At 35.2% G+C, this 115594-nt stretch overlaps 12 protein-coding genes, 6 non-coding genes and 2 pseudogenes across 22 annotated transcripts; 11 read left to right on the top strand and 9 right to left on the bottom strand.

The window, feature by feature from the left end:
* The first annotated feature begins 2312 nt into the window (after positions 1 to 2312).
* LOC106442469 (glycine-rich cell wall structural protein 2) lies at positions 2313 to 2648 on the top strand. Its single transcript, XM_013884152.3, has one exon. The coding sequence runs from the start codon at positions 2313 to 2315 to the stop codon at positions 2646 to 2648; it is 336 nt and encodes a 111-aa protein (XP_013739606.1).
* A 197-nt stretch (positions 2649 to 2845) lies between these two features.
* Positions 2846 to 7824, bottom strand: LOC106440044 (linolenate hydroperoxide lyase, chloroplastic). Its single transcript, XM_013881626.3, has 2 exons — positions 7265 to 7824; positions 2846 to 4060 (listed from the first exon to the last, which is right to left on the bottom strand). Exons 1-2 carry the CDS (start codon positions 7694 to 7696, stop codon positions 3023 to 3025), a joined length of 1470 nt encoding a protein of 489 aa, XP_013737080.1. The 5' UTR covers positions 7697 to 7824; the 3' UTR covers positions 2846 to 3022.
* Positions 7825 to 11649: 3825 nt separating this feature from the next.
* LOC106440046 (ribonuclease 3-like protein 3) lies at positions 11650 to 16121 on the bottom strand. 2 transcript variants are annotated; one of them, XM_048776776.1, is made up of 3 exons: positions 14861 to 15450; positions 14147 to 14290; positions 11650 to 14038 (listed from the first exon to the last, which is right to left on the bottom strand). In XM_048776776.1, the coding sequence occupies exons 1-3, from the start codon at positions 15305 to 15307 to the stop codon at positions 13775 to 13777; spliced, it is 855 nt and encodes a 284-aa protein (XP_048632733.1). In that variant the 5' UTR covers positions 15308 to 15450; the 3' UTR covers positions 11650 to 13774. The 2 variants fall into 2 exon arrangements, with proteins under 2 accessions (XP_048632733.1, XP_048632732.1); XM_048776775.1 differs by having other exon boundaries at positions 11650 to 14290; positions 14861 to 16121.
* Positions 16122 to 16206: 85 nt separating this feature from the next.
* LOC111214244 (serine/threonine protein phosphatase 2A 59 kDa regulatory subunit B' gamma isoform-like) lies at positions 16207 to 18600 on the bottom strand. Of its 2 annotated transcripts, XM_022716736.2 has the most exons (4): positions 18339 to 18600; positions 18229 to 18271; positions 16896 to 18120; positions 16207 to 16822 (listed from the first exon to the last, which is right to left on the bottom strand). In XM_022716736.2, exons 3-4 carry the CDS (start codon positions 17985 to 17987, stop codon positions 16442 to 16444), a joined length of 1473 nt encoding a protein of 490 aa, XP_022572457.1. In that variant the 5' UTR covers positions 17988 to 18120; positions 18229 to 18271; positions 18339 to 18600; the 3' UTR covers positions 16207 to 16441. The 2 variants fall into 2 exon arrangements, with proteins under 2 accessions (XP_022572457.1, XP_048632731.1); XM_048776774.1 differs by having other exon boundaries at positions 18229 to 18572.
* A 294-nt stretch (positions 18601 to 18894) lies between these two features.
* Positions 18895 to 20690, bottom strand: LOC106442470 (plant UBX domain-containing protein 5-like). Its single transcript, XM_022716737.2, has 4 exons — positions 20103 to 20690; positions 19658 to 19958; positions 19490 to 19585; positions 18895 to 19407 (listed from the first exon to the last, which is right to left on the bottom strand). Exons 1-4 carry the CDS (start codon positions 20609 to 20611, stop codon positions 19018 to 19020), a joined length of 1296 nt encoding a protein of 431 aa, XP_022572458.1. The 5' UTR covers positions 20612 to 20690; the 3' UTR covers positions 18895 to 19017.
* A 1089-nt stretch (positions 20691 to 21779) lies between these two features.
* LOC111197897 (cytochrome P450 708A2) lies at positions 21780 to 27059 on the bottom strand. The gene is made up of 7 exons (XM_013885820.3): positions 25730 to 27059; positions 25307 to 25622; positions 25057 to 25206; positions 24632 to 24973; positions 22356 to 22538; positions 22145 to 22272; positions 21780 to 22060 (listed from the first exon to the last, which is right to left on the bottom strand). Exons 1-7 carry the CDS (start codon positions 25936 to 25938, stop codon positions 21946 to 21948), a joined length of 1443 nt encoding a protein of 480 aa, XP_013741274.1. The 5' UTR covers positions 25939 to 27059; the 3' UTR covers positions 21780 to 21945.
* A 2711-nt stretch (positions 27060 to 29770) lies between these two features.
* On the bottom strand, positions 29771 to 47958 carry LOC106442471 (annotated as a pseudogene).
* Positions 47959 to 53555: 5597 nt separating this feature from the next.
* Positions 53556 to 53662, bottom strand: LOC125607709. Its single transcript, XR_007338780.1, has one exon. It is a non-coding gene; the product is annotated as a small nucleolar RNA R71 (small nucleolar RNA).
* Positions 53663 to 60238: 6576 nt separating this feature from the next.
* Positions 60239 to 62924, top strand: LOC106440048 (annotated as a pseudogene).
* Positions 62925 to 63342: 418 nt separating this feature from the next.
* Positions 63343 to 65228, bottom strand: LOC111197898 (UDP-glycosyltransferase 71B5-like). 3 transcript variants are annotated; one of them, XM_022716734.2, is made up of 2 exons: positions 64298 to 65228; positions 63343 to 63758 (listed from the first exon to the last, which is right to left on the bottom strand). In XM_022716734.2, the coding sequence occupies exons 1-2, from the start codon at positions 64908 to 64910 to the stop codon at positions 63694 to 63696; spliced, it is 678 nt and encodes a 225-aa protein (XP_022572455.2). In that variant the 5' UTR covers positions 64911 to 65228; the 3' UTR covers positions 63343 to 63693. The 3 variants fall into 3 exon arrangements, with proteins under 3 accessions (XP_022572455.2, XP_022572456.2, XP_013737083.2); XM_022716735.2 differs by having other exon boundaries at positions 63343 to 63787; positions 64345 to 65228; XM_013881629.3 differs by having other exon boundaries at positions 63343 to 65228.
* Positions 65229 to 65242: 14 nt separating this feature from the next.
* LOC125607810 lies at positions 65243 to 65343 on the top strand. The gene has a single exon (XR_007338875.1). It is a non-coding gene; the product is annotated as a small nucleolar RNA Z157/R69/R10 (small nucleolar RNA).
* Positions 65344 to 65464: 121 nt separating this feature from the next.
* On the top strand, positions 65465 to 65589 carry LOC125607821. Its single transcript, XR_007338887.1, has one exon. It is a non-coding gene; the product is annotated as a small nucleolar RNA Z152/R70/R12 (small nucleolar RNA).
* A 43-nt stretch (positions 65590 to 65632) lies between these two features.
* Positions 65633 to 65759, top strand: LOC125607843. The gene has a single exon (XR_007338897.1). It is a non-coding gene; the product is annotated as a small nucleolar RNA snoR80 (small nucleolar RNA).
* A 232-nt stretch (positions 65760 to 65991) lies between these two features.
* On the top strand, positions 65992 to 66092 carry LOC125607812. Its single transcript, XR_007338878.1, has one exon. It is a non-coding gene; the product is annotated as a small nucleolar RNA Z157/R69/R10 (small nucleolar RNA).
* Positions 66093 to 66178: 86 nt separating this feature from the next.
* Positions 66179 to 66266, top strand: LOC125607819. The gene has a single exon (XR_007338885.1). It is a non-coding gene; the product is annotated as a small nucleolar RNA R11/Z151 (small nucleolar RNA).
* Positions 66267 to 70696: 4430 nt separating this feature from the next.
* On the top strand, positions 70697 to 73447 carry LOC106440050. Its single transcript, XM_013881632.3, has 4 exons — positions 70697 to 71667; positions 72179 to 72712; positions 72789 to 72999; positions 73075 to 73447. The coding sequence occupies exons 1-3, from the start codon at positions 70834 to 70836 to the stop codon at positions 72897 to 72899; spliced, it is 1479 nt and encodes a 492-aa protein (XP_013737086.2). The 5' UTR covers positions 70697 to 70833; the 3' UTR covers positions 72900 to 72999; positions 73075 to 73447.
* Positions 73448 to 73610: 163 nt separating this feature from the next.
* On the bottom strand, positions 73611 to 79358 carry LOC106442472 (ABC transporter G family member 43-like). Its single transcript, XM_048777044.1, has 14 exons — positions 78524 to 79358; positions 78125 to 78438; positions 77891 to 78051; positions 77708 to 77811; positions 77474 to 77627; positions 76103 to 76272; positions 75707 to 76015; positions 75335 to 75625; positions 75171 to 75254; positions 74946 to 75079; positions 74653 to 74880; positions 74403 to 74574; positions 74059 to 74313; positions 73611 to 73965 (listed from the first exon to the last, which is right to left on the bottom strand). Exons 1-14 carry the CDS (start codon positions 79127 to 79129, stop codon positions 73699 to 73701), a joined length of 3249 nt encoding a protein of 1082 aa, XP_048633001.1. The 5' UTR covers positions 79130 to 79358; the 3' UTR covers positions 73611 to 73698.
* Positions 79359 to 93190: 13832 nt separating this feature from the next.
* Positions 93191 to 99880, top strand: LOC106442473 (ABC transporter G family member 42). Its single transcript, XM_048776773.1, has 22 exons — positions 93191 to 94106; positions 94227 to 94350; positions 94512 to 94585; positions 94673 to 94757; positions 94840 to 94999; positions 95076 to 95152; positions 95230 to 95283; positions 95399 to 95489; positions 95576 to 96159; positions 96245 to 96558; positions 96630 to 96790; positions 96870 to 96973; positions 97049 to 97202; positions 97291 to 97457; positions 97548 to 97856; positions 97938 to 98228; positions 98309 to 98392; positions 98458 to 98591; positions 98656 to 98883; positions 98962 to 99133; positions 99204 to 99458; positions 99529 to 99880. The coding sequence occupies exons 1-22, from the start codon at positions 93829 to 93831 to the stop codon at positions 99793 to 99795; spliced, it is 4167 nt and encodes a 1388-aa protein (XP_048632730.1). The 5' UTR covers positions 93191 to 93828; the 3' UTR covers positions 99796 to 99880.
* A 1726-nt stretch (positions 99881 to 101606) lies between these two features.
* Positions 101607 to 103402, top strand: LOC106440051 (probable aspartyl protease At4g16563). The gene has a single exon (XM_013881633.3). It carries the CDS (start codon positions 101848 to 101850, stop codon positions 103258 to 103260), a length of 1413 nt encoding a protein of 470 aa, XP_013737087.2. The 5' UTR covers positions 101607 to 101847; the 3' UTR covers positions 103261 to 103402.
* An 8168-nt stretch (positions 103403 to 111570) lies between these two features.
* LOC106440052 (protein SMAX1-LIKE 3) lies at positions 111571 to 115391 on the top strand. The gene is made up of 3 exons (XM_013881634.3): positions 111571 to 113209; positions 113807 to 114011; positions 114106 to 115391. The coding sequence occupies exons 1-3, from the start codon at positions 112065 to 112067 to the stop codon at positions 115120 to 115122; spliced, it is 2367 nt and encodes a 788-aa protein (XP_013737088.1). The 5' UTR covers positions 111571 to 112064; the 3' UTR covers positions 115123 to 115391.
* Positions 115392 to 115594: the final 203 nt, after the last annotated feature.

Here is a 115594-nt window from a genome sequence, read left to right as displayed (position 1 = left end):
TAAATAAATAAAATTATTATTAAAAATAAAATAGAAATAGAAAAAAATAAAAAAAAAATAGATTAGGCGGCCGCCTAGGCAGTTATTTAGGCGGTTTAGGCGGAGAAAATCAGATATCCGATTTTTTAAACTGATTTGGCATAAATCGGGGCAGAAGAGTGATGCGTAGCGCCCAGGCGGCTGCCTAGGCAGCTAGACGGCCGATTTTTAGAACAGGGTAACGTGTTGTCTGTCAGTTTTAAACCTTGTTCTAAAAATCGGCCGCCTAGCCGCCTAGGCGGTCGCCTGGTCGCTACGCGTCACTCTTTCGTCCCAATTTATGCGAAATTAGTTTAAAAAATCGGATCTCCGATTTTCTCTGCCTAGATCGCCTAAATGACCGCTTAACCACCTAGACGGTCGTCTAATCTATTTTATTATTATTATTATTATTTTTAATAATATTTTATTTATTTATTTGATCTTAAAATTTATAAATATCATTTATATTCATAATTTTGATAAAAATTACGCTAAATTAAATTTATATATTCTATTTGTGTGTTTTATATAATCTTAAACATGAAAATGTATTAATATTATACACAACTAAAGATTAACATATTTTATAACATAATAAACAATCTAAAAATTTCGCCCCGTATAATCTCCAATTTTCTCTTTAGGCGTTATGCCCAACCCGACCGTACGACTAGTGCCTAGCGCGTTCCCGAACAGGAATTTTAAATAGAAGAAAGAGATGAGAGGAACCTTCTGAATATTTTTATAATTTTATGATAATTCACCATTAATATTTTAATAGTGTACCTAATTTTAGTTATGCTAATCCCCTCCAAGAAGTTAAGAATAAGTTGATTAAAGCAAATGTTGGTGATTAGATTATATAAATTGGATGATCACACTACAAGAAAACAAAGCAAATACCAAAAAAAAAAGAGATTCTGATAACAAAACAGTTGTGAAGAACTAGCTAGTGATATCTTTCTGATGGATATATAATTCTATCAGTTTTTCTGACAAAATAACGTTAATAGGTGTTTTAAACCATTTTCGATATAATTTTCTGTTGGATTTGAGCTAAATTTCCCGCACAATCAGATCAATTAATTAAAACCTTTTATAATAAAATTGATTCAATTATTCTTTCATATTCGAGATGCTTCTCATTATATATCAAATCACTATAATTTTTTTTTTCTGCTGTTATAACATTTATTTGATATATCGATTTAAAACTTAGCTAACAAAAAAACTCAGAGACATCCATTGATATACAATTCATTTATAAATATGAAATAAGAGAAATGAGTTAACAAAATAAGTGGATTTAAAAGAATTTCTTTTTCTACAGAAAATTTTACTCGTTAAAAGGATAAAATATTGTGTTTACCTAATATCCTCTCAACGAAACTCCAAACATCATAACTTTTACCTAAATTTTAACACCTAACAATGTATAATAAACATATTTTTTGGTTTGAATCTTTATAATAGTGTGTCTTTTATTTTAATAGTCGCGACATGATGACTTTTTTTGTGTGTAAGCTACATGATGATTCTGTCTTGCATTTCTACCAACAAAATGAAACTGATCCCTATGTAATGTTTGCATGTCTCTTCTCTTCACGTGAGTTTCGCCATTGTTTACGGCCATGCTATGAGTGGTTATAAATTATAGGGATCTCTAAATTATAATCCATACAAGAAGGACGGTAATTATAGCCATCTCTTCAAGTGAGTTTCGCCTTTGAATTCTGCAATCTCGATAATGGTTTCCATCTTTTGGTTGGTATTTAAAATGTTATAAAGTTTGAAGTAGTATATGATTTACATGATCTAGAAATTGATTCTGAAAACCTTTATATAGGATAAGAAAGAGAGGGTGCTTAGTATTTAGAAAAATTACAGAATCAAATATGGTTACTAAAGACTTCCATTATCGATGTGACTAGGATCTTCAAAATATATATAGCTTATTTTCGGGTTTGGCGTTTCACTAGAGAAAAATATAATGTATAATATTTTCGGGTTTGGCGTTTCAAAAGCTGACAAAAATAAATTCTTCAACTGCATATCTTCTTATATGATTAAAGCTTCATGTGCGTTTTGCCTTTGTTGACAATCATACGATTTATATAACTTTTTTCTCGTACAACAATAAACAAAAATAACAATATTCTTATTAATGTTGCCTACTTATGTGGAGGCTTTCTGAAGCATCTCACTCACAAATCACAATAACAATTTCCTTCTTTTTTCTGTTTTAAGGTAACAATCAACGAATCAAAGATAGTGCACACTTTGATATTACCATGAGAATCACGAAGAGTCGAGCACACTTTGCTACAAATTACGTCATCATGCTTATGATTATTCTGCTTCTCATCATGTTTAACACCGTGGTTGCCAGGGGTGGTGGTGGTCACGGTGGCGGTGGTGGTGCTCACGGCGGAGGAGGGCGTCACGGAGGTGGTGGTGAAGGCCGTGGTGGGCATGGAGAAGAAGAAGGAGGGCGAGGGATCGGAGGGGCAGGCGGTATGGTTCATCGACCACGACCATTAACAAGGAGTGGAGAGTCTGCACTAAACCCTTTTGCGGGTGTATCTGCTGCGACTATTCTACTGATCATCGTTTTTCTATTTAACTAGAGCTTAAATGTGTCTTCGCTATCAAGGAATTTTTAGGAATTGATTTTGTTAGGTAAGCTGTGTGATCGTTAGTTTTAAGAAGATTTGTCTTCGACTCTTTGTGTTGTTTAGACACATGAATGACAATTAGTAAGAAAATGATGTTTCCTTTGTTTTAGAAAATATAATTTTGCAAATACGCTTTTGCTAGTTCCTTCTTCCTAAAACCAAACTTAAGATAAATCTTACATATCGCTTACCAGATAAACTTAACAGAAAATACCTCCGGCAATTTCTGTTACAGTTCGCATTATTAAATTTTTGTTTGAATACTTATTCGACACTCCAAACATAAAGATATGATATGAAACCGTGGAAGGAGTAATGAGTCTTCCTCACGTAGCTTTAACAACGGTCTTGATACTCCCGGCGTCTCCGGTAATCTTATCGTACCGGAGAAATAAATTGGCGATGATCAAGGCAGCCGTGATAGTAACCATGTCTTTGGCTGCACACTGTTTGTTCGACACGCTCGGCGTACCGGTTTGTGGACCATTAGACCAGAACAGATAATTAAGCAACTTGGACCCGGTCTGACCAACAAACCGATCCGGTTTAAATTCCTCCGGATCCTCAAATATGTTAGCGTCTCTCATCACCAGCGGCTGGTAACCGCAGAGAAGCTCTCCTTTCTTGACCTCGTAAACGGCGTCGTGCGAGCTTATCTTAAAATTATCCCTCGCACGTGCGTACTGTAACGGAACCGGCGGATTCAAACGCAGCGTTTCGTAAACCACGGACTTAACCAGCTCCATTTCGTTAACCGTCCTGAAATTCAGACCCGAACCGGACCCGCAAACCTTCCTCACCTCGGTTCTCAGCCTCTCCTGGAGACCGGAAGTATCTCCCGCGATTCTCCCGATAAGAGACGGTAAAAAGACGGAAAAGCCCCCGTACGCGTTGAAGCCCAACACGAAGAGGAGATTATGAACCGTCTCGTCCCGGGTCAACCCGTACTCCTCATCACCCAACCGGATAACGTCTCCGGCGTTTTCGCTGATGAAGTTGTAGAGCTTCTGGTAATCTCCGGCGACTAGGAAGAAAGGGTAAGCCCAGGAGTGGAGGAAGATCTCTTCGAGGGGCTGAAGAATGCCGATCTTGGTCGTGGGGATGACCTGAATCGCGAGCCACTTGTCGAGCATCTTCCAACCGTTCTCGGCGATGTCCGGCGATACGGAAGGGTTCGCGCCGGTGAGAGCGGTGGAGAGGAAGTTGAAGATGCAGCGTTGGAGACCGATGAGGTAAGAAGCACCGTCGTCGTTTTTAGAAATGTCGGACTCTACGGTTTCCCAGAACGTGTCGAGGTTTGAGAGAAGCTCTCGTAGCCATACCTCCGAGCTTCGTTTTAGTATCTCCATGGCGAAGCTTTTGGCCTAACATGATTAAACCTTTTTTTTTTTAACAGATGATTGAAAATATTAATATTTTTATACTACAATTCAAAAGGTTTTGACTTCTCTGGTTCGTCTTAATTTGATCTGAATAATTCAGATATCTATAATTTTACAGAGTAATATTTATACGGAAACAAGTCATAAATACTTATATTAAACAAACAAATATAGTTCCTACCAAAAAAAAAAACAAACAAATATAGTTGTCAAAAAAATATATGTGCTTTTGATCCATTATATGCATATTTTACATGTATTATGTTTATATAATTGTTACAATTTTTTTACATTGATTATCTAGTTATTATATTTAAAAATAATAATTTTACTTTTTAAAATGAAATATCATTATTTTATATTTAAAAAAAATTAAACAGATCAAACCAAATAGCTTATTAAATATATGTTTTTCTAAACATCGACTATCCGAATGGCTACATATCAAATTACATATCAAATCAGATGTAAAATTAATTATTTATACAAAATGAATAATTCCAAAAATTTGGATATTCGATTTGTATCTCTGCCCCTCTAAATAATAGTCTTAAATGGCATGTTGAATTAGAGATAAACACAATAACTCGAAATTAAAGGGAATGGTTGAAATATCCCAAATTAAAATTTGTATATATAATTTTGTTTCTATGCATTTTATTTTTGTAACAAGACATCAAACATACTTTTTTTTGCTCTTTTCACTTTTGTTTATATCATCAATTGTAAATGACTTACATCAATACTATTAAAAGGGAAGAAGTCTAAAAAAATCTACGTATAAAAGTTGTTTGAACCCTTTCATTTAACTCATTATTTTTTGGTCTTACCTTAAATTTATACTAACAATATGTTACCATATATTTTTTTAACAATAATAATTTAGTCAATTCTTTTATTTATTTAAATCTCACTCCTAAATCCTAATCATTACTATTACTATAATTATCATTTTAATTTTTAATCGTAAAAGTATTAAAACTAATGTTTTATATTATTAATTTTATCATATAATATATGATTTAAAACAAGATAAATTACAAGACATATATGTGTACATTCTAACTTCATCTTTCGTTTATAATAAAGTAATCATATCATATATAAATTTTCCCACTAAAATCTCATATCATATCCTAAACTTTCAACCGTCTATAGTTTGATAATATTTTCATATTTAAAAATGATTTTTCTGAATATTCATGTTACCTTCACAAAAATGAAGAAATTCATTGGTTCTATTAAAGCTAACCTGACTTCACGATATCAGTATTGATTATTCAAGATTTTGAAAATTATTTGTTTAGATATTATACTTTTATATACTTTTCACTTAAAACGAATCAATACTATTAAGAAAGAAAGAGTTTTAAAAAATCTAATAAAAAGAGTTTTTGGAGTTATGTATAACTATTTATTATTTTTCGGATAGTACATTAATCATTCTAAACATATAATATTTTAAATATTTTTAACAGATCTTAATATTATTTCTTATGATACTTTTACTCAGAAAAATATTTCATCAACCATGTTTTTGTACAATAACGTTAAAAATCTATATCAAAAGGTTGTTGGACCTGATATGGACGTAATGGGTCCACATCTGTTCGAGTATTTAAGATCCTAAAAAAATTTGAAATATATGAAAAATCTGAAAAATATCTGAAACACGAAAAGTATTTGAAACTCCAAACAAATACCAAAAAAATTCAAATACCAAAAAATTTAAAATTTTATTCAAAATCTGACACGATGAACTGAAAAATACCCAAAATTTTATCCAAATATCCAATTTTTTTTTAAATTTGAAAAATTTACCTGAAATCAAAACTCTAATCGTAAACCAAAAACTTAAAAACAATATCCATAATACCGGAAACATATTCGGAATATCCAAATATACCTAATAAACACATTAATGATCGGGTCTAGGGTAGGACCCGGATTCAAACAAAGACCTGCGGGTCAAAAAAAACCCAATAGGTTATCTTCTCTGGACCTGAACTAAACCTATAATTTTGGGTCGGTTTGGTTTATTTTTTGATCCGGATATAATTCTCATGTCGAAAAGAAACTTACGTAAAAATGTACATATAAAATCTCAAATAAATAATTTGTAGATTATATAGCTGTTAAAAATTATGTTTTTCGATATAATAAAACTTTGTATTATAATATATTCCAACAACTCCGCGCTTTCCAAGCGCGGATCAAAATCTAGTAAACTTGTAAAATTGTGTGTTGGAAAAGCGAAAACACTAAACAAGCAAAACACTTGTTTAAAATAGATTATTAATGATGTAAATGATTAGTGTACCAGTTTTAGATTTGTATTTATATCCTAGAAAACTTGATTTTTTTTTGTTATAGAAAGTTTTTCTAAACGTAAAAAGAATACCGTTCCTAACAGATTGACATTTTGCTTGTACAACCAGATTTAAATCACTAATCTACATATGCAAAGACTCACACCAAACTTTTGCTGCTACAACAAGATATAAGTAACCATTATTAATGTCACGCCATAACTTCAAATAGAAAGAAACCAAACTTTTGTTTTCACCAATCTGGCATATCTCAAAAGCTCACATTGATTAAGAAACTTTTCCTCTCTATATTTAGTCATTAATTTCAGAAAAAGTAACAAAAGTGAACCCTCTAAGTGTACCAAAATCCATCAATCCGCTTGAACTTGCCATTACCGTAAAGATCAATCCATAGTATAGAAATCACTAGACATCAAATCTAGTTAATACTCATCATTTGAGGTTTCTATACGGATTAAGAAAATAGTTAAATATTAAGTTTTACTCTTGTTTAATAATGAAAATTTTATAACATTTACTAACTTTCTTAACTTAATTAGAGGTAAAAAGATAAATTAATGTAAGAACAGCATGAAAATCATAAATGACATTTATTTTATATCAAAAAATTTATTTTACAACTACACTTAATTTAAAACGGAAGAAATATATTATAAAAACTACACCAAAAATAGTAGATTGATAGACAAAAATGCTTAAAATCAACTAATTACTTCAAAAATTTTAGTTAGTTTCATAGCTAGTTAGATTAGGTTAAATTTCGTAGCTCGATTTCAACGGTGGTACCGTATTAACTACTTAACATAGCTTGCTATACTAGCAATTAGCAAACAGCAACGTACTGTATGATACAAACCTTAGCGTGCTTTGGCTCGGTGGTGTCAAGATAAACTCCGACACGAATGCCGCCGTAGAAATCGAGGCTAGGTCGAAAATCTCCGATGAGAACATCTCTTTTATCAACAAGATCCATGTCGAATAGATAGCTAAAAGACTTGACGTCGAGGACGGCGACTATATTAGGATTGACATTACCTAAGAAAGGAAACGACGGAGGGATATTTGTACGGAACACTGTGCTCTTGTACTTCTCTGATCTTGACTTGAAAAACTTATCCGGTCCTTGGAACCAGAAGTAATCTAAACGGTCCGATAACGGTCCCACCAACGGCAAACCGTACGATCCCGGCATCTTACGGATGGGAAGCTGAGACGGTGGCGGTGATGATTGTTGCGATGTTAGGGATGTTGAGGATGGTGGTGGAGGTGGCAGTGAAGCAGAAGCCATTGTTCTCAAGAATATCCTTTTCGACCTTCAATTTTTTTTGGAGATGTCTTTTCTTTTTATTTGTGTATGGAGTTGTAGATATCGTGGGAGATAAATAAACAAAGCGAACATAAATAGTTATGGATTTTCGTCTGAATTATTTGTTACGTTTGCGTTTGTAAATATATAAATAACTATGGTAAATTTATATAAAAATTATTTAAGAAATATCGTATGGAAAAAATTTTATATTATTGATCGAATTCATATATTTAGCTCTTACACAATTTTTTAAACTTTTTTTTGTTAATTACATAATCTGTTTACAAATAAACTGATTTCATTTTTAAAAATATTTTAGGTCAAAAAATTAGTTATCGCATAAAAACCTAACGTTTAGACCGAAAAATCTCATGCCTACTATTTGGTTACAATGAAACTATGCCAGGTCGGTTTTATATCATGATTTAACAATTTAAAAGTTAATTATGTTTATGAGAAGTTTACGTTCACGTGCCAATCCTATCTATATTCGATAGTTTTTTCTTTTTTGTGTCATTTTGGTTATTGCTCGATATAAATATTGATTTTTGAGTTTATTCTCATTTTTTTCTTTTATTTTGGCCTAAGATTTAGAAAATGTTTAAGATTCAAAATTGAAGAGATACATACTCAGGTTAAGATATGCGCCTTGTGCAAAATAAATACTATTTTTATATTTTTTCTGCATATTATGAAATAATAATATAATTATTATATATTAAATAACTAAGAAATCAGTTACTATTATATAATAAATTTGCTTGCACATATAAATCAAATGACCGCTCTTGTTTATTCACAATCATTTTAGAATAAATAAATAAATCAAATGACCGCTCTTGATATATAATTAAATTTAAACGATATGAAATATATATATATATATATATATATTAACATAAACACCTATTAAAATAAAATTATTTATTTATATAATTTTATTATCATTGTATCTTATTATAGAAAATAATTTAAACATTGATCACAAAAGTTTATGTGAGACTTTTAAAAGTTTTAGTAATTTATACTCGTTTAAAAAAATTCAAAATATACAAAAAATCTAAATTTTTAATATATGATTAATGTAATTGTGTAATTTATTTTAATAGTAAAAAATTAAACAAAAATGATAGAAAACATACAAATTATTAGCAAATCTTCATTATTTAAAATCATTAATTACTATATATATCATAATCACATTAGATAATTCCGTAGAGTTTATTTAAGGAAATAATATATAATAAATAGTCACCTTTTTTTAGTTAATATCATATCATATAGTTGGTATTAAATGTTTCTAGTGAGATATAAAAATCGAATTGGACCAACATATTTTTCAATTTTAATATGAGACTGACATGTATGACTAATTAACTACCTAATTGATTGACACATAAGCAAAAAGTTTTTTTTTAATTATTACAAAATTGAGGTGACATCTTTTCAAATGTTCCTCAATTAATATATATGAGATTTTAATTAGCTTTTTATTTTGTTCTTATAGCATCTCCAATCATAACAAATAATGTTTTTTTCTCAAAACAATAAAATAACTTTTTAATAAATGTGATTAACTGTGCTATTTTAAAATAAATGAAATTGTATTAATACTCGTTATATTTCAAAAATATTTATGTTTTGGTGCTGTCACACATATTAATATATATAATTTTAGTTACAAAATATTTAGTTTTGGAAATAACTATTTCTCATAATTTTTAGGAATATGAAATAAAAATATAATCAAAGTTTAAAATTTATCATTATTACTTAATAAAAATGTACAGAAAATATAAACTATATTTTAGAAAATATTGTTTTAAAACAATTTTCTTTGAGCTTTTCAAACTTATGTGTTAAAACCTCTTTCTAGCTTTTTCTTAATCGCTTTTATTCTTTCAATCGTTAGAAAACCATGCTAAATATTCAACCGGAGATTGAAGATGTTCTTGATGATGTGAAAGAAAGGATCAACGGTTGTCGAAAAAAAGAAAAGAAAAGATAAATATAAACGTAAAGAATATATTGTAAAATAGTAATTTTAATTATTTCGAAAATGTGAGTTTTTATTTTATTTTTTCATATGAACGCAAACATATAATTATATTTGAAACTAGCGGAGACATCGACACAAGCCCGCCTAGAACTTCGCTTGCTCCAAAAACTATGCATCTGCGATTTCATTATATGAGTAAGGGACTTGAAGTTGATAAGAAAATTGTGGGTCAAATTTTAAAAGAAAGAGAAAAAATCAGTGAAAAATTAGCGATCACATGTATGTGATACATATGTGATAGCTACGTTGCAGAAAGAGACAATTGAAAAAGATCAGTGTGTGTGTGTACCTGTGTCGACTTGGAAGTTGTTACAACGTAAATATCTTTCTTCGAAATAAGAATCAAGAAACACATGTCTATCCTTACTCTAACCACCTATCACTGTTTACTACAGCGCTTCATTATTGGGTCAACATACATACTCGGGACACTACGCAATTTTATGTCTGAAAGAAACAAACAATCTTTTTTCATTTTGCAAAACCTTTTTTCACTGAAAGGATATGATATAAATCAGAAAATTGATGCAAAGGTTGGCGATTAAGGTAATCCCGGAGAAACAGAGCCGGTGGACTACAACTAAGTCTCGAGAGACATATAAGCTCACACATGAGAAGCATGATGAAAACAAAAACTATTACAACTCATCATATCTCTGCTCAGTCTCAGCTGGGCGATATCTCTTAAAAATCGCGAATTGAGACATTTCTTGATATGATGGAAATTTGTGATATACTGATATGCATGCTTTAACTTGAAACTTAGCAAAACAATGCTTTAACTTGAAAGTGAGGGAGGAGGAGATGTTACAGCTATATTCCATATGTTCGTGTATATCTCCTAGTGTCGATTGTGTTCATATGTATCTTAGCATTTACTTTGTCATTAAGATATAAATTACAAACTTTTGTACATATATATTTAGGTCATTGACGTAAACATCACCACAAGAAAACCTTATATGAGAACTAGCTAGTTTTCTCGACACGTACACATTTCAGCAATTACAGTAAGATTAAAATACTTTCTCTCGTTAGAGAATTCGGTTTTCAAGATTCAACTACATAATTCTACGATTTGTATATGAACATATGAAGATCTCAAGAAGCTTTCACTGAGGGAGAAGTCTGAGAACGTTTCTACAGAGAGCATGGAAACAAAACATATGGTCCCAAGTCAGTAATTGACTTGACTCTATATACTGACGCATTTGTACTCACACCAAGATGGCCACGAGGTACTCTATATCTTTTACAATACGTCCGAAAACGACAGTGGACCATCATAGCAACTTTCTAACATTAATCAATCCATGTACCTTACATTATCTTCTCTATTAAAAAACAGTTATTGTAAGAACCATTAAAAACTAAGGGTGTTTAATTTGAATTTCGATTCATTTTCTTTGGTTTTCTTAGTATTTCGATTTATAAGAAATAACTACATACTAAAACTTATTTACTTTGGTTTGATTTGGATATCTTAAGGTTTTGTTTAATTCGGATGTATACTACAAATCGTAACTATATCTATTCTTATAACATTTTTTAAAATTTTATTTTATATGATTAGAAATCTGATTTTTTGAAATATAAATAATATTTTCAGTAATATAGTTTTAAATAGAACGTTTTCCAATTTTATTTAATTATTAAGATGGTTATTAAAAAAATTAAAATTGTGATAATATCTCTAAAATAAATTTAAGAAAAGTAATAATTAGGATTTAGCATAGAAATCTGCCAAATACACCAATGAATTTTAATTTACACATTGTATTGTAAAATTTTATTTTAGAGAAATTTTAATCTGCCAAATTATTTAATAAAAAAAACAACTTAAATATTAAATTAAAACATTTGGGTATTAAGATCATACAAAAAAAATAAATTATGGATATATATTATCAATTGTATTATATAATTTACATATAACTATACTAATATGCCATACTATATGCTTCATCTGTCCCTCAATTTTTCTTCATTCATTCGGGCAGCTAGCTTTGATTCTTCTTCCTGAGTAAAAACATTATATGCTTCATCAAGAGTAGGTAGTTGATCACGAGAGAGAGAGAGAGAGAAAAATTGATTTCACTACTGCTCCAAAAACAGATATATATCTAAGCCCATAAGAAACTGATGGATCAGCTTATTCTCTTCACGTTCCTTTTGTATTTCTGCTGGTGTTTTAGCTCGTTGAGAGTCTGATAAACTCGACCAAAACTTTTCCCCTAGTATGCCTCAATCACCATGCCTTTCTGACAGCAGTTCACAAGCTCTGTTTTGAGACGTTTTACATGCTGTCCGTTCTTCACCAGAAACCTATGTTGCACAGAGACGGATACGGGGACGGGAGCAAAACCAAAAACTTACAGATACGGGTAAGGCACATATATTAGTAATAAACATAAAAATCATATCATATAGCTGCCTAAAATTAGACAATACTGAAACTAAATACCCGTCCCCATGCTTCATAGCCAGAAACATCATTGTACATAGAGCCACAGCTCGTGTGCATCATTACTGTGTGGTATGGTGGAGCGTAGTGTCTCCGCTATTGTGAGTTTAATCCACGGTATCACAAACGCACTGTTTGCTCAACAATCTTCATAGTATTCCGAATACTGCTCCGGATGCGGATGGAGTCATATGCGAAGCCAACTTTCATTTGGGCTTGAAGAGCCAATCGCATATTAACAGACCACTCATCGTAGTTTGATCCTCGTAACAGCTGCTGAGAGATGAGTGTTCCGGGATGATGATCATAGGGAGATATAGTTCTCCTCACGTATTCAACACGTGAATTCGACTTGGTAATCGCTCTTAAGTATATATCACGGATTTACAAGTATGGGCCCACTAGGCCCACTAAAGGAAGTTGTTGAGCTGTGAAAAGCATCCCCGGTGACTATGCTTCCAAGGAAAACATTGATGAACTGGAACATTTAGAATCTGTTTGCATCAATATTCTTGGGAGGAAAAGTAGAAAGGTTTTCAAAGCGATCCCAGGAAGGAAGCCTTGGATGATGTAAGAGGTTCATAAAGACCCACAAAAAACGTAAGCGGTTCTATCAACGAAACATAACAAAGTTATGTATTCATAAAGATAGACATGGACATAGACTTCTATAAGGCTTCAAGAAAGGTAAAGCCTTCTCTATCCCCTGGATGCTGTATGAGTGATTTTACAGATTCTATTGGGATCATGAAGAAGAAGTATGCGATGTGTACAATGTTCCTACTAATCTTAAGGTTGACATATGGCCAATGCCATATAACCATAGACCATAGTAGAGGTCACATGGCACCGCAGCCCACTCGGTTAGAGGGTCTCTTGACTGTTGTGTTTGAGCACAAACCGCTGCTCCTCAGCTATCTGAAACATCCGAAGGGAGTTTTGAGTAAATGTTGCAAATGAGGATTGGAGAATAAAGCAGATAGCATAGATGAGATAAAAGCGTCACTTGATTCCATCAAATTCTTCACCGCAACAGCCAACAGCCGATATATACCATACAGTGCCGGTCCTAGATACAAGCTATATATCAAACATAGATTTTAATCGGCAAAGCTATATATCGTAACAATACTTATGGGCCTTTCTAAGGGAGTTTTATGTTTCTCCTTTGTTGTCACTCTTCGAGACTCATTTCAATGTATGCTAGCATATATATGTAGCAAATGGACTCGGGGGAATATAGGGCTTCAGACATAATTAGGAAACAGTTTATTTCTTGGGTAATCCTATCACTTGCATGTTTATAAATTCACTTCAGGAAATTGAACATGTGTTGTTTAAAAAAACTAACTAATTGGCCATGAACCAACACAAACAAACAATTGCTACCTTTAATAATTTTTAGATAAATTTTGACATGGTGGGCTTGTAGCCCAAAGTCTTGTTATTTTTATTCACGTTGATTCAAATACAAAGAAACAATACAATCTTTTCAAGATAAAAAGAGTTTTTCATACAAACTATATAAATTATATTAAATCTTTGTAAAGAAATAGGAAAAATTGTCGAGAGCATCTTTTGCAGCGCAATTTTTAGCACTGTCTTTCTTGGCAAGATGATGTCCACGTCCAACCAATTTATCCTCAATAAAGACAAGAACCCGTTTATCAACTTCCCAAGTACTGTCGTCGAACCTCAATTTCAAATTCTTCTTCTGACACATCTCATGAAGTTCTGTCATTGGATGGTTCTCCAGTTTATCTAAAGATATTATCGGCTCCAACAATGGCATTACCACCTTATGTATGTTAATAATATCAAACACAAATTCATCGATTAGTAGATCGTATATAATTAATCTAATTAAAGAATACTTATGAAAGGTATCATGCATATACAAAATTACCTTCCACACGGTCTCAAAAGAGTCACAGTCAGTGTATAGAGCTCCAATGGTAGACTCTACTATGTCTGCTAGAGATTTAGGGACTTTCAATAGACCACGCGAGTGTAATGGATATGTTTCCATTGCTTTTGTAAATTCCAAAATCTGCATGTATTAGTCTTTCACATGATCTCCCTTCATATGCAGTTTGGAAATTCAAATGGATTCCTAGAATCTAGAGTAAGGAACGAGATAGTTTTGCCAAAGAACAACTCATATCTAATTATGATGTTCGCTTTCACTTTTATGTTTCTAGATGCAATATACTAATTCTCCATGAACAACATTCTGGTCAATATAAATGATATGCAGATGTTAAAAAGAATCTGCATAAAAAGTGTTATTTACTTAAAATATTATTGGTTATATAGGTGTAATTAATCAAAATTGGTAATTAATAAGTATAAATTGCATTAATAAGTATAAAAAGTGTCAACATGACATTCTTTGTGAAAGTATTTTGAAAACAATTCATTAATGATAAATTGACAAGTACATGGACGCCATGGAAGACCATATTCTCGTGTCTAGAACATAATTGACGTGGACTTACTATTTATCCCTAATCATTCAACCAACCAATAGTAGTTTAGCAAGATCAGAAGGTAATAAATGAAATTTAAAGAGCAAATAGGAAAAACTAACGATGACTAGGGTTTTAAGAAAGAAACTTACTTGGTCCTCAAGCAAGGGTTTCTTATGACGGAGGCAGCGATGGAGGTTATGTTTTACAGCGACTCTGGCAAGTTTCTCTGTATCAACGTTGACCGCTCGAAGATTGGTCAACAAACCTGGGGAACAATCTCCGTAGCGATTATATAAATATTTGGTTATAACCATATTTAGGACTGTGTCTCCTAAGAACTCTAGGCGTTCATACGAAACGCAGTTTTCATCAAACGTAGCGTCTGTGAACGCTTGCAGCAGCAAACTCTTGTCTTTGAACTTGTAGTTCAAGATCTTCTCCACGAACTCGATGTCCAAAGGCTGGTACTGTGGATTGGTGGAGTTTGCGGATCGTGATCCGTTGACGATTTTGGCGGTGTTTTCTTTAGCTCCGAGGCTCAAATTTAGGAGTCGCTGGAGGGAATCAGCGTCTGCGTTTGAGAGTTGCGTTTCCATAGGGAGAAGAGGGAGAAGATCGGTCTTTTTCCGATTTTGGTGTTTGTTTTCGTTCTTGTTCTTCGTGGGTACGTAATAAGTTTCTTTGACCCCTTTTATATATTTGTTATATTTTTTTTCCAATATTGTTTATATAGTTGTTCATTATTCAATCAGCGTGGAAAAACGGAAATCGTTATTCAATTTCATGATATCTATTATAAATAGTAGTAGATTCTCAATAATTATTTTAAGTTATTTACGACTTCTAAGAACTAAAAAAGAATAACGTGACAATGTCATAAATTTCCTTTATTTAAAATAAATATTATCTGATGTCCACGAAACAAAAATAAAAAACTTTATATATTTTAATTTTTTTCATAAAGAGTATAGTGAAAAGAATAAAATAATGAAATTGTATCATCTTAAAGTAAACTTATTTAAGTAGCTACAAAAATATTGCGCCTAAGTTTGATTTGGTAAAAGATAATGAATATACTTGACATATCTAAAAACTTTGTTTAGATTTATTATCTTTTAAATAAAATTTGGGACATGTTGAACCTTCACCAAATTTTAGCAAAAAAAAAATTAAGACATGTTGAACCTTGCAATATATAAGAACAAGAAAAAGAAATATAGTATTTGCAAATTGGGTTAATTTAGAAGTCCTTTTAGCAAACAAGGAATCTTTGAATAAACGTCATGCCAACAGGTTACAACTTTGAGATGGAAACAAATAAACAAGTTGACTTTGACTTTGTAAAACTAAAGTTGGCTTGTTGTGTCTCCTTTGACAATTGTCATTGAACACCACTCATTCATTGGCTAAGAACAAAGAAATAATAATTTCGAATAAGTTTTATAAAATCGCTACTGTTTATACGATTCCATATGTATTTTTTTTTTACCAAAACAGTTAAAGATCACTTTCATTCCACAATACAATACAAATAAAATTCCTCTCAAGAACTATAATCTATAGAACCATATTTTTCTTACAAGACATTGGTCTTTCACCTCTAAGAGCTGACAATATTAAAAGAGATCAGAATCAACAAACAATTTAACAACCCCTGAATCCAGCCTTCGATTCAACTCTACTTGATCTTTTGAAAGCATTGTTGATAAACAAAGAAGTAGAAAGAGTGTTCAACTACCAGAAGCTTTCCCTGAGGTAGTGATAGTAACCGAAGATGTAAACCTTGTGACCAGCACTGCCTCGCTGCTTACGGTTTTAGAAGCCGCCAAGTCTTCCAAAAGCTTCCACGTTGCTTCTCGTTTGGCTGCCACCTCGGCTTTACTCGCTTCATCTTCTTGAAACTTGGCTAAGCATTCATCAAACAGAGCTTGGTCTGTCTCCGCCAATACTTTCCTCACATTCAAAGTCAGATTCTTCACCGTCTGGTTCCAATGGCTACACATGTTTCTTTCCATAGCCGGGAACACGATTGGCATTATCACTTTAAGGTTTTGAGTAATCAGGTTCCTTATGTGATCGTTGTTCCACAGAAACAAAGCTCTTTCAGCCACCTAACAAGAAATAAACAACAATGAATCTAACAAGTCACTGAAGTAACATTGAGTTACAAACTCAAAACCGCACCTGAAAATGTGAGCTGTTGAGGCATTTAGCGATTCGACGGAACAAAGGAACCATACACCTTTGAAACTCAGCTGCTTGAGTACCTTCCAAGACTTCCTCCAACTCCCCAAGAAACATAACTTCCTTAGAACTATTAGTCACAGGCCAATACCTTAGCAGCCCTCTAACGACCGTATCAGCAAGCTTGGAGTCTTTCTCAACAAACTGAACAATACAATAACAAAGCTGCTGATGATACGCAGCAGCACACTTAGGCCTATGAAGCGGCATCAAAGCCCTGACTAAGAAAAGCTTATGCTCCTCTTTCAACGGCAAAGCGAAACCGTTGATTATACTCCCAAGAATCTCAAGCAACTCAGCAATACCGTTATGCCTCTCGGTCTCGAATACAAACCTGTAGAAGATGTTGTTGATGGCCTTCCTGATGAAAGGCCGATGCACCATGAACTTGCCGTAGATCCGGTGGAGGATGGTTTTCAGATACTCTCTTTCTCTCTGGTCCACGGAGTCAAAGAGCTCCAAGAGCTTCAAGACGAAGGAGTGGTCCACGTATCGCTTCGCAAGCTTGGCGTCAGTCATGGAGGAGGCGACGAATCTGAGGAGAAGCTCGTAGACGAGCTGGAGATGAGGCCAGGCTGGCTCTAAAGCAAGCTCCTCGTCGTCATTACCATCAAGCGTTTCCAAGACTTTGCTCTCGTGGTTGGCTGCAGTGGGAAACGTTCTGAAGAGGTTGATAGCGGCGAGTTTTGCGATCTCCTGCATCGCGGCGTCGGTGAACTTTGTGGGGACGGTGGCGATGTAGTCGACGAGGTCGAGTAGAGTCTGTCTTTTGGTCTCTTTCTCTCGGAGGTTCTTGGAAGGGTCGGTGAAGTCGAAGAGGACGCAGCACATGGTGAGTTTCTTGATGAAGAGAGTGGGTTTCTCGGAGGCGGGGACGTCTCTGAAGCTAGGGAGAGGCTCGTAAACGCCATTGGGTCTGTTTGAGGTTGGAGGAGGGGTGTGATGTGGATTAACGCCGCCGCCTTCTCCGTTTGGATGGGATGATGATTTGGAAGTTTTTTTGGGTAGTTTCCCAAATATCTGCTTGATCATATCTCTACCAAAAAAAAAAAGGAACAGAAGCCTCTCCTTGTTTTGCTTAAGAATCACTTGTGTCGTGTAAACCAGTTAAACTCGTCATGTTACTGTTTCTAATTGGGAAAAAAAAACTAATCTTTAAACAGTCCTGCATACACCATACGAATCAAAAAATTGAAAAGTCAGGAAGCGGAAACTAGCGAATTTGAATTGAAGATTGAAAGAAGGAAAAAGAAGTAAACTTGGGAGAGCTTACAATTAGGGAGATGAGTAGAGAGAGATCTGGCCATTTCAAAACCCTAAGAAATGAGAGCAAGATTAGGATCTTGTGATAAACTACAGGCAGCTCTAATTTTCTCTTTCAACCTGAATCGAGCTAGAGAGAGAGAGAACGCAGGGGACACGGCAACGAAGCACAGCAGCTAACAGAATTTAATCTGGGAAGGTACAGAACACTACATGAAGATTAAAAGGTTGTAATGAAACAAAAAATAGATCCCTCTCGACTCTCGCTATCTCTCTCCCTTCTTCCGTTAGTGAAAAATCTCTGTCGTTCTTTTGGATTTCGATTAACAGAGAAAACTAATTTTAATTTACAAAAATATAAAGTTTTTTGAAGATAACAAGAAAAATGAGAATCGACAGATGAGCAGTTGTGTCTATTTACCGTTTTGACCTTGATTTTCAGGAAGCGTTTATGTGTGTGGAGGTTAAGCTGCAACTGGTCTATTCGTCAATTCACGAGTCCCAAACTCATATAATTGCTTTATTCTTTTCTTTTTATACGACTATAAAATAAGCCTAAACCGAAACGGTAGTTGAGTCACCATTTCAAATTGAATTATTGAGTTTTTTTATTATTCAAACTTTGGAATATAAACTGTAGAAGCCTAAGAGATTGATTTTGCAGAGTGAATTTAAAAAAAAAAAAAAAGAGATTCTGATGATTCTCTCAAATTATCCAAATCCTAACGTTGACCAAATAGTTGAGTCATTGATAAAGAAATACATAAACTGAATGGGTCTTTGAATCTGAATAAAAAGCCTAGAACTTCTGGATGACGACCGAGTTAGCTATACCAGCTTGCTCGATGGTTTGGTCCAATTCTGTCAACTGTTTAGGAGGGAACCCCATGGTTAGCAACTGGTACTCTCTGGACCCACCGGGTCTCGAAGCGTCGATGAACCCACGCACGTCTCTCACCGTGTGGTGGTTGTTGAACCTCGATACAAGGCGTGTTCCGTCTGCCAATCTTAGCTGGATCGAAGTTGTTGGTGCTGCTTGGTCCACAACTAGCCCTACTGATGGTACTGGCGCGGTGTTCATTTGCGCGGGTGGAGCTTGTGGTTCTGCCGCAGCTGATCCGGATCCGGATCCGCTCGCTCCTAGCGTTCTTCCCACACCTTGGAATGAGTTTTTCGGCTTTGGTGGCTCCTGCGTGTCGAGAGATACAGAATAAGAATCCTTGACAAGTTGAGTACAGAGTATTATAGTGAGAACAGGGAATGAGAGTTACTATGTAGTTGTCGTCACGCCTGACGAGATCAACATGAACACGGATATTCCTATCTACTGGTTCAAGTTCACGAGGGCACTCTGAGCTCGCAATGCTCTGCAAATACATAAACAATATGATAAGGATTCCTATGTCAACCTTGAAAGAGAGAACATTTTGGGTCAATACCTCCATAAAGGCAGCGTTTTGAGGGTCCTCAAAACTCCTTAAAGGACCATCATCAACGGTGAAACCGTTCCTCCAGAAAGTAATGGTGTGCATAACCAACTGGGGCTGGTCTTGCTGCTGCTGCTGAGGAGCAGCAGCAGAGGGAACAGGCTCACCAGATAACATCCTAGAAGCTCCAGTGAAGCTTGTAGAAGCTGATCTCGATGGCTCAACAGGTCTGTCAACAGCTGAAAGCCTAGCTTGCTCAAAGAGTGCATCAACATCTTTTGCTTTCTTAGTAGGATCTTGTACCATCATCCCACTAAACACAAGGCCCAATCCAAAAAAAAACAAATCCATTAGCTAAAGAGAAGCTGAACACAAACAATCAATAGCACAATTCTCCATCAAGATTCCACATTACTCAGTTTATGATCATTCACTATATAAACATGATTGGATCTACCTCCTCTGTCCACCAGTATAGTACTCTTGCCCTTCGTCGGAATCACTATCCGCGCCGTCGGCGGGGGAACGGTTCAGATCGGCGAACGTACGGATGTTCCCAGCTTGCTGACGGCTCCTAGTATTCCGGCTTCCCGATGGATTACCACCAGCTCCTTGATTCGCGGAGACGGCGGCGGCTTTCGATCGGAGACGGTAGGGAGCGTCGCGGGAAGGAGGAGAGGGAGATCGCGAGCGAGAAGGGGAGGATTCAGACGGAGAGTAATCCGGAGAGTGAGGAGACGCGGCGGGGATCGAATGAGGAGGTAAACTAGGGTTTGGACCAGCTGGGAGATCGTTGGCGGCGGCGGCGGCTGTGGCGTCGGTGTCGAGGAAGGTGGAGACGGCGGCGTCGAGATCCCAACGGTGGCTTTCGAGGAAGAAAGCAGCTTCTTCACGTGATGAAGATGTGATCTCGAGGAAGGAGGTGATCAGATTCTCGTTCATCTCCGTCGTCTTGTTTTCTTCCATCGTTTGATTTGATATTTTGTTTAGGTTTTTCTTTTTGATTTTTTTTTTGTTTTGTTTCGTCTGTTTTGATATATATTTATATTCTTCGGAATCGGAATATATTCCTTTCTCCAACCGTCAAGCTTCCTTTCTTGTCTTTGGGGACGACGTCGTTAGAATTGTTTTAGTAACGATTTCAATCTTACATGGCCCAAAGGCTTTAAAAGCCTTTTCATTGCGGATGAAAAACAACCTATTCAGCCTTTTCTCAATCTTCATTTTCTATAATGGAAATTCTCAGTAAAGCAAACACTTTAGAAGTACAACAATCTGTTGCTTGCAAATTTTTTTAAAAAAAACAAGAATTTATAATTGTGTTAAGAAAAAACAAAAATTTATAAAAGAACTCACTGCCTTGTGACAAACTGAGCATTTAATAATCAGGCTCAGGTTTATGTCAGTCAAAGAGTCCATTAACCAATGCTTCAAGTTCGTCCACTGCAACAACAATGAGTCATCGCCCATGACCTAATTATACAAAACTCAAAACCTATCGTGGTAGATCCTGAAAAAACAGAGTTGTAACAAGTTTCATTTACCCGCAATAAAACTTTTGCTAGCATCTCCATACATTGTTTTGCTTATAGAATCTATTGCATCATCTGCATCAAGATATATTGAGTAGAGTTTCTCCATCATTTCCTTCACCAGTCTTTTCAACCCCCAACTAAATGAGTATATATATTAAGAATTGTAATGCATTTGATGTTTTAGCCATATGCAGCATCCAGATGAAAAATATTCAAAATAACAATATTTAAACATTTTCATCCAAATACAACATTTAAATACAAAAGCGATTAGATCATATAATGTTTTAATTTAAAATTTAAGTTCCTAATCAAAATAAGTAAAACCCTTACTAAATCCTAAATCCACATCCTCTGATGATGAAAGCATATATTCATAATTGTTTGGAAAGGCATTCCTGTTCACACAAGACCATTATTAATCATGGTCTCTTAATTGAGGCTTTTAGCTTCGAATAAGAGACGGTTCTTAGTTTTTTTTATATTTTAATTGAAAAAAGTTAAGAACCGTCTCTTAAATAAGAGATATAAGAGTCGTTTTTTAGCCGAAAAATGTAAAAAAAAAATATATCAAATCATGAGCTAAGAATTCCGGCTAAGAGACCGAGGTTAGCTTACCTTCTTATTCAATTCAAAAGAAACATACAAAAACACACAACATAATAACGGATACCTATTACAATACTGGTATATATATAAATATATATTTGTACCACTACTATATTTTGGGCTTCAAACCAACGACCTCAAATGGGATATAACCACCTAGTAGACAGCAGAATTATCCACTTCAGTGTCTTCAGAGATTTGAACATCAGATCCACGTGGAAACATAAGTATAAACCTCCGAAGTACTTTAGTCTCTGTCTTCATTGACCACCTTCAAACCATAGGTAATATGTCAGTAAAAACTTTAACTACAGAAAAAATTGAAACATGAGTCATTAGGTGATAAAAAACGAACGTGTATCTACACAAATGATGGATAAAAATGGCCATCTGCATCTTAGCAAACTCAGCTCCTAAACACAGTCTAGAACCAGCGCCAAAAGGCATGTAAGTCCTCGAGAGAATCACACCTAAGTCTTTTCCCTGAAAATTTAGTTTATAAATCGGTTAAGTAGAATTTAACTTGGGGGAAAGGAAGTAGTGGATGAAGAATAAATGAAAATCACCTCCCAACGCCATGGATTAAATGCTAAGGGGTCCTCATACTTTTCTGGATTAAAATGGACACTAGGAAAGCCCATGAAAATCCAGCCAGCTGGAATTGTGTAATCACCAACATGTGTTTCGTGTTCAACGATTCTAAGCATTGTAGGCACCGTGCTTGTGATCCTTAGAGACTCATTTATCACCTGACACAAAAATATCATGTTTCTATGGAATGCTATTTATGTCAAGATTCATAGGATTTCAACTAAACTATTGGCGTTGAATGAACTGACACATGCATGATTTTGTAATAATATGCATTTTAATGGATTGAGTCTGAGTAATTATACATAGAATGATATGAGACTCATATATATCTATATATAAACCACTATATATATCTCTATACTATTATTTGAGAAGTCAATTTCTTATGTATCACGCTCACGTTTTAATTTTTTTTTTAACTTTATAAATCTTTCCTTTTTATTACATATGTTATTTACACCATGATCATGATGGTTAATTACACTGATACTTTAATAAATTAAAAATAATATATTTAAATAGTATTATTGAATTTTTTATTTAGTTTCCTTATTCAAATTTTCCAAATAACATATGTAATAAAAAGGAAAGATTTATAAAGTTAAAAAAAAATTAAAACGGAAATATATGTATATATAATATTATTTCATTAAAAAGGAAAGTTCACAAAATAGAAATATTCATACTTTTGAAATAATAAAATATTTCTTTATATCTATATTTTCTTAGATGAAAATATATTTTTGCATATAATGTGATTTCATAAAACAAGATTCATACACATAATCTTGATATTAGAAAAAGAAATATTATTTCTTTTAAAACATAATTTTCAGCAATACAAAAATATATATTTTCAAAGTAATAGAAATATTTTTTTTTATATCTATCTATTCTCTTAGATGATTACATAAAATAAATAAACTGAAATATGTTTAATTGATTAAAAATAGTTTATAATTATTATTATTGAAATGGTTTATTTATTTTTCATATATTTAGTTGAATATATTATCTTTTATTTACAGTAAAAATCTATAAATTATATTTTACTTATATAATATGATTTTTAAAATACAATCACACAATTTTTTTTAAACTGCTTATTTTTAAGAGATATTAAAAATAAAAAAAATTAACAACAAATATCTTTTGGTCAAATAATTACAAAATATTTTAAAATAACATAACACTATATACTTTAACGAGATAGATATATTATATTTTATCATTATTAAAATTATATGTTTTCATAATATTAAATTTTCTTTTAAATTTTATGTTTTTATGTTTGTGGAACTTAATATGACTATCATTAAAATACCAAAGCAAATCTGAATCTCATTTTAAGATTATTTAAAATAAAATTCAGTTGACCATTTAATAAATCTAAGGCATAAAATTATTTAGAATTTATAAAAATATTTTAATTATTGTAAATATTAATGTGTGTTAATGAGCTTCCAAAAATGTATTAGTTACTTATGTATGTAACTTCATATTGATCATTGCTTTATTTTCTGATTTTTGTAGAAACAAATCAACATATAATTTGGTAAATATTATGAAACTTCATGCACATTTAAACGATAAATAAAATTAAATTCATAGAAATAGATGCAATCTAATATATCCAAATGATAACAAAATCGACTATAAAAACAATAAAATTGACTAGATATAACATATTTAAAATCATATATCTAATTAAAGTGATATTATATTATTAATATAAATTATGCATACATATTTTAAATTTACTTAGAATTAAATATAAATAACAATCAATTATTATAATATATTTATTTTATAAATATTTATACTCGTGCACAGGGCCGGCTCAGTGGGGGGGACAAGCGGTGCGACCGCCCCGGGCCCAAGCCCGTGTCCCCCCGTATAATAACAATTAAGGGGCCCAATTTTTTTATAAATCTATATTTTTATATATAAAAAAATTATAAATATAATAAATCAAAATAAAAAGGGCCCAGAATTATTTGATATGTATATAGTTTTATTTTCATTACAAATATATAAAAAATATTACATATTAAATTTTATATATATTTTAAATATTATATGTATATAAATTTTAGAGGGTAAAAATTTTTTTTTGCCCTAGGGCCCTTAAGAATGTTGAGCCGGCCCTGCTCGTGCATGAGCACGGACAAATCACCTAGTATATATATACTTATGTCATTTTTGTATTCTTGTAAAGTTTTGATGTTTGATTTTAGCACATACTCACCATCTGGGTGAAAGTCATTGATTTGTAGTCTTCCCATGTTAGGTCGGCCTCGTCCTTCTCGGTCTTATCCTGGAAAATTCGCTTATGCTCTCTTTGCAACTCCTGCTTGACTCTAGGGTTGTCGTTTATGAGCTTTACAGTAGCTGCAAGGACTCCTGGCGTTGTCTCGTTAGCAATCACAAAGAAAGTAAATATGTATTCAATCGCATTCTCTATGCTCATCTTTTTCGATCCTCCTTCTGTTTCCCCAAATATGATCTTGAAAAACTCCCCAAGCTCCTCTCCTGATGCTCTCTTCTTCAACACAGTCTCTTTTAGTAAATTCATCATCTGGTTTCTTGCCTGTTATATAAAACAACATCGCCCTCGATTCATTTTCCATATATAGAGCTATCAAAGATTATATGAACCAAGAAAACACGTACCTTCAACATTCTATAGACACCATTCCCAGGAATGCTCCATGAGAAACGAAACCACCCTCTAGGAAAACCTCCCCAACATTGTGTTAGTTCTTTTGCTGCATGGGGTTCCATATCACCCATAACTTTCTTCGCAAGACATTCAATTAAGATCTGTAATAATTGAAGATATTTATAACATGTGATGATCCATCTTAACTAATCTAGTTGATGTTATTTTACATACAGCTCCAAATGGACGAGATCTTTTTACCTTGCTTGATGTTTCCTTGATATCAAGACCACCATTCTTAGCTCCTAACTCCATGTGTGTGCGAGCCAAAGAATCAATGTCTTGTATCATCCTCAATCTCAAACCTTGTGAACCTAGGAACTGGGATGTCAAGTTCCGAACATGCTTATGGGACTCCTTACTCTTTACAAACAAGTTGTTTTCCCCAAAAAATCGCGCTAAGCTCTTAGGCGCACCAGGAACATGATTAGTCTTTGCTATCTCCATGTTCAATCCAATATCAGTTGATATAATAACTCTGGCTCCAAATAAGCTTGTCCGAAACACTGGTCCATGTCTAGTATTTTATTTGTAAGAAAAAAAGAAGAAGGAAAAACGCTTTGTAATCTAGGAGTAATGAAGAGAAGGCAGTATGTTTATTGCTACAATAATAAGTTAAATAACCTGAGGATTTTCTTCGTCAAGAATGTTGGCAACTGAAAAGCATCATGAGGCTTCATGAACTCCAACGTCTCTCCGATGATTGGGAAACCCATTGATCCTGGAGGAAGTTTTCCATTACTTGTTGGATTCCTCCACTTATAGATCCAATGACATAGCTTTACCACTACGAGTGTAACTATTATAGTCCAGAATTCATAAACCTCTACCATATTAAAGTATCTCTCCTTTTCAACTACTTTTGATATGTTCGTTTTAGGGTTTAGGGTGGGAACTTCTCTGAGGGAGGAGCTCTTTATAATAGTCCTCTGTATACATACACCTTCACAAATGAAGATGGTAACCGTGTATGCAAAGAAAGACAGCTGTTATTGTATGGAAAAGAGGTAATTAATATTAGTTGTTTGAGAGTTGAAATAAAAGCGGAGACTCACTGCTTGCTCTCTGGTACAGGATTTCTCCACTGTAACATCCAATGAAATAGGTTCACCACTATAAGGGGGGAAAGAATCTCAGTCCATGTTAATTTCTTTCTTTCATTCAACTATTTTGGAGTTGGTTTTACGGTATAGGCTTTGTATGAGCTTACCACTCTCTTTTTAAATAACTGCTCTCTGGTTACGCAAGGGGAGCTGATATTAACAATTAGTTAAAATCATTCTTTGACCCAGTAAATATATTTTCAAACTTCAATATCCCCAACTAATTCATATAAATTTCACCATTAACTCAAGTAGTATTATATTATATTATATGTAAATAAACAAAAAAATATATATACATATATAATAATAATTACATCTACTGTTTTATAAAACACATGAAAAAATCTCATAAATAATAATTTCTTCACAAATGATAATTTAGAGTTTTTTTAAGATAATTTTATTTCATATATTTAAAAATGTACAATAAAAATTATGAAAAATTAATTCAGTTTGTTAGTTATTACCATTTATACACTGTAAACTTTTTTTATTTAAAAATCTAGCTATTAATTATTATTTTCAATATTTGAAAAAGATCAATTTTACACTTTTACCATAGTTTTATAAATATATAAATGATTTTATTTGTTTAAACAAAAAAATAAATATTAATTGTGCACTATTTGATATGTCTAAAATCAATAGTAATTTAAAATCTAGCAATTGATATTTTATAATATTTTATTTACATGAAATACATGGAAGGACTTTGATATAAAAATGCATTTAGTGGGATTTAAGATATATATTTTTTTAAAAAAATTAAGAAAAATAAATAGATGTTATTTAATGTGGTAATTTTTTTATTTATTATTTTCCTAGTAAACATTATTTTATTATTAACAAATACTTTCATTAAGTTTTAATTTAAAATGAAATAATAACTTAAATATACTCAAAAGTTAAATATTAAATTACCATTCAAGTTTTTCTAAAAACTAGAAAGCTACAGAAAACACAAATCTAAAATTTTAAACTAAAAGCTAAAATCTAAAAACCAAAAGTTAAAATTTAAAATCTAAAAATCAGGTAAAGTGGTAAACAATCAAGATCTAGAAGTGTCCACTGTTAGGAGTTAAGTTTAACAACTACAAGAATGCCCTTTTTTTGAAAAAAAAAAGTAGTTTAACAACTACAAAAAGTTTAAAGAAAGTTTAAAAGAAAAACCGGTCACGTGTAAGAGAAATTTTCACAAAGTTATCTATGAAGTCCACGCAACAAGAATTTATGGAAGGAAGGAAGAGGTTACGGGTGTACATATACAAGTATTATTTATTTTTCCGGGCAAAATCTATCCATAAGTAAAGAAGAGTTCATTTACCAAAAACTGGTATAAATACAGTGAACGTGGATACAGATGCGGATGCGTGCGGATGCGTGCGGAAGAACGTGATTGTAGTTTGAAACGTTACTTTCTTAAATTTTTAATAAGTAACGATTTAGAGAAAACTATTTATTTCAAATTGGATGCTGTTTTAGGTTTTGAACGTAAAATTTATTAATTTCTTATGTTATATAATACTTTTATATTATATAATTTATTTATATTAGTTGAATTGTGATTAGATAGATAACTTAATAATTAATGGGTTGTTTAGAAAACTACAAAACTAATTTTTCCACAAATCTAAACATTAGTAAGTAATAAAAAGAAAATAAAGTATTTAAATTTTATATAATCAATGAAACTATTAAAAAAAGTGCATCTACATAATATTTTTATAGCAATAACTACTTGTCTTGAGTTTTCTACGGCCAAGTCTAGAAAATATAAAGTAAAATAAATTGATGTGGAAGAGACAAAAAAGAAGTTATTGCTCTGACACTATATAAAAAAAGCTACCCTAAGCGACGAAGGCAACAGCGACTCGAATCGCGAGGCTCTCCTCTCCTGGCGGCGGGTCTCGACGATTCACCCTGGCGGAAACCTCCTCCTGACGACGACTCTAATTTGGAGAGAGGAACGATTGAAATCGTTGATGGTGAGGCCTCAATCTAGATTCCATCGGCGATCCTTACTGATCCGAATCTTCTCTGGAAGAGTTTCGTGGTGGGATATTTCATTGGCGACGCTCCTCATGTGGGTTCCGTTCACGCTACAATCAATCGTCTATGGAATTCCCCGGGCTCCAAGCAGAATATTGACGTAAACTTCATCGACAAGAATATGGTCCTATTTCGTGTGGAAAATCCATAGACCCGTTCGAGGGTTCTTCGGCGGAAGTACTAGCATATCTCAGATGTCCCACTAGTGGTCAACGAGTGGTCACCTGCTACATCCTCTCAGCGGCTCCGGATCTGTCTGGTATGCCAATGTGGGTGGATCTTAAAGGAGTGCCAAATCATCTTTTTTTCTACAAGGGGCTCAAGTGTTTGGCTGGTGCAACATGTGGTTTTGTCAAGCTTCACCCTACTACCGAGAAGTGTGTACGATTTGATGTTTGATATACCATAGATTTAATCCATTTTCATCCATGGTATATAAGTGTTTTACTATCTATATATTATATATTCTATCATATTAGGTATGTTTTCAGGTTCAGGAGTATCTTGGAGTGAAGTGATGATTATGGAACATTTAGGAGCTTAAAAGAGATTTCATCTGAGCTGACCATTAGAGGTCGATATGCAGAAGAAGCAATTGATCGCTGCACACCCAGTACCGTCGATCAATACAGAAGAGAAGCCTCGACGATTGAAGATTATGATCGATCAATGTACATCATGTATCATCGATCGATGTCGAGACGCGAAACGCGCGACTTGGTTCCAGCCGACTTTAGGCAACGGTACAACGCCGGACTGGAATGATACTATGACTTTCTTGCAGAGTAACACCTTCTCAGGAATGGATTATGTGTTGATCCGTTTGGCTTTCCAAGTGACAGTGTATCTAATCTGGAGGGAGAGAAATGCATGTCGGCATCGAATTAGTTGGATGGGAACAGAGCATATGAGTAGACTGATTGATAGAACCATACGTAACCGTATTCTCGCACTCAAATATGATACTGCACACAAGTCTGAGGGTCACTTACAACGATAGCTAGCGATCTATGACTGAATTGGTCAGTGCTGATTATGTTCTCTTTTTTTATCGTTTATACTCTGCTGCTGTATATTCTTTAAGTTCCACCATTTGTAAATGACCTTATTCTTTCATTTTTATAATCAAATTGATATTTTATCAAAAAAGAAAGAATAATAAAAATATCAAAAATGATATTTTATCAAAAAAGAAAGAATAATAAAAAGATCGAAAACAATGAAAAATAGTTAAAAATATGGAATAGAGAACAAGAGAAATTTTAATTTTTAAATCTTTTAAATAGTAATTACAACAGTTTTCTTTTACTAAAAGATTACAACATTTTAAACAATATATTTGGGTCATACAGGGTAGGAAATAATGTAATATATTTTATACAATATATTTTTAATATATTTTCTGTTTCTTTAAACTATATGATTCATCTTCAGGGCTCCAAAGCGAAGAAGAAACTAGCCTTCACCACCAAACCTTCCAATCGTCGACATCGATCATTCGAGAGCTTTTTTATTTCTCAACGAGTTCATAATATGGACCTTAGGTAAAAAGAGAAACAAAATTGTCCAAATTGTCACTATATTGTGACTGGGTCTAGTTCTACATCATTTGCAATTTTGTTTTTTCAAACCAAATGCCACGAACAAAATTCGTAACAAAAAATGATGGTGTCTATTTCGCCTTTTTAACTCCTTTGTAGTCAATTCCCTACAAACTGTGGCCGAAATTTTTGACAATAAATTGCTAAAGGTTCATAAGTAACGAACACTAAATAATCATACAAACAATGCCAAATTATTATACAGGAAGCGTCAATTGTTTATATGGCATCCTGCTTCTTGTAACAGATATGAGAAGAAAAACAAACATATATGAGAAGAAAATCAACTCTGATCACTTAGTTCCTTTGCAATCTCGACTCTGCAACCAGCCGGAAACATAAGCATATACCTTCGAAGCACTCTAGTTTTCGGGTCCAAGGACCACCTGACCCAAAAAAAAAATCAGTTATAAAAAAAATCTTATGAAAAGTATAGCAACTAATATATCAGATAACCTGAATCTAGACAAATGATGGAGAAACACAGCGATTATACACTTCGCAAACTCAGACCCTACGCAAAGCGTGGCACCAGCTCCAAAGGGAATGTAATCCTTGGACAATGTACCGTGTAAATCTTTCCCCTGCAATTATTACCACCAAAACAAAATTTTATACTTTAAACCATGTTTTTTGTTATGCCATGTGTGTGTGTGGCTATTACCTTCCATCTCCATGGATTAAATTTGAGTGGATCCTCATACTTTTCTTCATCGAAATGAACTAAAGGAATACCAAAAAATAACCACCCAGCTGGTACTGTATAACCTGCGCATGCAATTCGGTGTTCACTAAATCAAGAGACAACTTTGTATGTGTTAGAGTTAACAATGAGGCACCAAAGCAAACGAAAAGCACTTCTTTGTTAATTGATAGAACGAACAAAATAAAATCTCATTAGGGGAGGGATGTTCTGTAAAGGGAAGATATAAAATATGATATATAGACCTCGATCTAGAGAATGTACGGTCTAAAAATGTATAGGCTAGAGGCTCAAACCCTCCTCCTAGTCACAAAAAAAAGAACTAATAGAATTTGAAAAGCAAATTCACCCAAAGATGGAACTTGTTCGTATAAACTGATAACCGTCGACTAAGCTGATAAACCTCCAAAAACCGAAGTAACCTAATAAAAAATATAAAGAAATATAAAGTCCTGAATAATTTCTTAAAGCGAACAAACGGAAACTCCTGACTAAAATGAAACATAAAATGTGTTCATGTTTATGCTTATATGGGTACAAGTACGTTCACACGTTTATCGTTAGATGTGAAGAGTAGCAAATTATTATGCAACATATAATATGATTAACCAACCTCCAACTTGAGCGTCCTCAGTGGGTATTCTATGTACCGTAGGTTGTGCACTAGTAAACCGAAGCGTCTCTTTGATAACCTGAAAACACACAGTAGTCCATTTTCTTTACTTGCTAGTAACGTTTGTATGTTTTTTTTTTTTGAAACACTGTAACGTTTGTATGTATTATGCAATGTCTGTGACCTGTTACACTCACCATGTGAGTGAAAGTCATAGACTTGTATTCCTCCCATGTTAGGCCTGCCTGATTATCACCCTGGTTTTCAATCACGGCATCGTGCTCTCTCTGCAATGGTTTGGATGATAAACATGTATATTATAAACATGTATATTACGTACATGAGATAAAGAAGAAATATTTGTAAGTTATTTCTTTGTTTTTATAGATATTTATAAATTTTAAATAAAAACCTTTAGTTCTTCCATGACATCCGGGTGGTCGGCAACGAGCTTCACAGTTGCTGCTAAAATTCCGGGAGTGGTCTCTTGAGAGAGTATTGACGGCTCTATCAATGTCCAAAGACGCACCATCTTTCTTCATTTCATCGAATAAAATGTCCAGGAAATCTCCCAGTCATTCCTTTGACGCATTCTTCTTCTGAATCACGCCCTTTAGCAGTTTTGTCACCTTACTCCGAGCCTATTCAAAATCATATTTGAATGAATATATATTCACGGAAAGAAGATGAAATGAAGTAGCACGTGGCTTGCTTTTTTCTCATGTATTAATATGAAATACTAAGATGATGAGATGAAGCCATATTCACCTTCACGAATCGATAAACAGTCGTTCCAAGAACACTGTAAGAGAAACTAAACCAATTTGTTCGGAAAGCAGTCCAACAAAGTCCTAGTTCTCTGACCGCCTCAGATTCCATTTCACCAATCACTTTCTTCACGATTAGGTCTACCACCATCTTCAAGTTATATAATGATCAGGACAAACATAGATAATTTAGAATCAGTAAATTATGATATAAGAACATATCAATGGTTATTTTATGCGTAACACTAACTAGTGTGATCAATGATCTTAAACTGGTGTTTAAGATTTGAACATATATATAACCACGAAGTGACCTTGGTTGCTGCTTCTTTGATGTCAAAAGAACTGCTTATTGCTTTGTCATCCATTTCGAAGTAGTTGCGAGACAAAACATATATGTCTTGAATCAAGTTGGTTTTTAAGTTTTCTGGGCCGACAAATCTAGAAGTTAGGTTTCGGACATATTTATGAATCTCCTTCCTCTGGAGGAAGTCGCTGTTTTCCCCAAAGAGCCGCCGTAAGCTCTCAGTGGCGCCTAACTGGGTACTTGACTTTGCCATCTCCATATTCACTTCATGATCAGTTGAGATTATAACTTTGGCCCCAAATAGACTTGTCCGAAACACTTTTGAATTATACCTGATTCGATTTAAAACAGAAAATAAAACATTTAAACATAAGAGGAATATCGAAAATAAAATAAAATTAGAATCCCATTAATTGGGTTTATGCTGAATCTCTGCATTATCCTTGTAGAAACTATTATGTAATTTGAATATTGCTAATGAGGAAAAATACTTTAATCTTATAATAAATACTTAAAAACCACCTAAATATATTAACATAAAAAAAAGTTTTAGGAGATGTAAGTTTTCATGTATGACTTGCATGTACTACCAGTTTAAACACAAATATTTTAGTGTTACAAATGTGATCATCCAGATGACACCAAGCATCCTCTCTCATTATTTCTGCTTTATCATCAATACAGATGTCACTTTATCTCTGTCTTTATCTCTAAATGTTACCGACTAAGACAACTATAAATAGAGAGGTTGTGCTTGGTTATTTGTACAATCTGAAATCAATATAATCTTGACTTACTCTCTCTTACGTAACTTTTCCTTTCAACAAAAGAGTAACAAAGAAATACTATTATATATATCTCTCTCTCTTGTCGTTGTCTCACCATCTCTCATCTTTCTCCACTTACATCAACACCATCCCTCTCTCTTACTTTATAACCAGAAAATATATTTACTTAAATAAATACTATTTCCCCTTTATTTTCAACACGTTATCAGCACGAGGCTCTGACCAACTGAAGTTTATTAATCCGAAAAGTTCTTAAACCAGCCGAGGTAATGTTTAAATTTATATATTTCAATATACTTATTTTATTTAAATTTTATTATTGCTTCGGAGTGAAAGGCTGGACCTTCTCAGTTCGGGATGATAGGCGCTGCCTTCCCCGACTGATCGTTATGGTAGGCTATGCCTTCACGATCAGAGAAACACGTGGTAGGCTTTGCCTCCGTGAATAAAAAGGTCAAAAATGGTAGACCAAGTTTCCTCGGACCTTAAAATAAATAAAGTCAAAATGGTAGACCATGTCTCCTCGGACTTTGAAAAATGATCAATATGGTAGTCTATGACTCTCGGATCATGTGGTAGGCTGCGCCTCCCGATTTTATTTATGCTATTTAAATTCTTGCAATTTAAATTTCTGCAATTTAAATTTCTGCAATTTAAGTTTATGCTTTTATTTTATGCCTTTAATTTCTGCATTTAAATTATGCATTTAAATTCTCGTAATTACTATATTTATATATATTATTCTATGAATACAGTTATCATGTTGAATTTGACAAAGATCGAAATTAATGCCCTGAATATTACGGGAAATAATTATATGACCTGAGCAGTGGGTGCAAAAATGCATCTGAGAGGAAACGGGCTTTTGGAAACCATCGATAGTTCAAAAACGGTGTCGGATGAGAAAAAAGTTAAAGCCATGATATTTTTACGACACCACATCCATGATGGTTTAAAGGATGAATATATTACGAAAGAGGATCCTTGTGACCTCTGGAAATCTTTAAAAGAGAGGTTCGATCACCAGAAATATGTGATCTTACCGAAAGCTAAACACGAGTGGATCCATATCCGGTTCCAAGAATACAAAAGTGTTAGTGAGTTTAATTCCGCGATGTTCGGAATTACTTCGAGGATGATGTTATGTGGAGAGAAAATAAGTGATTATGATATGATCGAGAAAACTCTCTCCACGTTCCATCCTGAAAATGTAATCCTGCAACAACAATACCGAGTGAGTGGATATACCCGTTACTCGGAGTTGATGCAAGTCCTCCTTGTAGCGGAGCAGAATAATCAACTCGTGACTTTAAACCATCAAGCTCGTCCCACTGGATCTGCTCCATTCCCTGAAGCGAATGTTGCATCATCCAGTTATGATAATAGGAGAGGACGAGGTCGTGGACGTGGTGGAAACCGTTATCATGGTCGTGGAAGAGGACGAGGAAGAAGATTTCGTCCCTATGATGAAAGAGATAACAAGAACTTCCACGAAAATGAAAGGAATGAAAAGGGCCAGGATGACAAAAGGTAAACGGAACGGTTTGCTACAGATGCGGTATGAAAGGTCATTGGGTACGTACCTGTCGTACACCAAAACATTTAGCCGATCTGTATAGAGAATCCCAAAAGGGAAAAGAGAAAGGAAGAGGTGAAACTAACTTCATCTCTGATGAACCTGGGCCATCCTTTCATGGTTTAAACGATGATACTCATCTCGACGTATCAGACTTTCTGGTTGAGCCATAGAGTATCGATGAGTGATATAAATCGATGTGAAATAAGTAGACTGTATTATAGTATCTATATCTTTTGTTGTAAGATATATGTTATGTTTCGTGTTTAATGTTTAATAATATATGTTTTATGAATATTTTATATTCAGGAAATGCCAAACTTTGAGACTATGGATGGAGATTTGTGTTTGGCAGATAGTGCGTCAACGCACATGATAATTAAAGATAAGAAATATTTCTCCAGTCTCAAAATAAAAGATTACGCTGGAAGCGTAAGTACAATATCTGGTAATGCAAAGATTATTATCAGCTCTGGAAGAGCGAAATTTTCAATGCCAGGGGGAACAATATTTGAAATAAGTGATGCATTGTATTCTCCCAAGTCTCATAGAAACTTGTTAAGTTTTAAGGATATCCGAAGAAATGGATATCATATTGAGACTATGAATAAAGATGGCATTGAATTTCTTTGCATTAAGTCCGAGAGGAAACATATATTGGAAGAGTTAAGAATGTTATCCTCTGGACTATATTGTACAAAAATAACCATGACTGAGTCCTATGCCGTGGTAAACATGAAGTTTACTGATACATTTAAAATATGGCATGAAAGGCTAGGACATTCTGGTTCAGTCATGATGAGAAAAATAGTGCAAAATTCGAATGGCCATCCGTTGAAAAACGGAAAATTTTTGCAAACGGGCGAGTTTACATGTAATGCATGTTCTCAAGGAAAGCTTATAACTCGGCCATCACCTGCAAAAGTAGGCAATGAATCACCAATGTTTTTAGAAAGAATACATGGTGATATATGTGGGCCGATCCACCCACCGTGCGGGCCATTTAAGTATTTCATGGTATTGATTGACGCATCTACTAGATGGTCAAGTGTGTCTCTTTTGACGACACGAAATACGGCTTTCGCAAAGTTCATTGCCCAGATAATAAAGCTGAGAACGCAGTTCTCAGAATATGCCATTAAGAAAGTAAGGCTTGATAATGCTGGTGAATTTACATCGCAAGCCTTTGATGATTATTGTATGTCAATGGGGATTGATGTGGAGCATCCAGTCCCCCATGTGCATACACAAAATGGCATGGCTGAGTCATTGATAAAACGGTTGCAGTTGATTGCAAGACCGTTAGTCTTGAGAACAAAGCTCTCAATTTCTGTATGGGGTCATGCTATATTGCATGCGGCTGCACTGATTCGGCTAAGACCGAGTGCATATCATAAGTACTCCCCTTTACAATTGGCATCTGGACAAGAGCCAGATGTATCCCATCTCCGTATCTTTGGGTGTGCGGTCTATGTTCTGATAGCTCCGCCACAAAGAACAAAAATGGGCCCACAAAGGAGATTGAGAATATATGTGGGTTATACGTCACCAAGTATAATAAGATATCTGGAACCAGTAACTGGTGATATGTTTACGGCAAGGTTTGCCGATTGCCACTTTAATGAGGATGAATTTCCAGCATTAGGGGGAGGAATTAGAGAAAATTTTAAAGAGATTACTTGGTGTACACCGTCGTTGTTACACCTTGATCCCCCTACGAATCAAAGAGAACTGGAAGTTCAGAAAATTATGCATTTGCATAATTTGGCAAACCAGTTACCAGATGCATTCACAGATACAAGAAGGGTGACGAAGTCATGTATACCCGCTGAAAATGTTCCATCAAGAGTTGATGTTCCTAAAGAACAAACTGATGGTAACAGAATGAATGAACCTAGGGTTCAGTTAAAGAGGGGGAGGCCAGCGGGTTCTAAAGATAAAAATCCCCGAAATAAAAAGAAATTGGATGAACAAAGTAAGGTTCTAGATGAACCTGATACTGAAAAATGTCTGAAAGAAGACATAGATAAAGATGGTCCAGATGACGAGAAGGGAACAGAAAAGTATGAGATTTCCATCAACTACGTCCGAGATGAAAAGATATGGATCAGAAATAAGATAAAAGATGTTGATGGAATGTTCTCCTTTTCTGTGTCCAAAGAGATCGATCATGAAAATGATGATCCCGATCCAAGGTCTATTTTAGAATGTCAAAAAAGACATGATTGGGAGGATTGGAAGAAGGCCATTCAAATTGAATTATTCTCCCTGAATAAAAGAAATGTCTTTGGACCTATAGTCATAACGCCTGAGAATATAAATCTTGTTGGGTATAAGTGGGTATTCGTGAGAAAAGTAAATGAGAAAAATGAAGTAACACGATATAAAGCCCGATTAGTTGCCCAAGGTTTTTCTCAGAGACCGGGAATTGATTTTGAGGAAACGTATTCCCCGGTAATGGATGCAATTACGTTTAGATTTTTGATGAGCCTAACGGCGTCTAAAAATCTTGAAATGCATCTCATGGACGTTGTGACTGCATATTTGTATGGATCGTTGGATAACGATATATATATGAAACTCCCTGAGGGATTGAAAATGCCAGGGGCATTGAAAGAAGAATCCAGGGAGATCTGTTCGGTCAAGTTACAGCGATCACTTTACGGATTAAAGCAATCCGGACGCATGTGGTACAATCGCTTAAGTGAATATCTTTTGAGTAAAGGATATGTTAATAATGCGATATGTCCATGTGTTTTTATAAAGAAATCGTCATCTGGCTTTGTGATCATTGCTGTATATGTAGATGACCTGAACATAATTGGAACTCAAAAGGAGGTTGATGATGCTCGAACTCATATGAAAGAGGAGTTTAAAATGAAAGATCTCGGCAAGACAAAGTTTTGTCTTGGGCTCCAGATAGAGCATCTCCGAGAAGGAATATTTATGCATCAATCAAACTATACGAAAAAGTTATTGAAACGCTTTCGTATGGACAAAGCAACTCCTTTGAGTACTTCAATGATTGGTAGAACTCTCAATGTTGAGAGTGTTCCTTTTAGGCCATGCGAAGATAGCGAGAAGATATTAGGTCCAGAAGTACCTTATATGAGTGCTATCGGTGGACTGTTATATCTTGCAAACTGTACCAGACCAGATATAGCTTTTGCTACTAATCTACTGGCGAGATATAGTTCTGCTCCTACTCGCAGGCATTGGGACGGAATAAAGCATTTATTCCGTTACCTTCAAGGTACAGTTGATTTAGGGTTAATGTATTATAGAAAACCCGAGTTTGGTATTGTTGGTTTTGCAGATGCGGGATACTTATCAGATCCTCATAAGGCTCGATCGCAAACCGGCTATGTTTTTACAACTGGTGGAACCGCGATCTATTGGCGGTCCCAGAAACAAACTATGGTTGCGACATCTTCGAATCATGCTGAAACTATTGCGCTTCACGAAGCATGTCGAGAATGTGTGTGGTTGCGGTCAATGAGTCACCACATATAAGAATCAAGCGGAATAGTGAACGAGAAAGAACCAACGAAAATATTTGAAGACAATTCGGCTTGTGTTACTCAACTTAAAGAAGGCTATATCAAGAGCGATAGAACAAAGCACATCCCTCCAAGATTTTTCTCATATATACCGGAGCTCGAGAAAAATAAAGAAATGGACATCGAATATGTACGGTCATGCGACAATCCAGCTGACTTGTTCACAAAAGCTCTTCCGACTACAATATTTCGAAAACACGTCTATGGTATCGGAATGCGGCATTTGCGTGACCTATGACGAGAAAAGCTATGTCCATTATTCTTATGGGGAAATTACGGCAGTGTACTCTTTTTCCCTTATCATGGTTTTTGTCCCAATGAATTTTTCCGTGACTAGGTTTTTAACGAGGCACTACGTAATACAAGATGGATGATCAGGGAGGAGTGTTACAAATGTGATCATCCACGTATGATGACACCAAGCATCCTCTCTCATTGTTTCTGCTTTATCATCAGTACAGATGTCACTTTATCTCTGTCTTTATCTCTAAATGTTACCGACTAAGACAACTATAAATAGAGAGGTTGTGCTTGGTTATTTGTACAATCTGAAATCAATATAATCTTGACTTACTCTCTCTTACGTAACTTTTCCTTTCAACAAAAGAGTAACAAAGAAATACTATTATATATATCTCTCTCTCTTGTCGTTGTCTCACCATTTCTCATCTTTCTCCACTTACATCAACACCATCCCTCTCTCTTACTTTATAACCAGAAAATATATTTACTTAAATAAATACTATTTCCCCTTTATTTTCAACATTTAGAGAATTTTCATCGAAGATTCTTAGAGCAACAACATTGGTGGGACTTGAAACAAAGTCCTTAGAGTTGTTTAGTAATATTTTTAGCTTAGGACCTTTTTTCGGGACTTTAGTTAAATTTGAGAATATTGGTGGGACTTTTAATTGGTTCCTAGGTTTTTTTTTTTTTTTTTAAAGTAGTTAAAAAATATTTGATAAAACTTATCACCAATTTGAATTGAAACAACAAACAACATTTTATTATTAAAAACATTATATTACATATCATAAAAAAAATACAGATTCAAATAAAAACAAACAGACATTTTATTCAGTTGATAAAAACGTAAAAATTACATATAATTTGGAAGATGTCCAAATTTAGCCCATATATTTTCAATCAAATCTTGTTTTAATTGTAGATGGGTTTGTTGATCCCGAACTTCTTTCCGACGACCCAAACTGTTGGGGGGTTTTGTAGACTTTTTAACGGTAAATGTAAAATCCTCATCTTGAAATTCCTCAACAGTGTCTGAATCTCGTTCATCTTGGACTATCATATTATGGAGTATGATACATGCTTTCATAATATTTCCTATTTTTTCTTTATCCCATAACTTAGATGGATTTTTTACAACGGCAAATCTTGCTTGGAGGACCCCGAAGGCACGCTCAACATCTTTTCGAACTGATTCTTGGGTTTTAGCAAACAATGATTGTTTTTCAGTTTGTGGGAGTCGGATAGATTGAACAAAAGTAGCCCAATTTGGATAAATACCATCTGTCAGATAGTAAGCCAAATGGTACTCCCGCCCGTTGACATAGAAGTTTACTTCAGGAGCTATTCCGTTTATAATATCATCGAAAACAGGTGATCGATCAAGAATATTAAGATCGTTCATAGTACCTGGAGCTCCAAAAAAAGCATGCCATATCCAAAGGTCTTGTGAAGCAACCGCCTCCAACACAATTGTTGGTTTTCCGGTTCCCCGTGAATACATTCCTTTCCAAGCGTTGGGACAATTCTTCCACTCCCAATGCATACAATCGATGCTTCCAACCATCCCGGGAAATCCCCGTTGTTCACCAAGGTGGAGTAGTCTTTGAAGATCGTACGGTGTGGGGTGTCTAAGGTACTCATCGCCAAACAACTGGATAATTCCGGCGGTAAACTGGTGCAAACATTTTCGAGAAGTTGTTTCACCCAGTCGTACATATTCGTCAATTGCATCAGCCGAAGCACCATACGCCAATTGACGAATTGCTGCCGTACATTTCTGGAGCGATGAAAGGCTAGACCGTCCGGCTGCATCTTCACTTTGTTGAAAATAGTCTACTTCAGTAGAGAGACGATTCAAAAGTCATCACAATATACTCCTCTGACTGAGAGGGCTGGCTATAGCTATAGTCTAGTCCCATGTTGTGCTAACCTGAAAAAAAGCAGAGAAGCTCAAACCCATAAACATCTAAGAAAATTCATACACATAGATACAAAGAATGACGAAAGCAAAGATTATATTTTAAACATAGAGAAGTACAAAGCCGCATTAAAAGACAACTGCTTAGATTTTAAACATAGAGACGTTGATACAAAGAGTTCAAAGCAAACATGAAGTACGACAACAACATACAAACAAAGCCAACAGACACACTTAAAACAGATAGCGAGTAGCTTATTCAAACAGAGATAGACTATAATACTCAGAAATAGATAGCGAGTAGCTTATTCTTGACAATTTCTTCAGCCTCACTCAAGTCCTTTCTAGCCAACAGAGTGTCTAATATGGCGAGCTTTGATAGTCTCTCCTTCATCAGGAGATCCTCCTTCTTCATCTCCCAGATGGTCGTGTACTCAGCGACAGACTTCCCTTGAGGATTGTTCCTTTTAGCTTTGGCGGCCTTTACACCTTCGGGCCGGGTGTCTTGTTCACCAGCAGTGGTGTTTGAAGTTTGGGGAACTGGCTCACCAGTTTTTCTTTTAGAACTAGCAGTGGGACTAGGATTGTTGAGGTTCATCCACTTCTGTTCATACCTCAAGAGACACCACGCATGCTCTAGATTGAACTTGCTGTTGTGATTCGCGTAAAAGATAGCATGAGCCTCCTTAAGAACATCGTTGTCATTCTGTCCTGAACTGATATGTCTTTCTGCTGCCCCATAAGCGGCACAGAACTTGTTCACTACATCATTTATTTTGTGCCACCTCTGCTTGCAATGGAGGTGCTGTCTTGCTTCACCATCCCCTCTAACATGAGGACTTGCTGCGACATATTCTCCTACTCGTTTCCAAAACGTCCCAAGCTTTTGATCATTTCCCACCACCGCATCCTTAGATGTGTTAAGCCACCCACTAATAAGAACCTCGTCATCGGCAGGAGTCCACTTCTTTCTCTCCTTACGGTCCGCTGGTGTGTCTGGTGTGTCTTCACGTTGACTTCCTGCGTCGGTTTGTTGTGAACTGAATGGAGGGAAACTTTCATAAGGAAAGTTTTGACTGTTAAGCAGTCCCATATAACTGGATGACTGATTATAGGGATTCATATCGATTAGAAGATGATGGGAGGTTAAGAAGAGACACCGGAAAAAAGAAGAGAATGGAGAGAAATAAGAAGATGGAGTGGAACGGAAGAAGACGATGGAGATATAAGAAGTAATTACCAAACCATAAACTCTGATGAGAAGTAATGACCCAACCATAAACATTTACATCATCTTCTCAGTCTACATTTTTTCATTTCAAAAGTAATGACCGAACCATAGAGTACAAGTTATTACACAACCACAAACCTATAACAAGTCATTAAAAATCAGTCTACATTTCGCAGTTCACAAGCTATATGTACAAAAGTCCATCACAAGAAATCATGACACCCTAAAGCAACCATAAGCATTCAATCAGAAAAAATTACAAATACAATTTAATCATTCACATCATCTTTCCGATCAGAATTAATGACCAAACCATTTAGTACAAGTTTACACAACCACAACCTATCAACTCATTAAATATCAGTCTACATTTCGCAAGTAAGAAGCTCTTTCTACTAATTCTATCACAAGGAATCAAGATAACCCTAAAGCTACCGTATAAGACACAAAAGAATTCATCACTGTAATCCCTAAAGCTACCATCATCAGCGGCTTTAAATCATTCACAAATAACATTTATTTTAGAAAATATTACTCAAAGGAATTCACAAATAAGCCGGATGTTGAATAAATTCAAAGCATACAATCAAAAACAAAATTACCAAGCTAAAGGGAACACGAAGAATCACAAACACACACCATCGTCAAAACTCAACCTAGTTAAAACTCAAACTGAATCCTAGAATTCTCAAGCCAGTTCCGAGTTCGATTGGATTGCTAAACGGAAGACAGAGAAGATACACTAACCTGTCGTTGATTTAGCGGATAGAGAGAGAGTTGGGAGAGCCGCCAGATGATTTCTCCTTCGAACTCGTCTTTCCCCTACAAACACGAAGCATGCAATGAGAGATTGATTTTCAAATCTTAAAAACGGAGGACGGATAACGAGGGCATACCTGTTCTAGCTTCGAATCGGCGGAGATCCTTCGGATTACACAAAGGAGAAGTGTCGATTGAGCGGCAAGAAATCAGCGTTTCGATTCGCCGGAGATATATTGATTTCGTCGAAATCGCCGTCGAGAGGAATAGAGAGACGGAAACCAGAGACTTTAGAAGAAAAAAAAATGATTTTACTCTACCTCTTCGCTTTACCTACCACACCATGACACGTGCTCCTTAAGGACGCTGTCGAAAACTTCTTAATTAGCCTACGTCCCTCTTCTTTTTCGTTATTATTGATTTATTTTAAATCAATTTTACACTAAGGACGAGAGTAAGATCCGCCGATAATGTTGGTCTTAGAATATAATAAAGTACTATATACAGACCCGTCTAGCTCTGACCTAAAGTCCAACAAGCCAGGTCTTTTGGCTCAAAAATTTATGAGCTGTTTGAGGGGTACCAATTTGTAAATATCATCTATAGTACAGTGGCTAGAGATGACTGCAATATTTTTTAGGACCTGAATTCAAAAATCGGCTTATGAATTTACATGGCAAATTTTTTTTCCCCTGCTTTGCTGGGCCGGGACTGGTTCTATAATATTGATAGGTTTGTCCTAATTTTCAAAAAATATATAGCTAAAGATAATATCCTAATTTATTCACACAATTTTGATCCGAGGAACTCTTGGTCAGCAGACCCTAACCCCCAGTGCTCTCAAATTTACTAAAGGTTGTTGTACTATATCAACCACAACTTTAGTTTAATTTTTTTTGTAATTTCGACCTCCATTAACCACCCTTCCATTTTTTTGTATGGGTAATAAACTGCGTATCCTTTTCAAGATTTGACCTGACAAAACGACAGTCGACAGCTAGCAATCATTGCTGCATTTATTTGGTAGGGCTATTTTGATTTAAACTTTGAACTTTATAAATAAACACAAAATCCACCTGATTTGATGAACTATAAACAAAAAAAACACAAAAGAAGGAGAAAACAACGGTATACTGTGTTTTATTGAAATTGTTATGTCTGTGGATGGATATCATAACCACCTTATTCGGTTAACTATACGAAAATTCTACTCGTACTTATTTCCCAACTGTTATATCTAGTAAAGATCATTCTACATGTCAATTGAAAACATAGTAAAACAAGATGGTTATTGAACTTCTAAATTACTAAGGCTCAAGCTGAAATGATATTTGAGTATGTGATTAAATTTCTCCACTGACGATGATATTAAACATTTTAAACTGAATAAAATTTCATGCATGTGCAACTGTCTAATAAAATAGGATAGTTAATGAACTTTAGTATTAATGGCGTAAGCATTATTTGAAAGTTAAATCACATTTCTATCAGATAAGAGCATCTCCATCCCCATTACATAATTTACTCCAAATATGGAGTGGAAAATGAAATATGAACAAATAATAAAAAATCACTTTATTTATAGAATAATCACTTTTTTGTTTCTTCATTACTCTATTTTCCACTCCATTTTGCAGTAAATTATGGAGTGGGGATGGAGATGGTCTAACTACTGGAAGTATATTTATGACTAAATAATTACCATTTAGTAACGTAATAACTTGGTCACAAGTTAGTTAACAATTCGTCACAATATTGTGACAAACTATTTTGACACAAAAATTAGTCACAATATCCATCTTTTTTTGTAGTGATTAGAAAGCTACTTAAATGTTTCGTGAAGTTTCTATCGTTGTTTTCTAAGAAACATTCTTCATTTAACTATATATTTTTGGTAACAACTTTAAACTGAAATTCAAAACAAGAGGGCTTATAGAACATTAATATATAAAACCATAACGCGATATATATATAAGAAAAAGAGTCGCAGTTATTTAATTTAACTGGATAGGCATGCATCATGAAACAGGTGATTGTTTGATAAGATGCGTATCTAATTGCCAAAAAGGTGAAAAGGAAGAAAGATGTTAGTAACCTGGAGATTCTCTTCTTTAGATACGGTGAAACCACAGAACTGAAATCATAAGGCGTCATGAATTCAAAAGTCTCTGCGATTATCGGAAACCCCATGGATCCTGGAGGAAGTCTGCCTTTGCATTTAGGGTTCCTCCAACGATATATCGAGTGGCAAAGTTGCAATACAATTAGTGAAAATACGACAGGGAATATCCCATAAAACTCCAACATTTTTGTTTCTTTTATAGAAAGTAGGTTTCGTGTTGGATTCGTATATGCGCTGCTCTTCATTTATACCTGAGTCTCTTCGGTTCATTCGTGCAAGATAAGATTCAAGTTACGGAAATAACTATTTTTTAATATTTTCCACATTGTTAAAAGAAAAGTTTCATTAGTATGTAATAATGAACACAATTTTTTTTTGAAGGAAATAATGAACACAAACTTACACTAATATATATAGAGTTTAGCACGTTAACTTAACATGACATACAAGTTAATTCGTCCTATATATGGTGATAGGTGTATTATTAATTAAAACTACATTTGTACCCGCACGTACGTGTAGATATATGTTTGTTTTTAAAATAACATTTAAAATATAAAATAAGTTATTAAAATCTATATTTAATATCATTTTTATGTATATAATTTTATGATAATTTTTTTAAAAAATTGGGATATACTATTTAATTTCAAAATTAGTTACTGAAATATATATAAAGTTTGGTCTAGACTAAATATGATAAACAAAATAATTGCATAATGAAAATATATTTGGTTTTTCTTAGGAATGTTATTGTTTAGATGCATATAATGTTTCTGTTAGAAAATATCATAGATGCATACATTTAGGATAATTAGTGTAGTTTCTAATTAATGGTATAACGTAGACTTTTGTATGGTAGATAAAAAGTAGGACCCTAAATTAATAGATTAGATGGCATACTTAATGAGATATTATAAACTAACATAAGATTTTATTGCTAATTATATATATCTTAAACAAAGAATACGAAGAAATGGTATAGGTTATCTAAAACTAAAACCATAAAATAAAAAATAAGTAAGGTAAGCAAGAAAATTAAAATTATAAAACCTCGTTAATTTTCACAATAATTAATAAATGTGTGTGCATTCGATTGTGACCATTATATTGTATGTGATTGAATTTTTAGTGTTTTCATTAAAAAGGATTATGTTTAAAATTATCCATCTGATTTTTTTAAAAAAAATATATCAAACAAGTATATATTCCATAAGAAAATGTTTTTTTATATATATTTACATTTATCATCAAATAAATCATATTTTAAATTATACTAGAGCTTGATCCGCACATCCATGCGGGTACTATTTTTATTTTATAAATATATAATTAATTTATAATTTAAATTATTTATAATTTATTGTTATATATAATGTAATTCTATATAAATATATAAATATTTGTTATATATATTTTAATTTATTATTAATTGTTATTATATAAAAAATATAACTTCTAGTTTGGTACAATAAATTCATAACTTGAAATAATCAAATAGATAATCTCATCAAAATATATATTTTAGTTTTTACAGTTTCCATACAAAAAATATTTTAAAATTAGTTAGCTATACTATAGAACAAATATTTGTTTAGGATCATTTTTATTTTATTCTTGTGTTTCAACAAATATACTTTAGCATCTACATTTTTAGTATATCGTAGGATTTTATAAGTAAATTTTATACATGCTTTACAAATTTTAACCTGTTTTAATGATAAATAAGTTTTTTAATGATTTTTTAAAAATAAAATAAGTTCATTTAATATATTTTTTATATTTAATTTATATAGTAATTCTATTTTAATATAATATAGGCTATCAATAGAAAATTTATGAAAATAGCATACAATTATTTTATAATAACATCTTAATTAACATTGTTTTGAATAATATTATACTTTTAATTACGAAATTAATTAATGCATTATTATATAAAAGTATTTAATTTTTAGTAAGATTTTGTTAGATTTTTTTGTCTATAAAATTTTATAATTAAAAATAATATTAAAACAATTTTATAGGTGAAGTTGTTATATGTGTTCATTATATAAGATGTGATATCTTAATGATACCAAAATGTTAATTTAAAATAAATGAAATATGATTTTCTAGTAAAGGTCTATTTCTTAAAAAGTCACACATGAATAGAAGTTGTGACTTATATTTTAATAGAATAGATAAAACTTGAAATGTGTCTATGAAGGCACTTTATTTTCAGAAGAATTGATTTTCAGGTTTTTAGGTGTTTCGTCTAGAAAACTTTTGAAATCTCAAATTTTTAGTATCTTACTTTTGCTATAAAATAGTCCAACACAAAATAATGCAAGTAGATAGATTCTAATAAATTATAAAACTGTTCACTGCAAATATTTGCTATTTTTCCAAAAATAATATTATTTTGGATGATAAGATATCATTATTTTAGATGATAAAATAATCAAATTCAATCACGTGGGGAAATTCAGTGTCGCTGTTGTAATTTTAGTTGGAAAGCTAATGCTTTGAGTTGTTACTGTGAAATTTGAGAAACAATTGTTAATGAGTTGGGTGCTTTAACCATTCATCCAATATTACTCAAATAATTTGAATAATAATTGTCATAGCACCCCAGGCTAGGAATATTACTAACTTTGTCAGCAAAACTTTTCCCTAAACGTGTATCATGATGATAGCTATGGTTTCGGTGATTATCATGCAGTCTTCACCAATACCATTAATTTATTGTAGCGCATGCCACATCATAACAAAACGTTTAATTAACTTGTATCCTTTCTATTTTATAATACTTGATGTTTAAAAAAAATTGTGTTGTTTCAAAATAAAAGATTTTGGTTATTTTTATGCAATTTTAACTTTATTAAAAACAATTTAGCCAATTATATTTCAGAAAAAAATAGTTAGTTTTTTGTAACATATTAATAAAGGCTTATTTGTGATATAACCAAAAAAAAAGTAAAATTAATTTTGTAGAAAGAGGTTAGAGAGATAGGAAGAGAGAAGAGGAGAGAGAGTGTGATTTTGGTTATATAATGAATTATAGGTTTTTGTTTGGTTATATCACCTAATTTCCCTAATTAATAATTAGTTAAATTATTGTTTATTTATAGTTTTAATAAAAAAATTTACAGAAAAAGTAATTTTTTAATCTTTGGGCTTTCATCAAGTATTATGAAAGGAATATATAATAAGGAAAACTTTACACCAAAAGTTGGATCATGATGATAGCTATAGTTTATGGGATGATTATGCAGTCTTCATAGATATCACTATTTTTTTCATTTTAACGAGTGGTGGTAATCCAGTGGCGCTTGAGGGATTAAATCTAATACGATAAACTCTGGTTCGAACTTCGCTGGCCACACGGATATGGACTATTGCTTTCGGCTCATTTAAATGCCCAGGAAAAGGTCTATCCGTGGAATATACCTCCACCCAGGGGTTAAGTCTGTGTCTTTAATAGATCCAGGTTTAACCTTTTTTTTCATTTTTAGTGCATCCCACACCTTAAGAATACACATACAATTTTTTACAAAAAAAAAAAGAATACACATACAAATATTTCGTGATGTGTATAAAAAGTTTTGTGATGTATGTAATATATTAGGAAAGTATGACTAATTTAAAAGTAAATGATATAAAGATTTAACGTAGTTTTATGATGTATGTAAAATATCAGGAAAGTAGATGACTAGCTTAAAAGTAAATTAATGATATAAAGATTTAACATGGTTGCCAGTTAGCTATGTCTCGTATTTCTTTTATGATGGAAAATAGATGACTAATGTTACACGGGTTATATATATGCCCTTCACACAAGAAGTCGTTTTTAGATGTATGCTCTTTTCAGACCATACCAACAGCTCGAAACAAGTTCAAAACATGTTCTTCCTTATTTGTAAACGATAAGCAATTAAAAAAAAACCGTAAACGATAAGCAATTATCACCTCGTCGAGATGTAGATTACCGGATTAAGAGCTGTTGGTATGGTCTAAAAAAACCGTAAACGATAAGCAATTTTCTTTCTTGGCACGATTATTAATTTTTCTTACAAACGAGTAATCAAGTATATGAAGATTTTATTTTAATCGCAACAGGTTGAGGAAGTCTTTGAAAATAAAGACAACGCTGATATATTACCTTGAAAGTCATTGTTTCTGCTGATGTAAATATTTGAATCTGATAACTCCACATAACAGATAATTTTCTCTTTCATTTTAGTCTGATTGGCCATCTTTTCCGTATTCAATAGAATTAAACTACACGGACCCTCAATTTGAATTAATTGATATACTCATTGAAGTCGAAGAAGATTTGTTATTAATTGGAATGGTGCTGTTACAGACAGTTGGTAGGGACTTAGCTTTGTATTAGAAAGAAGATCCCACATCAAAAATATGAAAAAAGACTTGAGTAATATATAAGGAACTTTGGTCAATCCACTAATTGTCAATTGGTTTTAAGTTGAAAGCCCAAGAAACTTATCATGGTAACATCATACCAAAAAAAAAAAACTTATCATGTTAACAGAGCCATGTTCAATACCCTGACCCATTAATCCGGCCCGGACAGTGGCCCGATCATTCCATTAGCTGATGGCCCATAGAAGGCTTAGTTCTACCGAGATCGCTAGAAAAATAAAGCATGATTTCGGAGGGGGTATGATGGATTCTGCGAGACTAATAGTTATACGCACCATTATCTCGAGGGAGGGTATTGGAGAGAAGATCTCACATCAGAAAAATATGAAAGGAACTTGAGTAATATATAAGAGATTTGGGCTAATCCACTAATCGTCAATTGGTTTTAAGTTGGAAGCCCATAATAAACCCGAATCTAACATGGTATTAGAGCCAGGTTCAATACCCTGACCCATTAATCCGGCCCGGACAGTGGCCCGATCATCCCATTAGCTGATGGCCCATAGAAAACTCAGTTCCACCGAGATCGCTAGAAAAATAAAACATGATTTCAAAGGGGGTATGATGAATTCTGTGAGATTAATGGTTATACACACCATTATCTCGAGGGAGGGTATTGGAGAAAAGATCCCACATCAGAAATATGAAAGGGACTTGAGTAATATATAAGGGACTTGAGTCAATCCACTAATTGCCAATTGGTTTTAAGTTAGAAGCCTAAGAAACTTATCACTTTTAGATTATAATGGGACAAAATTAAATCAACCATCAATAATTGTGAAAATATATTGATAAGATTTTTTGGAGTTTATTATTTTTTATTAAAGATGCCAACTTTATAATGATTAAAATAGTTTCATGTACCCTATTTTTTGTTGTTAAAAAGTATTGAAGAAAACATCATTAATATTGTGAAGTTTACTATTCCATTGTTAAAAATAAATCTTCCAAATAAGTTTATTACTCCTTTATTAAGTAAACCAAAACAAATCTTCTAAAAACATATTTAATCAATAGTTTTGGGATATTGCGAAGGATAAATTAACTTGTATGGTTTGTATCCTTTTATATATATATATATATATATATATATATATATATATTTATGTATGTATGCGCTTGTTAACTTTCTTAATCATGCGAATAATTAAGAGAAGATTACCGGATTATGTCTTTCACGCATTAGCCCTCCGAAACTCACATTCTTTTTGTTTTTGATAACATTTTCTTTTGCAAAGTAGAGTCCCGTGAATACGAAAGTTATGTACCAGATTTGATTCTTTTTGGTAACAAAGTTCATGGGGATGCAAAGCAAACAAACAAGCATACTCTTGAAATCCATAATGAAGGGGTAATGGGTTCTCACTTATGAATACTTGAAGATATTAGTGGTTCAAAATGAGAGTTTTTTTGTCTTCTTAAAGCACAGTGGTTACCAAGATAAAGAAATGAGGTTCTCATCAAATCTACTGTGTTAGGGTTCCCAACCTACATTATGTCTAGTTTCTTGCTTTCTTTAGATATATGTGAAAATTTGTGAATACCATTGAATGAGATGAAGTGGTATTTATAGATAAATATGAATGAATTTCTGATAGATTTCCGATGATCAACAAAATATATGTCAGAAATACATTGGTAATTTTGAATTTTAAAATAATTCTATAGTGGTTATATATTTCGTCTGAAATCCGTCGAAATTTCTTGATGAATTTCTGACGATTTATATTTTCTGTCAATATTTAGTCAAAGACAAATTAAAGTTTATGATAGATGTATTATTTTGTAGGTAATTCAATCCATTCAAATTTTTCAACGAATTTCTGATAAATTGTGACAAAATTTATTTCAATTATCTTTTGTTAATTCTTCGGAAATTCCATATGGTAATACTTTCGATTAAATTCGTTGGAAATTATCATTTTTTGTAATGTGAAAGTTGTTTTTTTTGTGCCGGAATAGGAACAACTTCACTGTAGATGAAAATAATTGAATTTTATCATTCCGCATTTTAAATGATTTTTCCCTGTCATTTATTTTTTTCTCCGTATTTAAAAAAACTGAACATTCGGACCCTCAATTTGAAATTATTGACATAGCAGTCTATAACGGGACAAAATCAGATCAACCACCAATAATTATGAAAACGTGATAAGCTTTTGGAGATTTCTAAAATAATTACCAATATATTATTTTATTATAAGATGTCATTTTTAGAATGATTAAGCGTTTAAAACAGTTCCATGTAGCTACTCTTTTGTTAAAAATGTATTTACAAAATATTAAATTTATTTTTTAACATAGAAAAAATAGAAATTAATGTGAAAAGAAAAAATTTACCATGTTAGTACGCTATGTTCTTTTAAGATATGTGGCTTTATTTAGGATAAGTAAGTTTATCTAAAAATAGTAGATTGATATTTCACTACACAGATTTTTTGAAATGTAAATTTTATGTTTAATATTATAATATTACACATAGTTTGTAAACCTAATTTTGTAAGTAGTGATATCTTGCATATTTACATTGTTTTATCCATTCATTCATAAACATTTTCATCATATAGATTAGGATTTAGACATGTTTAGGTTGCATTTTGCATACATATGTCTCTATCAGGTATTTGAGTACCACATGGAGTTTCTGGAGACATTTGGAGCTCAAAAAGGAGTGTTTAGAGTGGTCATTGGGCGAGCAAGGCATGGAGCGACCAGTCCGGAGCGACACCACCAAGTCGCTCTGACTTCCCTATTGGAGCGACCTTACCAAAGCGACAGGGAGAAGTCGCTCGCGGTTTCATCACTCGGAGACGCGAGAACGAGCCCAGAGCGACCTCCCGGAGCGACACCACAAAGTCGCTCGCATCTCACACCCCGAGGTCGCTCGCGTCTTTATGGAGAGACGACACGAAGCGAAGCCTGGAGCGACCTCTCAGAGCGACCTACCAAGGTCGCTCCCGATCCAGAGCGACCCGTTGGAGCGACACACCAAAGTCGCTCGCGACCTCTCGCCCGGACACACCAAAAATCGGCCCTGGAGCGACTTCCCGGAGCGACACCTGCAAGTCGCTCCGCGTTATTTTGCTGCCGAAAATCATGATTTCTTAAGGACCTTTTTGCAATTTATTTTGGACGTTTTGCACTTGGAAAAACCTATGTTTTAAACATCTTTTGTAGCCACCAGTGGCAGATTATCTTTTATCTTTGATCTATTGAGAAAGACACAAGAACTCTCTTGAGAAGTTCATCTCTTGGTTTTGATTTGTTATGTTCTTGTGTTCTTGTTGATTTCTTATCTATTTCTCTACATGATTAATCTGAAATCCAATATGGGTTTAAGAGGAATCATGGAGATTAGTGAGTAATCACCTTTTGAATTCATGGGTTAGGGAGATTAAGGGTGATTAGGTTAGAGCTAGGATGTTTTAGTGTAGATCATTCATATTTCCTTGCTAGTAGAGTAATCATAATGCATCTTCTGAGTTGGCCACTCAGTTGTTGATCTTTAGGCATTTCTCACCCGAAAGGTGTTCGATGAAATGCCCGAGACAACTCTCCTAGGCTTTTAGTATACTTTGCCAAAGACATTTGTTGTTAAAGATGCTAAGATAGCTAATAGACTTGTTAGTAATGATTGCTTTCATATTATTCAACCAAAGACATTTGATGTTTGAGATATGTTAGCAAATGAGCATTCATCTAGACATAGAGCTTGCTTAGAATTGTGTCTAGGCTTAAGGTTGATAGTTTGATTGATCATTTGCCATCCTTAGTTCGATACTTGATCACCCAAGGTCTAATCCCTATACCCATGAGTTCTCTTTTCCTTTAGTCAAGAAAGTATCATTCTGTTATTGCTTTCTAGTTTTAGTCATAGTTTAAAACCCATCTAAATCATTGGTTGCACTTAGATTAAGTGAGTACTTGCATTCTCAGTGCTTTGATATCCCTCAGAACTGGTTCGACAATCATTTATACTACAACATTTGTCTTAGGAGCCTTGAAAACTCCTAACATCAAATTGGCGCCGTTGCCAAATTCTGAGTAGATTTGAACATTGAGATTTAGTCACTTGCTTGAGACTAAGTCATTTTTATTTTCTTTTGTTACTGATTCTCTTTCTTCACCTCCCTTTAATCTACAGGTGTATGAACTTGAGGAGCAGGGGTCCATCAAACCTAGTTCCAATAGCTGCAGACATCAGAGCTTTAGAGAGAGAGTGTGCTAGAAATAGAAGAGAAGAAGAGCAACAGGCTCACTTGCAGAGATTGAGTACTGATATGGGAGACATACCTCAAAACCAACAGCGAGCAGCTCGACCCATTGGCACTTACGACCGCCCCAACATTCATGGTCATAGATTGGGAATCCGAGCACCCGCTGTGGCAGCCAACAACTTTGAGATCAAATCAGGACTCCTCAACGTGATCGAGAACAACAAGTATCATGGCTTGGCTCTAGAGGATCCATTTGATCACTTGGACAGGTTCGACAGCTACTGTGGGTTGTCAAAAACCAATGGTGTGTCCGAAGATGCCTTAAAGCTCAAGCTATTCCCTTTCTCTTTGGGGGATAAGGCACGTCAGTGGGAGAAGTCTCTACCCAGTGACTCCATCACTACTTGGGATGACTGCAAGAAAGCATTCTTGGAGAAGTTCTTCTCTACTTCAAGAACTGCTAAGCTGAGAAACGAGATTTCCAGCTTTCAACAGAAGAACTTGGAAGGCTTCAGTGAAGCCTGGGAGAGATTCAAGGGCTACCAAGCTCAATGCCCACACCATGGCTTTTCTAAGGAGAGCTTGCTGAGCACATTCTACCGTGGTGCTCTTCCTAAGTACAGAGCCAGACTGGATACAGCTAGCAATGGGTTCTTCTTGGGGAGAACTGAGGAGGATGCAGAAGAACTGGTTGACAACATGGTAAAGAGTGATGCAGTCTACAGTGGAGACCACGACAGAAGCAGTAGAACTGAGGATAAGCAAACGAGGAAGGAGTTGAAAGCTCTACAGGATAAGATAGACATCCTCCTTGCTGATAAAGCTACCCAAGAGCAGCTGCACTTTGTTGGCAACCCAAGCCAAGAGACACCAGCTATTGTCCATGAAGTTGAGGGTTTGGAAGGTCAGGAAGAGCTGTGTTTCATCAACAACAATGGTAGCTGGTACAAAAAGAACCCAACTTTCAGTACAACAACTACCAACAGAAGTCCTATTCCAACAACCAGCAGAGTGGCTATCCGCCAAGAAACAACCAGCAAGGCAGCTATCAGCCTCAGCAAAACCCCTCGTCTGGTTCCTCTGCTCCTCAAGAGAGCAGCACTGATACCTTACTGAAGCAAATCTTGGAGTCTCAGACTAGAAGTGAGAAGCAAGTTGGTTATGAGTTGAAGAACCTTCATTCCAAGATTGATGGGAGCTACAATGAGCTCAACAACAAATTCTCACACCTTGCTTCTACAGTCAGGAATTTAGAGAATCAATTTGCTTCCATGAACACTCACCAGAATCGCCAGCAAGGATCTCTACCTGGAAAGTCTGACCAAAATCCCAAGGAGGCCAAAGCTATCACCCTTAGGAGTGGTAAGCAGTTACCTCCTAGAACCCTCACCAAGGATGCTGAGAAATTAGGTGAGGGGGTTGCCATCAACATAGATGATGAAGTGGTGATTGTTGATGAGAAGATCAATGACGAGATCTTGGAGAAGATAGTGGAAGCCAAAGGTAAAGGAAAGGTTGGAGAGGAGAAGAAGACAGTAAAGGATGGTGAAGTTGTTACTCCAGCAAGTGAAAGTTCTTTTGTTCCTCCTCCCTATGAACCCAAACTTCCATTCCCTGGTAGATTCAAGAAGCAGCTGCTAGAGAAGTACAAGGCTCTGTTTGAGAAACAAATGAGTGAAGCTCAGGCTGCAATGCCCATCATCGATGCTTTCATGTTGACTCCTCAATACAGCAAGTTCTTGAAAGATGCTGTAGCTGCAAAGAAGAAGGAGATGGAAGGCATGATGATTCTTACCCATGAGTGCAGTGCCATCATCCAGAGGCTTGATGTTCCAGAGAAGTTAGAGGATCCAGGAAGCTTCACACTACCTTGTGCTCTTGGACCTATGGTATTTGAGAAATGTCTCTGCGATTTGGGAGCTAGTGTCAGCTTGATGCCTTTGTCTGTTGCAAAGAAGCTTGGATTCACTCAGTACAAGAAGTGTAGACTCTCTCTGGTGTTAGCTGATCGTTCAGTGAAGTACCCTGTGGGCATCTTAGAGGACCTCCCTGTGAAGATTGGAAGGTATGAGATACCTACAGATTTTGTGGTGCTTGAGATGGGTGAGGAGGCTCAAGATCCATTGATTCTAGGAAGGCCATTCTTAGCTACAGCAGGAGCTATTGTTAATGTGAAGGAAGGCACGATTGATCTCCATTTGGGTAAAGAGAACATCCTCCACTTTGACATCAAGAGGAAAATGAGGAAACCAACTGTGTTCGGGCAAGCCTTCTACATTGAAGAGATGGACACCCCTGCTGATGAGCACCTTGAAGAGTTACCACCTGAGGACGACGAGGAGGGAGCATCTCCCTCTACTCATTCCCTATAGAAGGTAACCCACCACACTCCCTTGTATATACCATTTCATTTTTGCATATTAGTTTTCTTTTCGGTATCTCTCTCTACTTGACGACACAGAGACTGTGTAACTCAAGTTTGGGGGAGGTACCAAGTATTTGATCATGTTTGCTTTGATGTTGTTTCATTGAGTCATGCATTGCATACCTATTTGCATATAAAAAAAAAAAAAAAATCAATCATTTAGTTTGCATCATTTGCATTTCTAGGAGAGTCTAGAGCATATAGGTTGCATTCACTTGCATTGGGAGCAATGATTTTAAATGCCTTGTAAAGAACACTACGTTGCACCTGAGTAGCTTTTGCACCTCTCAAAAAGACTTGTATGTTTCGAGCCTTGAAAATCCTTCCTGAAACTTGTTGATTGCTGAAACTCAGTCTTTGAAGCCAACTACAACCTTATTAGAAATGAATGAACTTAATGCTTCTTGCTTAGGGTCCCTTGTGTACTGAGTCATGGCTATACACACTGGAGTTGTCACATCTTTTATGCCAATCTTTTTGACAAACTCTAGTGGTAGACCACTCCCAAAACCTTTTCCTCCTTTTAAGCTTTCATTGTTTGATGAGTGAGGCCTTTTTCGGAAAGTCTTACATGTGCATAATGTTGAGAGTATCGGGAACGACAATGCTTGATCTTCATTCTTGCTAGATTGGACACTCTATTGTCTAGCTATAGGTGGGGGTGAGTGTTGTGATTATGATTTGGGAGAAATGAAAAAGGAAAAGAATAGACTCTTTGTGCTTAAGTGAATTGTTTTATTGGGACCAGTATAGAAGCCTCTAGCTCAAGTTTTGAAAAGTCTTGGCCCCCAGCCTAAAAAAAAAAAAAAAAAAAAAAAAAAAAAAAAGAAAAACGAAAAAAAAAAGAGAAAAGAAAAAAAAAGAAAAAAAAAAGAAAAAGGGGGCTAGCAAAGTTGTTAGGAGCTAAGAAATGTTTTGAGGTTGTGAAAAATCCCTTGTAGATTTCAAAGAGAAGGAGTTAAAGTTCTTAGGATCTTTTGGTGAGAGATGTGAGTAGGGTTTGACATTTGGGAATGATTGTGTAATTGTATGTTTGGGAAAAGGGTAGAACAATGGAGATTGAGCATTGTATGCATGAGTTGGTCCCTTTCTTAGATATATTATGTGCAATGTCAAGGCTACTTGTTTTGAGAGTAAACCACCTTAAAGATCATATGTTTTGAACCTCTTGAATCACTTGAATAAAAGCCTTCCCTTACCCAACCAAATGACTTGGACCAACTGACCATTTGCAAGAATTCACCTGATGTTTTGTGCTTAATGAATGTGAGAGTTGGTTGATTTGAATGTGTGGATGCTTGATGATGAGTGTAAGAACAAAAAGAGTTAAGATAGGCCTAGAGAAGCTAGAGTGTAATAAGAGAGTGTGCTAGTTGTGTTTCTTTTGGCTATGTGCTCCCTCCTTCAACCTCTCTCCCTATGAGTTCTAGAAAGTTCACTTGTGGACAAGTAAAAGAACAAGTTTGGGGGAGTTGATATCTTGCATATTTACATTGTTTTATCCATTCATTCATAAACATTTTCATCATATAGATTAGGATTTAGACATGTTTAGGTTGCATTTTGCATACATATGTCTCTATCAGGTATTTGAGTACCACATGGAGTTTCTGGAGACATTTGGAGCTCAAAAAGGAGTGTTTAGAGTGGTCATTGGGCGAGCAAGGCATGGAGCGACCAGTCCGGAGCGACACCACCAAGTCGCTCTGACTTCCCTATTGGAGCGACCTTACCAAAGCGACAGGGAGAAGTCGCTCGCGGTTTCATCACTCGGAGACGCGAGAACGAGCCCAGAGCGACCTCCCGGAGCGACACCACGAAGTCGCTCGCATCTCACACCCCTCTCGGAGCGACCTCCCAAAGCGACACCCCGAGGTCGCTCGCGTCTTTATGGAGAGACGACACGAAGCGAAGCCTGGAGCGACCTCTCAGAGCGACCTACCAAGGTCGCTCCCGATCCAGAGCGACCCGTTGGAGCGACACACCAAAGTCGCTCGCGACCTCTCGCCCGGACACACCAAAAATCGGCCCTGGAGCGACTTCCCGGAGCGACACCTGCAAGTCGCTCCGCGTTATTTTGCTGCCGAAAATCATGATTTCTTAAGGACCTTTTTGCAATTTATTTTGGACGTTTTGCACTTGGAAAAACCTATGTTTTAAACATCTTTTGTAGCCACCAGTGGCAGATTATCTTTTATCTTTGATCTATTGAGAAAGACACAAGAACTCTCTTGAGAAGTTCATCTCTTGGGTTTTGATTTGTTATGTTCTTGTGTTCTTGTTGATTTCTTATCTATTTCTCTACATGATTAATCTGAAATCCAATATGGGTTTAAGAGGAATCATGGAGATTAGTGAGTAATCACCTTTTGAATTCATGGGTTATGGAGATTAAGAGTGATTAGGTTAGAGCTAGGATGTTTTAGTGTAGATCATTCATATTTCCTTGCTAGTAGAGTAATCATAATGCATCTTCTGAGTTGGCCACTCAGTTGTTGATCTTTAGGCATTTCTCACCCGAAAGGTGTTCGATGAAATGCCCGAGACAACTCTCCTAGGCTTTTAGTATACTTTGCCAAAGACATTTGTTGTTAAAGATGCTAAGATAGCTAATAGACTTGTTAGTAATGATTGCTTTCATATTATTCAACCAAAGACATTTGATGTTTGAGATATGTTAGCAAATGAGCATTCATCTAGACATAGAGCTTGCTTAGAATTGTGTCTAGGCTTAAGGTTGATAGTTTGATTGATCATTTGCCATCCTTAGTTCGATACTTGATCACCCAAGGTCTAATCCCTATACCCATGAGTTCTCTTTTCCTTTAGTCAAGAAAGTATCATTCTGTTATTGCTTTCTAGTTTTAGTCATAGTTTAAAACCCTTCTAAATCATTGGTTGCACTTAGATTAAGTGAGTACTTGCATTCTCAGTGCTTTGATATCCCTCAGAACTGGTTCGACAATCATTTATACTACAACATTTGTCTTAGGAGCCTTGAAAACTCCTAACATCAAGTAGATTAGTGTTCAACAATGGTATTTTTTCTTTGTGATAGATTTGATGACCGAGTGGTAGACTTATCCCTATCGACTGGTTAATTTATCTGTATGTCGTTTGATTAATTTAGTTTTGATAGTTTTTATTAATAGTTTTGTGTTAAAGATCAAATAATTCAAGTTGAGGGAAGCCTAGACGTCAAGAGAGAGATGTAAAAAAAATTACTGTGCTTTAAACTGATGGTTTGAAATTCTATAACTCTGAAATTAGTTTGGTTAATTTGTTTTGCTTTTATTTTTAATTTTTTTTGTTTATTTCATCTATTTCATTGCCAACTTATTTTAAACCTAAAAAAGTTTTAGTGTTTCTTCTAATATATTTAGAAAGACAAATCTTCGGTTCATAAAAGGTAATTGATACTCTATCCGTGCCAGTTTAGTTTTCGTTGTAGAGTAATTTTTTTTGTTTTAAAACAAGTGTCGGTTTTTTAATTTCAATGATTTTTTTTTGATTTTCTATTCCAATCTATTTTTCTATGGGATTAGGAATATTGGTAATAATGTTTTTATTTATAAAATATAGAAAATTATTTTTTTATTAAGCAGTGTGTCCAATTCTAAAACGACAATTAAAATGAAACGGAAAGAGTATATTTTAAAGCAGTAGTAGTGATAGTTCTTATCGATTTCGTTCATGGTTCTTTAGTGATGGTGATAGAGTTTTCGGTGCAAATTATAGTTATTCCGAAAAGCATCACAAAATTCTAATTAATTGACTATTTGAAACGATGATTTCTTTGACTATCATTTATCAATAGAACAATATAAAAAGTTTTTATGTCACAGTTGTTTCTAATGGAACAATAATAAGAGAGTGGCAACCCTTATCAATTCAGGCTAAAGCATGATGTTCTTGGATTATTGGGCAGATTTTTTTTTGAGATATTCATCTATTCCAAAAAAAAAGTAGCTTTTATATAAAAAAACTTTAATATCCATACTTAAAATGGATATATTATGTAATACAATTCGGACAACTAAACTAGTGATACATAATCTTTGTTTACCGCTATATATTTTAGATACACTAGTAAAAATATTCACTATAGCCACAGATTAGCCGCAAATAAATTGTGGTTAGAATTAAAAAGTCACGGTCTAACCACATATTAGTAGAAATATCCACATTTAAAAAAATAACTATGGTTAAATTGTAGTTATTTATAGACACTTCCTATAAATTGTGGCTAACCCATATTTATTTTAGCCATGATTTGAACCGTGTTTATAAATATCTACAATTTTTAAAATATATGTTGTTGCTAACAAATACCACTTTTTTTTTTTGTTTTGGATCTTCAAAATAATTTCCATAGGAGATCCGGATCTAATTTTTTTCTGATCCTTTGATAAAAAAAATTCATTTTCTTCATATAAAATATAATTTACTACACATTAGAAAATATAGTTGAATCGTTACTTTTATACAAAATCATAAAATCTAATTCCTAAACTTTAAACTTAAATTTTACATTTAAAACTATATATCTAATCATTTTAAAACATGAATCTTAACTTTTAACTCCAAGCCAAAAAAAAACTTTAACCTCAAATCTTAAATTTAAACTTGAAACCTATACCCCAAACACCAAACCATATATCTGAAACATTAAATCTTCAAATTTTAACTTCTTAATTATTATAGTGAAATTAAAACATTATATCAAATATAACTATTAACTATACACATAAAATAATTGTTAGAACTATTAGCATATTAACTTTGAATAACATTAATCATTTAAAATACATATAAATTTTGAAACCCTAAACACTAAACAAAAAAATTAATACTATAATATGAATTAAACTAAGATCTTAATCTTATAACAAGTTATAACTTTTCAATATAAATTTTTGAAATCTTAATCACAAACCTTATATCTAAAATCTAAACCCTGTATTCACCAAATTCCAAACTCCAAAATCATAAAAATAACCTTCACTTTTTTTTTTGGACAACAAAAGTAACCTTCGCCTTTAAACTTATTTTTAAACTAAATCAGCAAAATGTAAATCATAAGCATATAAAATCTAAATCATAAAACAAAAATATAACCAAATTATATATACAAATAATTAAATATTTACATACAAACTTTACAGGATTTAAACATTTACATACAAACCCTTATATCTAAATCTAAAACCTATTAAATTTGATTCTAAAAATTAAATTCAAAACAATATTAAATAAAATTATAAATTAAAGTATTATAAACTGAAAAATCTAAGAAACAAAATTAATGAAAACTAAGCAAAGAAATTGTGAATTGTCAGCACTTAACTTTTTTGGTGGTTAGTATGTCGCTATATCAAAAATTTCTACTAGTGATCAAATGAAACTGAAAGTTTCATAATTTTGAAAAAGATGTACTGCTGTCAAAAAAAAAAAAAAAAAAAAAAAAAAAAATGTACTATCCTCTTGAATAGCATAGAGTAAGGACCTAATTTCTGATCCACTCACGCCTTAAAGCTCAACAAGGTATTCGTATTTGTCAGCACTTAATTTTTCTTTATATATCTTTTCAAGTAAAAGTTGAGTTTGAGGTAGACAATAATGGAACTGAAGCTAGAAGTGACCGGAAGAGAAGTGATCAAGCCTTCTTCACCCGCACCTCATCATGATCGCCTCCAACTTTCCTTGTTCGATCTCAGCTGTCCAGCAATCTACGTGGCAACTACCTTCTTCTTCAAATCCATCACCGGATCAGAGTCCCTGGAGTTCATATCCCGGAGGCTTAAAACCTCTCTATCCGAGACTCTCTCACGTTTCCCTCCTCTAGCTGGACGTCTAGAAGGCATCTCCGTATACTGCAACGACGAAGGAGTCATCTTCACCGAGGCACGCACCGTTCTCCTCCTCTCGGACTTCCTGAGAAACCTCAATAGGCCTGTTCGTTTTATAAACGCTACGACTAGCGGCAGCGGCAGAAAATAAAGCTAAGACAGGAAGAAATTCTTTAATGTTCTGATTAAAAACAGCCGCAACGGATAAACGGAGACATGAAAACAGAATCGCCGCTGAAATTTCGAGCGTCGTATTTGCTGGGTTGAAGTTGACGCAGCGACTGGAAAAAATGGAAGATGCGGTTGTTTTTACAAAACCCAGCGACAACGATGATAGTTATTTGCTTTATATTTTTGAAACGCTGACACGGCCGCGGCGTCTCCAAAAAGAACAGGCCTAATACAGACTCTCTCGCAGAGTTTCTCCCTGAAGTCGAGCAGGGAGAATCTGCGGGGACGTGGCCGTTGCTGAGAGTCATGGTCAGTTTCTTCGGGTCAGGATCAGGAGTCGCGGTCACTGTTGGCATCTCTCACCAGATCTGCGACGCAGCCTCACTGTTAAACTTTGTCCGAGCCTGGGCCGATACAGCGAAAGGGACAGCAACAAGTGTTCCTGTTCCTCAGTTCGCAGGAACTACAATCTACCCTCCTCCTTATAGCTCTTACCAGTCTCCTTGCCTTGATGACCTTTAAAAGCTTCGAGGAAAATGTGTAACAAAGAGACTCGTCTTCGAATCTTCCAAGATCGCTGAGCTTAAACTCAAAGCCGCTAGCGAAAGCGTCCCGGTGCCTACACGTGTGGAAGCCATCATGTCGCTTATTTGGAGATGCGCCGCAAAAGCCTCACGGTCTAACTCACTTTCTCCAAAGTCAACGCTGATGACTCAAGCTATGGACTTGAGGCTTAGGATCCCCACTAATGTTTTGCCGGAAAACGCAATGGGGAACCTACAATCTGCTTTCTTTCTCAAGAGAGAGGCAGAGAGCGAGTTGGAGATCGGTGAAATCGTGGCTGAGTTTAGAAAGATTAAAGAAGGTGTCAACGAGATGATTAAGGAGAATCTCCAAGGCTGTAATAATAATGATACTACCATCACCACCACCACACTTGGTCAGAACTTGTTGACTGCGATGGGAAGTTTCATGTCGGAGTACTTAAGACCGGGTATAGACTTGTACACAATGTCTAGCTGGTGTAGGAAGCCTTTCTATGAGGTTGACTTTGGATGGGGTAATCCGGTATGGATTGGACCTGCTTCTCATAACATCTACGATAACATAGTGTTCGTGGTGTTGATGGACTCAAAGGATGGTGAAGATGTAGAAGCTTGGGTAGGGATACCAAAACAAGACATGGCTACTTTCCTATGTGATGAAGAGTTGCTTTCTTATGCCATTATAAATCCCCCAGTGCTGATGTAAATAAGATTCCAAGCCAGTCAGTAACATCTCAATGTATGGGTGGAAAAATTGTAGTGGATATTTAATAATTGCTATATGCTTGATTTAATAAAATGTATGGCTGTTTGCATTTAGCTACGGTTTGAATAGTGTTTTGTCGTGCTTGGGGTTTCTTATGGATACAGAAACCAACCGAACATGTAAGATGTATTACTGGATACTGGTCTGTATCTAATGATATTGTTTGCATTATCGTCGAGAATAAGGCCGTGACATTACGCTCCTTTAAGCTGCTATACTGATTTCATCTATGACACTTCATTGAATATCTAATAATTGCTATATGCTTGATTTGATAAAATGGTTGGTTTTTTGCATTTCGCTACGGTTTGAATAGTGTCTTCTTCTGCTTGGGGTTTCTTATGGATACAGAAACCAACCGAACATGTAATGATATTGTTTGCATTATCGTCGAGAATAAGGCCGTGACATTACGCTCCTTTAAGCTGCTATACTGATTTCATCTATGACACTTCAATCAGTTGGAAGTTTTGAAACACAACAATCATTTCTATAAGACAATTTTGATTATTATTATTCTTAACGGTATACATACACATCAGAACCTTATTCAAACGTTTCATAAACGTATTATCCAAAGTGGGAAACTATTAAGCTATGTTCATTTCAACTTTGCCTCCACATGGTTCCATGCAATTAGACCACAACATTTTCGACCACGTCTCGAACAAACTTACGCAAAGCCACCTGCGAAGATCCACCATCCTCTAACGCCACGTGGCACTTCTCAGCCATCTCCTCAACTCTCTTCCTGACGTCACTACCTTCCTCCATCACGCGCCTCACCGCTCTCTCAATATCCTCCGCCGCAACCGTCTCCATCTCTCCGCCCAGCAAATCTCCTTTAAAGAACCTCCGTATCTACACCGCCAATCCAAGCTCCTCCACCATCTCGAACGCGTTGATCTTCTGCTCCGCGTAGAGCGGCCACGTCACCATCGGAACGCCGAACCACAAGCTCTCAAGCATCGAGTTCCATCCACAGTGGGTCACGAAGCTCCCGATCGCCGGCTTAGCCAGCACCGCCACTTGCGGAGCCCATCCGATCACCTTCCCTCTCTCCGACGTCCGATCCGAGAATCCCTCCGGTAAAACTTCCTCCAGATCCGCGTAGTCTCCGGGAGGCTCGGTCAGTATATCCGGCGATCCACGCCGGAGAGACCAGAGAAACCGGTGGCCGCTTCGTTCCAACGCGACGGCGATTTCTCTCGTTTGCTCCTCGTTGAAACCTCCCATGTTCCCGAAACAGAGGAACACGACGGATCTCGCCGGTTGCTCGTCGAGCCACCGTAAAACCTCCGATTGCTTCCCTTCTACGACGTCGTTTTGGAGATGCAACAGTGGTCCCACTGGATACGCTTGAGGAAGGTCGTCACCACCATAACCGCCGCGGGAGAATATTTTCAAAGAGTGAGGCTCCAGCTCAGCAACGGTATTTACTAAAATACCCTTCATCTTTCGGAAGTTTCTCGCTTGGTCAAAAAAGAAGGGAAGCCACTGCTTCGAGGTGAAGAGATAAGGAAGACATTTCACAGGATAAGGACGAGTCAAACACGGGAAGTCCAACTCGTTGACCGACTCGTCCAGCTCGCTGACGTCATACTTCTTCTCGTCGAACATTAACTGGAGATGAAGCGTGATTCCTAGAAACGCAGCGTTTGACGTGTACATCATATACGTAGGGACTTTGAACTCGTCAGCTACTTCTATCATCGACGTGCAGAACATGTCGACGACGAATCCGGCGAGCCGCGGCGGCGAGTCTAGGAGTTTGGAGACTGCGTCTCTAACTTTCGGCTTTTGGTTGTCCATGTAGGCCTGAGGATCGAGAGGAACGTCGGGTGGTTGATCTGCGGCGGAGATGGTGACGTGAAGGAGGCGGTCTTGAGACGGCGTGAAGAGGGGTGTAACGTGGTCGGAATCATCAGCGGAAGGGCGAGGGATGATGAGTACGGTGATTGAGAGACGATCATCTTCGTTGAGGAGTTTCTTGGCTAACTCGACGGTTGACCGGAGATGACCAATTTCCGCCGCGGGTATGAACACAAGTTCGATTTTCATTTTATTTGTTTTATATTTTCTTTCCTTTTTTGGGTTTTGTCTTTCTCAGTGTTGACTGGTTTAGACAGAAATGGTAAGGAGAGGTGTTGTGCGCGCGCTTATACAGTGATTAAGTTGTTTGTTGGGTCACGAAAGACTGGCGCAATGAAACTAAATGGGCCAAGAAAAGGCTAAAATAAATTACAGCCGTCGCCGAAGGGAGCCCTATTTCTCAGTTTTTGGTTGTGGCTGTGTATTTATATGCTTTTTGTCTTCTGTAAATCATATGAGCTTTCTCTCTTCTTGTATCTGTATGATTTTTTTCATTGATTAGTTTATGTTTTTTTGTGAAAGGGTATATGGTGATGATACAATAATGTTGTGGACTAGAGTTTCAGATCTGGGCACTTCACCCAGAAGTTGAAGAGTAACCCTTGGCTGTCTGAGTATTCCCTTTTACACCGGTACTTATAAAATATAATTTTGTAATTGATCTTAAAAAGACAATCTTTTTGTTTTATGTTCTGTGTGGGCCTCTGTAAAAAGCTTATGATGATAAAAACAAATATCTTTTTGATGCTATGATGTGATAAAAGCACGAAGAGTGTAAGAAGAGCAGTGGACAATTACAAATTCTGAAAAGGGTTTGTTCTTGCCGTGAGCTTTCCTAATTAAACGACTTCTCCTTCCACTGAGCATATTAAACTTTCAGTGTTTTTTTCTTTTTTTTGTTGGCGTCCATTACCAATTCTGAGGGATAAATACAGTTTCTTCAGGTATAATGGCTTGTGACGCAATAGTTTTGTGGTATATCCTGATCATCTTGCTTTTTCTCAGTGCCTTTTGATCCTGGAAATGCCTCGCATATTGTATTTTTAATGTTCCTTTGTATGTGACATCCCAAACATCTTAACCTTTTTTAACTCCTGAACGAGTTTCTGTCGAGGCTGTGGTTGGTGCCATTATTGTAATTCAGATAAAAATGTGAGACCATTATGGTAACTGGTTTCTTTTCTGTTAATCTCATTCTTTCAAGCTCTGGTCTTGCTTGTATCTCTATTTTAATAGAGCTTGAGAATTTTTGTGTTGATTGAATGTTGAATGGTATATGGTGATGATACAATTATGTTGTGGACTAGAGTTTCAGATCTGGGCACTTCACCCAGAAGTTGAAGAGTAACCCTTGGCTGTCTGAGTATACCCTTTTATTTATATATTTAGTCTTTTGATCGATTATATATTTTAATTGTTATTCTTGTTCTTGTCTTGGCTTTAAATAGCTAATTTAAAAGCTTATGATGATAAAACAATAATCTTAGCGGATTTCAGTGAGGTTTATTGATCAATGATCTGAATTTGTTACACACACTGAAGCTATTTTACCAAGTTTATTATATATTTGATGCCATGAGTGTTAAGAAGGCGTAGCACAGTTACATACTATAGTAAGGCTGGACAAAATTACAGACTCTAGCAATGTTTGTTTTTGCTATTGGGCTTTGAAAATGATGAAGTTCTTGAGATAGTGATCAAAGGTGCATTAGATTGAATTAAAGCTGTAGATTACTGTGGCCTTCATCAGTATCATTCCACTCTAGTCTATTTGTATAAATTAAGACCAAACAAAATGCTAAATGATCAAGCGTTCATGACAGTAGGATCAAACAACGTTTAATTCATAAAACATGCATATACTATTTTTCTCACTTAATTCATAAACATGCATGTACTATTTTTCTCATTATTCAAAGTTCGTAATGAAATTCAAAATTTAAATAACTTGTTTAACTCTAATAGTGCAATATTATTCAATACTAAATCCAAATACTTCAAAAGCTGAAGCTATTGTGATTACCATTTAGACTATAATAGTATAACTATATACATAAATATAGGGAAAAGCGCATAAAAATTAGAGAAATTAGGTGGTATATACACAGAAAAAGTTGAAATTAGGTAAATACACATCTAGTGTGGAAAGCACTGTTAGATTTTTTTTAGTACGAAACGACCCCTACGTACCTAAGGCCACGCTATCTTGCTCTAATAGATTGTGTCAGAGTCTAGTATATAAGGAACCACTTATTACACGCCATTATATGTACTACACTAGTACTAGTTAAAGATGTCGAGGGCAAATAGAAAGGCATCAATTACAGTTTTTTAAGTTTATTTGTTCAGTGAAAAGTCACTCCCTTTCAGTTGTCTACTTTCATAAACCAAAGAAATATCTATTTATCTTCCCCGGAGTGATATTGGAAGTTTATCCGTCTGCGATATGGAGTATTTGCAGCTGCCGAAACGCATGTTTGCTGTCGGTGAAGAATCCGCCGCTATAGGGTTAATCCGACGCTCTAGATTCGGACGGAAGATCATATCTCAAGCCAAAAATGCTTCATCTTCTGGGTGTTTTGGCCAGTTCGTCGTGGTCTGTATGCTCATAGTGAAGAGAAAATACGAGATCTGGTTCCTTTTTTGCGGAGTAACCAGTTAGCAATGTTTCAAAATCCCTGCTATCTATCTAATTTTGTTTGTGTTATTAACATTCATTTTTTTCTAATAGTCTAGACTATCTTTAAAGTAAAGTTGGTAGGGGGTAATTGTATTTGTGGAGGCTTATGGCTGAAGTAACATGTACGATGTATGGTAGCTGCTACTAATAATCACCTCTTTCTAATACATGAAAAATGAAGTTTAGTAAATTATACCCTTGATATTAGTAACTAAGTACAAACTTAACTGATAATATAACGCTCAGGTTAAAAGTATATATCAAACAATACGATTGAGAGATAAAGCATTGTTGATGTTATCGGTTGGAGGTAAGCGTATTTATGGCTGCCTCTACCCGAAGTAACATGTACGATGCCAGGTAGCTGCTAATAATAATAACCCCTTTCTAATACATGAAATGAAAATTGATAATTTATACCCTTGATATTACAAACTTAACAGATAATATTATGTGTAACGCTTAAAAGTATATATATCAAACAATACGAGTAAGAGATAAAGTATTGTTGATGTTATTAGTGTACGTTAACCAAAACACCAAGCATATAATACCCTGCAATTTTCCATTGGCAAGTAATAATCAAAGTTGTCACTAACCTATCGATTGGCAATCCCAATTGATGATGTAGAGTTCGTCTTTAAAAATTGAGCACATATGTACGAGTGTTGTTAACCGAAACGATCATATGCTGATAGCTAACTATTTTTCTTTTTTTTTTTGTTAAATGGTAAATATTCATTAGTTAAAATGAAACTACAAAGTTGCATAAGCCCCAAAAAAAAGTGTAAAAAGACTTATGGAACAGATCGGTAGAATTAAAATCTGAAACAAATTTTAAGACTACAATTTCTGATCTAACTTCCGCCAAGGCGGGTAGGAAAACCGACCACGCCATTTAGCACGAACCCTAGTCTCCCGACGACGCTTCAAGGTACAAACCCTAGACTCCCGACGACGCTTTGAATACAAACCGAAAGACCGGAAAGACTCACCACACGAACCCAGCAGAGACTGACGACACCCATCCTTAGCACGAACCCAGCAGAAACCGACGACGCTTCACGACACGAACCCAGCGAATTCCTAAGACAATACAACCAAAGATCCGAAAAGCGACCGGGTAACCGAACCCGTCACTACCAAGAGCAAAAGGGAAAGCGGGTTGAATAGCGGCAGCTACTCCACGAAACGTAGCACTTTGACACACCGGGACCGAGCAGTCCGCAACCACCAGAGACTCACTCTAGTGCTGGGATGTTGGAAACTACTCCTCAGGCCACCGAGACCAGACCAAACCGAATGACACACCAGTATAGAACAGGTCTCCTCAGGAACCGTCACTGAGAACCAGTGACAAGATCGATCCAGACAGGAAATAAGCTTGCACGAGCAAAGCTATAACTCCATAAGACGTGACTAAAGCACAACTCAGAAACGGTGAGCCTCCGCGAAATAATCAACCGTGAGAGTGTGACGGGAGAGCCATGACCGGAGAAGATCAAGGCGGAAGCATCTCTGTCACGGCAGGATAACATAGCCATAGACGACTCATCACCGACACCGTGCATTGAACAACACGCGCCGTCGTCAAAGCGGAGGAGCCGACACACGACGAATCCTACACCTTGGACGCGCCTTTGTGGATTAACCACTCAGAAACCACCTGAACGGTAGCCACACGAGCCTCCTCCGACGAGACGCCAAGCGAAGGAATGCATCACGCGCCACCGCTCCACTCCGTCCGAACTCCGATGAAAGAAACACGACGATGAAGAACAGATCCGGTACGGAGGAGTCTCCACACGAGAGCACGCGCCACCAAACGCCAAGATTTATCGTAGATCTAAGGTGAAAAGGAACCAGACAAATCTTGACCCAAAAGCCGACTAGCTTCACTCAGCCTCCGAAACGCACCTCACCGGAATTCCAGAGATTGATGACCCTCTCAGTCCAAGCTCCCTCATGAGCAGGAGGCAGAGAAGAGATAGTCAACAATGGACCAGAACACACGAAGCATATCGGTACACCGGAAGGGGAGAAGCGGCTAGCAAAAAGGAAAAAATGAGAGAGAGGAGGAGAAGTCACTCCGACGTCGGCAACAAGCCGAACGCCGGAGGAGAACAGCGACTGTCTTTGTTTTGGTGGCTTTAGAGAGAGGAAAGAGGTTCTAGAGGAGAGAGAGAGTTCCTGAAAGCGTGTTCTTTACCTTTTTTTGTTATGTTGAGACAAACTTCTAACTATTTTTCTTACCATCTAACAATATGGCTTCAGTTTTTTTCATTAAATACACAATAGGAAACTCTAAAATTTTCCGTGTAGCCTTTACGTCCCGCCATTCTATTCTCTCTTACAATTAGATATTCCCTCGATTTGTAGAAAAAAAATGTAGATTTGCTTATGCACATTACACGAGTATCAAACAAAACGAGCGGATGAAAAAGAAATAGCTGGAAACCTACTTTCAAATAGAATAATAGGAAGTACTTTAAGAGATCTAAGGGCATCATTATTGGTGTTTCTTAGGTTGAAGCCCTTAAGCGTAGGATCCCTTAACTTTTAACTAAAAACGTTAAGGGACTTCTCTCAAGTCTCTTATTTAAGGGTCATTCCTTAGCTTTTTTAGTTAAAAGCTAAGGGACCCTACGCTTAAAGACCCAACTTAAGAGACACCAATAATGATGCCCTAACAAAATCTACAGTTGCTCACCTTTCTTGGCGGGCGTGTCCTCTCCTAGGGGCAAAACGGGCAAGTGGTACACAACTTGCTACAGTCTCCTTGGGTTTATATTACAATCAGGTAGTTTCCTAATTTCACCTCCAATAGGGTATATTTGACCAATAGTCTCATATAATTTATTACTGATGAACAATATCGATCACAATTTTAACTTGTAATACAAGTAAGCTTATTTCAATATTTAATATGTTATTGAAACAAGTTTTACTGTTAAATTGTTAACACTGTTTAAAGTGTTAACAGTTGAACTCCAAAGTTTAAAATACAAACTTTTGTCCACTTATGCGATTTAAAGTGTTCTTTTATGATGCATGGTTTATCATTGAAAAATTGCATTCAATAGACAAAAAAAAAACAAAATTCACTAACTAACTAAAAACATCTTTTCTCTCTTATTTTCTCTTTCTATCTCTCTATACTCTTTCTCTAAAAATCTAATTTCATTTTTTGTTTTGGTTATTTAGCAAATAAACCCTTTATCGTTAAGAAAAAACACCTAAACCTCTGTCTCAGCTAGCAGGTCCGACGATTGGAGCCAGACCGAATCTTGGTATTACCCGACCCGTAAAACTGAAACCATTCACTGTAACGGAGACGGTTTCGCCTTCCAGCTTCCGACAAACACAAAGCCTCGACGAATTCACTGGAAGAGAGAGAGAGAGAGAAAAAACCGAACAAACAATACTCCAGAAATGAACCAGACAAGACGAAAGAGACGATCCGATCCACCTCTCTCTAGACCCGACTCCCTCTCCCCTGAGATGCCCTTCCCCTCCAAATCACCATCACTTCTCTCTCCCCGCGTCAGAAACATCTTCCTACTCCTCACCTTCTGCTCCATCGTCTTCACCCTCTTCACCTACTGCACCTTCCGCCGCGACCAAATCTCCTCCATCGCTCGCTCCTTGCCCCTCTTCTCCACCCAGCGCCGCCACCTACTCTTCTCAATCGCCGCCTCTCGCGACTCCTGGCTCCGCCGCAGCTCCTACGTCCGTCTCTGGTACTCTCCCAACTCCTCCACGCGCGCCGTCGTCTTCCTCGATCGCCGCAGACTCGATCCCGATCCCGATCACACCCTCCCTCCCGTGATCGTCTCCCAAGACGTCTCTAGGTTCCCTTACACCTTCCCCGGCGGTCTCCGGTCGGCGATCCGCGTCGCGCGCGTCGTCAAAGAGACAATTGATCGTGGAGATGATAATAAAGACGTGCGGTGGTTCGTCTTCGGAGATGACGACACTGTCTTCTTCGTGGACAATCTCGTGACGGTTTTGTCAAAGTACGATCACCGGAAGTGGTGGTACGTCGGGAGTAACTCGGAGTTTTATGATCAGAACGTGAGGTACTCGTTTGATATGGCGTTTGGTGGCGGAGGGTTCGCGATCAGCGCTTCGCTTGGGAAGGTTCTTGCTAGGGTTTTGGATTCTTGTTTGATGAGGTATGCGCATTTGTATGGGAGCGACTCCAGGATCTTCTCTTGCTTGGCTGAGCTTGGTGTTGCGTTGACTCACGAACCTGGGTTTCATCAGGTATAACGTAATGAAACTTTCTAGGTTTTTGACAGTAATTGAGATAGTTTCTATATTTGGAAATTTTAGTTTGATAACTGAAGTGTTGGTTTACTTGCCTTGTTTGGTTGGTTTTGGATAAGTATAGTTAGTGTCTGAACATTACTATATATGTGTAGTTAGTGTCTGAACATTGCTATTTTTAACAATGATTGAATTATAGTTCCGTTGATGCCTGATTAACGAACAGAGAGTTTCTATATTTGGAAAGTTTAGTTCAGTAACTGAAGTGTTAGTTTGCTTGCCTTGTTTGGTTGGTTTTGGATAAGAGTAGCTTGTGTCTGAACATTACTATTTTTAACAATAATTGAGATATAGTTCCATTGATGCTGATTGATGAACAACAGAGAGTTTCTATATTTGGAAAGTTTAGCTCAATAACTGAAGTATTAATTTACTTGCTTTGTTTGTTTGGTTTTGGATAAGTGTAGTTAGTGTCTGAACATTACTATATATGTTTTATTTTTCTTAGATTGATGTAAGAGGGAACTTATTTGGACTGCTATGTGCGCACCCTTTAGCTCCACTGGTATCACTTCATCACTTAGACGCAGTTGATCCCTTCTTTCCGAAAACAAACCGGACTGAATCCGTGGCTCGTCTCATCAGTGCTGCAAGTTTTGATTCCGCTAGGATATTGCAGCAGAGCGTGTGCTATGATTCTTCGAACATAGTGACTGTTTCGGTTGTGTGGGGCTACGCGATTCAAGTCTATGAAGGCAATAAACTCCTCCCGGATCTTCTCACCCTGCAAAAAACATTCTCTACATGGAGGAGAGGGTCAGGTGTCCGGAGCAACTATATGTTCAGCACAAGAGAGTATCCCAGGGATCCATGTGCGAGACCGCTCGTCTTTTTCTTGGATAGTGTAGGATCAGATGGAATTGATGGGACATGGAGTAGCTATAAGCTTCATAATGTGGGAAACTGCCACAGAGCAGAAGCGCTTAAGCGACTACAACGCATCCGTGTTCTGTCTCGTAAGCTGAAACTTAATGTTGAACAGGTATAGTTTTATAGTTCTATTACCTTTAGTTTGGCCAGATTTATAATCTTTCTTTTCTCTGAAACAAAAATGACAGATGAATCCGCCTCGCCGTCAGTGCTGTGACATCTCATCGCCTTTTAACACTTCAATGGTCATTAACATAAGGCAATGCATGCCTGATGAGCTAATTGCCATGAACACTTAGCGTTTTTTTTTTTCTTTCTCTAACCATTCACTTCAAGAATCAGCTAAACAGCGCCTGAGTCTAATATTCTTCTGATGTAAATCAATGGCAGAATCCTGAGGTAAGTTTCTTATTTTAATAGACCTCTGCCTGAATCAATCCTAACAATATAACCTAATGTTTTTTTGTCTTGTAGCTTGTAGGGGTGGGTTAGTTTTATTCTTCCTGACTAAGTTCAGAAGTAAATGTCTTATAGAAGAGACCCGAGATTCGAAGGATTGTGTATTTTCGACCAAGTTTGTTTCTTTGTCTTACTTCCTTTTGCTCAAGGAAAAGAATGAAGCTCAGATCCTTCCTCTCTGTATATAAAGTTGTGCAGGCATTGATTTTTCTCATACTCCATCATCCTAAGTTTTGAGTTTGTTTTTTTGTCATGTGGTGTTGACTGGTGAGAGTCACTTTGCTCTTTGAATGTTACTCACTCAACCGTTGTTTTTTTTGGACACAAATGTAACATATCTACAAAACTTAATTAATTTATTTGCTAAATACCAAAACATTATTCTTCATACTGACACTGTGAAGCAGGACTATAAGAAATCACTTCTTTTGGAAATTGAGTTTACCGATGAAGAATGCGAAAAGAGAAGCCAAGAGAATGGGGAAGGCAGTGAGAACAATAGCTACAAGAGCCAAAACTCTTATGTTACTTATTTTTGGGCACAACTGTAATAGATCTAGAAAGCTTAATTTATTTATTTGCTAAATACCAAAAAAAATATTTTCATACTGACCCTGTGAAGCAGGATTATAAGAATCGTCACTTCTTTTGGAAATTGAGTTTATCTATGAAGAATGCGAAAAGAGAAGCCAAGAGAATGGGAAAGGCAATGAGAATGATAGCTACAAGAGCCAAAGAATCATATCTGAAACCAAAATAATCTTCCACGAAATCTGAAACCTTCTTCGTCTCTCCAAATGCTACTATCTCTTTCTCCATATCTCCATACTGAGATGTGAGCAATCCATTCAAAACCCATGACGTGGGACTCAAGTAATACATCCAAATCCACCATTTCGGAATGCTCTGCATATCCAATAAAATTCTCAACATGTTTTGATCTATTACATAACGTAGAGAGGTTTGTCACTCTTTTTATCTTGGTTAGAAGATACTTACAGGTTTTGGCATGACATAACCAGCGAAGAGATTAACCATTGAGTAGAAGCCCGAACGGAGAGTAAAAGCAACGTGAATGTTTGGAGTGATGACGACTAAAAGCATGCCAAAGTAGTTGAATATGAGCAACGAGCAGAAGACTGCATAGAAGCTCCAAAACACTTTGTACACAGAGAAGTGATAGCCAACCATAGGATATAAGATTGCCATACATAAAATAGACTGGACTAATGAGTATGGAATCTCAACCAACACCTACAAAATTTAGGGCTTCAGCTCAATGCCAAAGCCAGGTTTACTTTGTATTCCGTGTATGTGGATTGATCTGAGGAAAATGTGTTAACCTGTGCAAGGGAGTACGCCCATGAGTTGTACATTTGAGCAAATCTTTCGCGGTAGAAGACATTTCTTTCGGTTGCAATGCAGAATAACACTGTAGAGCAATTGTTTATTCCAGTGAAAAGAACCACCGTGTACATTGAGCCCAATACATTGAAAAGATCTTGTTGAGTGTTTCTGCCAAAGAAGAAAGGTAAACACAAAGTTTGAGAGACAACAAAACTTAAAAGAAAGGAAGAGAGGGAAGAGACTAACATTTTATTAGCCTTTTGCCAGAACAGAACGCCACAGATCAAAGAGGTAAGACACATGAAGAGGATGCGAGTGAGATTGTAGGAAGGGTTTCTCCAATAAGAGAGGTGTTGTTTCCATAGGCATGCCTTGAACTGTCCCCAACCTGTTTGAGCATATCGCGTCAAGGAGGTTAGTTCTTCTGTTCCTGAAGATGTACCTCTCATTTGCTCTATTACTATGTTGTTCTCCCTAAAAAAAAAAACAAAGGTAAGCAAGTTTCAAGGAAACAACATTCTAAATGTTGATATACTTACTTAAACAAAGAAGATTCCTTGTAGATTTGGGCCAAATCAACACCAGTTTTGTCTTCTGATGATCTTGAAGTAATGTCTAGTAACCAAGTGGCTGGATTAGTGTTCTCTTTCATTTTCGGAACTCCAGGAATCCTCTGCAGTTGAAAATTACCATTGTAAATAAAGAAAGATAACCATACTTTATAAATATTTAGTTCAGTTTTAGTATATTTAATGAAAACTTACCATAAAGTATTCAATAACATTGCTTGAATGTTGTCCAAGAGGTCCATGATAGATAATCTTTCCTCCATTTTTCATCAAAACCAGCTGCAGTTGAATGTCACATAATGTATTCTTAGAAAGGAGACTTTTGAAATGGGGATGTGTATTATTCTCAAGATCGTTACCTCATCAAAAGCTTCAAAGATATCTGTTCCCGGTTGGTGAATGGTGCAAACAACAGTTCTACCAGTCTCTGTGATATTCTTCACAGCTCTCATTACAATTGCAGCAGCTCTTGCATCTAATCCAGTGGTTGGTTCATCCATGAATATGATTGAAGGATTGGCAACAAGCTCCACAGCTATTGTCAGTCTCTTGCGTTGTTCTGTTGTTAACCCGCTAACTCCCGGAAGTCCTACTAGGGAATCTTTAATCTCCTCCAGCTCTATCGTCTCAAGAACTTCTCTGACTATTGCCTATAAGAAAAATCAAGAAAATTCTCAGACAAGTGAGAGCTAAAAGGATATAATAATTTTTGTTTTCAAATAATGGCTTACCCTTTTTGTTTCAGAGTTGATGCTAGAAGGAAGTCGAAGCCAAGCAGAGTATTCCAAGGACTCCTCTATGGTTAAATTGGGAGAGTGAATATCAAACTGCTCACAGTAACCTGAAACCCTTGCAAATGTTTCTTGAACCTTACGGTAACCACCTACTTGGATCTCTCCTTCAATGTCACCGCGGCTTTTCCTTCCAGAAAGAACATCCATCAGAGTCGTTTTACCAGCACCACTCACACCCATTAGAGCAGTGAGAACACCGGGCTTGAATGCGCCTGTAACGTTAGAGAGAAGCTGCACCTTCTTGCCCTTTTAATAGAAACAAGAGACACCACACATTTAACTCTTGTCTTTTTTTTCTAAACGGTTCAAGAAGTTTTAAGATACTTGGTTTACCTGAGGAGTCTGGACGAAATAACGGACGTCTTGAAATGTGAAAGTTAGGGGTTTGAAAGGTAATGCATTTTTGGACTGGGTAGCAATTTTAGAACTTGACTTAGTATGGTTTCCTGAACTTTGAGCGTTATCATCATCACTAGACACAATCGCACGAGACCTATTTGAAGCTGAAATTACAGAAAGAACAAAATCAATAACATATAGATGTTGATTATTTTAGTAGTTTTTAGTTTTAGTTTTTGATTTTTAGATTTTAGTTTTTAGATTTATATATCTAGGTTTTTAATTTTTAGATTTTAGTTTTTTTTTTTGTCAGCAAACAAAGCAGATTCATGTAGACTCTGCGAACCATCCCGGTAACTCTGCATCATTTAGATTTTAGTTTTTAATTTTCATATTTTTGCTTTCATTTTCAGTTTTTGGTTTTCGTTTTTGATTTTGCCTTAGCTTTTTTAATTTTCTAAATAATAATTGTAATTTATTTTTAAATAATACAATAAACATATAATTATTTCTTAGAGAAAACGTTAAAATTAATCAAAATATTTTCGTTGTTAGAATCAGAAAATATTTCACATATAACTGGTTTTCAGATTTTATTTTTTTATTATCATGTTTTAGTTTTAAAATGTATGCATGTTGTTTATAAATTATTGTATTTTTTTCAAAAATAATTAGAGCAATGAATATTTTTTGACGAAATTTTAAATTTATTGATTTGAATTACGAGTGATTTTCAGATTTATTTTTATTGTATTTTTGTTTTTCAGTATTTATTTATTTTGATTTATTTTAAAGCTATACAAAATTATTAAATTATGCAGAAGTTTCCATTTTTATCATTATAATTTATTAAAATATTATGCTTGTTATTTAAAAAGAAATGAAAAATGTAGTAGCTTGTTTTAAATTTTTTTTGTCAAAAATATATTTTACTAAAATAATCTTAAAATATGTGTAAATAGTTAAAACAAAACTACCTAAATAAAAAAGTATATAATTTAACTAGTGTTATTATATTATATTTATATTCATAAGTTAATAAAAATATGAAGTAGTCGTACATATTCTCTAAAAACCTCAAAAACATGGATTTTGGTTTTCATTGGAAATTTGTCTAAACACCTAAAAAACTAGTTTCCCTATTTTGTAGGAAAACTATTTTGTTAAAATGTTGATTGGTATGAGAGAACTTTTTAAAAAAAAGTAATTTTTCTAAATTTTAGGAAATCTATTTTTGTAGAATTGTGATTGGACGATAAAATAGTTTTTTGAAAAGCAAAAACCATCTTAGAAACTAGAAACAATCATCACATATACTAACTTCTATCACTCACATATTATATAAAAGATGGTTTGTGAACTTACTCGTTAGAAATGTCAAAGCCAGTACAAAAACAACATTGAAGAAGAATGTGAAGCCAATTAAAGCACCAAATGCACCCCAGTAAGATTGATCACCAAAGTTCAGCCCTCGAGCATCAAGAACTTCTTCCCCTAACGTTCTGTTTCCAGATGTTGTCTAATGGAGATGATATACAAATCAATAATGAAGTAAAAATTTAGCTAGAAAATGTGAAAGTTGTGTAAAGAATTCATTACCTGACTCCACCGTGTAGAGAAAAATTCATTTGAGGTTAGACCAATCTCAGCATATGACAATGGAGACAACCAGAAACCCCACTGAAGCCAAGCAGGCATGGACGCTGGAATATAAAAGAAAATCATTACAATGAATCTTCAAAAACTTATTATGAAACGTGTGTTTCAAGTAACAAAACATACGTTTTCGAAGGACGAATCCTCCAAATAATGAGAGAAGCACTATAGAGACTGATCCCATTGTTGTGGCAAGAACAAAATCTCGAAAAGTGGCAGCTATAGCACGGAACATTGATATGCATGAAAGGTGTAAAGCAAAGAAGATCAAGAACTGGCGAAAGAACCTGAAGAAAAGAAAATCTGAATTAGCAGATAAAGTTTCTTGAATTGTACAAAACATGTTTGTGAATGTGTTACCTGACAATATCAGGACTATAACCAATGACATAATATGTCAACGACGTCCACATAAACGCTTCAAGAACTGAAATGGGTATCTTTAAAATAGCTGAAGGAACTGCATAAGCCCAAGCAGGATACAAGTACAACTCTTTCTGCTTGTAGAACACTGACAACCTTGAGATTGTTAGTGTGAGTTCTGGAATTCCATCAGCAAGCATTTTAAAGATTGAAAAGAACAAAGAACCCATTAGATAATTAGCATGCACTAGATCTCTTTTAGACCCAGTCCTTAGATAAACGGTCATTGTAATAGATCCAATGCAAATCAACTGCATTAAAAGGGTAAAAAAGGTTTAAGCATGTAATGGTTAAAACAAGTATAGATTTTCTGGTAAAAAAAATACAAGAACTTACGAGTCCAGACTTGAATACATAAACAAAAGAGTTTCGTTTCATCAGAAGAAACTCTCTCCTTGAGCAAGCTTTTAACATCTCCCAGTTGCTAAGTGAGTATTTTCTTGAGCATAAAGCATCTTTCTGAGCCTGAGACTTGTCAGGTGTCTTGGAGAGTTCCTCTTGTTGTTGTAACCCAAGCTCAGACTTTTTGAACCTCTCAATAAATGAGTCAATGGATACATAAGAATATGGTTTGTCTATATGACACCAATACTGTTCTTGATCTTTCCTTGAGATAACCTCCTGAAGAAATTCAGCAACAGATTTTCTAGTTGGACATTTAAATCCACAATCCTCAAAGAATCTACAAATATAATCCCTTGGACCAATGTAGATTATCTTTCCTTCTCCCATAAGAATCACATCGTCGAAAAGGTCAAACGTTTCTGGTGCAGGCTGAAGCAGTGAAACCACTATGGTTCCTTCAGACAGAAGTGCATAATGTTGGAGACAAGATACAATCTGGAACGTTGTTGAGCTGTCCAAACCATTTGATATTTCATCCATGAACAGAGTTTTGATTGGACCTACGATCATCTCACCTGCAGTAGATAATATATACATACCAAATATGAAGTTTGTCTTGAAAGATATTAGAACCAATGTGCATGTGAATGCTTAAGTTACCTGTAGTTAATCGTCTCTTTTGGCCACCTGATATTCCTGGTCTTGATGTATCTCCAACGCGTGTATCTGCACAGAAACTGAGTCCTAGGATCTGATAATAATAGAACAACAGATGCATTAATAACTTCAGATAAGAACAGAAAACACCTCTGAAAATTACCATACCTTTAGGATATAATCAGTTTGCAGATTAGTTTTTGAACCTTCAATAGAAGTTGCCTGTCATGATATAGAATTTTTTATATTTCTAATTAGAATTCTTTTTCTTCTGAAACATTCTAATTAGAATTCTTATTTATATTCATATTAAAGCACAACAGGTTTTTTTACCTTCATGTATGCATCTATATCAGGATCAGGAATTATTCCTTTCAGTTTCTCCCTTCTACTAATCTCTTTCATAGTTTCTGTTATGGTAAAAATGTTTAATGCAACAAGAACTCACCAAAAAGAAATATATGGATAATTGTTTTCCTCACCTAAACGGCTTCCTGTGCCTTGAAAACATCCTGAAAAATCGAGTGTCTCTCTCACAGTAATCTCTGGAATGTGTAGATCATTTTGACTTACATAATTTGATGTTTTTTCAGGAACAAACTCTGATAATAAGTGACCGTTGTAACTAACTTTTCCTGTAGTCTGTAATGTGGAAGGAACTCATATGATTTGTGAACAAAACATATGAGTCAGTGTTTGAATTATCAAAAACAAACCTTCAAAGAATGGTCGAGTCTTCCAGCTAGTGCAAGTAGCAGACTGGTTTTACCACAACTAGGAGGACCAAGCAACAAAGTCATTCTGCAAATAAACAAAAAACGTTTCTGTCTTTGTAAAGAAAGCCAAGATTAATGAATAATGAGGAACTTTTGTTTCAAGAATTTACCTTTTAGGCCTTATGATACCACTGACGCCATTCAAGATGCTTATACTTTTTTCTTTCTTTAAACACATGACTCTCTGTCACAAGACCACCGTTATGCATATAATTAATTACTAGATTTCCTAGATTAGGATGTTAACGTGGAAACTTAAAAAGGATACAATCTCACTTACAGATATTCTGCTTGCAATAGCATTCCAAAGAGTTGGGATGGGTTTTCCATAAACTACCTCACACTCTGCTTCCACAAAAAGATCACTGAACCTCACTTCAATCGTCGGTAACTCGAGACCAACCCTTCAAATATACATGAGATTAATATATAGACCAATAATATTTACATTTTCTTAGCATATAAACATGAAACAAGGAAAATAACCATGATAAAAAGCATAGTCTTGAACCTTGAAATGTAGAAGATTCGACTGGGCTTTGCTTGACTTTAACACGATCTCTCTCCTCGTTGGCTCTCTCTATCTCTCTTGATTCCACAGATACACTCTCGAATGTCTAGATCGCGACTCCTATCACTCGTGTGTTTGCGAAAGCTCAGAAGAAAGAGAAAGAAAGAAAGCGTAAGACACAAGCAAGTTTTAGAGTTCCCTGTCAATAGACTAGGTACATCTCCTTCAGGATCGGGACCTGGTAATCTACTATCTCTCTCAGTGTTTATGTGTTTACAGAAGATCAACTTTCTCTGCTAACAATGGAGATTCCTTTTTTGTTGCAGAGTAAAAATCGACTCAAGGAAGAAGGAGAAGGTTGTTACAAAACAACCTTATCCGTTAGCCTATAACGAGTAAGCTTTCTCCTTCTGGGCCCAACTTCATATCACCGAGGCCCATCTGTTGATCACTTCTGCTTTACTGAATTAGGCTGCAGTTCGGGCTTGAGCCCATACAGTATTGTCGAGCTGGATTACTCACCACTTTCTCACAATCTCCACCTTGGTGAGTGACTCCACCGACGACTGCTGATCTAATTCCCTCGGAAACATCAGCTCTGTCTTTCATATCCGACAAGCTGCTTCAATGACTTCCGATCTTCCCGATCCTGGTACTAGCTACGTTTTGTCCTCACTCCGAGCTAGACTTCTCTCTCCTCTAAAGATTCTGATTCCCTTCAGTTCTGTCTCTCTGACTTCCGAGACCTGTTTCGCCCTCCTCCGTCGTCTTCTCAGTTCCGAAGAACGACCGGCGACTTCCTTCTTATCAAGCTTCCAATACCTTCAGCCGAGTGAGACACCCGCTGAACTTCTCTACTGGTAAGGTTTTAGTCAACATATCTGCTGGATTGATTGACGTATGAATCTTTAGAACCTCTGCTACTCCATCTGCTATTATCTCCCGTATAAAGTTATACTTTACCGCCATGTGCTTTGACCTCTCTCTGTAGATAAAGTTCTTTGATAGATAGATCGCACTCTGAGAATCACAGTGTACCTCAATCTTTCCTGTGCTCAGCTTTAACTCTTCGCAGATGCCTTTTAACCATATACCTTCTCTGATTGCTTCAGATAAGGACATGTACTCAGCTTCAGTAGTTGACAACGCAATGATCTTGAGCAAAGATGATCTCCAGCTTACCGTATTTCCTCCTACGGTGAAGACGTAACCTGCAATTGACCTCCTCTTGTCCAAGTCCGCTGCGTAATCCGAGTCGCAGTATCCTCTGACTTCAAACTTCTCCTCCTTTGTGAAAGTTAAGTTCAAGTCTAATGCCCCTTTTATATATCGCATTATCCACTTGACTGCTAACCAGTGATCCTTTCCAGGTTTGCTCATAAACCGACACACCATTCCGACTGCGTAAGCGAGGTCTGGTCTAGAACCAACCATCGCGTACATTAGACTCCCTACTGCGCTGGTGTAAGGTATGTCCTCCATCCCTCTAGTCTGCTCTGCTTCGTTGTCTCTTGTTAGGGATTTTAGTTTGAACTGTGACCCGAGTGGTGTACTCACCGCTCTACATTCTTCCATCTCAAACGTCTTCAATACTTTCCTCAAGTAGTCATTCTGTGATAGAACTAGGGATGAGTTTTTCCTATCTCTTAGAATGTCCATTCCTAGTATTTTCCTCGCATGACCTAGATCCTTCATCTCGAATTCCGTGCTAAGCTGATCCTTTAGTTTCTGAATCTTGTCCATCTGCTTCGATGCTATCAACATGTCGTCAACGTAAATCAGTAGATAGACCATATCTTTCACTGCTGACCCCTTCAAGTAAACGCAAGGATCATACTCGCTCCTTCTATAATCCTGCTTCATCATGAAGTTATCAAATCTATGATTCCACTCTCTCGGGGATTGCTTGAGTCCGTAGAGTGACTTCTTAAGCAGACATACCATATCCTCCTTTCCCTTTAGGACGTAACCCTCTGGCTGCTCCATATAGATCCTCTCCTTAAGTATGCCGTGTAGAAAAGCTGTCTTTACATCAAGTTGTTCTAGCTCTAGGTCGTAATTGACTACCGCTGAGAGGAGTATTCGAATAGATACGTGTTTCACCACTGGTGCAAACACATCGTTGTAGTCTATTCCCTCTATTTGTGCATAACCTTTAGCCACCAGTCTCCCTTTGTATCTTGGTGGTTCAAGCCCTGGAATCTCAGGTTTCAACTTATAGATCCACTTACATCCAATGACCTTCTGATCCTTTGGTCTCTTTACATATTCCCATGTCTCATTCTTCTCAAGAGATGTCATTTCTTCATCTGAAGCTCCTATCCAGAGTCTCCAATCTTTGCTCTGTCTAGCTTCAGCATAGCTTCTCGGCTCCTCTAGCTCCAAGTCTTCGGCACTTGACAGTGCATATGCTAGATAATCTGCATCTTCAAATTTTGAGGGAGGTTTTATTGTTCTCCTCTCTCTGTCTCTTGCCAATAAGTAGTTGTCTAGCTCCTGCGTTTGTGGATCTTCTGTCTCAGAGTCAGTTTCTGATCTTGTTTCTTCTTCAGTAGTTTCATGAGTCTGTGATGGCTGTGTTTCAACAGCTCCACCTGAATTTGAACTTTCTCCTTCAAATTTCTCTAAGTTGCTGCTGAACGTGACTTTCTTCTTTGTTATCTTCGGCTCTACCTCCTTCTGTAGTGATTCTTGATCTTCCTCCTTCTTAAGGTCTTTGAAGAACCTCTCCTCGTTGAACACTACATCTTTAGAGATGACAACTTTCTCTTCTTCTAAGAGCCATACTCGATAACCCTTTGTTCCTTGTGCATATCCCAAGAAAATTCCTCTCGCAGCTCTGGGATTTATCTTTTCTTTCACTTGATGCACATATGCAATGCATCCAAAACTTCTCAGGTGTCCATACTCTGGATCACTCCCCATCCATCTTGCCTCAGGTACTTCGAACTTTATGGATGCGTTTGGTGACCTGTTGATTATGTACACTGCCGTCGAGGCCGCTTCAGCCCAGTAGCTCTCATCTAAACCTGTCTCGCTCAGCATAGCTCTCACTTTATCCATGATTGACCGATTCATTCTTTCTGACACACCGTTCTGTTGTGGGGTATATGGGCATGTCTTGTGGCGTTTGATTCCTGACTTCTTGCACAATGTATCCATCCTTTGGTTGCAGAACTCCAACCCGTTGTCTGTTCTAACACATTTTATGCTCTTTCCTGTCTGGTTTTCCACTAGCACCTTCCATTCTGCAAAACAATTGAACACTTCGTCTTTAGTTTTAAGGAAAAATATCCAAACCTTTTTAGAATAATCATCAGTTAGAGTTAGGAAGTAATGAGCCCCTGATAAGCTCTCTGTTGTTGTTGGAGATCCCCAAAGGTCTGTGTGAATGTAATCCAACACTCCTTTAGAGATATGCTTTGCCTTCGGGAATCTTTGCTTGTGTGATTTTCCCATTGCACAAGCTTCGCAGAATCCCAACTCTCCAATCTCTTCCTTCTTTACATATCCCTTTTTGGCTAACGTTTCCATCGATCTGTGGTTCATGTGAGCCAGTCTTGTGTGCCATCTTCTGGTGAGATCCACTGTTTCTTTTACCGAGTTCACTTCTGCCTTCCTGACGTTCCCTTGAAGGTAATACAACCCACTTGTATACTTCCCTGATAGAACCTTCTTATCTCCTTTGTAAAAGTGGATCATGAAGCCTTGTCCACTGTAGCGGCACCCTGATTGCTCTAGCTGCCCGTAGGAGATTAGGTTTCTACCCATCTCAGGAATGTATCTCACGTTGCTTAGCGTCACCATCGTTCCATCTAGATTGTCAATTGTTATCTTTCCCATGCCACGAACCATACAGTGAGTATTATTTCCCATCATGACTTTGTTGCCTTCAAACTCTTCAAAGTCTGATAATAGTTCCTTCCTGGGTGTGATGTGAAAAGTGCACCCCGAGTCCAACACCCACTCCTCTTGTGAGACTGTTAGACTTGCAGTGAGAGCAACTGGTCCAGGCAGGTTTGTGGCAACGTTTGCTGAGCTTTGTGATCGGTTGTTCTGTGGGAACTTCTTTCTCTCTGGACAATCCCTCTTCCAGTGACCTTCGCTTCCACAAACCCAACATGTCTTGTCTGTCTTGTTTGCAGTTCTTCCTCTGGATTTAGACCTGAAACTATTCTTCGACTTGTTGTGCCATGGTTTGTTTCCTCCTGACTCGTTTCTTGTTGTTGACCTTCCTCTAGATTCTGTGAATAGTCCTTCTGATGGTCTTCCCTTTGGAGTTATCCCTTTCTGTTTTAACTCCACCTCCTTTGAGTAAGCCGCTGTCATCACTTCATTTACAGTTAGCGTATCTTTTCCTGTCCCGTACTGTAATGTGTGCACTAGCGGTTCGAAAGCTGATGGTAGTCCTGATAGCAGTTGAATTGCTTGATCCTCATCTGAGATGTCAATCTTAATGCTCGCTAGATCCGCAACAAGCTTCAAGAACTGGTCAAAATTTTCTTCCATAGGCTTCTCTTCCTCCATCTTGAAGCATGAGAACTTCTTCTTCAAGTATATCCTATTTGGTAGTGACTTGGTCTGGTAGTCTCTTTCTAGTGCTCTCCACATACCAAGAGCTGTTGGTTCATTCATGATCTTCCTCAAGATCACATCGCTCAGGCAGATGCTGAGCAGGCTACGAACTCGCAAATCCTTCTCTGCCCTCTTAGGTTCTTTCTTGATCTCCTCATCGTCTTCCTGTTTCTCTTCTTTAGGTGTAGACGAATCCTCCTCCTTTAACACTGACAGCAGACCCTGAATCTCGAGCTGTGCTTGCATCTTGAACTTCCAAAGTCCAAAATCTCCTTTTCCATCAAACTTTTCGATCTCAAATTTTCCCCGCGTTGGATCCATCTTGACTTCTGTGGACTTCCTGGTCTCCTGTTACCTGCAGATAACAAGAAGAAACACTCCCACAGCAAACCACGAACAGATCACAGTGACTACGCTTTATTATTATATTGAAAAATTCAAGTTTGAATTAGAGACTTCCTTTATCGCAAACGATCTTGTGATTCTCGATCAAGACTTGTTTCGATCTTGATCTCACTGATGTCGATCACGTTTCCCTTCACCTTCCCGATCTCAGATCTCCTCGGATCTTCTTCTTTCTCGCTCTCACCGAGCTCTGATACCAATTGTAGAAGATTCGACTGGGCTTTGCTTGACTTTAACACGATCTCTCTCCTCGTTGGCTCTCTCTATCTCTCTTGATTCCACAGATACACTCTCGAATGTCTAGATCGCGACTCCTATCACTCGTGTGTTTGCGAAAGCTCAGAAGAAAGAGAAAGAAAGAAAGCGTAAGACACAAGCAAGTTTTAGAGTTCCCTGTCAATAGACTAGGTACATCTCCTTCAGGATCGGGACCTGGTAATCTACTATCTCTCTCAGTGTTTATGTGTTTACAGAAGATCAACTTTCTCTGCTAACAATGGAGATTCCTTTTTTGTTGCAGAGTAAAAATCGACTCAAGGAAGAAGGAGAAGGTTGTTACAAAACAACCTTATCCGTTAGCCTATAACGAGTAAGCTTTCTCCTTCTGGGCCCAACTTCATATCACCGAGGCCCATCTGTTGATCACTTCTGCTTTACTGAATTAGGCTGCAGTTCGGGCTTGAGCCCATACAGTATTGTCGAGCTGGATTACTCACCACTTTCTCACATGAAACTTACTCATCGATTCTGTTCTTGATTTTCTGCAATAACCTGAGATTATCATCCTCAACATGTCTAATGAGATCATCGATAAAGAGATGTCTATCAAGATCCTCAAGTTTAGAAACATCCATGACTCGCCTCTCGTTTCTCTTCCCTTGTTCATCTCTATTCCAGAACAGAGCAGTAGTGATCCTCTCAAACGTGGGTAATCTCTCAATAGCAGCCCATTGAGAGCGAACCTCCTCATCACCAACATTACCATTTTCATCTCCAGCTATTTGAGGCGTTGTCATTATTTGAAACAAGATTGCCAAAAATATTCTACATTACAGAAGAAGTTATATAGAGATATGATCACAAACAGAGGCGGATCCACGTTAGGAGGGGTGACACACATAAATAATATATTCTGCATTTGAGGCTTAAAACATATACACAACTACGTACCGGCAAAACAAAAAAATTGAATTCCTTAATATTAATAGTATGTATGAACACTACATTTTTTTGGTTAAAAATGTAAACACCATCTCCTACTATTCTTGGATGCCACGAGATGCTGAAGAGAGTAAATTTATATTTGCTAGACTTTGACCCGCGCGAATGTATTTTTTCAAAAATATGTTCATATTTGTTTTTCATGTCAATAATATTAGGGCTGGAGAAAATACCCGAATTTTAAGAACTGAACCGATCCCAATCCGAAAAAGTAGTATCAAACTCGAACCAAAATTAATTAAATATCCGAATAATTCAAAATTTTGGTTTTTGGAGAACCGAATACGATCTAAACCGAAATATTTCAGATACCCGAATGTATATGAAATAGATTTATATACTTATATATTAATTATTTTTAGATTTAATGTATATAAAAACATCTAGAATATATATGATACTTTTAAGATGGTTTAAATAGTTGAAAATATATACGAATAGTTAATAGTAAATATCTTAAACAGTAAAACTATACTTAAAACACCAAAAATATTTAAAATAATTATTGATTTTCTATCCAAATATTTGAACTAAACTAATGTATATGTTAAGTTTAGGTATTTTGACATATGTTATTCAAATTAATATTTAATATATTATTTTGTTAATAGTTTGAGAAATTTAAAGTATATAATAAATTTTAAATTTTTTAAAGTAATTTCAATGGGTTATCTGAACTCGAACTGAACCCGTAAAAATCTGAAGCGAACCCGAACTGAAATTTTGAAATATTTGAATGGGGCTGAAATCTTTGACCCCAGAAACGGAAACCTAAACAAACCTGAACCGAAGCCGATTAGGTACCAGATAGATAGTTTCTCATAATATAATGGACTTCTAATTTTTCTTAGAAATATAAAACTCATTACTTTTTTTTCTTAATATACTATCATCTATGTTTCCAAACAAACTTCTTTTTAAAAACTGCAATCTATTTTCCCAAACAAACCTATTTCTAAAGCTGTAATCCATATTTTATTATCCATGTTACCAAACAAACCTAATTTGTACTTGAGTTTTAAACTTTTAATAAAATAAATTTGTATTTGAGTTTTAATAAGATAGATAGATAGCCACAATAAGCTAAAATATTTATGTTTACAATATAACTTGAATCTTGTCCATACAGCACCATCGATATGCCATATTCACCTTCCTTATATCAAGATGAGCTAGTCATTGTTTCGTCCTATCCTCCTATACATTAAAAGAGAAGTCACTTTAGTGATTTTTGCTGACATGACATTAATATAGAGCTTCTCAGAAAAATTATTATAATTCTATTGGTCAATTTTTTTGAATTTTATTTTTCATTTATTTTAATCAATCTCTTATGTAGACAAGCCCAAAACTATTGTCGAATTCGTTAAGCCCATATATAGCTAGAGGATAATAATTATCGATTTAGTTTAGCCTTGGGCAAGATTTAGAAGTAAGACAAATATTAAAAACTTTCCTTATTATTCAAACAGTAAACTTGCGCATGTTGATATCATATTAATTACATTTGCTTTGTAAATATTTCAATGTTTCTAATTAGTAGGGCTGGGTGTTCGGGTTCGGATCGGGTATTTTGAATTTTCGAGTATTTCGGTATAGAGGTGTAGAACCCGTTCGGGTATTTTTGTACTTCGGGTCGGGTTCGGGTATTTTTAGTTCAGATTCGGTTATTTCAAATCGGGTTCGGATATTTAGATTTTGAAAAAAAATTAAAATTTTCATTTATCAAGTTTCTTATATTTAAAAATATTACTTTCAGTTAACTAATTTTTTATTTTTAATAGATTGAATGCATAATAGATTTGGACATAAAAATATAAAACTGAAAAAACATTAATTTAGGTATTTTTAAAAAAAAATTGGATGTAACTTTTTGTTAATTTTTTAAATAAAAAACTTGACATGCATTTTCGGATCAGGTTCGGTTGCCACTTCGGATATCGGGTAAAGTGCCCACCCCTACTAATTAGGTTGTTTGTTTTTAATAACTTACCTTTCTAATATGGATTACTTGCGCAAATTGAAATCATTAAATATGCAAATAACTTATTGACAAAATTTGTTTTTAATAACTTACCTTTCTAATATGGATTACTTGCGCAAGTTGAAATCATTGAATATGCAAATCACTTATTCACAATATGGATTAATTGCGCAAGTTGAAATCATTAAATATTATCGATTTAGCTTACCCTTGGGCAAGATTTAGAATTAAGACAAATATTAAAAACTTTCCTTATTATTCAAATGGTAAACTTGCGCATGTTGATATCATATTTATTACATTGCTTACAAAATATTTTAATGTTTCTAATTAGGTTGTTTGTTTTCAATAACTTACCTTTCTTGACAAATGGTAAAATCATATCATATGCAAATCATTTTTTGACAATACACATTTAATATCTTTCTTTAAACGATTTCATTATTTATTGTACAAAATATTGTGCGTCATTAATATGAGAAATAAATCGATCGTATATATATAGGAGACACCCAAGGTCTTAAATTACAAACATTCTCTTTTCATTCTTTAAAGTATTATTCACAAATCTCTCCTCTCATACTATTAAAATATTACGATGATGTTTATGTGCTAAGAAAAATGTATTTAGACGCAAATGCTCCTCATCATTTAGTAATACTATCTTATATCATTTTTTTGTTGAATATACTATCTTATAAGTAAGCTAGCATTATGCATTTTTCATTTAATTCATGAGGTCATTTTCATAGCAGTTAAAAAACCTAAAAAATTAATAATCGAACCAGCTACCTTTTTTTATTAGATCGGATATTAGTTCCACCAATAATCGTGGTCAACTTACCAACATGGTGCATATATGTCAAATTGACAAATCTATGTTTAAGTAACCCAACCTGTAAGGGATTTAGATTTTTTTGTGAATCTCGTGGACTGATCTATCGCAGATTGGGGTTCATAGGTGAAGTTTCAAGAAATTGTTATAATTTGATTGGTCGATTGTTTTAAATTTTTATTTATTTAATTTAGAACTAAAAATTTAAAATAAGTCTAAAATCATTTAACATCACTTGCCATATAATCTAACGAATATTACAAATAACAATTTATGGAAACTAATTCTCGAAATTATAGGAAGATTAATAACGTTTTATTTATTACTTTTAATATTTATAAACTATAAAATACAATGAACGAAATTTTATATAAGATAATTATAATAGTTTTATACTCTACTTGATGAATTGTGTTCGAATATAATTATATAATAACTATTTTAAATATTACAAAATCCAAAAATGTTTATTAATATTATTTTTAAATTATTTATCGTTGTTTAAAGAATAAATTTATCATAATTTGAAAATAATTTATAAAATGCTTACAAAATGCAAGGCAAAGTTGCACTTTCAAGAGTTAAGTCGAGATCTGGATTAAAAATCTTAATAACTGGTAAAGAAGGGAAGCCGGAGACAAAAATATTGAATGTTATCTACAAACAAGTTTTTCAGAATATTTCGTAGTCACGGTACGTAATTTTAATCTACATTTTTTTCAAATACAAATTTTAAAATAAATAAATTGTTGCAATTATTTATTTTTTGTATTTGCTAGATGGGTTGTGATGAGTTAGGAGATCGATGACGATATGTCAATTTAATATTATTTCATGTTCAATAAAATTTAGAAATTTATAAATCTATCAAATAATGTTAACCCGTCAAATTGCTTACAAAATTTATTTAATTTTTTGCAAGTTTCTAATTGAATTTGCTTTCTTTATCGAGAAATGTACTTTATAATTTAAATTATTTATGGATAATATTTTGATTTTTATTATATTTTCTTTTAATATGTCTACATAAATGTGTGTTTATTATTTATGGAAAAATAATATTATTCACCTAAAATAAAGAATTATGAAACATATACAATACAATTCTAATTAATGATAATATAAAATCTGTTACTTCTAAAACTATACACTATTTATTTCATTTTTTGAATGAAAGTATCTTCGTAAAGACACAAAATATTTTGTGACGTTGCAATTATACATACACACAATATCTGTCTTTTCATACTGACGTTACTGTGTTCCCTCTCGTGAGATACGGGCCGAAAGAGAACACAGGGTGCGGACCAATCATGTTCTTATGTCCGGACCGGTCACCTAGTATCCATAACAAACCAAGTCATATTCACCTTCTTTATGGCAAGATAAGCTAGTCATTATTTCACCCTATATCCATAACAAACCAAAAAAATCACAAAAGACAACATTTCTTCAAAAAAAAACAATTAAAACTTTCCATGTTTATTTTCAAAAAAAAAAAACTTTCCATGTTTATTTAGAGAAAAATGGTAAAATATTTACTTTGATATTTTCATAACCTGAGTTTAAAATTTATTTGCGTAGCCACAGCCTCATTCTAGCTTCCTCCTCCTATGAATAATCTGCAAATAGAAAAACTTCATGCTGAACAATACATAAAGAATAAGAGAGTATTACTTTGAGAAGCAGAGAAAGAACAAAATAGCTATCTGAAAATTATATAGAAGAGACAGTTTGAATGTGTGTCATGACAGTAAAAATCGTGGAATTAACTTTATAATTGGCTCAGATTTTTAACCATTGTGTCAGCCAATTAATTAGCTTTTTTTTTTTTGAAAAACATTTTCCACATGTCAGTATATTAGTTTGAGAAGCAGGGGAAAATATGTTTGAAAAAAGTTTATAATAAAGCAATATTGATTACCCTCAAAACTAAAAAAAAAATGATAAAGAGATGAAACCATTGACAATAAGAGAGAGCAAATAAAGAAAAAATAGTTATTTGAAGATTATATAGAAGAGACAGTAAAAATATTGGAATTCTTTGTGGTAAGAGGCAATTAATTTTTTACAGTTAATTAACTTTGTAATTGGCTCAGATTTTTAATTTTTTTTTGTAACAACAAGATACAAATGACCATATATCGTATGAATATGAAGTTTCATTTACTAGACATTCATATTATATATTAATATAGTTTAAAATTAAACTATATAACATAGGAAAATACTTAAATATGATAATTTCTAAATTTGTATTGAATAAGTATTGAAACCTTAATATTTTTAATTTTAAAATTTGCATTCAAAAAATCGCACATTAAAAATTTTGTGTTATCATATGAGTATGAATTCTCAATAATAAATATTTATATTAAAATATTTATATTAAAATATACTATATATATATGTCCATGTCATTGAAATTTAGTTATATACCATATAAAATAAATAAAATAATTGTTTGATTAATTTACCAAAAATTATCGTAAATAAACAAGATATATTATTTTGATTTATGTCTTTACTCTAATTTAATTATATACATAATACATAAATGAATATAAATAAATAATAATAGATAAAAATTAGTTTTATATATAACATTCATCTCGCGCAATTGCGCGGATCTTAAACTAGTTATTAATATATAGAAGTTTATTTGTAAAAGCTCTGTTGTTGGTATATCATACATACTAGATGTTTTGCCCGCACATGCGGGCTTAATCGTTTTACAAATATATATTAGTTTATATTTTATTAATTCAAAAATCAGCATGATAACTTATTATTTATGTTTTCAAAAAAAAAAAAATCAAACATCAAATTATATATATATGACGTAAATTTAAATAAAATATATATGTTTATTATTGTGCTAAAATTTTAAAAGAAAACATTCACATATTAAAAATATTTTAGTAAATATATTTATAAAAATTTAGTTGACTAATATTTAATTATAAATTGTTTATTTGTTATTTCTAACTTTTATAATTGAAAAAAAAAATTTAAGATAACAACACAATATATAAGAATTATCTTTTTTTTTTTAAAAAATAGTATTATTAATAAAAATTCGTTTTTAATTATATTTATTACTGAAAAAATATGTTTTAAGATAATAACAACACAATGTAAAATTTATCTTTTTGAAAAAAAAAATATTATAAATAAAAATTCGTTTTAGTTGACTAGTATTTAATTATAAATTGTTTATTTGTTATTTCTAACTTTTATAATTGAAAAAAAATTTAAGATAACAACACAATATATAAGAATTATCTTATTTTTTAAAAAAATTAGTATTATTAATAAAAATTCGTTTTTAATTATATTTATAGCTGAAAAATATGTTTTAAGATAACAACACAATGTAAAATTTATCTTTTTGAAAAAAAATAATATTATAAATAAAAATTCGTTTTTGATTATATAGTTAATTATAGATAAATTCATTAAGGGTAATATAGATATTAACCGCTCTAACTTTAACGTGAGAACTCCGTTGCTAAAATTTACTTTGCAAATAATAGTATAGATTATTAATACTATATATAGAAGTCCTTTTGTATATTTCATAAATATCACAAAATCATATCCTACACGTTTAGCAAATCAAACAATTATATATTATTCTCACCATTACACGTCTCACATGTTTGCGGAATCAAGCAGCCCGGAGGATCCGTCGTTATATTTATTCTTACGTAGTCAACCAATTAACACGGTTCCATCTCTTATTCGACAGGCTGTGTGGCATGGCAATATCATAGATATCTTCTGGCCAGAAGCAACTCTTTTGTTATATATTATTATCCTATTTATGGAGTTTGATATGTTGTACCCTTGAAGATCGTTTTCTCCCAAAATAGTTGGGTTGAATATGATTTAGTGTCTGACATGCCATGTTCCACTTTCCATGTAATTTGGCAGTTGAATTTTCAACTGCTCTTCAAATCAAACCCGATTCTTGGTAAACTATATCTTGTTTTGAAGCAGACAAGAACTACACAAAATAGGTACTTACTTTCAACTATAAGTAGTAAGAACCCTCGTTGATTCCAGCCGCAATCATTGAATCTTTTCTCCAAATCATAGAGAATCTCTTCAAACACTGCACCATTTTTTTAATAATTTTTTCAACGCTCACCCAATTTTTTTAATTCATTTGTTTTCTTGTTTTGTTCAGAGTTGATCCATGCTTGTGGGGCTTCGCATTAAGACCTATAACTTCGTGAAGCCCCCACTTGGGTCGTGAATCTTGTGATCATATCTCTATATAACTTCTTCTGTAACGTAGAATATTTTTGGGAATATTTTTCTCCAATAATGACAAAGCCTCAAATAGCTGGAGATGAAAATGGTAATGTTGGTGATGAGGAGGTTCGCTCTCAGTGGGCTGCTATTGAGAGATTACCAACGTTTGGAAGGATCACTACTGCCCTGTTCTGGAACAGAGATGAACAAGGAAGAAGAAACGAGAGACGAGTCATGGATGTTTCTAAACTTGAGGATCTTGATAGACATCTCTTTATTGATGAGCTCATTAGACATGTTGAGGATGATAACCTCAGGTTATTGCAGAAAATCAAAAACAGAATCGATGAGTAAGTTTCAAGGTTCAAGACAATGTTTTTTATTATGGTTATGTTCCTTGTTTCATGTTTATATGTTAAGAAAATGTAAATATTATTTGTCTCTATATTAATCTCATGTATATTTTGTAGGGTTGGTCTCGAGCTACCGACGATTGAAGTGAGGTTCAGTGATCTTTTTGTGGAAGCGGAGTGTGAGGTAGTTTATGGAAAGCCCATCCCAACTCTTTGGAATGCTATTGCAAGCAGAATATCTGTAAGTGAGATTGTATCCTTTTTTTTTTAATATATATATATATATATTTTTTTTTTTGAATATCTGTAAGTGAGATTGTATCCTTTTTAATTTCCACGTTAACATCCTAATGTTGGACTTCTTGTAATTAATTATATGCATAATGGTGATTTTTGTGACAGAGAGTCATATGTTTAAAGAAAGAAAAAAACATAAGCATCTTGAATGGCGTCAGTGGTATCGTAAGGCCTAAAAGGTAGATTCTTGCAACAACACTTCCCATTAATTTTTGCTTTCTTTACAAAGACAGAAACGTTTTGGTTTTGTTTTTGTTTGTTTGCAGAATGACTTTGTTGCTTGGTCCTCCTAGTTGTGGTAAAACCACTCTGCTACTTGCACTAGCTGGAAGACTCGACCATTCTTTGAAGGTTTGTTTTTGTTAATTCAATCATTAAAACAATGAATGAGTTGTTTTGTTCACAAATCAAATGAGTTGCTTCCACCTTACAGACTACAGGAGACGTTAGTTACAATGGTCACTTATTATCAGAGTTTGTTCCTGAGAAAACATCAAATTATGTAAGTCAAAATGATCTACACATTCCAGATATTACTGTGAGAGAGACACTCGATTTTTCAGGATGTTTTCAAGGCACAGGAAGCCGTTTAGGTGAGGATAACAATTATTCTTGTGTTTCTTTTTTTTGCTGAGTTCTTGTTGCATTAAACTTCTGTGATATTAACAGAAACTATGAAAGAGATTAGTAGAAGGGAGAAACTGAAAGGAATAGTTCCAGATCCTGATATAGATGCATACATGAAGGTAAAAATCTATAGTGCTTTAATAAGAATATAATAAGTAAATCCAGTTAGAAATAATAAAAATCTAAATCATGACAGGCAGCTTCTATTGAAGGTTCAAAGACTAATCTGCAAACTGATTATATCCTAAAGGTATGGTACTTTTAGAGGTGTTTTCTCTTCAGAAGTTATTTATTATTTTTTTTTTTTTGAAACACTATCAGAAGTTATTTATGCGCTTATGCATCTGTTTTATTATTACTATCAGATCCTAGGGCTCAGTCTCTGTGCAGATACACGCGTTGGAGATACTTCAAGACCAGGAATATCTGGTGGTCAAAAGAGAAGATTAACTACAGGTAACTTAAGCATTCACATGCACATTGGTTCTAATGTCTTTTCAAGACAAAATTCATATTTTGATATGTATCATTTATTACTGCAGGTGAGACGATCGTAGGTCCAATCAAAACTTTGTTCATGGATGAAATATCCAATGGTTTGGACAGCTCAACAACGTTCCAGATTGTATCTTGTCTCCGACATTATGCACTTCTGTCTGAAGGAACAATAATGGTTTCACTGCTTCAGCCTGCACCAGAAACGTTTGAGCTTTTCGACGATGTGATTCTTATGGGAGAAGGAAAGATAATCTACATTGGTCCAAGGGATCATATTTGTAGATTCTTTGAGGATTGTGGATTTAAATGTCCAACTAGAAAATCTGTTGCTGAATTTCTTCAGGAGGTTATCTCAAGAAAAGATCAAGAACAGTATTGGTGTCACATAGACAAACCATATTCTTATGTGTCCATTGACTCATTTATTGAGAGGTTCAAAAAGTCTGAGCTTGGGTTACAACAACAAGAAGAACTCTCCAAGACACTTGAAAAGTCTCAGGCTCAGAAAGATGCTTTATGCTCAAGAAAATACTCACTTAGCAACTGGGAGATGTTAAAAGCTTGCTCAAGGAGAGAGTTTCTTCTGATGAAACGAAACTCTTTTGTTTATGTATTCAAGTCTGGACTCGTAAGTTCTTGTATTTTTTTTACCAGAAAATCTATACTTGTTTTAACCATTACATGCTTAAACCTTTTTTACCCTTTTAATGCAGTTGATTTGCATTGGATCTATTACAATGACCGTTTATCTAAGGACTGGGTCTAAAAGAGATCTAGTGCATGCTAATTATCTAATGGGTTCTTTGTTCTTTTCAATCTTTAAAATGCTTGCTGATGGACTTCCAGAACTCACACTTACAATCTCAAGGCTTTCAGTGTTCTACAAGCAGAAAGAGTTGTACTTTTATCCTGCTTGGGCTTATGCACTTCCTTCAGCTATTTTAAAGATACCCATTTCATTTCTTGAAGCGTTTCTCTGGACCTCGTTGACATATTATGTCATTGGTTATAGTCCTGATATTGGCAGGTAACAACATTCACAACATGTTTTGTACAATTCAAGAAATTTATCTGCTAATTCAATTTTATTTTCTTCAGGTTTTTTCGCCAGTTCCTGATCTTCTTTGCTTTACACCTTTCATGTATATCGATGTTCCGTGCTATAGCTGCCACCTTTCGAGATTTCGTTCTTGCCACAACAGTTGGAACAGTCTCTGTACTGCTTCTCTCATTATTTGGAGGATTCGTCCTTCGGAAACGTAAGTCTTGTTACTTGGAACACAAGTTTCATAATAAGTTTTTGGAGGATTCATTGTAGTTTGTTCTGCTATGTTTCAGCGTCCATGCCTGCTTGGCTTCAGTGGGGTTTTTGGTTGTCTCCGTTGTCATATGCTGAGATTGGTCTAACCACAAATGAATTTTTCTCTACACGGTGGAGTCAGGTAACCAATTCCTTAGAAAACTTTCACAATTTTCTAACTAATTATTGATTTGCATCATCTATTTGTTACCATTAGGCAACATCTGGAAACAGAACGTTAGGGGAAGAAGTTCTTGATGCTCGAGGTCTGAACTTTGGTGATCAATCTTACTGGAGTGTATTTGGTGCTTTAATTGGCTTCGCATTCTTCTTCAATATTGTATTTGTACTGGCTTTGACATTTCTAAAGAGTAAGTTCACAAAACATCTTTTATATAATATATGAGTGATAGAAGTTAGTATACGCATATGAGGACTGATCTTTTCCTTAAATTTCAGCTTCAAATAGGTCTCGTGCGATTGTGTCTGGTGATGATAACACTCAAAGTTCAGGAAACCATACTAAGTCTAGTTCTAAAGTTGCTTCCCAGTCCAAAAATGCATTACCATTCAAGTCCTTAACTTTCACATTTCAAGACGTCTGTTATTTTGTCCAAACTCCTCAGGTAAACTGAGTATCTAAAACTTCTTTGAACCTTTTAAACAAAAGACACGAGTTAAAAATGTTTGGTGGTGTCTCTTGTTTCTGTTGAAAGGGCAAGAAGGTGCAGCTCCTCTCTAACGTTACAGGCGCATTCAAGCCTGGTGTTCTCACTGCTCTAATGGGTGTGAGTGGTGCTGGTAAAACGACTCTGATGGATGTTCTTTCTGGAAGGAAAAGCCACGGTGACATTGAAGGAGAGATCCAAGTAGGTGGCTACCGTAAGGTGCAAGAAACATTTGCAAGGGTTTCAGGTTACTGTGAGCAGTTTGATATTCACTCTCCCAATTTAACCATAGAGGAGTCCTTGGAATACTCTGCTTGGCTTCGACTTCCTTCTAGCATCAACTCTGAAACAAAAAGGGTAAGCCATTATTTGAAAACAAAAATTATTATATCCTTTTAGCTCTCACTTGTCTGAGAATTTTCTTGATTTTTCTTATAGGCAATAGTCAGAGAAGTTCTTGAGACGATAGAGCTGGAGGAGATTAAAGATTCCCTAGTAGGACTTCCGGGAGTTAGCGGGTTAACAACAGAACAACGCAAGAGACTGACAATAGCTGTGGAGCTTGTTGCCAATCCTTCAATCATATTCATGGATGAACCAACCACTGGATTAGATGCAAGAGCTGCTGCAATTGTAATGAGAGCTGTGAAGAATATCACAGAGACTGGTAGAACTGTTGTTTGCACCATTCACCAACCGGGAACTGATATCTTTGAAGCTTTTGATGAGGTAACGATCTTGAGAATAATACACATTCCCATTTTAAAAGGCTCTTTTCTAAGAGTACATTATGTGACATTCAACTGCAGCTGGTTTTGATGAAAAATGGAGGAAGGATTATCTATCATGGACCTCTTGGACAACATTCAAGCAATGTTATTGAATACTTTATGGTAAGTTCCACAAGATAATACTAAAACTGTTTTTTCATTATTTACAATAGTATTTTTAACTACAGAGGATTCCTGGAGTTCCGAAAATGAAAGAGAACACTAATCCAGCCACTTGGTTACTAGACATTACTTCTAGATCATCAGAAGACAAACTTGGTGTTGATTTGGCCCAAATCTACAAGGAATCTTCTTTGTTTAAGTAAGTCTATCAACACTTAGAATGTTGTTTCCTTGAAACTTGCTTACCTTTGTTTTGTTTTAAGGGAGAACAACATAGTAATAGAGCAAATGAGAGGTACATCTTCAGGAACAGAAGAACTAACCTCCTCGACGCGATATGCTCAAACGGGTTGGGGACAGTTCAAGGCATGCCTATGGAAACAACACCTCTCTTATTGGAGAAACCCTTCCTACAATCTCACTCGCATCCTCTTCATGTGTCTTACCTCTTTGATCTGTGGCGTTTTGTTCTGGCAAAAGGCTAATAAAATGTTAGTCTCTTCCCTCTCTTCCTTTCTTTTAAGTTTTGTTGTCTCTCAAACTTTGTGTTTACCTTTCTTCTTTGGCAGAAACACTCAACAAGATCTTTTCAATGTATTGGGCTCAATGTACACGGTGGTTCTTTTCACTGGAATGAACAATTGCTCTACAGTGTTATTCTGCATTGCAACCGAAAGAAATGTCTTCTACCGCGAAAGATTTGCTCAAATGTACACCTCATGGGCGTACTCCCTTGCACAGGTTAACACATTTTCCTCAAATCAAATCCATACAGAGAGTAATAGATATACTGAAGCCTAAACTTTTATAGGTGTTGGTTGAGATTCCATACTCATTAGTCCAGTCTATATTATGTGTGGTAATCTTGTATCCTATGGTTGGCTATTACTTCTCGGTGTACAAAGTGTTCTGGAGCTTCTACGCAGTCTTCTGCACGTTGCTCATTTACAACTACTTTGGCATGCTTTTAGTCGTCATCACCCCAAACATTCACGTTGCTTTTACTCTCCGTTCGGGCTTTTACTCAATGGTCAATCTCTTCGCTGGTTATGTCATTCCAAAACCTGTAAGTACCTCTGACCAATATAAAGATAAAAAGATACAAATGCATGAGAGTTTTGTTGATTGATATGCAGAGCATTCCGAAATGGTGGATATGGATGTATTACTTGAGCCCTACGTCATGGGTTTTGAATGGATTGCTCACATCTCAGTATGGAGATATGGAAAAAGAGATAGTAGCATTTGGAGAGAAGAAGAAGGTTTCAGATTTCTTGGAAGACTATTTTGGTTTCAGACATGATTCTTTGGTTCTTGTAGCTATCGTTCTCATTGCCTTCCCCATTCTCTTGGCTTCTCTTTTCGCATTCTTCATCGGTAAACTCAATTTCCAAAAGAAGTGATTTACTCTAAATGTTTCGTTGGTAGGTTAAGTAATGTTTTGGAATTTAGAAAATAAATAAGTTAAAGCTTTCTTAATCTGTTATACTTGTGCCTAAGAGAACCAACGGTTGAATGTGTGACATTCAAAGAGAAAAGTGACTCACATGACAAAAAAGAAAAAGAACTTTGAATGGAGTATGAGAAACATCATTGCCTGCACAATCATATATACAGAGCAATGATTTATTGTAGGCTTCCGTTGGCAAATGCAGTTCACAGGTTCAGTATGAAGAAGAGTGTATTGGCATTTAGAAAACTCAGGTTCAGTAGATTTAGTGAACAAAACGTTTTTGGAATCCTTTGGTAATGGTACACAATCATATTTCAAAATGGAGAGAAGAGACTTACATGTCCCTAGCTTTTTGCCAAAAGAGAAGGCCATATAACGTAGAGTTGAGGAACATGAAGACTAGGTGAGTAAAGAAGGGTTTCTCCAATACGAGCAATGTTGTTTCCAAAGGCAAGCCTTTAGGTGAAACAACACAACTCCTGATCAGAATAGGTGTAAGAAACGTTAAAACATATCGGAATGAGTTTAACTAGGGAAGCTCTTACGTCTAGATGTGGGCTACATGAGTCATGACTATATTTATTTAACAATCACAGAGTATTTGAGGCACTTGTTTAATTTTTGTTACAAATACTCATATAAAAGTATCGTGATTAATGCAAGTATAAGGTGTGGCAAAAGAAAGTAAAAGGATTCAAAATAATACTAACTGTTACGTTGTCCTATGCAGTTGATATTATTCTACACTTTCAAATTTTAAATTAAATGTTTGACGTCAGAAAAAAATTGCCAAGAAAAGAAAAACAATGTTTTGGCTACACTAGCAATAGTTGCATGATTGCATTATAATTTTGTAAACCCAAACGGCTAATTTCATCAAAAGTCTTTCTCATTTCGTGTGTTCACATTTACACCAGCCAACGGTAACCAAAGAGGCTTGACACTGATATTTGAAGTTTGGCAAAAGACAGAGAACAAAATTGGAAAATCTTCCAAAAATATTACTTTACTCTAAAACAGTTGCTATGTATATTTACCATTTTAAACAGGAGTAATATCTTACAAATATACTATCTACCACTCCAAAACATTACCTACGCAAATTTAAATATATACTTAGTAACTAATCAACTTTAACAATGAAATAAGAAGTCAAAAAGAAGAAATCCACTTTCAGATGACTATAATTATATATTTTGTTATATGGTAAACCTAAATATTACTTGACAGTCTTGGCTTGACATGGTTACTTATATGGCAAATTCACTTGTTTCAAGTTCATAATTGTCATCACTGATTCTATTGATTCTTCGTCAATATCGTTCTGCCTTCTAGGTGACGTGTTTGCGAGGAAACCCCTTAGAATTGTTTTATCATTGTGCCACTTCTAAAAATTTAAGGTCACATAGTTTATAAGGATCAACAAAATATGCAAGTGGTTGATTACTCACACATATTATACTCAGCATGCTTTGGTTGGTCAATTGATTTCTAAGGTCGAGGTTCATGCAGTAAATAATTACTTTATTCAAATTCGTGTATATCAATCTAAACGCAAAACTACATATAAGCAAAAAAAAAGAAGAGTATTTACAAATCATACATGGATTTCAGTAGTTGTATATCAAATAGTATAATCATTATCAACCCATAATTTCATATTAATGCATTATAAATTCGATTCAAATCATGTTTTTATAAATACAAACATATTGGCTGGTTTCTCTCGATTTATACACGTATCATGTCGACGTCAAAAAGAAAACATTTCACGTATAGTGGTAAGTTTCCTCGTAACGACAAGCACATTTGTAATAGATTTTTCTTTCTTTATTATTTTTATAAAAGGAAGAAGAAAGTCACAGAGATGGAACATGATTCTCCACTTTATCACCCATTCGTTGCTCTTCTTTTCCACTTTCCACTCTTGTCTTCTTCGTTCTCCTTCTTCTTACTTAACCCATAAGCCACCAAGCCAAAACAGATCAACACATACACACAAATGGCTTTTCCTCCTCTCTTCTTATTCTTCCTTATCTTCCTCTCCGTCGTCTCCGCCGTCAAATTACCTCTCTCTCCTTTCTCCCACTACACAGACCAATCACCCAACAACGACGCTCACCTCGCTCTCCGCCGTCTCGCCGATTCCTCCATCGCCAGAGCCCAACAGCTCAAACAACCCACCTCCATCAAACCAAACGAAGATTCCCTCTTCACCTCCTCCGCCGCCGCCGTGAAATCCCCTCTTACTCCCAAAAGCTACGGCGGATACTCCGTCTCTCTCAGCTTCGGCACGCCGTCGCAAACCATCCCTTTCGTGTTCGATACCGGAAGCAGCCTCGTCTGGTTTCCTTGCACCTCAAGGTATCTCTGCTCCGGCTGCAATTTCCCGGGTCTGGATCCGACCCGGATCCGAAGATTCGTCCCCAAGAGCTCTTCCTCGTCGCGGGTTATCGGATGTCAGAATCCGAAATGCAGATTCCTATTCGGATCCAATGTTAAATGCAGAGGATGCGACCCGAGTACCCGTAACTGCACCGTCGCTTGTCCACCGTACATTCTCCAATACGGATTAGGATCAACGGCTGGGATTTTACTATCCGAAAAGCTTAATTTCGCGGATCTAACCGTACCCGATTTCGTCATCGGATGCTCTATTCTCTCGACCCGACAGCCCGCTGGTATAGCCGGGTTCGGACGAGGACCCGAATCGCTTCCTTCGCAGATGAACCTCAAGAGATTCTCGCATTGCTTGGTCTCCCGTAGATTCGACGACACGAACGTGAGCACCGATCTGGATCTGGATACCGGGTCGGGTCATAAAATCGGGTCGAAAACTCCGGGTCTTAGCTACACCCCGTTTCGAAACAACCCGAACGTCTCCAACTCTGCGTTTCTCGAGTACTACTACCTCAGTCTCCGGCGAATGTTCGTCGGAAGGAAGCGTGTGAAGATTCCCTACAAGCTCTTAGCGCCCGGACCCGACGGAAACGGGGGATCCATCGTCGATTCCGGATCCACGTTTACTTTCATGGAGCGACCCGTTTTCGAGCTCGTTGCTGAGGAATTCGCGGCGCAGATGTCGAATTACAGCAGAGAAAAGGAACTGGAGAAGATCACCGGACTTGGGCCGTGCTTCAACATCTCCGGCAAGGGATCAGTGACGGTGCCGGAGTTAACGTTCGTATTTAAAGGTGGAGCGAAAATGGAGTTGCCGTTGTCTAATTACTTTACGCTTGTCGGAAGCGTTGATAACGTTTGTTTAACGGTGGTTTCTGATAACACGGTTAGTTCCGTTGGTGGTCGGAGTGGCCCCGCGATTATTCTCGGGAGCTTTCAGCAACAGAACTATCACGTGGAGTATGATTTGGAGAATGACAGGTTTGGGTTCGCGAGGAAGAAGTGCAGCCCGTGAGTTTCCAGGGGGTGGATTTGGAAATTTGACTCTTAAAAATCAAACCAATTTATGATTTAATTTCTTTTCCACATATATAAAGTTGTTAAATGTTTAGTAACTATGAGAAATATATAAGAGAAATTATATATTTAAAATCAAACCAACATATAAAGTAGTAAAATTTTGATTTGTAATTAATTGAATGCTAAAGTTGTGGAAGATGGAAACTAACATGTGAAGCATATAGGCTGTGTGCATTATCGAAAACAAAAGAAGATGGATGCTAATACAGTGATACCACGTCGATGTCCATTGGCAAAGAATAACCAAACCAGCTCATTATATATTCCACTAACTATAATACTATTTTAATAAAGTTTTTGATGTGAAACAAACATATAAAAAGTGAATATCTATGTGTGCCAAAAGTAAGAAAAAGTGGAACATTTTTCTTTCAGTTTCGAGGGTTCAAATAAAAGGATATTGTAGATATAATATACCCATAACAACATTTTATGCATTTTTTTTTTTTCGAAGAATGTTAAATTTATTCAAACAAAAAAGGCCTTTTTACAAACTAATGCAGCTTGATTCTAGAGTTTTTGTTTTGTGAAACCATAAAAATAAAGCTTAATTCTATGTCCGTGAATCAAACCAATTTGCCATTGCTTGGGTTAGATACTTCCCTCCTTTCCCACGCAGTGAGCTTATTCTGTTTCTGACCTGCTTGTCTACAAACTTGATGATGTTCCTTAGATCTTGATGAGGTGATCCATGTCTTCGTCCATTTCTTTCAATCCAAGTTGTGTGAACAAGAGCTTGAAACACATATCTCAGCAAAAATTGGTTCGTAGTCGACAGTACGTTTGCGGATACTAGTTCTAGTACCCTACTCCACTCATAAGTGTATCTCGGACCCAACAGTTTCCTCGTCAAATTCCTCCATATCTCTTCAGAGTAATGACTATTATGCATTTTCTGTCAATGGAAAGATTAGGTGTAACAAGAATAGAAGTACATATTGATGCAAAATTATTTATTAAAATAAAATTTGGAATTTTTGTTTCTAAACGATTGATTTTGTAGATTTTTATTTAATTTTATTAGTTAATAATATAATAAATAATCCTACTTTAAAAGATTAATTGAAAATATTTAAATTTGCTGAATAGTGTTGGCTCATAGTTAAGAAAAGATGTTTTAGTAAGAGAATAAATATATTTAAGAACAAAATTTAGTTATTTCTTAATTTATGTTAAAAATTCAAAACATCATTTTATTATGAATAGAGGGAGTATTTGCATAGTGGCAGGCAAATAAATTTGTTTTACGGATACTACAGTTCTGATTTATGAGAATAAATTCAATTCGCTTTAATAATGCACTAATAAAAGCAATGAATGCGACAAAAAAAAAGTTGCACCTACTAATCATGCCGGCTCACAAAAAGTACCTAAGATTAAGATATTTTATGTTTTCATAATGTGGTTGCGATTGGTTTATGTTTCTAGCGCGATCAGTGTAATTTGTTTGGTCAGTGTATTCTTTTTGTTTGTCAACCAAAGTAATCAATGTAATTAAAAATTGCATTTAAAGTAAACAAACATACTTTTCAGAATAGAAATCTAGGAAACTTTCTTACTCGAGTAATATCAAAATAATACTATATGTGTTCAGGCCTTTTCATAACATTTTATAAGGTTAGAAATGCTGAACCAACTTTTATTTTTCTAGAAAAACTTACAAGAATGTCATTAAATTTTACATTGCAAATCTGATCAAAACTGTTACGGTTGCACGTAGATGCGGCTGACCGAGCTGGGGGCTGGGGGATGGATTTCTATAAGGGCTTATTTGCTAAATAACCAAAAAAATAAGGGAAATTAGATTTTTAGAGAGAGAGTAGAGAGAGATAGGAAGAGAAAGTAGGAGAGAGGGGGTGTTTTTAGTTAGTTAATGAATTTTGGTTTTTGTTGTGTATAGTGGATGCAATTTCCCTTTCTATAATATCTGTCAATAACTTTTTTTTAAACCAACATATTGTTTTCGACTACCTTCTAAAATAAATATGAATTCATATGGCGACAAATTAGATCATATACCCAAGATACAGAAGATTTTGTTTGACAATCACTGCCAGAAATTTTAAATGTTCATTTAGAAGATTTGAACAATCCAACGGCTTAAATAATAAGTTAGAGGCTTTGTGAAAGACCAGTTAATGGGCCTTAACCCTCAACTTATTGGCTCAATGAAAGAGCACGTATATTGGGATTGAATTTATTTTTCTCATCTTGCGGAGGATGGAATATTCTCATCACCTACAAGCCCAAACCTGGACGCGCGCGGAGATACAAACGAAATGGTCGAGCAAGGGTTCGTCCTTCTGATCAGATAGAGTCGTATTCCGCCGTATTTCTGCGACAACTATAGGCCTTCATGGTCTTTCTTTCTACACAAGAATTATTTTCAACTTCTTTTTCGTAAAAGATTATACATTTGGAGTTTGTTGGCTTGTGCGATTGTTTTTTTTTCTGTGGTTGAATCAGTATCCACTATGATACCTAGATTATTTTCCACGCAATGTTCAGATGGAACTTGACGTGATCACGATGAATATATCAAATAATTGTAAGTTTATGCTTTAATATTTGTTATTTATGTATAAGCATTTGGTAGTACCACTGCAATAGTTGTCATTGTGTAGGAACTTTGTTTTGTTACAGCTTACAAGTAACCAAGCTGATTCAATTTCTTTTAGGGTACTATTTGAGAAGAAGTTTTGTATGGTTATATAACTATTTGTCTGTAAAGTGATTTATCTGGAAAAGGATAGATAGTTGACGAAAAATGACAAGTCAGGTGCTAACTCGCCGTATCATAAAAACCTATGTTTGACAATTTAGTTGTTGTCAAGCTATCTAATCTATTTATCTGGTGTTAAAAAAAAGTTGTTGTCAAGCTAGCACCACATATCGAAGAATTTTGCTTAGAGATCAGACACCTCTGACTTTCACTACTTCTGTTCTTTCATTTCTGTTATCATATCAAAAAAAGCTCATCATGTGTTTCATCTGATAGGACTTTTCCAAACATGTTCACTCCATGATTGCAAATGCTCGATTTCGTTGACATTATGGATTCACATTTGTATCCGATGATGTGATATGATACTTGTGCCGTTCAGCTAGCTTAAACTCTTGGAAAATGTAGTGTAGGGAACAAGTGTGAGGAATATATGTACCGCTTTAGATTCGTAAGACTCAAAAATATTTGAACCAAAGCGAACCTTTTTGGCTACAAATTATTTTCTAAATAAATAAACATGTTGTAATATAATTAAGTGCATAACATTAGATTAAGAAGGCTGTCATGTCAAAATTAGGACAACTTTTCTCCATTCCTCCTTTAATCTTTAAAGCTTATCTCTTTCTTTCTTAAAGTTAGGCCGTCCAAAGGAGAATTATGCCTTAATCTATTCCAATATATATCTTTCTCTCCGTCTTTTCTACTTCTATTCGTTTTTTTTTTCACATGGTCACACCGGGAGAATAAAGATGATTATTTTGATTGCTCAGAAAGTGAAAAAAAAAACAAAATGGGATCCCCTTTTGAGTAGATAATCCCATAATTTGCTTTTATTACTTGATTTGGTGATAAGACTGCCTTATTTTGAAATTGTTTAACAATATTCGAGGCTCTATTGTATGTCCATATAAATTCCTGGGAAAATGTTTGATTTGGTAGAAACCTGGGGAAAGTCATGCATGCAGAAGTTCAGAACACGTATGACCTTTACGTTTCATCCAAATTCAAAATCAGTTTCAGTGTCACTTAAGACAAGCAATACCCTAGTTTTTAAAAAAAAAAAAATTGATGCATAACACTTCTGCTGAAGGCCAAACTATTCAAAAGTTGATATAAAATTAACTAAAAGCTTTATCAAGTGGAATGGATAGACTGATCGAATTTACTAACATATATAAATGCTTAAATCATATGGGGTCTGGTCTTGGTTAAAGCATTCACATTTTGACTATCCTGTCACACACTTTCTTGAAAGGATTCGGTTATACAGACGATTTTCTTTTTGGTGTGACTGAGGTTGAATGTTTTTTTTTTGTTGGAGCAAAGCAATTTTAATTAGAGGAAAAAGTTTGGTTGGGGTGTGCCAGAAGAAACTATCTATATTCCTTTGCTTTCTTTCGTTCAAAACACTTTTGCATTCAAATGATTTTGGTCTGAACTTTGTATGTCTTTTGGTCTAAGCTCACAACAAAGCCCTTTCTTTTTTTCCCTAATAAATGCGGACAGCGTGGAAAGAATAATTGCCAGTTTCAGTTTAACATGTAACAAGCACAATACTCGGTAAGTGGTTTTTAAAATCTGATGCAAAATATTCTGTGTTGCTTTGTAAAAGGCCAAACTCATCAAAAGTTGATGGCTAAATTGGCTAAATCTTTAGCAAGTGGGCTGGATAGACGGGTTGATTTCACATTATGTTCTTCTCGTTAACGCAAGCGCTTTAGAATCTGGGGTCTGGTCCTCGTTAAAGACTTAAAGCAGTTCACATTTGACTGTTGTGGTCATAAACTTTCTCGAAAAGATTGGTTTGCGCAATATTTTTTTTCTTTTGTGATAGAGTTTAAATCTTTTAGTTAGGGCAAACAAAATTAGCTAATTGTGTTAAAGGAGTAAAGGGTTGATTGAGTGCGCCTGAGGCAACCATCTAATTCCTTTGCTCTCATCATTCCAAATTAAACACTTTTGCATTTAAATGATTTTGGTCTCCCTTTGGATCTCTTTTGGGTCTAAGCTAATGAACACATCCCATTTCCTCAACTCTTTCTGTCTTATAAACAGTTAATGAGTTTGTGTTTGTTCTCACAACTCTTCTATTTTTTCTGTCATAAACATTTATCTACGCCTATGTAACCTCATGAAAACCTCGAAAATTTCATCAAAGAGACTTTAGAAAACTAAATGATCTATACGTAATCTTATACGTAAGCAAGTTTATAATATTTATTTATCCCATTAACGTTTATGATAAATAGAAGAAATAAAACCTCTTTTTTTTCTTTTTTTTTTGTGTGTGACCTAACGTACACAATAATTATCTCATATTATCTTCCAGAAGAAAACCATATAATCATGTTTGAATTTCAAAATGGTCACTTGCTTTTCCTGAATAATGATTCTAGGATCATTTCTGTCTTTGTTCTATGGCACAACATATATTTACGTTTTTCTCATTTTGAATAATGATGCTTAGCTTCTTTTGTAGAAGCATTGGGAGAGGAAGTAAGTGTAGTAGAACTTGTTGCAGGGAATAGTGGCTTTCAGGTTAAGGCTTACATAAAACAAGTAAAAAATTTGTCAAAAAAAGATGATTGGGGAATGAAAGGAAGATTTCTTGTTTCTTGTGAGGATATTGTAATTTTATACTTGTATTCTTCAGTTCCCATCATAAGAAGAGATAATATATTTACTATTTTATTAGTCTTTTAGGATATCTATGGTGGGAATATAGCTTATACTCCCTCCGTTTCATATTGTAAGTAGTTTTAGGGAAATTTTTTTGTTTCAAAATGTAAGTAGTTTTCATATTTCTAGGTAACTTTTATATTTATTGAGTATAGTGTGACCAATCAAATTAAATAAACTTATTTTTGATTGGTTAAGTTATATCTAACCTATTTAATATACAATACTTTTTAAAACATAATAATTTTCTTAATCTTTGTGCTTTTAACCAAAACTACTTACATTATAAAACGGAGGGAGTATGATTCTGTTACCGAAGTATATAAGTCTTATTGAAGATTCCTTGGCAAGTTGAATGGTGGTGCATTTTCTCTCTTCTTTCTATGAAGTGGCATGCTTCATGTGTTAGAGAGAGATGTTTTCATCGAAGTAGAAGTATAATAGGTAAACCTCTCTATCTCCTTTCTCTCTAACCTCATTTCTTTTTCAAAAAAGGTATAATAGGTAAAGCTCCTTGTACCAATTACTGCAATGATCTCATGTTTGAATAATTCATACTCGGGAATCAATTCTTTTTGTTCATAGATTTAAACGATTCCTAATCGCTTTATATTAAGGGGCCTTCATTGAACATTTGCGGTGATTTGATTTTTAATGGAGTTTTAGATAATTTCAATATAATATTTGAGCTGATTTGATTTTTAATGAAGTTTTAGATGATTTTAATAAGTTGGAGAGATTTAGGTGAGTTTTGTTAAACCACTCTACAACATAACCTAAAACCCATGTTCTAAAAATCGGCCGCCTAGCCGCCTATGCACTACACGTCACTCTTCCGCCCCGATTTATGCCAAATCGGTTTAAAAATCGGATATCTGATTTTCTCCGCCTAGCCGCCTAGGTGGCCGCCTAATCTATTTTTTTAATATATATATATTATTTTTAATAATATTTTTATTTTTTATTTGATCTAAAATTTTATAAATGTCATTTATATTCACAATTTTGATTGAAAATTACACTATATTAAGTTTATATATTCTATTTGTGTGTTTTCTATAATATTAAACATGAAAATGTATTAATGTTATACACAATTAAAGAATACCATGTTTTATAACATAGTAAACAATCTAAAAATTATGCACCACATAATTTTACATAATTTCTGATTAATCTCCGATTTTCTCTTTAGGCGCTAGGCCCAACCCTACCGTCCGACTAACGCCTAGCGCGTTCCCGAACATGGCCTAAAACCATGAGATTTGGATTTTAATTTTTAACTAAGAAACTCCATCCAAACACCCTAAAATCACCTGAAAACTTTAAAATTCTACAACTTAAAATATTTTCAATAACAGTGGATTTTATAGTACTCTACGAAATGTTAAGTTTAATAACAGTGGATTTTAAATAAGTTTTTAAAATTCATGTTTGAATAACAGTGAATTTGTCATTTTAATACAATCACCTAAAACTCTTAGTTGAATACGCTCCCTAAAGTGAATTTGTGTTTTTTTTCTCAATGGATTCTTGAAAGATTTGATAGGCATCTGCATCTGTTTAAATTTTTTTGCGTATATAACTAGTGTTATCAAGTTAAGCTATAAAATCATAAATTACATTTTGGTTAGTGGTCCGAGAATCAAACATTTCTTATCTCTTAATTATGTTCCAGTTATAAAATACTGCGTCCAGTTCTGCTTCTATGAATAAATATATGCTGTTTTCTTGAATAACCTGTTTATTATTATTTCGATTTGGGCGTGAGTTCCTGTAACTGACTGAAACTTTGATTTCATTAGGCACATGAAAATGATTGGTCGTGTTGATAGCAAATACAATCAAAGACTGTCCCCACCAAGAGACTGGCTTGTTCGCTTTCTTTTAATACTTTTCTTGTTCAAAACATCTTCGTTTCTCTTCTCTTTCGTTTATAAAATGAAAGTTATGGTCCAAAAGCCACACACTTTTATGAAATTAACGAAAGCTAATGATGTCTGTGATGGGTCAGATAGTTTGATTAGCGCTTTAGTGTTTTTAGGGGTTGAGTTTCTAAATATCATACAAAAATAATTAAATTCAAAAACCAGGGTAATGTGTTGTTTTGTGTTTCTTGCCCCTAAGAGTTAGAATGGTAAAAAATGATTATGCTTGATAATATTTGGAAATTAAAGTACGAATTTCAATATCATTTCAGATGTGTACTATGCTGAGAAAACATAGTCTTGAACGTTTTTCTTTTCCAAAATTTGATAGGCTGAAACATATATAATTGGTTACTAGTCAGTAGTCTTCAATATTGTTCATCAAGCAAGTGACTTGTGATTATCTTTTGGAACAGAATTTGGTATTTCATTTTTCTTGTTTACTGATAACTTCTGTTACTTGGCAATGAGACGGTAAATCTATTCATATACAGTCTTAAGCAATACATGTTAACGTTTAATAAACTATGTTGTTTGAGTAAAACCAAAAATATTGTTAATAAAAACTATACTTATAATGCGTTCCACAAAAAACTATGCTTTTTTGACACATAGTTGGCTAAAAAAAGCATATATATACATACACAAATCTGTTCATTCCCATGTTTTGGTGGCTCCTATGTTGTATCTTACATGTGATGCTGAGTTTAGGTTACGTGACTGGATCTAGATTACGAGACTGTTGTCTGAAAAGGTGTTGGGACTTGGCTAGTAGTAGCTTAAGGTGCTAAAGGAGAAACTGATTATATCTCAAATATTTTCTTCAAGTGTTATTGGGGATATTATTTAATATTTATGTATCATATAAATGAATGATGATTTGCATCTTTAATTAGGTTCTTTCTAATAAGTGATGACACTTTGCAGAAAAGAGAGAGACCCACTAAGCTGCAGTGCCCATTACATCTTTTTTGTGAAATTTGTGAAAGAAAAGAATATAAGGGCAAAGCTGAGTTACCTTTGCCTTTTGATACTGCTTTGTCATCACATGCATTCCACTTTGGACCCTCAAAGAACTCCCCAAATTTTGCCTCTATCACAAGACAAGCATACACATTTCCTCTTCCCTCATATATTTGACTACCAAACACTTCTCTTTCTCTCCCTCTTTCTTTTCACCTCTTCCCTTGATCTCTCTCTCTCTCTTTCCTTACTCTGCTATTAGGTTTAATAATCAGCCCCACATCCATATATAACACAGTTAATAGATCCTTCTTCTTTGGGTGCTTTCATTATCTAAGATAATTGGAATGAAGCTATACCCTTGAAGCCTTTACCATAGACCTCTCGCTACTCAGTGCTAGCTAGTACTACCCCCATTTGGTGTTCCTAATTAAGGCTGTCACCATGAGAGCTGGAGGATGCACGGTGGAGCAAGCCCTCACGCCTGAAGCTGCAAACGTGGTGAAACAATCAATGGGCTTGGCTAGAAGGAGAGGGCATGCTCAGGTCACCCCTCTCCATGTGGCTAGCACCATGCTCTCTGCTCCAACGGGTTTACTTAGAACAGCTTGTCTCCAGTCTCACACGCACCCTCTTCAATGCAGAGCCCTAGAGCTCTGCTTCAACGTGGCTCTAAACCGCCTCCCGACCTCCACGGGGAGTCCTATGTTAGGGATTCAAACTTCTCCTTTCCCTTCTATCTCTAACGCTCTCGGTGCAGCTTTCAAACGCGCGCAGGCTCACCAGCGGCGTGGAACCATCGAGAGCCAGCAGCAGTCGATCTTAGCAGTCAAGATTGAAGTGCAGCAGCTCATAATATCCATCCTCGATGATCCTAGCGTGAGTAGAGTGATGAGAGAAGCTGGTTTCTCGAGTCCCCAAGTGAAGAGCAAAGTCGAGCAAGCTGTTTCTTTAGAGAGTTCCTCGAAAACAATTTCCACGAGTAAACCTAAAGAAGGACATGAGTTGTTAACTCCTGTCGGGGACGAGGATGTCATGAACGTTATAGAAAATCTAGTCGACAAAAGGAAGAGGAACTTCGTGATCGTGGGAGAGTGTTTAGCCACTGTTGACAAAGTTGTGAGAACGGTGATGGAGAAAGTTGATAAAAAGGACGTGCCCGAAGCTTTAAAAGACGTTAAGTTTATAACGTTATCGTTCTCATCGTTCGGACAACCTAGTAGATCCGACGTGGAGCATAAGCTAAAGGAGTTGGAGACACTCGTAAGGAGCTGTGTCGGAAAAGGAGTGATTCTAAATCTTGGAGACTTAAACTGGTTCGTAGAGTCTAGAACAAAAAGTTCTTTGATGTGTAACAATAATAAGGACAACTACTGTGCTGTGGAGCATATGATAGTGGAGATTGGGAAGCTGGCTCGTGGGTTGATCATGGGAGATCATGGAAGGTTTTGGTTAATGGGTCTTGCGACTTCACAGACTTACGTGAGATGCAAGTCTGGTCAACCCTCGCTCGAGTCCCTTTGGTGTCTCACCACTCTCACTATTCCCACGACTAGTAGTAGCCTCCGGTTGAGTCTTGTCTCCGAGAGGTAATTTGAAGTCTTCTTTTGATACGCTCAATCAACATTTAGAGACTAAAAAAATGTTTTTGATTTTTAAAATTTTTGTTGGATATGTTCTAACTATTTTGTCTCTTTGTTCGAAAAGGACAATTTTACCTATAGTGTTTTTTTGCTTTATGTGGTGATCGTCTAAAAGAGCGGTGAAACAACGTGCATCCTTTTCGTACCTTTTTCTATAAATTCTAGTATAATTTTATCTGCTTTCTTGTGAGAAATCCTAATAGAAGATTGGAGAAAATAAGTTACTTCATTTCAGTTTTAAGTTAAATAAAAATTAAACTTTTTACCTAATTACTGGAGATAAACTGGAAAGCAATTATGTGTATTTTTCTCTTTTGCTAAAAAGCAATTATGTGTATGTTACTGACCAAAATCTTGAAATTCATAAAATTTTCTAATCCAAATGTAACACAAAAATATAAATATATTAATAATAATGAATATGCTACAATACTATTAGTTTGTTCTTCAAATCTTTTCATTTATTCTTCAGAGTTTCACAATCTTGATCTTGCTTCCCAATTTATCTACAATACTAATCATGACCATTTTGTTTCAAAGCAGGGAGGTTGAAGTCAAGAAATCAGAGAGCTTACCTCTGCAGCTGCATTCATCAGAGGATCAGCTCAGTTTCTGTGAGGAGTGTTCTATCAAATTCGAAGAAGAAGCTCGGTTCTTGCGATGCAGGAATAACAACGGCAGTGTAAACACTGCCGTTTTACCGGCGTGGCTTCAGCAATACAAAAAGGAGAATCAAAATAGTCACAATGTGAGTTGTATATATAACACCAAAATTAATTCATGTTTACTTCCTCATTTTCTTCTTTTAAGAGCTGTCTACGTTTGATTCTTGGACTTGGCAGGATTCAGATTCTATGAAAGAACTTGTGGTTAAGTGGAAGACAATCTGCGATTCAATCCACAATAGACCATCCTTAAAAACACTCACACTATCTTCTTCCTTTTCTGGTTCCACTCAACCTTCTAGTACTCTGCATCATCTTCAAACCAATGGTGATTCCGTGACCCCTGATGCCTTTCCCTTAAGAGTGTTCCTTCCAGAGCTTCTCTCTTCTAATCCTAACTCAACAGTTAACTCAGAAGCTTCTTCAAGCGATGGAATGGAGGTGGAACATGCCTCTACTAGGTTTAAAGAAATGAATGCTGAAAACCTAGCAGTATTATGTGATGGCTTGCATAGCAAGGTACCATGGCAGAAGGATATTATCTCAGAGATAGCGAAAACAGTCTTGAAATGCAGATCAGGCTCGAGTACGAGAACAATCAACGGAGACAAAGATGTAAAAGAAGATACATGGATGTTCTTTCAAGGTCTTGATGTAGAGGCTAAAGAGAAGATCGCTAGAGAATTGGCTAAACTCGTGTTTGGTTCGCAAGACAGCTTTGTCTCGATCTGTTTGAGCAGTTTCTCGTCGAAAGATTTGAGGAACAAGAGGTCGAGAGATGAACAGAACTGGAATTACATTGAGAGATTCTCTGAAGCTGTTTGGTCTGATCCAAACAGAGTGTTCTTAGTGGAAGATATAGAGCAAGCTGACTATTTATCTCAAAAGGGTTTCAAGAGAGCCATTGAGAGAGGAAGAGTTCGTAGTTTGAGTGGGGAAGAAGCTTCGCTTAGAGATGCTATTGTGATCTTGAGCTGTGAAAGATTCAGCTCAAGATCAAGAGCTTGTTCTCCTCCGGTTAATGAGAAATCGGACGGTTCAGATCAGTCTGAGGACAAGAACGTAGTTACTTGCGTCGCATTGGATCTTAACCTCTCTCTTGACGATGAAGTTTGCGAAGAGGAGTCGTGTGATGAGATTAGCTTGCTTGAAGCTGTGGATGCACGGTTTGATTTTAAGTGGTCATCAACATAACATCATGCACGTGTGCATGCATACAACGTGGCCCAGTTTATGAACACACGAACATCATCAAATCGAGTACATCATGCGTTATTTGTTTCCGTAGAATTTATCTTTCACTGGGACAATACTTTGGGTAAAACGTGTAGTTTTAGAAAAAAAAATTATTTGGCTTAGGAAATTTCTAGAAGGATATGGGAAGCTGGATAATTTCTTTCATCTTTTTTGTTTAATGTAAAATTTTCATATTATGGTCGTATAATATATGTTCTCAGGAAAAATGTTGGAAAGCTGCAGAAAAGGAAAAAAAAATTGTTGACATTTAATTTGGATTGAACGGAATTAAACCAAGCTTTATGAATTTGTCGATATATCATCAAAGTGACTTATTTTGCTGTTTTTTTTTTGTCTTTTGAGAAAGTCCCACAGTTCCATGTTAATATTCACTTGGAGTGTTTTTGTTGTTGTTAATATTGCGTAAAGG

This window comes from Brassica napus, chromosome A3 (genome assembly GCF_020379485.1).
Source record: "Brassica napus cultivar Da-Ae chromosome A3, Da-Ae, whole genome shotgun sequence".
Lineage (NCBI taxonomy): Eukaryota > Viridiplantae > Streptophyta > Magnoliopsida > Brassicales > Brassicaceae > Brassica > Brassica napus.
Note: the sequence above shows the minus strand (reverse complement) of the source record. Positions and strands in the feature narration are given on the sequence as shown.

What these genes read in the sequence shown, in the direction of transcription:
- LOC106442469 (XM_013884152.3), top strand. Translation starts at nt 2,313, where the DNA reads ATGAGAATCACGAAGAGTCGAGCACACTTTGCTACAAATTACGTCATC.
- LOC106440044 (XM_013881626.3), bottom strand. Translation starts at nt 7,696, where the DNA reads ATGGCTTCTGCTTCACTGCCACCTCCACCACCATCCTCAACATCCCTA. An exon ending in CCGAGCCAAAGCACGCTAAG is followed by an intron (nt 4,061 to 7,264) that starts GTTTGTATCATA and finishes TAATCATGTTAG; the next exon opens with GCCAAAAGCTTCGCCATGGA.
- LOC106440046 (XM_048776775.1), bottom strand. Translation starts at nt 15,307, where the DNA reads ATGGAAACGCAACTCTCAAACGCAGACGCTGATTCCCTCCAGCGACTC. An exon ending in AACCCTTGCTTGAGGACCAA is followed by an intron (nt 14,291 to 14,860) that starts GTAAGTTTCTTT and finishes TAATACATGCAG; the next exon opens with ATTTTGGAATTTACAAAAGC.
- LOC111214244 (XM_022716736.2), bottom strand. Translation starts at nt 17,987, where the DNA reads ATGATCAAGCAGATATTTGGGAAACTACCCAAAAAAACTTCCAAATCA. An exon ending in TCAACAGCTCACATTTTCAG is followed by an intron (nt 16,823 to 16,895) that starts GTGCGGTTTTGA and finishes ATTTCTTGTTAG; the next exon opens with GTGGCTGAAAGAGCTTTGTT.
- LOC106442470 (XM_022716737.2), bottom strand. Translation starts at nt 20,611, where the DNA reads ATGGAAGAAAACAAGACGACGGAGATGAACGAGAATCTGATCACCTCC. An exon ending in TATACTGGTGGACAGAGGAG is followed by an intron (nt 19,959 to 20,102) that starts GTAGATCCAATC and finishes CCTTGTGTTTAG; the next exon opens with TGGGATGATGGTACAAGATC. An exon ending in GGCGTGACGACAACTACATA is followed by an intron (nt 19,408 to 19,489) that starts GTAACTCTCATT and finishes CTCGACACGCAG; the next exon opens with GAGCCACCAAAGCCGAAAAA.
- LOC111197897 (XM_013885820.3), bottom strand. Translation starts at nt 25,938, where the DNA reads ATGGTAGAGGTTTATGAATTCTGGACTATAATAGTTACACTCGTAGTG. An exon ending in GTGTCTATAGAATGTTGAAG is followed by an intron (nt 24,974 to 25,056) that starts GTACGTGTTTTC and finishes TTTATATAACAG; the next exon opens with GCAAGAAACCAGATGATGAA. An exon ending in CATCATTTGTGTAGATACAC is followed by an intron (nt 22,061 to 22,144) that starts GTTCGTTTTTTA and finishes TATGGTTTGAAG; the next exon opens with GTGGTCAATGAAGACAGAGA.
- LOC111197898 (XM_013881629.3), bottom strand. Translation starts at nt 64,910, where the DNA reads ATGAAAATCGAACTTGTGTTCATACCCGCGGCGGAAATTGGTCATCTC.
- LOC106440050 (XM_013881632.3), top strand. Translation starts at nt 70,834, where the DNA reads ATGAACCAGACAAGACGAAAGAGACGATCCGATCCACCTCTCTCTAGA. An exon ending in ACGAACCTGGGTTTCATCAG is followed by an intron (nt 71,668 to 72,178) that starts GTATAACGTAAT and finishes TATTTTTCTTAG; the next exon opens with ATTGATGTAAGAGGGAACTT. An exon ending in TGAAACTTAATGTTGAACAG is followed by an intron (nt 72,713 to 72,788) that starts GTATAGTTTTAT and finishes CAAAAATGACAG; the next exon opens with ATGAATCCGCCTCGCCGTCA.
- LOC106442472 (XM_048777044.1), bottom strand. Translation starts at nt 79,129, where the DNA reads ATGTATATATTATCTACTGCAGGTGAGATGATCGTAGGTCCAATCAAA. An exon ending in GGCTTTGACATTTCTAACGA is followed by an intron (nt 76,273 to 77,473) that starts GTAAGTTCACAA and finishes CTGTAATTTCAG; the next exon opens with CTTCAAATAGGTCTCGTGCG. An exon ending in AAGGAATCTTCTTTGTTTAA is followed by an intron (nt 74,881 to 74,945) that starts GTAAGTATATCA and finishes TTTTTTTTTTAG; the next exon opens with GGAGAACAACATAGTAATAG.
- LOC106442473 (XM_048776773.1), top strand. Translation starts at nt 93,829, where the DNA reads ATGACAAAGCCTCAAATAGCTGGAGATGAAAATGGTAATGTTGGTGAT. An exon ending in GACTCGACCATTCTTTGAAG is followed by an intron (nt 94,758 to 94,839) that starts GTTTGTTTTTGT and finishes TCCACCTTACAG; the next exon opens with ACTACAGGAGACGTTAGTTA. An exon ending in TATAGTCCTGATATTGGCAG is followed by an intron (nt 96,559 to 96,629) that starts GTAACAACATTC and finishes TATTTTCTTCAG; the next exon opens with GTTTTTTCGCCAGTTCCTGA.
- LOC106440051 (XM_013881633.3), top strand. Translation starts at nt 101,848, where the DNA reads ATGGCTTTTCCTCCTCTCTTCTTATTCTTCCTTATCTTCCTCTCCGTC.
- LOC106440052 (XM_013881634.3), top strand. Translation starts at nt 112,065, where the DNA reads ATGAGAGCTGGAGGATGCACGGTGGAGCAAGCCCTCACGCCTGAAGCT. An exon ending in TTGAGTCTTGTCTCCGAGAG is followed by an intron (nt 113,210 to 113,806) that starts GTAATTTGAAGT and finishes GTTTCAAAGCAG; the next exon opens with GGAGGTTGAAGTCAAGAAAT. An exon ending in AGAATCAAAATAGTCACAAT is followed by an intron (nt 114,012 to 114,105) that starts GTGAGTTGTATA and finishes TGGACTTGGCAG; the next exon opens with GATTCAGATTCTATGAAAGA.